Source organism: Talpa occidentalis, unplaced genomic scaffold, assembly GCF_014898055.3.
Source record: "Talpa occidentalis isolate TD23 unplaced genomic scaffold, MPIMG_talOcc4v2.1, whole genome shotgun sequence".
In the NCBI taxonomy this organism is placed as follows: Eukaryota; Metazoa; Chordata; class Mammalia; order Eulipotyphla; family Talpidae; genus Talpa; species Talpa occidentalis.
In genome coordinates, this window is record NW_026555331.1 from 24,500,884 (window position 1) to 24,645,062 (window position 144,179).

A 144,179-nucleotide genomic window follows, 5' to 3' on the forward strand; every position below is an offset into this window, starting at 1 on the left:
TTTGTTCATATCTTGTGCCTTTGCCCATAAAGTTCCCTTTCCCTACCAATGCATTTTCAATTCTTTTCTCTATCTCAAGAATTTACGTATTTTAAGGACTTTTTCCTTTACCCTAATATCTTCAGAAAGAATTTATCACTTAGTCTGTGACTGCAAAGCACTTTGCAGATCTATAATTTAAAAAGCATATTTCGTTGTAGCCATACACGCCAATTTATAGTTGTGGATATGGGTGGCCTGACTTAGCACAGTTCCTTGCACGTGGTAGAAACTTAAATTGTTACATAATAAATGAGCTTTCATGATTCACACATTCATTGACTCCAATTGCCATGGGTCTATGAATTGGAGAATGTGTAATCTAATCGAGCCCTCAGAGGGAACCTTCACAGGCAGCTGTTGTCTGAAGGATTTTTAAACTCAGATAATTGCCTTAGGTCACAACGTCTGATAAAACACTGGCCTTTGGATTCCAACAGGCTATGCTTTAATCAGCTAACATCAATTCTTCTACTTGGTAAAATGGATTTTAGCTTCAACCATCATTTATTTAACTCTCTGCAGAGAACAGCTAAGACTTGGGTATATTCAGGCTATTGATCATTCTTGTTTGAATTCTACTTTTAATGCAAGAGGCTGCTAATATAGTTGAGTCGTGGATAGAAGCCTAGATTGTACACCCCCAGGGGGTTAGGTTCAGACATGTCCAGCTGTGTCTGATGGCAGACAGGGTAATGTCACCAGCAACTGAGTTTTTAGAGGTGATGGAAAAGCCTCATTGTAAAGTGCTCACCCACAAGAAAGGAAAAGTTAAGGAATTAGATCTTGGTTTGAGTACAATGGGATATTTTGAATTTAGTGGGAGTATAACTTTGGCCCAACACTGCTGGGTCAATTAAGTGATCTGTGAGCTCACTTAACTTTTCTGTTTCATACTACTAGCATACTGATGATGACAATTTTTTTTTAAGATTTATTTATTTATACAAGAACTGGGGTACAAGCCAGATGCATGGGAGGGTGAGAGGATTCACCTGAGACAGAGCAGGGACCAGAACAGGCAGACTGAGGAAATACACTGCTGAGGGGAGCAGCGGGTGAGATAGGAGAGGTCTGCCTTGCCATGTGGAACCCTCCCCGGCCTGCCGGGATAGAACCCTCGCTGCAGGTGCTGCGGACAGCTTCACAGCACTGGGCTCAACTGCCTGCGCCACCAGGGAGGCCCGACAAATCTTTTAAGACATTTAGAAATTTGCTCTTCCAGGTTGTTTACAACATAGAGACTTGTTTGCAATTTTCTAAGTGTGCGAGCCACTCACAGGTGATTCTTGGTTGACAGCTTCTTTCTTTCCTACGTGTACTTCCTCAGAAAAATAAACTCCCCACATGACTTCTAAGCCAAAAACTGCTGTCAAATTATTTGACATTCATTACCTTTCTCTGCTTACTTCCAATCCTGATTTTGTTCAGGTATTTTTCCTGCACCACAGAGTCTATACGATTGAGAAGAAACTGACACAATCCCCAGTACCAACAATGGAAAATAATTAGCCTAAAGGGGTCGGCATCTGACATTCTCTCACTATTTCTCTCTTACTTTCCTTCTAGATGTGAACAACAGACCTTGCAGCTGGCAGCTATTTTATGACTAGAACAAGAAAACCAACACACTAGATAACATAGTAGAAAGACAAAAGTAATCCTGGGCGCCTGATGGCGTAGCTTGAGCCACTGAATCTAATCACCCTGCAGTTGAAAAAAGATAAAACCTTCAAACTGACCATAGGTCTGAGGCATACAGCAGGGGAGGGGGAAGGAGAGAGGGTTCAAAACAGAGGAGGGAAGAGCACAAGGGACTGTGGGGATGGGTTATGGGTGCTGTGGTGGTGGGAGAATATGGAGACTACACCTAAGGGCAGAAATCAAATAATGTACAAAAATGAACAGTGATGTAAGAAAATAAACAAATTTAATAAAAAAAGAATCACCCTGCTGTTGATGTTATAAGTTCCGTATTTGTAAACCTGGGTGAATCATGGCTTCAGCTAGTGCAACCCAAACCATACCAACTGATATATTATAGGAACAGCTAATTATGAAGCCTGAGAACACACAATTTTGTGTTGTACTCAAACAAAACTTAAAGTTGATCTGACTCATTTGGTGATTTACATAATTGTTATCACACTGCATAATAATTAGACATAAATTTTAAACAATATGCACAAATGACTATTTTTTTTGGGAGACAGTAGAGGCAGGTGACATGGAGCAATAAAATGTTTTTTTTTTTTTATAGACGTGTGGATAGAAATTCACCCTGCTTCTTTCTAAGAAAAGGAGCTACGATCAGTTTATGCTCATCAATCAGCTCACAAGGCTGCTGATTCTTAGCACAGGTTTCCAAGTAGAGCTTTCTGATGACACCTGCTGCAAGTGAGTTGAAATGGCGTGGAGCAAAGGAGCCATTACCATTCCGTTAGAAGGAAAAAATTTTAAACATTCCCAGACTCTCTCCCCACAATAACCTACCGACCCACATCAAATAACACATCAAACCTAAAATAACACTAACAGAGTAAAAACAGGAATAAGTAGTTACCAGGGAAGAAGCTTAGTGGGGTAGAGCCGTCTCTAGTTCTCTTGCAAGGAAAACGCTGAGCACCAACTTGCCTTTTTGCCTTTTGTTGTAAAGGTCAAATGCTCTTCAGCTTTCTTTTTGTTAGTGAAGACAGGTACTCTTGTCGGTCATTTGTAAGAGCAAAGTGGTATAACATGAATTTTAGAAAAGCCAGGAATGCTTGCAATTTTGTTACCTTGATACTGTCCCAAGTGCTTTGCATACAGTTGAATGGAGCAGTCACCAACAGCAGTGGGTGGAGAGTTTGAGAACTGGTTCCCTCGGGGTATCTGCTGGAACCTATTAGTGGTGCATTCAAAGAGTAGAAGGGGTGTTTGCCCCAAGGGGCTAGTTCCAGAGCGATTTCCAAAATCAGCCGCATGCAGTGCTGGAAACAGCCCTCCCATCAAACTTTTTGGTTCTGGTTTTAAGGCGTGGTCAAGAGTTTAGCTAGCCAGCCCCCTCATCAAGGGTAATTTATTTCAGGAGCCCCAAGGCGATTTCTTACCGATAAAGTCTGTTTGGGGCAATCCTGGAAAGCCAGGCGTTCTGTTGTTGAAATTGTGATGGCTTGTGAAGTCCTCTGGGTTCCTAGCCACGATTCTGAGATCATGACCTGATCAAATTCTGCAAGGTTTTGTTTTACATTAATTTCAGCATGCACTTTCTCACCCTAAAAAAAACAGGGGCTGATGTTTACCAATTTCTCACTTGGTAAAGGTAAAGGAATTTAAAAAAATTACACAAAAGTAGTATTTATCCAAATTATACACACATTTGTAGATATATGTAAAATCAGATCATTACACCTATGCCAAATATTTTTAGGTGTCCCATCTATAAGAATATCATAACTCACTCAATCTTCTAATGTTGAATGTTCAGAAATATTCGTAAATATGTATTTTCTCTACACATACTTCTTTTCAAGGAGCTCCAGATGCATATGTTTAAATGTTCCTGATAGTATTTTAAATGACTTTATGGACTGAAAAGACTCAACTTGGGGGAACAGGATCATTGTAAAGTGAATTTGGAGACTGCTTTGGAACGTGGCACTTGGTCTAGCAGATTATGAACAAGAACCACTGAAATGTTCCTTTTCAGCGCAAATACTGCCCAAGCGATGGACCCTCATCGTTCTTCATCCTTGACTGTTTTCTTCACCCAGGTCATGTTGGATTCCATCTGCCTCCCAAATACATGATTTTAGTCTTGTTTCTGCCAACCAGGTTTTGGGGGGCCTCTGGGAGCCCAGTCCAATGCTGCTTTGCTTTCTTCTTTTAGAATCGACAAGTTTGCACCAGTCCTGCCCTCGAGGGAAGCACAAAGACATGAAAACAAGGATTTATCAAGAAGAAGTGGTACATATACACCATGGAATATTACTCAGCATTCAAAAAAGATAAACACATGCAATTTGCAGCAACATGGATGGTGCTGGAAGGGATCATGCTCAGCGAAATAAGCCAGAAAGAAAAAGAAAAATACCGGATAGTCTCACTCATAGCAGGAATCTAGAAAACTTAAATAAGGGACCAGGAAAAAGAATAACTATAAGAAAGAAAATATCAAAATCAACAAACAACTATGAACCAGAGATACTCTATGGGGGTTAGGGGACGGGGAGGGGAGGGCTTGGGGTCAAAATAAGGGGGTTGCAATTGTATGGGGAATATAAAAATAAAATTTATTTAAAAAAAAAAAAGTGAGTAGGGCAGGAGTCACGAGAAGGACAAAGAGTAGTACCGAGGCCAGGTAACTGAACACAGGGAAAACCCAGTTTTAGACCTCAGATGCCACTAGCCCCAATTTTCCAAGATGCTTGTCAGTCAGGATAGTCTACTTTATTTCCTCTTTCTGACCCAGGCTAACGTTTTGGCAACATGCACCTGAGCTGCAATTTCATTCATTTTTACTTCTGTTTGCAAGTGTCTGGGCTGCTCTGTTTTCCTGAGATGGGTCGGCTTCTGACTGTTCTTCCTTCTTGCTCTTCGGGGGTCCTGTGAACTTCTCTTGTATCCAGCTCTCTTGGGCTGAAGAGGCTGGTAGCTCAGTCATTTATTCAGTCTTTCATATTCATAGAAAAGCATTAAACACAATTTTCTTAATTATGGTATTCGATGCTGCGATGTGTTTCCCAATTTTCTGTATGTGGTTTCATTGTGTTAACAGGCACTCTGCAGGAATTCAACACCTTTAATTGCTGGGGAACTTTCTCCAGGAGAGGTAATATGCAAAGAGGGAAAATGACTTCTAGGATTCCATTTAAAAATGCTTAGTTGATTCTGGTCTTATTGGGTTCAGGGGGCCTGGCTGAGTGGCTGCTTTGTGATTTGCATGTGGAAACCAAAATTAAGCTTCTAGTTTGTATTCTTCATTTGCTAATGAAAGTTCTGTTTTGTATTTACCTGCAGCTGAAGATTTAGATCTTGTTCTCCTGAGATCCTTGTGAAAGAAAGGAATGAATAATTTTGATGGTCTCTAAAACATGGAGAGAGTAATGCAGCAGCCTTTGACCTTAAAATTGAATTTTGTGATCCCATCAGCTTGTGAGCCCGTAACTGTGGTTATGGTTGAAGGGGAAGGTAAAGTGTGGTCTCCCTCCAAACACACTGAAGCAATCCAACACGTCTAGGTTTGCTGCACAGAATGCTTTGTGATCTCAGACTAGTCAGTATTTCAAAAAAACAGCTGGAAAGCAGAATACGTATCACTGAATACATTTGCTTTTAACATTTTAACAGCTAAATCTCCCTGTTTAATTCCCAAATACTACTTGTATTAGAATGTCAATTAGTCAAACTAAGATTTTTTTCTTTCTAGACATGTCTAGACTAAGTTTGTATGGACTCAGTTCTCACAAAGCTCTAGGCACAGTGACTGGCACATGATATGTTCTCAATCTTTCTATGGTGGATTTTCTTCATTTCTAAAAGGAAGTAGGTAGTACATATCTCACGAGACATTGGGAGATTTATACAAGATAATACAAGTAAAATGCTTGGCATAATGCCTGGGGTATAATAGATAGTATTGAATAAATGTTATTGATTCTTATTACTGCACATTCTTCAAGCAGGAAGGCCTCTTTTTGGTATAATAATATGTCCGTAGAAGGCAAAGGAAGATTTTCATACATTTAATTTTTTAAAATATTGTTAGTAAAAAGAAGTTTCTCACATGAGTATGAGTGGATTTTCATTTGTGAGCCTTCTTTTTGCTACTCATAATTCTCCATCAATTCCTCTCCTTCTAAACGAATGGCTGTTTTCCACCAATGTACTCTGCCGGCACACTGTGCAGCTGTGTAAATCTCCTGGAATGTCAGGAGACCCTTCAAAGCCAGGAAAAGCAGAAAGCAATGGGAGAGGTGACTGCTTTTTTTACTTACGAGTGTTATTTGTAATATGATGATGCTGGTGGTGACCTCCCTCGAGTCGATATTTTACATTGATCCTCTCTATTCTTCACAGCAACCTGCACAATAGATATTATAATTTGCATTTTCTAAATGAGAAAACTGAGCTCAGTACATCGCCAATGGAAATTCAAACCCAAGTCTAACTGCCTCTAGCACCATTAAAGATGAAATGTTTGTTTTTCCCCCAAAGTCATATGTTGAAATCCTAAGCCCCAAGGTGATGGTATGAAAAAGTGGCTTCCTTGGCAGATGAAAAAGGTCATGAAGGTAGAAATCTTGGTAAAGAAGTCTTTGGGGGGCCTCCCTGGTGGTGAAAGGGATTAAAGTGCCGCACAATGAAGCAATCCACAGCCTCAGCAGCAGGAGTTCAATCCCTGGCCGGCCAGGGAGCAACCCACATGGTGCAGCAGACCTCTCCTGACTCACCTGCTGCTCCCCTCAGCAGTGTACTTCAGTCAATCTGCCTGTTCCCTTCCCACTCTGTCTCTGGTGAAACCTCTCACCCCCTGCAACTCTGGCCTGCACCCCAGCCCTTGTATGCATAAATGAATAAATCTTAAAAAAAAAAAAATCTTTGTCTATAAATCACCCAGTCTATGGTAATTTTTCACAGTAACCCAAAAGGGCTAAAACAAATGCCCAGGCCTCTTATATATATGTGCTCTATGTCTGTCTTACGTCTGCACCGTGTTGTTGTCTCCATTAAGTGTCATCCAGGATAGGTGAGTTTATGCTGCAGTTACAAACAACATAATGTCTCACTGCACTGCTGCCATGAAGCCACATGTTGCTGATATCTTGCCTGCTGTGAGTCTGGATGACTCTCTAGAGATCCCATCTGAGCGATCACTGAGCCAAGCTTTTTAATTCCTGTCACCCCATCATGACACATGTCAGCATATTTCCAGAAAAAGAGATCAGTGAGCACTGTGTCTTAAGTATGTCTGCCTAGAAGTGACAAAGGTTAACTTGCATATTAGCTCATTTAGCCACAATTAATCACAGGAACCACCTAATTGCAGAGGAGCTGAGATATGTAGTATTCCTTATTTCCATGATCGGGAAGAGAACTAGAAATGTTTATGCTTTGCACATGCCTCAATTAACTTAATGAAGCATGGTGGTTCCAATCCCTTGGAATTTATTAAAAATTTCTTACAAAAACTCTACTATGATCTGTCCTTATTTAGCACTTAATGGGGGCATCGTTGTGCCAAATACTTTGCATCAATGTCTCATGCATGCTTAACCTAAATCTTTACTTGCTTGTTTTATAGATCCTCAGGGAAATGACACACTCACCGTGAGATCACAATGATAATAGTTGTAGAACTGGGTTTTCAACCTAGATCGCTTTTCTCTAAAGCCTCAAAATCCTTAGAGTAAGTTTCCATATTTTGATTTGATATTTCCCAAAATGGACGGATTAATTTCTATAACAGCTAATGAACACAGATCGTATTCCTTTTCAGTTTATTCCTTTTCCCACTGGAATTGGGAAAGCCTCAGTGTCTCATTCCTGACAGGCTCCTCTTTCGGAGAACCACAGTCGGGGTGTGGCTGCTCATCACCACAATGATGAAAACTTTCCCCCTTAAAAACTGTATATGTCTCAGCAGATAAATTGTCCTGAAACAAAGCAATGCTTTCAGTTGTTATACTATAAACAGCATGTGCCACCACTTGTCATCACGATTTCTACACATACACACACACATATACACACACGTGCACGCAACAAGAAGATCATACTAATTTTTATTTGTTTCTGGAAACCATTTCAATCTTAGCTAACGTGAGTTTTAAAACTAGTTAACACAGGGTTCATTGTTTTTTATCCAATTAGAAATTTTATTTAAAATACTCAACGTTGATATTCAATTTCTTCAAATATGGACCTACCTTGCTCTGGCAGATACATAAGCAAAGCTGGGGCAGCATGTGTTCTTGCTCATTCTATCCCTGAAAAGACAGACTGGGATTTTCCTACACCTGAATAGTAATCACAATGTTCAAGTGGGTGAGAAAAAAGCAGCCTGACATCGGTCAGGTCTGTCTGGTCTTTGAGTCTCCAAATGCCCCTTTTCAAGGCTGAAGTCATTGGCCTCACCTGACAGACTTGGACCAATTCTGGCCTCTCAAATAAGTTGTGAATTCAGGTGAGTCCATATAAGCACAACACATTACCCCCTTCACAGCACCATCACCCACACTTTAATGTATCTCTGATTATTATTTACATTGATATCTCCCCAGTTAAATCTCCTAGTATCACTAACTTCTTCCAGGTGGTCTTTTTTTTTTTTTTTAAAGATTTAGTTATTTATGCATACAAGAACTGGGGTGTAGGCCAGAGGTGTGGGGAGTGAGAGGATTCACCAGAGACAAAGTGGGGAGCAGAACAGGAGGATCGACTGAAATCACAGCTGAGGGGAGCATCGGGGAGACAGGAGAGGTCTGCCGCGCCATGTGGGTTGCTCCCTGGCAGGCAGGAGATCGAACTTGTGCTGCCGTGGCTGGTGAGAGCTTCACAGCACTGTCTTTAACCCCTTCGTTACCAGGGAGGCCCTCCAGGTGGTCTTTAAATCAAAAAGAAACTTTCTAATATTTAGTATGTATAATGTATTTTGTATGCTGCCTGTCATAGAGTTGGTACATTATAGATGCTCATTACTCATTTATTGCCTTAAATTGATTTATGTGGATACAATTTTTCCTAATAGGCTGAATTCATTCTCTGCTTCTATAGATTGGTGGTTCTCACCTCATCTCCCTTAGTGCTTGTTTAATTCAGGCATCAGTTTTGATTCTTGATCGCAATTCCTTGGGTGTTCTAAGTGTCACTCTATTTGACTATATCATTCTAGTCATAAGACATGCCAATATTATATTTTATAAAATCCCAAACATAGGTAACTGTCATAAGAAGTTAAATGACACTAATTGATAACAATCCGTCCGTTGTCATTTCTGATCAGCAGGCCTGTATGAAGCATGTCGCCTACGTGAATAATACATGATGTGGGCATCCTTAGCAAATGCCCAATTTGAAAGAAGCTGTTGTTCACCAGTGGGCTATAGAAATCAGTTTTAACATCCTTCATATTTTGGCATTAAGAAAAATGTGTTCAATGTTCCAAGCAAGGCACTGATTCTTTCAGCCTGTCTCAAATCCTTTTCATGGCCAATTGTACTCTTCCCAGAAAAAAATGAATGATTGCAAAAGAAATTATGATGCTCATACTAAATGTTGAATATTGAACTCTGAAAGAAGCTTTTCTCTATTAGATCCAGCACAGATTATGCTATTTGTAAGTTATTTTAGTTGATCCTGTTTATTTTTATTCTTGTTTTTCTTCCTTTCTTTTGACCATTAGGGTAATAGCTTAAGATAGTTCTGTATACCTCTGTCTAATCACAGCTAATAGGACTCAGAACCTAAACAAGGAAACAAATGAATAATCTAGCTGTTGATAGTATCTCTTATTTTCAAAGATCTTTAGACCAAGAGTTGATTTGAATTTTTTTCTTAGAAATTGGAAGTTGTTCCAATTGTATCCCTTACCCTACATGAAAAAAAAAAAAAAAAGACATGTGGCATTAAGGTCTGGAGTGTGGGGTTAAAATTGAAATACCATTTCATCATCAATGCTGGAGTTTCTCGGAGGGTAGCTTAAGCAAAGGCAGAATCATTAGAGAGTCCTTGGAGTCAACTAGTAACCACTGAAGAGAGAAATATGTCTTAGTCACTCTGGATATCTTATATTTTATACTTCTATAAATTCTATAGGAGTGTGTGTGTGTGTGTGTGTGTGTGTGTGTGTGTGTGTTGGGGTTAGGGTGGGGCTTTTCTCACTTATACTGCTTTATAACAAAATATAAAACTGACTGAAGTGAGAGCTATTCAAAAACTTGTTAAAAAAAAATAAACCCCTGCTGCACTTGAACTATGCTTTGACAATTATGAGCTTTGCTTTTTTATTAAGAAGTTCTCCCTAATTCTGTCATGGCTAATTAAAAAATATTTTAATGTCAAATAATTTGGGGACTTATAGGGGAAACATTCTAGATTTGCTTTCTTTCTGGATTTCCATTACCAACATTTTTTAGCATACATATTATTTTAAAATAATTTAGATCCATAGACAGACTCAAAGAGAATACTATATTAATATTATTTCATGATGATGTGGTGTGTTATCATATTTGCTCCAATACATATTCAGTTTGTTATTAAAATGGAAAATGTCATTTGTATATTTCCATCATTTTAAAAATCCCACAGAGATACATGTTGGATGCCATTGGATTAAAACAAATTAAAGTGATGTCTTCTGGGCAAGTGGTTTAGGGTCAAATTACACCAAAAATGAAATAGCTTGGAAGAAAAAGAAAACTAAGGAGCCAGATCTTTCAGTTTGATGCTTTATTGCTCACAATACACATTTTGGAACAGACACACAATTTCCCATAGCAGAGCACATAATACTGTACTTTCTTAAAGGAGAATCTTCTTCCCACAAGGACACAATGATTAATTCCCAAGTAATGAGGTAAAAGTCAGAATACAACTTTCTAAAACTGATAGAAGGAGCCAACACATTCAGAAGCACTTCATAAGCATCATGCAAGTTCCATGATATTATCACAATAATCTAAAGCTAATCACTACATGCTTTTCAATTTCACAATGAATCTTGAAGCTTAAGTTTATGAAGGGCCTAGGTCCCCAAGATAGCTCTGATTTCTATGTTTAGCATAATTGGCTAAATCTGGAGTTGGTAAGGACCCTGAATAATATACAGAGATTCAAATAGTTTTAAATATATGGTGACATTACAATATAGAAACATAGCTACACACATACACCTTCACTTGGAAATTTAAGACTATAAGAATATCTATAGATGATCCAAATAATGTACTTTATTTTCTACAGATAATAAAGTTTACAAAGTTTAGGAAACAAACATAGCTGACAGATGAATTTTAATTCTCATAACATGGTCAATATTTCCTCACCAAATGTAGGTACAGGTAGGTGTGTGACTTTCTTTATTCTCCTTTTACGTGGGGCTTATGTGGGGCAAATGTGAAGTACTGCCTTCCTTCATCAAACCCTCACACAATGGACTTGCTTTGGACACACATATTCAAAGCCCACAGGCTTGAGGTTTATTTGAGGCCCTGCCCTCATTCATCTTATTTCTCCCACATGACTTGTCTTTATCTATCAAAATCAAGTGTACCCTTAAAGGATCCCCACCATCTCTACAACATTCTCCTCAATGATTCCTGGCCCCACTGAATACACTTCTGATGAACTTATTGATAGTTATTTGGAATCTGAAATCATACAGTTTGATTTCTAATTATGTATTCTGCGTTTCTTATATATCTCTGTGTTAATATGTTGTCACTTAATTTTATAATGTCCTTAAGGGCAGAGATAATGTGTTATTCTTTAGCTCTCATTATTAAATTAGGAGAATTATTAAATGAGGATGTAAAAGTGCTACTGAAATTTTTAAGCATTAGACATAGGTAAGAGATTCTTCGAACCATTATCTAGCATACTTAATGCGTGCCTTTCAATGAGCTGGGAAAAATGTTAAAAAAGAAAACAAAATTATCTTATTCTGAGGATAGATCTAGGGGAAAACTGGGCATCACCAGAAGTTTTAAAAATTGTAATCCTTCATTTGGGATTCATTGATTTATTCATTTATTTAATAGAAATGTAGGCACACCATCTAAGTTTAGATAATTTGTGAAATACAAATATAGACTTACATCCTTAAGAAGTTGAACATGTGGTTTCTTGTTAAGAATTATGTGACAAGAGCCTCGAAGACTTTACATGGGAGGAGCAGAGCCTGGTGTTTGCATGGTGTGCTCAGAGGCCTCTGGACATCAAAATCACTTGGGATTTGAGAATTTCTTGGGGCAGGGCCAATTAAAGGCACTTTTAAGATATATTTTCAGGAAAATTCTACATATAGGAAAGTGGGAGTGGTTTCTATTTTTAGCTAGGGGATAAACATTTGGTCCCTTTACTGGTACATTTAGTGCCATTCCAGGAATGCAGAGAATGTTCTCACGGACTTTTGAATGCAGATCTCAGGTTAGGTGGAATCTTATTCTAGTGCCATGTTGTATTTGGTTTTCTTTTTTTAGAAAGTATCCATCCTTATCTATAGCAGTCCATAACATTCTTGAGAAAATTCATACCCTCTTCTTTGTAAGTCAGAGAGCAGGCACATGCAAAAGAATCAAATCCATTATTCTGTGAGAAACAAAATAATCACTTATGGGTGTTGCTTTGGGCTCAACAAAGTTAAGGAATTCTATTTAAATCAATGTTATTTCCAGTCTTTTAACTTTTACAATTTTCAAAGTGTTTTTATTTCCATTACTCCAGTTGAGAGCCTATTGTATGGGCTTTACCCTGATATTCCTCCGTGAGATCATACAGGCAATCATTTTATGGATTGCTGTTTATTGGCTATAAAACTGTCTTTTGTTTTCTTGATGAATCCAGATTTGACAGTTGTGACAATGCACTGTTATAGCTGTACTGTTTAATCCAGATGTATGTTCTAACAACCAACATTCATGGCCACCCTTTTAAAAAGAGATTATTTGGATATTGAAATCAGAATCTCACAGACGAGGTTATCTCAGCACAATCCATTTGGCCTTAACTATCTCTGTAAGAAAATTATTTCTCAATGTGCAACTCTTGTAAATGAAGTTTTCTGTGGAGCAATTTGAGTTATACTTACAGATCAAACAATAAGAAGCAAAAATATTACAGAATCTTAGCTGACCCTTTCGTTTTCTTACATAACTAAAGAAATTAAGAACTAAATGAATCAATATTTCTAAATACAGGTCACAAAATAGAATTATACATGTAAATGATTTTTATATTAAAAGTCATCTTAAAGAATTTCCAAATAGACTTTTTACATCTGCTTCTGTAAATCGTTTCTGACATTTCTAATTCATATTCCAAATATTGCCAACCAGTTATATCTTGAGATGATATCATATTAGCCTATTTTTTCCTTATTGAGCTGTGAGCTCCTTCAGAATGGGAAGAAACTTTTGTTTTCTTGTGCAAATTTCTCCAGGAGTTTTTCACACATGAACTATTCTTTTATTAGTCACTCATTGAAACCTCTGAAATGCCAGACCTCTACTTTATTCTGTGAGGAAAAAGCCATTTGGGTAGTTAAACTGTACACATGCAAATGGAGACAGTAAAATATATACTTAAGAAACTTTGATTTTTCCTTAATTAAAACATGATTTTATGAATATACCAAAATGATCAGAACAACAAAATATTTTCATATATGAATATACTTGAAAGAATATTTACACTTTCACTTAAGATTTCATGTCCAGGTTTATTCTTGCAGGAAGTCAGATGAAATTGTCTGCTCTGAGGAAAGCAATGTTTGTGGGTGCACAAGATTTTGAGAGGGGAAAAGGAGAAAGAAAAATACCATTTGTTACTATTGAGCTCTGTACAGCTTCAGGTGTATTAATCTAAAAATTTACATTCTCTCAGTCAAATCTAGGTTTCGATAGTGGTTTATTGCAGACTAAAGAGAAATATAAAATGAATTGCTAGAAATTTTTAAGCTCTGCTACTTCCAAGGGGAATGAAACATACTAAACATTTGTAAAAATTTTTCCTCTCATCTGGAACTAACTAGTTGTTTCTGGATGCCCTTTTATATCATATCTAGTTTTCTTACTCCATAGATAAATATTCTAGTTGCTTTGTGAATTGCAGATGAGGGGAAAAAATAATGTTGAACATGATATTTATAGAATTCATTGAGTCATGGGTAAACTATTTAAAAGCTCCTTTTTAAAAAAGATTAATATTTCCCCTTCTATCATATTTACATATTTAAGATAATTTAAGAGCTATAACTTTTATTCTTTAAGAGCAAATCACGTGGATCCAACTTTGTGAAGTTATATTGTCCTTGTTATTCAAAAAAATTGTTCAGAAAATTAACCAATTTAAGATTCATTTGACAGTTATGCTATGTGGCTATAGCTTTTCTTTGATTTTAGTAGGTATTTAGCTCAAATCAATCATTAGTTTTGAAATATTGGCAAGATCTTCTGTGCAGTTAGCTTTTTTAGAAATACAGTTTGGTGTTTTTCCATTTTTCTTCAGCATTTAGAATATTCGTGTTGGAGTAAAGCTTTAGAAATATATTCACAATATCAGTGGAGAAGTCCTAAGTGGGGATTTATGTTTGCTTGTTTTGCTCATGATCTGTGCCCTTTACCTAAACACCTGAGGTGCAAAATCAAACCAAAGGCACTCAGCAATTAATGAAATTGAAAGTAATAAAATAACTCAAGGAATTTTATTAAGGGAGGCCCTTAATAATATTACTTCACTCCATTAGCAATTTTTAATCTAGCTCTTTATTTTTCATTTGATAGTGTATTAAGTTTTGATTATTTATGGAAGTATTTTATGATTTAGTACAGTGTGAAAAAGAATACTTTAGAAGTTACATCTCTCCTGTGTAAACCCAAATATCTATTGCACATTGCATGGGAACATTTAATTTCATAATGGCATTTACTTTAGAATTGAAACACCATGAACTCTGTTCTTTTGAATTTCCCATGTGGTCTAAAACTAACAGATTATTAGCAAATAACATTTTAAAAATTAAGATGGAAAATCTGAGCTCATATGTTTAATTTTCAAAGGTGGAAGTGTTCTCGTATAACATGTAAAATTTATTGAACATTTTTTTCAATATCTGATATTACTACTCAGCAAAATACACTGTGTTTATTAATTAGGTGATCAGGTCACAGGAATTTTTAGCACTCTCCTGTCTTGAAAAAGAAATGAATTTTCTCTCCTCAGATTTTAACAATTTCAGGAATTTGCATTGATTCCTGAACCCTGGAATCATCAGAGAAATTATAGCTGTTGTGAGACTCTGATGAAGACAGCAGATTAACTACCTACTGGCATACCTGGGACATAGACTCAGTCATAACAGTTCCTTTCCCTAATGAAAAATCTAATATATTCCAAGCCCGTTTGTTAAGCAATTTGTGCACAAGTCACCTGTTCGCATACACCTGCACGTGTACCTGTGTGATTAGGGCAGGTCACTCGGGGGTTCTATTTGTGATTCCAGCATATTAGTATTTACTACAGGGTGGCAAGTCAACTAAAATAGATGGCTTAATGTCACACAGACAGACTTTTAGGAGATTCAGATATAAATGTTTGCTTGCTAGTTCATTGAAAGGATAAGAATGTCTTCCTGGCAGAGATGAGGCCAGCTTTCACAACAGCATATTCTGGAATGAAATTCTGGATGGCAGTCTTCATAAAGCAGCATTTTAAAACAGAAGTTTCCAAAATAGTGTGACATTTTCCTTATTAAAAAGGTGGGAAGGGCAGTTATTGTTCACATTAGGTTTCAGAAAAAAATCCACGAAACAGGGATATAGGCTGGAGGAGGAAAGTGCCAGGCTCAGTGGCACTTAAAAATTACCAGTACCTTTTGATCCAGTTCTTAAGAATCAGCTATTCCTGAACTATCCTCCAGGATAATTTATATTCTTGGAGATACTGATTGATCACATCTTAGTAGTTGAGTCACTTGAAAGGGGTTAAAGTAGGACTTGGCACTATGTCTTGGGCAGCTGCATATTCACACCATCCTCATAATCATTGCAGTAGCAGCTCTAGAGGGACGCGACTCTAGAGGGATATTGATAATGGGATGAAATCAATTTTAGCTCTACTGGAAATATAGTAAATGGAATTTTACTTTGCTTTGATCTGGAATATGTGAACAAAATTGCATTTGGAAAAATAAATAACCACAATGATAAGTATCAGGAAGAAAAGACAATTTTGGACACGTTAAAATCCATATGCTGCAATGCTCAGTGGGGAGTCTTCATCTGGGGTGCAATAAACTCTGGCTTTGAATAGCAGGTAGTCTTTTGTGAATGTCTCAAAGTTTAAGCTAGATTCAGGTAGAAGAATTCACTTGACATGGCTCAGCAGTTTATATACAAGTGCACAAGAAGAATTTTCTTCCTTAAAAGTTTCAGAGAAAAAGTAAATCCTTATTTGAAAGAATCAGTCTTGTCTATACTTTTTATATTAATCATAAGTTAATTTGCATCTTCACAGCTATTTAAACTGGATATTTCTCCTGTCTCACACATCATTTAAAGACCCAAAGAGCTGACAAGAGGTGGACTTATCTGTAAATCAAATCTATGCCTCCTCAATTTGTAATTTTGGCTATTTTCTGGTTTATTTTACATTATAATTGAATGATAACCATATATTTTGTAAGATATAAAAGGTCTCAGACTTTTATAGGTATTATGATATTTCTATTTTTTTATACTGAGTATATTTGTTTGAAATTTCATTTTGAATCAATAAATAAAATGTTTTTCTATTTTCCCCTATAGTCTCAGATATTCATGAAATAACACTATACTTTGGTACAGTGAGGTTTTAAATGCAAATATTTAAAATTTTGCATGTTTCCAAATTATCAAATGTATAAGTAATTTGGAGGAAAAGGTTAAGAAGTTACATTGACAAAATTTTTATGAATAATACAAATTGATGTCTGGATTTTATTTAAACTTCATAGCCCAGAATATACTTTTCTTAAATTAAGTGGAAAGGGCTACATGTGCAGTGTCTACTCTTTGGATTTTTTTTAATACTAGTTCTCTCAGAGGGAAAATATGAATCCTTCTCATAGGTTAAAGTATCTTGGACCAGAATTTGTTAGAGCATTGGCAAAATCTTTATCTGTTCTGTATTTTTATATGAGTATTGACCGTTTCCTCTCTTGGGCATAACAGCACAGATTCTCATTTACTTTGCGGTCCATTTCCTTTTAAGTTATGACTCAACTTTGGCTAAAGGTTATTTCAGAGGCCAAGCAGGTGTCATCAAAAGACACTTTGGTGGCAGACAAATAAGTGTCGGTAACAGTAATATCATCAAGCTCCGTGCTGAAGTGATCAGACTCCTTGATGACACTGTAATTTAGGGCCACACTGTAGTTAGCAGGTTTCTCCGCTGGCTTCTGCTTGCAGTTACAGAGCTTTCTGAAGGCTGCACGGAATTTCTGGGACATGAGATTGTAAATCACTGGGTTGATGGCACTGTTGAGATAAATGCAAATTCTGCAAAAGAGCAAGAACCAATTTTCTTGGAAAGGACTGGAGAGAAATGAGTTGACAACCACAAGAGTCCTGTAGGGCATCCATAAAAGGGCAAACAGAATTACAACCACTGCCAGCATCTTCGTGACCTAAGGAGAAACAGAAAGAAATGCAGTGCAGATGCACAGGAAAACAAAGGCAGCAGCAGAAAACAACCAGCCCCTTGCCACCCCCTCCATGCTTTTGTTCCCAAGATGAAGCCTGAGACAAATGCAGGTGGTTCATTTGAGTGATGAACCCAGGAAGCTAGATTAAGGCTATTGAGGAGAGTGTGACAGAGTAAGAAAAACCCAAAATAAGGGGTATTGCTGAGCTGACTCCTACTGTGGGTAACTGCAGATGAAGCAGTGTGCTTCAGGATTCTCTGTCTAGAGGAAGAGAAGCTGAACATTTATCTACTGGCTGCAATCTCCTAGTAGTTGTGGGGTACAGAGGATTATGACTGCAGATCTGAGGCCACTTGAGGCTACTATGTGCCAGACCTTGTGGGAACAAAGGAGGGAGGGGGGCAATACTCTAGGATAAAGGACTATGGATGCTTGGATGGTGGGGGTGTGGTGATAACAGGCATCTGTAGAAGTGCAAACCTATTCCTCTTTACTCTATAAAGTCTTGTGAACCAATGTTACTTCTATAAGGAAAAAAAGCATTGAATACAGGCATGGAAAAAAACTATTTCAAAAAATGTAGCTATGACCCTTCTCTGAATTTTAAATATTTCGATATATTGTAAGAAGACATTTATACAAATTTTAATTTTAATATTAAAAAGTCCTTTCAAATGGAAATTGGTTAATTAGCAAAATGAGTTCACATATTTCAGTTTTCTATTTGAAATATACTTTAAAAATTTCATGGAGGCGTGAACATAAAGCTAACATAATGATGTCTTTAAGGTTGCCCTAGAGGAAAGAGCGTCTCTAGTGGGATGATAAAGAATACATTTAATTCTATTGTTAATTATTTTTAATTATTTCCAAATATCTTTGATTGAGTTCAATCACTTTTAAGATATGCATATGTTATGAGTGCAACCATAGCTTGGGTTTTAACCCTTCTTCTTCGATATCGGAGCAAACACCTGGAGAGGAAATGTCTTGGAGAAAGATTGAGTCTTTCATACTCATTTTATTTTTCTGTGGTGGTTGACGTTTCATTGCTGTTACTATTCTTTATTCCAAATAAAGTGACATAAAATAAATTTTAAAAATATATTTGGGCCATTGTTTTTAAGGACTGACATTTTGGGGGGGGCATGAGGGGAATTTGTGATGACATGAAAGACTGGTTCTTTTTTTTAAAGATTTATTTATGCATATAAGAACTGGGGTGTAGACCAGAGGTGTGGGGGGTGAGAGAATTCACCACAGACAGAGTGGGGAGCAGAAGAGGTGGATCTACTGAAATATACGGCTGAGGGGAGCAGGGGGCAAGACAGGACAGGTCTGCTGTGCCATGTGGGTCAGCTCCCTGGCCAGGGATTGAACTCATGCCGCAGTGGCTGACAATAGCTTGATGGTGCTGAGACTTTAACCTCTGCGCCACCAGGGAGGCTGGAAAGACTGGTTCTTTGTACCAATCTCCACCCTGATGTCAAGGCCCTTGAGAAAGAGCACAGTAGCATTTACAGGGGAAACAGTGTGATTGTATTTTTATGAGAGAAGAAATGTATTCATTCACTCTAACGGATTTATTTGCTTTTTATTGTATACCAGTCAATGTCCTCCTGGCTCTTGAGGATTCTACAATGGTCTAGAGGGACACTGCCAATGTCTTCACATACCTTGTTGCTCGAAGAGCAGTTATCACACAATGTGATAAATACTTAGGCAGAGGAAAGGCATGGTGCTTGCTGTGAGATCACCTGATCTGGATTTGGGTTTGTTTAGGGCTGGTTAGTGAGGACTGTCTGGTCTTAGTGACTGAAGCCAAAATCTGAAGGTAAAGAAGCAGGAAGGGTGTTCTTGCAGAGGTTGGATGTGTTCGAAGATCTGGAGACATAGACAGCAAGTCATATCATTGGGACCAGAAGCAACTTAATTTTCAAATCCTGATGGCAGACCACGTAAGAAGTGGAACTATTTCTTTCTTTAGGAGCCCTCTGAAAGTATTACAAGAGCAATCATTTTTATAGGATGAAGTGAGGTCACACTCTGTGGGGTCCTGCCATTGCTAGAGCAGGAGAAAGGCAGCTGCCCGAGGAGACACTGCTGCAGGGCAAAGTGCCGAGTTCTGACAACATCAGCTCCCTGGAGCCATTTTAGTCCACCAGAAAGTAGACAGTCATTTTTGCAGAGTATACTGAGGACAGGAAAGGAGACTGTAAAAATCAGTTGATTGAAACAGAATGTTTAAAGAGAGATTGCCAAGAGCCTAGCAGAGTAGGAATATGTGGGTCTACACTTGGTCGGGTCTCTGTTCCTGGGCACCATCATGACAGATAAACTTTTTTTTTATCATCTTGATGTTTTGAAATTTGCTACCATGTATATATATATATATATATATATAAAATAGCCCATATATAAATAAATTAATAAATATTTAATTCTTCGCTGTAGTTATATGGAATAGGTAGCATATGGTTCCCTTAAGAAAGTTGGGATTGAGTTGTTTTCAGTACATCCTGCTCCTCCTCCTCTTTCTTCTGTCTCTCTCTGTCTCTTTCTGTCTCTCTCTGTCTCTGTTTCTCTTTTACTGGGTACAGGTTTCTATCTGATTGTTAAAGCTGAGATTACAGTTCCTTGAGTGGACAGAAGCTTAACAGCATATGTTTGCTTCATGTGAAACTGGAGGCTAACTAGGTTTTCTATGGTAGTCTGTTGAGAAAACTTACATGAATAATTACTAGTACTATGACTTTTATGACAAGTTCCAGAATCATTAACTAATGCTTGTATATTGCTTTCAAAAAACAACAGTGTTAGATTTATAGAAAATTTGCAAAGATAATACAGAGAAACAGTTTCTATATACCCTAGAGCAAAGCTTCCTGATTATTAATTCCTTACATTATTGTACATTTGTCATAGTTAATGAACCGATATTGATAATTTTTGTATTGAATTAGTTAACTCCATATTTTATTCAGATTCATTAGTTCCCCCTTCAGTGTCCTTTTCTTGTTCCAGGATCCCATCCAGGATACCACATTATATTTAATCATTTCATCTTCTTAGTTTCCTCTAGGCTGTGATAGTTTCTCTAATTTTCCTTATTTCTAATGACTTGATAGTTTTAGAGAATGTCCCTCTATTTGAACTTGTCTAATGCTTTTCTCCTGGGTAGAATGAAGTTATGGATTTGGGGGGAGGATGCACACAGAGGTGAAGTGCCATTCTCAACACAACATGTCAAAGATGCAGATTAACTACTTGACTTCCAGCTGATGACATTAAATTCATGTATTGCTTTATTGAGATATAAGTTATATGCAATTACATTTTCCCACTTAAACAATGTGAGGGCTTTTAGTGCAATTACAGGGCTATGCAACCATCACTATAATCTAATTTTAGAACATTTCACCACCCCAGAAGAAACTCCATGTCCATTAGCAGTCACTATTCCCCCTATTTTCCCCAGCCCTAGACAGCCAGTAATTGCCTTTATGTCCTTATATATTTGCCTGCTCTGAACCTCCCATCTGAATGGAAAGACAATCTTTTGTGTATGACTGTTTTTTTTTTTACTAGCATAATGTTTTTTTTTAAATTTAAATTTTATTTTTATATTCCCCATACAATTACAACCCCCTTATTTTGACCCCAAGCCCTCCTTTTCCCACCCCCTACCCCCCATAGAGTGTCTCTGGTTCATAGTTGTTTGTTGATTTTGATTTTTACTTTCTTAGAGTTATTCTTTTTCCTGGTCCCTTATTTAAGTTTTCTAGATTCCTGCTATGAGTGAGACCATCCAGTATTTTTCTTTTTCTTTCTGGCTTATTTCACTGAGCATGATCCCTTCCAGCTCCATCCATGTTGCTGCAAATTGCATGTGTTTATCTTTTTTGAATGCTGAGTAATATTCCATGGTGTATATGCACCACATCTTCTTGATCCATTTATCTATTTTTGGGCATTTGGGTTGTTTCCAAAGCTTAGCTATTGTAAATAGTGCTGCTATAAACATAGGGGTGCAGGTGTTCTTTGGAATTGATGTTTCTGTGTCCTTTGGGTAAATACCTAGGAGTGGAATTGCTGGATCATATGGAAGCTCTATGTTTAGTAGGTCCAGAAATCTCCACACAGCTCTCCATAGTGGTTGGACCAGTTTGCACTCCCACCAACAGTGCAGGAGAGTTCCTTTTTCTCCACAACCTCGCCAACAAAAACCAACTCAAAATGGATTAAAGAGCTAGACATAAGACCTGAAACCATAAAATACATATGAAACACTACATGATATGCACATAAAAGACATCTTTACAGACACATCACCCAAAGCAGTGATAGTGAAGGCAAAGATCAACAGCTGGGACTCCATCAAATTAAAGAGCTTCTGCACAGCAAAAGAGACAATAACAAAACAAAGAGAAACCCCACTAGCATAATGTTTTTTAAGGTTCATCTATGTTTAGCATGTATCAGTACTTCACTTATTGTTAAATAATATTCCATCATATGTATACATCATATTTTATGTATGCATGCCTTTGGGTGGTTTACATTTTTGGTGTATAATGAATAATACTATTGTGAATTTCTTTGTACAGTTTTTATGTGGATGTATGTTTTTACTTTTGAAAGTATACACCCAATATTTAATGATAATAAACATTTAAGTATTTAATAATAATATTTAATGTATTTAATGATAATAAATATTCATCTTTGAAACAACTCTGAGAGATAATTATTACCATGTAGTAAAAACTATTAACTGCTTTTATAGAGCTATTAGGATTCAAAAAAATAATTGCAGAATGTAGACAAAACTAAAACAGTTGGGATACATACATAGGATGCTTTTGGAAAATGGAGTGTGACTATAAGACAGAAAGACATGGGTAAAAGGATGTGGACTTTTGGGATAAAATTGTTATTAATTAATTCTAATAAAAACTTTGATGCATCAGGCAAGTCTGTTTGGAGTGGGGTCAAAAGAAGATGGAAGAAGAGTGATGATAGCATAGCATGTCTTCTTAGAGCCTTCCTGGAAAGGGAGTAGTAAAACAGATGGGTCACTGGAGGGAATGAAGTCAATTTATTTTTTTCAAAGGTGAACGATATTACAGCCTCCTTCTTCGCTTCTGGAACAATCCCATAGAGAGGGGGAAATTTATGATCCAGCAGAGAGAGAAGGAAGACAATTGGAGGAATTACATTCTTGAATAGGAAATAACATCTAGTGAACGAGTGGTGGGCTTGGCCTCTTCTAAAGAGTGTACATAAAACTGCTTTTCCAATATTAGACAAAGGGTGTATATGTATCCCTCAAGGTGCTGATAAACTGTAGGGATAGATTCAGCTCCTAATCACAGTTATTGTAGGCAATCATCTTAATTGCTGCATTCTCAGGGGTGATGCAGTTTCCTTCCGAAGTGCTGTAAAATTACTAGAATTCATTTTAATTTCCTGAAGCTCTCTAAGAACATGATGCATTTCTAGACCTGGGACCATGGCTTCCTGACCTGTTATTATTTTCTCTTTTACAGTTTATTATCATTGATATATCATTGAAGACATGGGGTTATGGAATGGTATAGAGATTGTACTGTAAGAAGAAAAGAACTGAATTCTTTTAAAGGAGTAGGGTTAATTTGAAACCGAAACTATAGCAGTTTTAAAGAAATGATCAGACAAGTTATTTAATGCAAGTTTCCAGGACCCATTCCAACTTTGGTGGTCATTTAGTAGCAGAATATCTAAATTTCAGGACAATCTTAAAAAGCAAGAAAGCTTTCTTGATACTAAGAAGGAAAGCCATATGATAGGAGGTAGCAATCATATCAGTAACCTTGTATTTGAAGAATCTCCTCAACAATGCACGATCTTCAAGGACATCATAGAAAGTAACTTTAATTTGTGAACAGCCTCCATCAATTTTGGGTCCCACATTCTATGCTGCCCAAATTCTGTTTTTGACTTCAGGAACAAAGGAATCAACAACCAACTCTTATTGATCTCTACTGCACAACAGCCTGGGATAAGTTTTTGCCACAGAGTAAGTGCTCAGTGCACAGTTGAATTATTATTGATCAAATGCTTATTTTAAAGAAATGTTTAAATATAATTGTGGAGGTATGTGTGAGGTTAGGGCTCTTTAAATGAACAAAGTGCTCTAGTGCTTGTACTTCTGGCTGCAGTCTTCCCAGTTTCAGATGTGTATTTCCTTCTGGACATGTTTTCATGGTTAATGAATACAAAACAGTTAGCCTTTAATATCCTAATGCCACTCTTTGAAGGATAACAATACCTTCTGTATTTGGACCCAGTCCCTCTTCAACACTGTTGCATATTAACGAAGTGTTCAGTTACGGGGAATATTTTGCTTTCAGATGGTCTTCAGCAGAGTGATCAATGACTCTTTGCATTAGCATTAATTGAATCAATTGAAGCATAAACTTGACTAGATAGTTATATAAATCTGAATGTAGCCAAACTTCCACATTGATTGGGTACACTCGGATTTTCCTCTCGTCGACTGTTCTGTTTTGACATAGCGTCTGAACATACAGTATTTAGTAGACAGTTATAGTCAATGTGGGGTTCTTGGTGGGGCTTAAAAGTTGAATGATAGGGACAGGAAAGGACTTGGAAGCAATTCAAAGTCAATTAAGGTATACGAAAAAAGAATAAAGTCTGAGTGGTGATTCACTCAGTGGTGAAGAGATCATGAACTGTCATATCCTGCGTTGTGAATTACTTTTAGATTTTTTGACAAGAAACTACCTAGGGATGCCAATGCAAGGATTCATGACTCTACCTGTCAAGTACTATATCTTAAATGCGCCATTCAGAATAACCACTCTAGCAAGAATTGCAGTGTCTTCTGGGCTGCACTCTGATTAAAAAATGTTCATGAAAATATGAGCACAGATTCATAGTGCAGAAAGTGTAGCTATATTTTGTGATGCTTGAGGAAGCAGGAGAAGTAGGGGTTAAGAGTAAAATGATAATACAAGGTGTTTGATGTATAAAATCGTAAGGGTGGTATAGCTAGTGAAAATGAAAGAAAAATCTGGGGATGCTAAATGTTCTGGTTTCAAGGCTCTTCCCTGAGAATGGAAAGCTGCTGTGAGCCATGTACCCTGTGCAGCTAGCTTGAGGGTCAAAGGCTCCCTCCCAGCTCAGTCACTGTGGGTTGTGGGGTGTCAGTATTGATGGCATAGTCTGGTGATGGGGCTTGAAGAAAGGCTGGCCTCCTTCCTGTCTCTTGGATACTTTCTTGTTCACAGGAGGCGGATATTTGGAAACATGCTGAGAAGGGTAAAACTCAGCTGGCAGCAATGGGATTCAAATTATAATAACATCTCAGTGTAAAAAAATCAAATGTCATTCTGAATTCTTTCATGAGCCAGCTTGAACAATGCTACCGCTCACCTACCATGGGTTGAGAATGCTATTTAACCTTTTCTAAACATTCTCTCCTCCTCCATTGGCCAATGGCTACACGTGTGGAAAAGGCTGCCTTGATGACTTGCTTCACCCCTCCCCAGCCCCCCCACCTTTGCTCTCGGTTATATTTACTTCTCCAGGTCTTTTTTCCCCTCATTGGAACCAGTCCTTAGAAATTCTAACTGAGGCATCATGACTGACCGAGCTGGGCATCCAGCTCCTGGGGGCAACATTTCTATGTAGATATTGAGCTTTCTGGAGGGAGATATCTCCCATCTCATCTCTCCCTTATATTTCTCTGGCCAGACAGCCTGGTTAGGGTGATATTGTAGACCGTGACACAGACAGTGATCCCTCAGCTGCTCATTCAGCAGGGGATGGAAAATCAATAAGAATATTTTAAAATGTAAAACGTGAATGATGGAAGGGAAGAGAGGTTATCTCTAAATAGAATAAAGCTCTCCCAGCTGCCAGATTTTGAGTGGGCATTTTGTTTTTCTTGTGGCTAAAGGTCTTGGAAAATGTTCTATATCATGAGCCTGAGAGCACCTGGAGGCAGCCACCTCCTTCCTGATGTGTGTCTCCCCCAGGAGAGAGTGCCAGCACCCTGCTTGGGCATGCTAGGCCCAAAAGAACTCACGGAGATAGTCAAAATGGGGGAGGGCTGTTTCTTCCCTTCAGCAAGCCATAAAGTCAGCATTTCCCACTGATTTTAACTTTCTGATATACTACCTGCAGGGACTTAGAATCAAGACTTGATATCTCAGCTTTTCTCATTTCTATGCAGTTTTCTAAAACTTTGTGTCTTCAGTTAATAAATGAAAATATTTGCTTAATGATTAACTGCAAGGAAAATTTGAAAACATGCTATAATTATACTTTTCTAATATAAGAAGCTGTTCTATTCCTTACCCTGTCTTGAAGTCTGCACCCCTAATCAGGGGTGCTAACCTTATCACCTCCAGTTATCTGAACAGACTGAATGATGTTTCCTGCATATATCTGTGGTTTTTTTTTCCCTCTCTGACTAGAAACCCACTTGAATCTACAAAGTATACAATGCAAAGCAAGACATGCTGACCCAGTGCTATGAGACCTGAGATTTTAGCACGGATTAGTGAGTCATTAGAGTCTCTTTGATGATGTTGTATGGGTTGCTTTGTAGCACCAGTGCAGTGGCTATGGAAATAGACTACTGAGCAGATAGAATTCTAATTCTAGTTCTACCTCTAACAATATGTACAGCATTGAGCAAGACATCTCAGCCTTCTAAGCCTCAGGTAGTCATTTGAAAAACAGGAGCAGATATGAAGAACAGATGAGATAATTTTGCAAAGCATTGGTAGAGAAAATGGTCCTCAATGATTTACACTTAGTTAATTTTCTATTTAGAGTGGCGAAATTCTCGGTTCTGGGAAAAGATGGAGGAATTAACTAAATAATAAGAAGCATTTGATAATGATGAGGATGATAACAGCAATAATAATGCCTACTGAACATTTAACATATCATAAAGCAACAGGGAGTTTATTGAATTATTTAGTCTTTATAGTAATTATGAAGTTGTCATTTTACTTTCTTCATAGGTGAGGAGAAAAAGGTTCAGAGAAATTAATATTTCCTGAGAAAGGTACCTTCCCTGTTATCTCCCTGTGTAGTTCCTCTGTATTAACAGTCACACTCTGAAAGGATTGTGTTGTTTACCTCTATTGTCTCTCTTCCCTCCCTAGAGTGATGACTCCTTGAAGTTCCCTGCTCTACCTACATGCAAGGAACAACATGGAGGTCTGGCACCCAGTGGGTGTGAAACACATCCAGAAAATGAACAAATGAATCCATGGACTAGTCACTAATGTGTTATTCTAAGTTTGCTTCTCCTGTGGATTCCCATGTGGCCTTTGATACTTCCAACCCTATTCACAAATGCCATTATTAGTCTAGGTCTGATTTCTCTTCTGATATGTAAGATTTTGATGGTAGGAATAATGTGCATTGAATATTCTTATTAGCCTCTGAAACAGGGTTTGGCATCAAAAGTGCTTGAAGGTAAATATTAAAATCTATGTGCAAAGTTCAGTCCCAAAAAGGAGCATGACAGAACAGACTGGAATTATGGTGAATAAAATTTTCCAGGGAACCATCTGTTATTCTGTAGAAATAAAGAATTTTTGGATATATAGTTACGAAGAACTTAGGAAATATAAAGAGCTAAGGAGATGCTAATTCAGGATGATTTGAGTTTATTTCCCATCACTGGGAATTGAATGATACTATACTAATAGATACCAAAGTAAGGTGGGATTTGCCTCCAAGATATAAACCTCACTTTGACAGGCATTCTTGTTCTGTCTTATCTGTATGCTCTCATATTTAATCACCTGTGGATTCACTATCACTCAAGAGGTTGCAGAAAACTATTTCCTCAGGTGCTGCTCTGTATTTTAAATATGCATTTTTAGGTTTCATTGAAATAAAGCACTCTACCATTAGCTGGACAAAATATTTTCTTTAGGAGATTCAGAGTCAAAAGTAAGACAGGGTATATACTAGCTGCTAATTTAGTCTTCTGCGATAATGTTTAATTTTGCTGTTTTGGTAATTTTGTGGAATTCAAACACACGTATATATTTATCATTTATATCTGTAGTACCTGTCACACACTAGTACCTAGGATTAGAATATAAAATTTAGTATATAATATGTAATCTCAGTATATAATATTTCATATAGTATATATAATATATATTGTACTATACATTAGTATAAAGTTTCACCAGTAAACTTTTGAATTGGAATAGTTCAAGGGTCAGCAAACTTTTATAGCACACAGAGACAGCTAGTAAATATTTTCACCTTTGTGGATTACATAGTTTCTGTCATAGCTAATGTGAAGGCAGCAGAAGACAACACATGAATGATAAGCATGACTGTGTTCTAGGAAATCTTGATTTTAAAAAAAACAAGCAGTAGGACTGGACTTAGCCTAAGACCATAGTTTGCCAACCAGTGGAATAGATGTACATTTTTAACAACAGAGACAAATGGCCTATAAGCTATTTCAAACAGCAATTGTGAATTTTTTCAAGTTCTTCATTTTCTTATCAACAAAACCTATGAGAAATGTGGACCAGAGAATGCTGGCTCTAAGCTTATGGACCAAAGTTTTGATTTAAAATTGGATTTTCTTTCTGCAGAGTGATGGTTCTTGTTACTGCTGTTAAAATCAACCAAAAATATAATTGCAATACTGCTCTTTTAATAATCCCAGGAACTGCTTTCCAGAAGATATGAACTATTATGAATGACTAAATTAGGAGTGAGGTGGAAGCAATAGGAGAAGTTGCCTTTTCAGATTGATGGTAGTTGGCCCACTTGGGACTAAACAAGCCAGCTGCTCGATTTTTCTACCAAACTCTAATTTACTGATGTCAAAGACTTCTCTGTTATAGCAGTCACTCTGGGCTGGTATCCTGTCTCCAGGACTTAACAGCTGTGAGACTGGATCTGTTTTTATTTCTTAGTCTCAGTTTTCTCTTTAGTAAAATGGTGAAAGCAATTTGACTTGTGTCCCAGGGTAGTTGTGCGTATAACTGTGGTGATGGAACAGAGTAAATGCTAGAAAGGCAAAGGCTATTTTTAAAACTAATAATAGAAGACACTCACACTTACTGTGCATCAAACCCTGTGCTAAGTGCTTCGTTTACATATTAGCTCAGTAAATCTGGACAATAGCATTGTGAAAAGGTTCTATCATTATCTCCATTTTACAAAGAGGTAACCATATACCACCACCTACAACTGATAAAATGGATTTGATCCAGGAAGTTTGTCCCAATCTGTTTACCTCCTCTGGCTGCCCCTGGAAAGATGAATGTCTCTTATCCTATCTGTCCCTATCAAGGCAACTGTTTCTTACTCCTCAGGTGAGAAGAATTAGAGATTGACATACTTTCTCTTACAAAAATGGAGGGTGCTTAAATAGTTTTTGGGTAAAGGAACCTTTATCACAAACTATTCTCAGTCACTGATCTACCTATTGGTCCCTATTCCCCACCATTGGGGACAGTTTCAGTTCTGAATTAGAACACAGACTGCATTTTATTTGAGAATAAGTGTTACAAAGTTTTATGAAATACAACTGAATAGTATCATTGATAGTGTACTTTCAGTACATAAAAGTCAAATGACTCCTATAGGCCAGTCTGGTGTTTCAACATTTCACTAACCCTCTTGTTTTAGGCAATGATTTGTAAATGACATTTGCTAGTATCTGCATGCAGAATCAAAATATCACTGCACTCTGAAAATGGGCTACGAATTTGATATTCCTAGCTACCCGATTTAAAATTATGCCCCTTCCGAGTGCAAACTGGTCCAACCACTGTGGAAAGCTGTGTGGAGATTTCTGGACCTACTAAACATAGAGCTTCCATATGATCCAGCAATTCCACTCCTAGGTATTTACCCAAAGGACACAGAAACATCAATTCCAAAGAACACCTGCACCCCTATGTTTATAGCAGCACTGTTTACAATAGCTAAGCTTTGGAAACAACCCAAATGCCCAAAAATAGATGACTGGATCAAGAAGATGTGGTACATATATACCATGGAATATTACTCAGCATTCAAAAAAGATAAACACATGCAATTTGCAGCAACATGGATGGCGCTGGAAGGGATCATGCTCAGTGAAATAAGCCAAAAAGAAAAAGAAAAATACCGGATGATCTCACTCATAGCAGGAATCTAGAAAACTTAAATAAGGGACCAGGAAAATGAATAACTATAAGAAAGTGAAAATCAAAATCAACAAAAAACTATGAACCAGAGGCACTTTTAGGGGGGCGGGGGCGGGAGGGGAGGGATTGGGGTCAGAATGGGGGGGCTGCAATTGTACGGGGAATATAACAATAAAATTTATTATTTAAAAAAAATAAAATAAAATTATGCCCCTCCTACTTCAACATTTTACATCCTGCTTATCAGCTCCACTTTTCTTCACAATGTGTTATGTCACAATGATAGACTATGTGCATTTGAACTTGTTCATTTGCTATGTGTGTCTATTCCATTTTCTCCTTCCTCCTTAGGATGTAAGCTCTATGGGACAAAGATGTTTGTCTTATTTGCTTAGTATTGTGTTTCCTGGGTCTATAACAGAGCCTGGGGCATTCACCATAGCCCACTCTAAATTTCATTTCTGAGTTACTAGTATCCTGGTCAAGTGTGTGAGGTAGTAGAGGGTAGTGTTCCTTTCAGAGGCTTTGGATTAGACTCTTTGTTGTTTCTTTTTTTATTGTGTAGCTTTGAACTTAATGTTGCTAAATCTCAAACTTTCCTCATCTTTAAAACTGATGGAGTAAGATAAATCTACGACATAGATGCAAGGTGAAGTGTGAAAGTCCATGAAGACCAAGCCTGGTTCACAGTAAGAGCTCAATAGTACTACTCATCAGAAAGGTTAAATAAACACTGATACCCATGCAAATGGGGCGGGCTATTCTCCAGATAACGTGATGGGAGGAAGACCAGAAGGACAGCCTGGTGCCTGAGTTTAACTGAAGACTCTAAGCTGTAATATTGAAACAGCTTACACACTTGCCCTGGGATGGAAAGTTTTGAGAAAGGTTGTAAGATTCACTTGGGGAAAATTTTAAAACTCTTCATGCATTCTGGAAACTGGGAAAATTGTCCTCCCCTTTAGAATTTGTGTCGGATGTGTTGCTGCCATTGAGAGGAAAATTTTCTTGTTCCTCAGGGGTTTTGCAGGCATATAAATGTCGATAAATTTACAATATATTACTAAGATGTTAAAATCTTTATGATGACAAACATGGCATATATATGAAATATTGGCTAGTTAGTATACAACGAAATTACTTCTCATTACATAGGGCTTTTGTGCATAACATTTTCCCCAGCACTGCTATATAACAGTTTACCAAGATGTTTTATTTCTGAATGCAGACATTTCTATTTCTCTTTAGGGAAAATAATTTTTTGAATTTTATCCTAATCATCATATTTCAAGTTGTCTTTAATGGTAAATTATTGGTGATTTTGAAAGAATACTTTATATTCCTCAGGATTACTAAATAACTTGATTCCATCCTTTAATACTCAGATCATGCTGAGTCAGTTTAATGGAGGCAGAAAAGTGACTTTACCAAATAAATAGAATACTATATATGAGATCATTAATCTGTAACTCAGCATTGTCTGGAAGCATGTTTGCATTTAGGTGTCAGTTTGTAAAAATTAGTGCATCTTCCTTAACACCATTCACAGTGTTTTTGAGTAAGGGATTTATTCTTGCACCTGTCTTCTAATGCTAAGCATTCCTTAATGACCATTAAAATTTATTTGACACACTAATTCATACTATCAAGGCTCACTCTTTTGACTAACTGGGCATAATATGGGTATTGATTTTCTTTTGGTGTCTCAGTCTTCATGATTGAAAAAACAATTCAAGACAGATTTTTCTACTTGTGGTATATACATGGATAATTGTCTATTTTAAAACATGCTTAGGATGAGGACAATAAGCCTGATGTGATTTAATGACCACTCTAGATTAATTATTCTGCGGAAATAGGTGGAGTTGGGGAGGAGCCAACAGCAGAAACTGTTATTCATTAGTTTAAAAGCCATGGTCGATAGCGGCAGCTTTCCACCTGTCTGGATTTTGGGTCTGCATTGGATTTTGAGTGGCTGGCTCAGACTTCTTGAGTAATGGAGAGCTCCCCTAAGGAATAAACAAACATCCTGCATGGTGCTGAAGTGTGAAGAGTGGTTCACTGATAAAGAAAGTGCTATTACATGGAGTCTCTCTGGCTTTTGCCTTTAGTATCTCAAGGGTCTTGGTGAGGCACAAAACCCAAAATGCTTGAATACGAATGAGAAGGGTCAAGCACCCTTGATCATGTGGAACCTTGTTTATTAAGAGTGTTTGTACCTCATGAGATCATCTTTCTTTGAGAGAAACTCAGTAGCAAACTAAAATCAATAACTATGCAAAATTGAGTTTGTTGCTTTTGTCACAAAGCTAATTGTTTTTAAGTGTGTTTCCAGAACCTGTGACAAAGTGGAAAGGGCCAAGATGTTTGAGGGAAAGGAAAACAGCCTGTGAACACAGGGTATGTCAATGGAAAGTGCTGGTAAAGGAGATCCCTGGCTCACAATCATGAGGGAAGAGTTACTGCTCAGGAGATGGTCCTGCTCACAGTGTTTTTGAGTAAGGGATTTATTGATGCATCTGTCTTCTATCGATTTGGAGGCTGGGCTTCTGATGGAACTTTTTGGCAAGTGTAGAAATCGCTTCTCTTGGTTATGTATCGAATCTGACCCTGTCTGGCCCTCTATCAAATAATCCTTGCCTTAGTGAAGGAGAATGAGGTGCTAAATAGGAAACTGTGCTGGTTTTAGCTGTGTCATTTGCTGCAATAGAAAAAGGAAACAGCTTTGAGGACAAAGAAATGGTTCATTTAAATATGGCCTTGAAGCTCAGTGCCTCTGATTACCCAAACAAAGAAAAGGATTTTCCTAATTTGCTTGAGAAGATACTTATTGGGAATAAGTCTCAGAAAGGGTCCACTGGAAAGTGTGGAGCTATCACTAAGAAATTCAGGTATCATCTGTAATTTACTATTGCATCAGTTCATTTTTCTAAGCATGAATGGGACTTAATCCTGTCATTAATGTACTTGTTTCTTTCTCTTCCATCCCCCACATGATTGTTATGCCCCTATTCATGTCCCCTCACTTGATCCTTCCCCTCATCATTCTCAGTTGATGACATTCCATTCTATTTCACTGAAAAAAAGGAAACCAGTTGGTGAGAAATCACAACTTCTGGCCTCATAACCCAAAATTGCCTCCAGTAATCATATCTAATAATAAACCTTTTTTTGCGGAGATCTATGTCTGCAGGCCAGATGCTTCTTCTGAGCTCTCCTGTATTTCTAACTGTACACTTGCATTCTATAGACATCTCAAATGCAACATGAGCAAAACTGAACTGTGCAGCTCTTTCCCCTGAAATATGCTCCTCCATTAATTTTCCTCATTTGGGTAAATTACATTAACCGATTAATAATAGCAGTAGGTGACATTTATTATTCCCATGTTTTGGGCACTGTGCAATAAGTTATATAAATTTTTACACTAAATCCTAACAACTACCTTGAGAGAGAAGACATATTGTTAGTATCCTTTTTATAGTTTGCAAACTGAGTGAAATTAACTTGCATACATCAGAGTCAGCAGTCAACCCAAGCTCTGATTCCAGAATGCTGACTCAACTGTCCCACCTCTTTCTTTCTCAACAGTTCTAGTGAGTCATCCTTGACTCCTTTCTCTTTCCCTTTCTACATACACATCTATTCACACCAAATCTATTGATTCTATTCCAAATGTATCTATTTCTTTCTATACATGCTGTTGTTTACCTTCTAACATTAGGCCCTTTCAGAATAATTATGTTGCCCATATAATAGCAGCACTCTCTTAACTAATGTCCTCAACTTTGGTTCAATCCTTTTGCCTACATTGAAGAGCATGACCATTAAGCATAAATCTGGTCAATACTCCTGGCTTTATAGTCTTCAATACTCCTTGCTTTATAGTCTTCAATTGAATATGTGTCCAAGATAAATATCCTAGATACCTTAGAGAAAGATTTTGTTTCCCTGTCTCTGATTACCACATCAGTCTCATCTTCTTGGCAGCCTTAATGAGCTGCTTATAGTTCTCTGGAATGATTGTGTTCTTTCTGGAATCCTGTATAATCGCTATTGCGTAAACTATCTTCCTTTCCTTCTTTACCTTTAAAACCTTTATTAATTTATAAGACCTTGCTTTGGAGTCTATATTTTCCAGAAAAATCTTTCTGATACCCACCTTTCCCCAAGTAATCTAGGTCAGGTAACACCAATCTGAGTTTTTCTCTATTGTAACATTTAAATTCCCTTTATAGCTTTAATTATCAGCCTGTTTTTCCCATCCCCCTCCATTAGACTGCAAACTTTTTGTGAATATGTACTTTGTCTTACTCATTTTTGCATCCTACTGCCTGATATAGACTAGGTCTTCCATTAAGTCAAATCTGTTCTTGCTCCCACTATTTCCCATTCCATATAGTAATACCTGAAAGGCATTGTAATAATTCAACAAGACCATTCTTGATTCAAGGGTAACACCTCCACTTGTGCATTGCACTTGGTTTCTACAAATGTATTGACTTGATTACACTTAACTTACTCAGAGAGATGTCTAATTGATTCATACAGAATATCCCAAAGGTTCATCCTAGCACTTTATAATCCTTAGTTATGTATTTCTCCTGTAAATATACCCTGAATCTGAGCCTATTCTTATCTTTCCTGCTGAAGCAGAAAACACATCAGCACATTCTTTTCTCAACCCTCCCCCACCCACATTTTCTGTATGCACAATCTTTCAAATATTTGCCAAGTCAAATCAGCTACAAAGCTGAACACTTATCAGAGGAGACCCCCGGGATTCAGTCATGCTCTGGTAGAGACAGAGACACTGGACTGTACAAATGATCTTTAGAGTCGGGTTGCTCTGCCTGTAGCCTGCCTCTGTCCTTCTCACTCTCACGAAGGTGCCACCTCTTTCACTGAGTCACTCGCTTATTTTCTAGGCTAAGAGCTGCTCCTGTAGAAAATGTGCTGAATTCTTCTATAGTCATAAATCCCCATAAAATACAATGGACGCACAGAATGGAGAGCGAGGCCCAAGATACTTCACTTGCAGCTACCATATAAAATGTTCAGACAATCTATCCAAAGGAGTCTAGCCAAATCCTGGGGTTGTTTATGAAAGGTGGCAGTGTTTTCTTTTCTAAAATGATGTTATCCGTTGTTACTTCAACTAAATACGGCTGACAGGCATTTTCCATTATTCATCCTATTTCATGTGTACATGTATTTAGGTTTGTTTAATTTTCAGAGCTAATTTAACTTTCACTAGTCAAATTTCCTTCTGTGCCTCTCATGTAGCTCTGAAGATCTGTATTTGGTTATAGGGATAAGGCCACAACTCAGTTTTAGAAAAATCCACTTACTCTTTTTGAAAATGAATGAATTACTAATAATTATTTTTATTGAGGCTAACATTGGTTTTTAACATTATATAGGTTTCAGGTATACAGGCTTATAAAATGTATCTTTTCTTGGCTCATTTTTCTTTATGTTTCTTCCAAGTTGAGAATATTCACTAAAAATTTGTCACAGACTCTCTGATCATGTTCCAAGAGGGGAAAATAGGTCTTCCTGTCTTTAGCAAAGACGTCAGTCTTCTTCTAACCTCCCATATGTAATGATTCCTCCAGAACTCAGGTTTATAAGTCTATTCTTCCCTCTTTTTAAAATCAATACTAGTCATACCTTTTTTTCATTATTCTAATGATTTCCAAATCTATATATTTGACCACTCACTTACAACCTAAAATTTTCAAATCCTAAATGCTCTAAAATTAAATTAAATTAAATTTAAATTAAATTAAAATTAAATCTAAAATTTAATCTCTATTGGATGATTTCACTTACATGTGAGATATAGAGAAACAAAACAAAGAGTCAGAGAAAACCAAACTAAACCAAAAACAAGCCCTAGAAATCTATCTATGAAATTGATGCTACAAGAGGGAGAATAGAGAAACATAGTGGGGAGGGGGCACAATGGACTATGGTGGAGACTGTGGTGCTTTGATGGTGGGTGTGGTGAGGTGACATGCATTTGAAGAAGGGTGAGCCTGTTTCTGAATGACATACAATGTTCTAACACAATGTTATTCAATAAAAAATTAAAATAGAGGGCCTCCCTGGTGGTGCAAGGGTTAAGACAAAGCACTATGAGGCTGTCCTGAGCCTCTGCAGCAAGAGTTTGATCCCTGGTCAGGGAGGTGACCCACATGGCGTAACAGAACTCTCCTGTCTTGCCAGCTGCTCCAGTGTATTTCAGAGTGTTCCCTACTCTGTCTCTGGTGAATCCTCTCACCCCCCACAACTCTGGCCTGTACCATAGTCTTATATGCATAAATCAATCAATCCAATCTTTAAAACAATTAAAATGGAAATATAAAAAAATCATTAGAGAAAAAAATCCAAGTATCATCTAAAACTGAAGCTTTCTGACAATGTTTTAAATAACATTTCCCTCAATGTTTTCTTCAACAACAGTCATATCTTTCCTGTTCTCTTTGATTCTTGCTTATCCTTCATGTCCACTCTTTACTTAGTCATTTATCTGGGTCTCTAGAGAGCACAGCAGGCACTATGGACACAAAAATGAATGAGGCTTCTCTTTTATTGTGGAATACACAGTCAGGTGATAGAGACCTTTGGACAAATTCTGATAGCAACATGGTGTGCTATACAGAAGCAGGAACTGAGTACTGCAAAGGGAAGGGAGAACCCCAAACCTGGTCACGGGCGTCAGGAGACCAGCTAAGCATCTGAGACCCCTTTAGGAGCTTTCTTCACCTGCCAAACTGGCTTTTAAGTTTTACTGACATTACGTACTACATGTTCCTCATATACATGTCTTCCTAGCATTCCCTACTGGTAACCTAATTCAAGCTTTCTTTTCTTTTTGTCCCAATCACAACAGCAACTGTCCTCATTAGAGGCCTTCAGTGATTCCCCAGTCCCTTAGGTCCAAGTTCAGATGCCCCTGGATGACATGCAGGACATGCCTAGAGCTTTACTTGGTTACACAAATGACAATGTCTGCTGCTTTGTTGAAGGTCTTGTTTCTCAGTTGGCACCTGCTGAATGCCTACTTACTATCCAAAAGTGGCAGTGACTATTACTCTTTTGGGGGCTTGCTCTGCAGACTTCAGCATAGTGTTGCCCCTTTTCATACTGCCTTTTCTGCACACAGTACATTTTACAGCCTAATCTTGTATTTTCAATTGTTTCTGAATGATGATTGCTTATAATTTACTAAAAGTTCTTTCACATAGTGATTATGGTTAGTTTTCCAGAGCAATGCCTGGCATGAAACTGGTGTTCAATGTTTACTTTTGAATTAAAGAAATAATGGATGAACAAAGCCAGAAAAATAATGAAAGGTAAGATTTTAGAGGTCTTTAAGAGTCAGTCATAAGACACTTCTTTTTGAAAGAAGATTATGCAAATTGTCCCAGGAAAACCAAACAGGGAAGTCAAATTTATTCTCATCTTTACACATCTGCTCACATTATTTTCCTTCCTTGCATTGCAATCCCTCTTTCTACACCCTTTCTCTCCCATATGGGTCTCAAAATGTGGAGGGATGTATATATGGATATATATATGGATGTTGTGTGCATGTATGTATGTGTTTCAAAGGCTCATTGAAAAGCCAACAGGATTTTGTATAAAACTAGAAAGTAAGTCATTACCTCAGTCTGCCATGTTTCCAAGTCAGCCTGTTCTGTTTGGAAAGGGGTAATAATCCTAGAAAGTCTTATCTATTAACATATTCATTAACATGCTGATTAGTTGCATTTTGGAATTCAAAAGAATTCAACAAAAGACAAAGTTTTAATTAAAAGTGAGAAGGACATGGCATAAATGAACAATAAAGATTTTGGGGAGAAAAACAGTGTTGGAATTAACTAAGTCCTTAAGTGTTCATGTACCTCTTACACTTTCATTTATTACATATGTAAAATTATGTGAGATGGTAAATATTTAGCAATCAGCTTTTCATAAAAAAATGAGTATTGTCATATGTGCTGATTTCTGCAGTGTAAGTACTCTGGCAGTGACCAATTTTAAGCATTCACATGTGGGGAAAAGAGGGTAACAAATTGCTCTTACAAAGCCAGTATTCTTTGTCTGCAACATGGCTTTGTCTATATAGTCTCTGACTTACAGTGGTTTGACTTATGGCCTTTATGGTAAAGCAGAAGTGATACACAGTCCGTAGACACCAGGCTTCAGATTTTGAGTTTTGATCTTTCCCTAGGCTAGTGCTATCTACGACACACTGCTGGGCAACCACAGTCAGCTGCATCCCCAGTCAGTCTTGCAATTATGAGGGTAAACAATGATATTCTACAGTACACTGTGTTGCCAGCATTTTTGGATATTGTGCTTGTGTCTTCCCATCCTATTATGTCTACAGAAGAGATGGTCCTCATAATTGCTCAACAGTGGCTGATGTTAGTGTTCCGAGCACATTTAAGGCAGGCTAGGCTAAGCTGATGTTCAATACATTAAGTAAATTAAATACATATTTGACTTCCAGTATTTTTAATTTCTGATGGGTTTATTGGGAGGTAACTGCATCATAAGTCTAGGCTCATCTGTACACTTTGGGGAGTTTTCCCTGTGCCAAACACAGTGCTGAGGGCATTAAAGATATAACCCTATTTTTTCAAATTAAGTTAACATTAGTTTACAACATTGCTTGTGTTTTAAAGGTATACTATCTCCCCCACACCTACACCACAGCTTTCACAGTTCATCCCCATAGCAGTGACAGTGAGAAACCAGACAGTCTTAACAATTGTGATACTTAAGAATTACTTTACCAGAAATATTTGCAAAGTTCTCTGGAAGCAAGGTAGAACACCTAACATACATAGTTAGAAGTGGGCATTCAGTTATATAAATCTGCCTGAGAAATTCAGGAAAGACTTGAAGGAACAATAGTGTGATCTAGGTCAATGTGTGCAGTAGGTTGCTGAGAGTTACAGCAAATCACTAGCATTAGGTTATTTCAGTTTGGGGTTGGCTGTGTAGACTGAGAGGCACTTATAAAGGATTTCAGATTTCTGCCTTGGAAAACTAAAATATGAAAATAGATAGGTAGGTGTTTATGAGAAACAATAATGGATTTAATCTTAGATATTGGATTTGCTATACTTCCATGCTATCGAAAGATCATTTAAGTGTATGGGCCAGGAGATGTCTCTTTTAGTCTTTGTACTGGAGACTCCTAGGTGGTAGCTGGTAACTACTAGTATGGACAAAAGTATGTAGAATGACAAAGGGCAGAGCTGGTGAGACGGGGGTTAGATGTAGCAGGACAGCAATCTGGACAACTCCTTCACTGAACTATTCCCTTTCACTGCCTCTCTTCAATGATATTAGATTATTCTCTTCCTGAACATGCCTCATTCTTTCCTATCGACGCTTTTATTTCTATAAAACTGTTTTTCTTTCTTTTCTCAGTCTCATTATTGTTGCTTATAGAAATTCTGCCTACCTTTACAAACCTTGCTTGGTGCCCTGAACTCCACAAAGGCTTTCTCTATTCACCACCATTTTGTTTCTCCTCTGACTGGTACTGTGTCCTCTATTCCAGAACATACTGTTCTGCTCAGGATTATTTGTGTACATGGCCAATGGCGAACTTTCTAAAGGTAGAGAGTGTGTCTTAGCTATATAGCCTGTGGCCTCCACACCCAGAACAGTGCTAGATATTGGGGTTATGAGTGAATGTTTAATTAAATAGAGTAGGGTATTTTATATAAAATTACCTAATGCAGATTTTTGCTTAATGTTGAAGTTGATCTTGTTTTATACCTTTCACCTAATTGCCAATTCATCCTAAATGGTCTTTTAGGAGACTAGGTAGTCTGCATCTGTCTGGAACTTAAGATATATGTTTGCAGTTTGAAAAATTGACAAGAAGCTAATAAGAAATATAGTTAGCCACTTTCAAGGTTCACTGTTTTAAAGGGTTTTTTTTTTTTTTGGAGATCAAATTGAAATTCTACAGCGTGCAGGTTTTTCCTTTTGTAGGCATATAGGAAAATTTTTTTTTTCTACTGGTAAAATTATGGCTCAAAGCTGCAAGTGTTCAATTGGGATAAACAATGTGTATTCATATAACCAAAGGATGCAAAGCATGAAACTACAGGGGATTTTTACTTAGTGAATTTACAGGATATGTACAAAGTCTTTTTTTATATAGGACATGAATCAGAAAATGAAGATGTCACACTTTGATGTCTATGTGCTAAGTGCCAAAAATTGAACTTTTTCCAATTTAGAGCTTTTTATACTTTTAAGGATATAGTTGAACCTGGACAACTGGAACAAATAAAATAATTAGAAATGAAAGGTTTACTTGTGAAAATATGATGAAAACAGTCCCAGTCCTATAAGATCAATCCTTGATTCACTACCCATGCAATATAAGAGAACCATAAATATCAGCTCTACCACCTGACATTACACCATTAGGACTCCTTTCCTTTGTGTCTTAAAGTTTTTCCTTCTTCAAGATTTTTTCTTTAAAAAGTAAATAGCACTGGAGGTAGGAGCTGGATGGGAGCAAAAAATGTAAAAGATACTTTTAAGCCTGTTCTTTATCCAAGTGTCTTCACTTTCCAAGCATATCATTTTACTGAAGATTGCCTAAGAGAAGATCAGGAGACTCTCTTGGAAGATGGCTATCACTGAGAAGGACAGGAGGAAGGGAAGGGAAAGTTGGGCAGAAAGCAAAGATGAATCTTTCCTGATGCCTCTCATATTAACAACTATGAGATATTTGTTATTCTCATTGTATTGATGAGAAAATTGAGGTTCAAAGAAACTGACTCAGTATCCTGTCTATTTTCTTTTACTTTGTGCTATTTTCTTTGAGAATCACAATTTCAGCAATTGGTAGAAAAGCAGGATACAAAATTATCTTTACATTATGAATATAATTATGTAAAAAGATCAAGTGAAAACAAGGTAAAGGATATATCAAAATGCTAATAATTGTGGTCTTTGAGAGCTAAGTCGGGGGGTACCTTTTTTGTTATTTTCTAATTTTCTCTGTTTTTCAAAATACACACAACTACTTTTCCATGATGTAAAATAATAACAACAATAGCAGCAACAAGAGGCGTGTATTGTCTTAAAAAGGGAAATCGCTTTTGTGTTTTGGGCTACCAACATTCTCAAGTTAGGTAGAAGATGTTTACAAAACTTACAGAAACAAAGACTGGTACTTAAAAGGTTTAGTCAAATAAAAGCCATCATGAAAATTTTGTCATATATAAGCTCTCAGGGCTGTGACTTGGACTATGTTATATAATTTCCCACTAGTTACACTGTCGAAAAGAAAAATACATGAGAGTGACTCAACTGAAAATTAAAATTAAACTGGCCTAACTTTGAAAATAGTCTGCATGTTATGGAAAGCAAATATCTGAAATGAATATATTTCTCCATATTGTAATCCTTCACCAAGATAGTCAGGCATTTCTGCACCTCCAAAAATACCAAAAGGTCCAATTATTCCTTAGAAACAGGCCATCAATAATTAAGATATCTTTTATAAACAATGCTAAATACCCAAATTGACTGAACTGAGAGAATGATTAGGCACAGTACAGATTGAACTGAAATCTGAAAGCATGCTAATTTAAACTCTTTTCTCAGTATTCACACAACCAATTTTGTAAAGAATAGGGTTAATCAGATAATTCCTTTGTATATACAATCCCAAGCTATTAGTCTGACTAGTTTATTTCATTGAATCTACCAAATATATAGTTATTTTCCTAAAATATAATTGAATCACTCAATAATAGGAAGAGAAAAGATTCTGGCCTCAACTTTTTGCACAAAGAGTATAAGTTAAAAATCTTCCCAAGACACATTTGTCCTTTATTTATAAATGCTCTTTTATTTCCTTTTTAATATATTTCTTTTAGGCTACACACATTTGACTTTAATAACTTAGATAGAAAGACCTGGCCCAGACAGTATTTATTAAAATGGAAATGAAATTTGCCTGAAAGAAAAAAAATGCAGAGAAAATATTAAATAAAAGTCCTTGGGTGGAGGATTTGAACTTTTTGAATATTTTAAAAAAGAACTATTTCAAAAGAGGAAACGTTTTGGACAAAATTGCCTCTGTTCCTGGCTCCATTCCAATTCCTCAGGGACACGCCATTCTTACAGACTTGGAACCTGGTTCCATATTGAATTGTCCTCTCTTCATCCTTTGTAGCTAACACGATCATATCTCACTCTTTCTCACTTTGAAGTATCACTCTGGTTCACATCTTTAAATTCTCCTGATGAAGAATATTACTACTTCAAGTCTGAATTGCTACCCACAATTTACAAAATGTTTTTTCTGCCACAGTCTTTCCTCCTCTTATGTCTCCTTCCCAGCTCTTTGATTTATCATCCCCAAACACTGCTTTCATCATTGCTGCTACCTTACCACACATACTCTCACACTCTTCTTGCTTCCACATTAAGTTCAAATTCCTTTCTCTGCCTGATATTTGGGATCCTCCACAGTCCTTTTTCTTTTTCTATTACACACACACACACACACACACACACACACACTCACTCACTCACTCACACAATATCACATACTTCTATTAATCCAACCTTACTTTCTACTGCTCTCCCTAAACACATCATTCATTTTAATCAACCAAGTCATTCCATACCATAAACATAAAACCCTCAACTTCTTTTTAAACCCACACCTACCATTCTTAGTCCAGTTACTTCCTGTATGTGTGAAGCGCTGTCCCTCCTAAGTTTTACTTTCCAAATGATTCTTATCCTCCTATAGCCTTCTCAAATGCCACTTTTTCCACAGTCTTCTCTAGTCCTTCTAGCACCATAATTTCCATTCTTTTCTCTGAACTCTTATCCAGTTAATCACCAAGAATGAAGTACAGGAAATATTGGTCAAATGCACTTCTGTTGATTTATGTGTCATCCCGTGTTTTTCAACCAGGGTGTTATTGACATTTTCTAACAGGGCACTTTCTGATGTGTAGGACTGCCTTGCACTTTTCAGGACATTTGACATCCTTTGCTCCTGAATGCTGAGAGTGATGTTACTATGACAACCCCAAATACTCTGGATACATTTTCAAATGCCTTAATTATGAAAAAGTTCCTTAGAGTAGTTACTGTGTAATATATACATCTGTTCAACAAATAATCTGTTTTAAGTGGTGAATGTATATATTTTAAGAATCAGTCTGTTTTTCCCGTATACTTGCCAACATATTAAAAAACCAGAAAGGAGGCTGATTAACCTTAGGTATTAACTGCCATTCAATTTTAAATGTATTTCATAAGATGTTTCACCAAACCCTCACACTAACCCTTGTCTAACAAACCACATCTTTATTTTATAGATGAGGTAACCAACGCATAGACAATTTTCATCCAAGATCACACAGATTGATTATAACCCTGACATTAAAGCCCAGGGTTGTTTGGAACCAAATCTTTGTTTTTTTTCCTTCTACCATACAGCCTCTAGAAAAGAGAGCCTATCTCCAAACACCTTTGAAATAATAGTGTGAACATGCTAACATAATTAGTAATTTAAAGCACATTATTAATGCTGAAAGGTACTAATGACTGTAATTGAAAGGAAGGACATTAGATTAGACAAACAAATTTTCTTAGAATTTATAAACTAGATTAAAATTGGAGTCTAGTGAATGGATTTACTCACTGACTTTCTTTCTTTGCTGTAGTCATTAACCCAAATTTGGTCTCCCATTGACATATACATATATTTTCTTTACACACTCCTATTGTATTTGTTAATGTTTATCTTGGCAGATGATCAACAGATCTCTTTAAATTTCCCCTAACCAAGTTTTGGATAACAGATGGCTAAATATGCCTCCTATTAGGTAGCACTGCCAGGCCAAAAGGAAGAGAAAGCTAAGAGCTGGTAATAATTGTTCAGTTCTTTCCTTTTTACAATAAATGTTATATAAATCAACTACTAGAGTATTTAAAATATGGTATGTTTCTTTTTAGTTATACTTCATTACCCATTTCATGCATATTTAAAACATTTATTCAAAGTTTACTTCATTGTGTGCCTCTATATCTAATTATAATTTTTCATGTATCAGCTAATTTAGAGATTAGGAAGTAAAAGCACAGATGACGCATACATGTTCTTTAAAAAGTACTCTTGGTTTCTATCTATGCATACAGGAGGAACTGTACCCCCTGCAGAAAAAATGACGAAAAGATTCAATCTGTTTGAAAGAACCACTATTGCTAATTTCAAGTTTGTTATTTTTCAGCAATGAGAATAAATGTTCACTATGAATTAACTTTGTTTAGCAAAGGAGGATAAGGATCTGAGAGTTAAGTTCATAAGTAACTAGCAATTGTGTAAGTATGGATAAATCTTACATGATATGAAAGCATTTTGTTCCTATATTGTCAATACATCACATCTATTGTAACAAAGTTGCACTTAATTCATTAGTAAAACCACTATTCATTAGTAAAACCACATGGGCATTCAGGTGATCTGGAAGCATGAAGGGATTTTTAGTTAGGAGGAAAAACAGACATTTCAAAAATTCAATCATTCTTTGTAACAAATTGAGGTTGGCATTGGCCTTTTAATTAAAACATTTCTTGAAAACACTTTTTCAGTTTTTGCATGCTGAGATAATTTGTGGGAGCTGGAGATGAGGATGAGAGAATCTTTTCCCATTAAGACTAAAAGTACAAATCTAGGAGCCCCTCAATTACTGTACCTCAGTTGTGAGCAAGCACAGCATGGTAAGAAAAGTTTCACAGTTGTTTGACTCATCTTTTCTTGAGCTACCTTGTCAAATCTTTGTTGTGTAATAGAATTCTTAAAGACACCCAACAGCTCTCTACAGGAGCTGGAAATGATCTAAATACTTAGATAATATTTTCCAGAGAGGCACAAACATTTTAAAGGTGGATTTCTAGAGTTTCTGTGTGCAATTCTTTATATCTCAATGGCACCTGAACTAATACCTGCTGACCTGCTGTCATTTCCCCCCATTTATTTTTAGATCTTCAGTTGCTTTAGAGATGGATTTAATATGTAAAGCAGAAGCTTACACAATGAAACATTTGCATGATTTTATTTTGATTTTGGCACCAGTTAAGTAGGGCAAAGTTGATCCTATCTCATAAGAAACTCTACCCCACCTTTCCTCTGAGGACTTGGAGGTTCATATTTGCTTACCTGCTTCCGTGAAGATACTGTGCTATTGAAACATCTATTAGAGGCCTTTGAATTCAAATTCTTGTTCTGATGGGTAGAGTCATTTTTCCATGTCTTAGAGTTTTCTTTAGGATCTGAAGGAATAGGATTTAAGAAGAGGATCCTAGCTATGAATCCATAGAGGACGGTGGCCAGGATCATTGGCACAACATAAAAGACACCGAAATCCATTAGGTAAATAGGTGAGTAGTAATTTCTGGAGATCTTATAGCCACAGGACACCACAATAGCATCTTTGTAGGTGCTAATATTGAGATCCAGCAAGAAGAACCAGAGCATACAGTAAATGGATGTAAAAGCCCAGACAAAGATGATGATCTTTTTGGCTCTGGAAAATGTGCAGAGAAACTGGGCTTTGATGGGGTGACAGATCGCTATGTACCTCTCAATGGTAAAGGCTGTGATTGAACAAGAGGATGCATTAATACCCAGGTACTGGAGGTAAGTAATGCAGAGGCATCCCACATAGCCGTAGACCCAGGAGCCGTAGATACTGTCTGTTATGTTGGGGAGGCCCGCGGCCACCAGGACCATGAGATCAGCTACTGCCAGACTCACCAGGTAGCAGTTTGTGGGGGTCCTCATGTGCTTGGTTCTCATGACCACCAGGACCACCATGATGTTGCCTATGATGCCCAGGCCACAAATAACGAGCACAAGTAAGATGGTGACCACTTGGTATTCCAGGGTCACCACTGCTCGTGGCTGAAGCTCTGTTTGGTTGAGTTCACTTACTGTTTCATTTTCCATCTTCAGTGGCTTGAAGTTTCTCTGAAACACTTCTCAAAACATCTTCTATGCAGTGCCTTTACAACAGTGGTCCTCTCCTACCTGTGAAGAGTTAGAATCCATGTTCATTCCATTTCAGATCCAGTCATATCACTAACAGGTAATTTCCACTTCCTCTCCTACCTCCTATTTTTCTGCAGTAACCAGCTCATATGTACTTCTGAAAACTCCTTTTATTGAAACTCTAATGTGCAAGGGAGTAACTATTTTGACCAGCTTACTGTAAGAGGGACTAGTTTCCTCTTAATGGAGAATGATGCTTAAGAAAACAGAAAAAGCTCCCTGTTTTGAAAGACCGCCCAAAGGGAAAAACTTAACAATACCTGCAAATGGAAAAAACATATACGAAGAAATATCTTAGATGCTTGGGGAAGGTATAACCAATAGGAGAAGGGTACTGAGGCGGGGGGAAGCAAGCAGCTAAGTGATAGAGATTGGTATGAATCCAGCATTTGCTGTCTTTTGCTCCCAGATCCCTTTGCTAAAAAATGTCAATTCTTTGCATATACATCTCCCCATGCCCCTGCCTACATCCTTAAGACAGAAGATATCAATACCAATAGAGATCAATTTCTTCCCTTACCTTTTCTTCTGTAGAGCTGCCTGCTTTTAGCCGTAGATGAAGCAGTAATAAGCCCAAGTTTCCAATTCTGCAGAAAATATCATCTACTTTGTTTGACAGGGAAACCACTTAGCAATGCTCAGTCTTCAGAACTGCAGTTCCTCCAAACCCTCACAGCCCTTTTCATCTGATGACAGACCATACAGCTGCAGCAGGAGCAGCAGCAAGAGCAGCGAGGCTGTCAAATCATAGAGCGTCTCCTAATGAGAACTAACTCTCCTCTCTCTCTCTCTCTCTCTCTCTCTCTCTCTCTCTGTCACACACACACACACATACACTCGAGAGGCCAGTCAGCTCTCACTGATTCTTAATCTTGTGCCACTGAAAGATTTACTTTTAAATGTACTGATGAGACAGCCCTTAGTCTGGAAGGCTGAAATCTCAAGTAAGGGTCCTGAAGCAGCTGGTATATAGTGGCTTATAGTTTAAGTTCTGCAGGAACTTCCACACCTGAGCAGCTCTGTATGATAAGACTTTGGTGGCAGCAAATCCTTCCCTGTCCCTTTGGTGGTAGCAAGTCCTTGAAGCTTGAAATAACTGTCTGCGCTGAAATCAACTCCTTTCTCTGCTTTGGAAACCTTTAGACTAGTTCTTCAATCACACAGTAAAATTGGCTCCCTCCTCTCATATTATATGAATGGAAATGAGTTAAAATTAATTTTGATCCATTTCAGCTGCAATTTTCTGAGGCTTATAAAAATTATTTAAAAAAAATTTTTGAGCTAAGAACATTAATTTAAACCTGCATATGATCTGCTAACTTTGGTTTTCAACTTTGTCTCTGTATCACATCATAGAATATCCCCACTGCTCTGGGTCCCTCATCCCCTCTCTCATCTACTGCACCACCAACCACATGACCCATCCAGGAATGTTTTGTGTAATTTATTTCTAGGTGGAAATAATAATCTAGTGGCGATTTAAACCAGTGCTGGTACCACCCCTCTGAAACAAAACCTTGTAGAGCCATCTTTTTTTAGTAAAGTACACTTTCTTTTTTTTTTTTTTAAAGATTTATTTATTTATTTATACAAGCACTGGGTACAGTCAGAAGCGCGGGAGGGTGAGAGAATTCACCAGAGCCAGAGCGGGGAGCAGAGCAGGCAGAAGGACCGAAGTACACTGCTGAGGGGAGCAGCGGGCAGCAGGAGAGGTCTGCGCGCCACACTTTCTTTTTTAAAATTAAATTTTGGGGGTGACCTTTTTGCTCTTCCATATGTGCACATGTTCCATTCATCCGCCACTAAACCATCTGTGCTCATAACTTCGTATGTCTCTCTCTTCTACTTCCTTCTTTCTGTTCCCTCTGGTAACCATTATATTCTTTCACTGAGTTCAAGATTTATTCCTGCTCTACTTTGCCCATGTATGTTTTTTGGCTATTTATATTCCACAGATGAATGAAGCATCTGACACCTGTCTTTCACTTTTGACTATCTTCACTTACCTTAAGGTTCATCCATTTTGACCCAAGTTCATCTTTTCCACAGCTTTGTAGTACTCCATTGATTATATATTCCATAGTCCATCTGTTAGAGGGCACTTGGGTTAGTTTCATGTCTTGGCAATTATGGAGAGTGCTGCTATAGTTACTATAGGTAGGTACATAGGCATAGATAAATCTTTTTGGATTAGTTTTCATAATATTTGGATGTTTAAAATTGCCTATGAGTAAATCTTTTTTTTATGATTTAAGCATTTTTTTAATTTAAATTTTATTTTTATATATTCCCCATACAATTACAACCCCCTTATTTTGACCCCAAGCCCTCTCTTTCCCCACCCCCCACACCCCATAGAGTGTCTCTGGTTCACAGTTGTTTGTTGATTTTGATATTTTCTTTCTTATAGTTATTCTTTTTCCTGGTCCCTTATTTAAGTTTTCTAGATTCCTGCTATGAGTGAGACCATCCGGTATTTTTCTTTTTCTTTCTGGCTTATTTCGCTGAGCATGATCCCTTCCAGCGCCATCCATGTTGCTGCAAATTGCATGTGTTTATCTTTTTTGAATGCTGAGTAATATTCCATGGTGTATATGTACCACATCTTCTTGATCCAGTCATCTATTTTTGGGCATTTGGGTTGTTTCCAAAGCTTAGCTATTATAAATAGTGCTGCTATCTTTATACTTTTTCATGGTAGCTTGGAAAACATGTCTTCCATTTACAGGTGCCAACTGAATACACCAAATGTTAATGTTTGTCCATTCCTATTTTATTAGCTGACAACGAAAACATTCCCTACATGATGAACTGGTTGATTCTGTATTTTATCAAGTTCAGATCCCCTTCTTCTCGAAAATGCCAATGAAAAGGAAGATTTAGACAGTATCATATGCATATCAAAAATATGTTTAAGCCTAGATAAAATGAGATGAAAGACAGCTTTGGATCATATGAAGTAAATTCTACCTTGTGAACTTTTAAGGATTCCTTGAGAATCTACTTTTTCCAAATCATCCCTAGTTACAAATTAATGAACCGTGACCCAGATTCTCTCAGACACGTATTGTTTGACTTGTACAGTGTAGACTCAGTGTGATTTTAAATAATGTGACTACTATTTAACATTTAAATTTGAAAAATTATACTCTGACCACAAGGAGTTTGAGCTGAAGATGAGGCAAAAATCAATGAAGACCAGGTGGGTTTTCTAGTAAGACAAATTAACATTATGAATTTTTTTCTTTTTACTCAGCCTCCAAGTATTGACATTTTACTTAAATGTTGATATTTTGGTAATCATGGATACTTTGCATTCACTCAATATTGCATTAAAGTTATATGTTGATTGCTGGATTTTGGAGACCCTTTAAATTTTGTGCCCTCCTCTGCCTCACCCTATTCCCAGCCTTCTCATCTCCAGTTGAATTTCAGAATCGTCAGAATAGCTTTTAAATACACAGATATTAGGTTCCTCTCCCAGATAGTCTTATTTGACTAGTCAAGACATGACTAGTTTTGATACATACAACGATGGTCAAAAACTACTAAATAACACCAACAGACATTGGTCGCTGGAATGTCACATGATGTTACTTGGTGTCCTATACTTTAGGAGGGCCATGGAAATTAAATGAAGATGCAAATAACCTGCCAAGATTCAGAAAAGTGACAGTGACAGTAGAAAACTTTGGCAACAGAACACTAGCACAAGACTGGTTCCTGAGAAAAATTGTTTAACTATGTAGGTTTCTAGGCTTTGAAACACTGAATATTGTATAATCTCCCAAGTTAAGATTTAGACGCAGAAACCACCCAGAAACATATTCACTGAAATTGGGGTGAGTTTGGAAGAAGAAAACAAAGTTAGTATGGATTTGATGCTAAGTCACTTAGATATTGAACTAAGGATTATTCAGTGTTCCCTGTTCAGGTGTAAGCTTCATCACAGAGTCTTGAGTAGAAGTCATTTTGCAATCTTAATAGAAAAAAAAAATCAACATCAATTTTTCCCCAAATTTAAATTTGAGCTACAGAAAATTGTTGATCAACAAAAGAAAATACTTTCTGTAATGTAATTATGAAGTTGTGTTTGTGTTTATTGGAAAAAATAGGAAGTCTTATTTGCTCTATAAGGAAAAACACTATAGGCAGTACCATATATTTGGGGGACAAACTGGTCTTCCTTTCTGTCTCTCTGTTATATATACTTTTATATTTCCCAGAGCCCACATTTGTGGAAAAAATGGAATCTTACATTTAAAAATAAAACATGTTGAACTCAATCCAAAAGTGTTTACAAATGTAGAAGTATACACACATACATCTGGCCCCATCTATAGCATTCCTTATCTGGTCAGGGGAAGTATGCTCAGGAAGGGTTAACACTTTCATGACCGTTTCTCCAAAGTATCACTTGGGGACATGACCTAAACAAAATATTTAAGAGTAAAAACTTTAATCAAAATATTTAATTCCTGAGTTCATATTTCTCTTTGACTTATTGCATTTTTTATGGAACACTTTAAATTTTTTTTTAAAGTTCAAAAAAGTTGCTATAATTGAGTTGTGGATTTCCATTATACAACTGATCATGTTTTATTCTTCACTCCTGTTACTAGGAATCTCAAATCAAATTTATATTCTTACATGAATTGTTGTGTAAGAGTTTACAAATAATTTTTTGTCTCCTATATTAAGCATTTGACCTTCATTTTCTCCTCTGTTTTCATTTCTTTATTGTGTCATGTACACAAATACTTTCCAGACACATACACTGCTTCCCAGGTATATATGTATAACTAAAAAATTCATTTTATAAATGTACAACTTACATAAAATGATTTTAAGTGTAGAGTTTTATAAGTTAACAATATATAAACTATTGTACCTATCACCACAATGAAGATACAGAAAACTTCCATCAACTTAGAATCTTCTTATTTTAGAATATTCCTTTGCAGCCAACTCTCTAACCCCTGAGCAATTCTGCATTCAGAAAACCATTGTTCCGTTTTCTATCACTAGATTATATTTACCTTTCAAAGAGGTTTCATGAAAGTGGAGTTAAACAGTTTGGGCTCTTATGTGTCTAACTTCTTGAAATTATCATGTTTTTTCTATTTATCTGTTTTGTTGAATTGTTCCCTTTTCCATCATGAAATCTCTCTCTTGATCCCTCACATATTTTGTTTTGAAGTTTAATTGTATGATTTGAGATAGCACTCTAGCTTACTTATAACTAGTTGTACTGCCTTCCACTATTCACTTTAAACCTTTTTGTATCTTTATATTTTATAGGTTTCTTGTTAAAGCATATAGTTGAATCATACTTTTTAAATAATCTTATAATATCCAACCTTAATTGAGGGATTTAAACTATGTTTAGTATAAATATCAATGTGGTTAGGTATAAATCTATCATGTGGCTATTTGTTTCATGTTTCTTTCCTCCTATGCCAATCCTTCTCCACACTAAACATCTTTTTTAAAAAAATATATCTTTCTAACTGAATAGATAAATTGGCATTAAAAACTACTTGGCTTCATTTTTTTATGCTTTAGAATTATTTCCCTATTTTATGCAAAGTGTTTGTATGTGTCTTATTTACATTTTAAGCTAGTCATTTTTATCTTCTTGTTTGAACTCATGAAAAATTAGCCCGTCCTCTATCAGATGTCTTTATTATTAAATGGTGTTTATATAAAAAACTATTAGTATTTTTAAAAAGTGAGAAAATTTTGTAAATTATTTTGCTTTCTATTTTTAAAAAATATTTATTTTTATTTATTTATGCATAGAAGAACTGGGGTGTAGTCCAGAGGTATAAGGGGTGAGAAGAATCACCAGAGACAGAGTGGGGAGCAGAACAGGTGGATCTACTGAGTTACACTGCTGATGGGAGCAGTGGGCTAGACAGGAGAGGTCTGCGGTGCCATGTGGGTTAGCTCCCTAGCTGGGGATTGAACTCATGCTACAGTGGCTGGTGATAGCTTGATTGTGCTGAAACTTTAATCCCTGTGCTACCAGGGAGGCCCGCTTTTTGTTTTATTTTTGGTGAATATTATTTGTAACAAGGATGATGAGGATGAAGAAAAGTTGTTGATTACTAAGCACTTATTAAGAAGCACGCAGTGTTCAGATATTTTACTTGACATTTCCATAATGTTGACTGTTTTGTCTACCCAGATGGTGATCCACGTAATTTAATTTTTTTTTTTTGCTTTGGAAGTTCACATTTGTTTTCATACAAATCTACTTAATGATTGCATATAAAAAATTCAAAGCAGCAAATAACCCTACATGTTTAAGATAAACCCTGCTTTGTGTGCCTCTAGCATGCAGCAGACAGAATATACTCAGTACACAGAGAAGGCTCTTTGTGCTGAATACAAATTTGTTATAAATGAGTAAATTAGTGTCCCCAAATAATTAATATAAAATGTAATTCACAGAACATTTGTGATGAGTAAATTACATAATACATATTCAGTACTCAGTCCAGCACTTGGCACATAATAAGCATTTACTATATTTGTTATTTTATCAACACAATGTATTTGTGAAAAATAAATAGGTTAATATTAAAGTTGCTAAAACAACACCTGTCACTTTAAAGTGGTAGCTACATTATAAAATAGATCTTGTGGAAGCTAATGAAGTTTTTTTGGTAGTTTAGTTAAGATGTATCTCTGTGGAGATTCTAGTGTCATTATCATTGTTTATACACTTTTTTCTTCTAAAACTGAGTTAGTGTAAAATATAACATTAAATATTGTATGCCTCAGTAATTTTATTAACTAACAAACTGCCAGTATTTGTTCATTTACCATAATTATGCCCACTACGAAGGAATTTATAAAACTGAAATTCTTACTGATATCATTGAAGTTAAATGATAGAAAATTTTGTTATTTTAGTTGTTAGGAATTGTTTGTGTTATTAGGAATTGTTGATTTAAGTAGGACAGTAAGGAGAGTGAAGAATATTAAAGTTGAATATAATTTTTTAAAATGGACAGTTGTGATGAATAATACAATCTAGTCACTTAATCATTATGACATTGAATAATGTCTCAGCTGAATATTTGGTGTTACTGAGTTCATAGTAGTACAGTTGCATAGAGTACTCCATTTTCATGAGGAAATGTGTACTGATAGTTTCATAGGTGCAGAAACCCTTGGAGAAGGGGTGTGTGTGTGTGTGTGTGTGTGTGTGTCTATTTGGGAGTAATGGTGATAGGAGATGGAGCTTTGCTTTATTTGAAGGAGACCTGCCCAATCTGCCCAAATCAAAATTCTTTGATTCTTAAAGAATCAAAGACCACTTCCATATTGGAAATAATTAAAAACAACAAAAAAGCACAAATATGTAACAAGTTTTCAGCTTGTGAAATTGTCATAGTAATTTTTCTAAGGCAGTATGTTTCAAAAGTATTTTCTAATTGTTTTTACACGGTCCAGTCTTTTGGAAAAGCCTCTATGAAGAAGAATGGCAGAAAAGAAGTGTGCTGAATTAATTAAGAGACAACATTACACAGTGATTCTCACCTTCAGTATCAAGGTTCATTTGTATGTTCACCTGTTCATCCATTCATATTTGTTAAATGATGACTTATAGAGAGCCAGTTGCTTGACAGGCTTTCTGCCAGACTGCATAGCTAGAAATGTCAGTGTGAAAAGCACAGAGGAGCTCTCAGCCTGGTAGGGTTGACTTACATAAGCTGCTAATTATAACACATAAGGTTAGTTGCAATAATTGAGGTGTATCCATATTTTTAAAGAATGTACAGTGTTAGAAGTGATTAATTGCATGTTAAATGACATGGAGTAATTTCACCAAATGAGGAAGGTCAATCAGATACAGACCTATGAAGAAAAAATAAGCAATAAAGAGTTGGACCCAATGAAGTATGGTGGAGGATTGTTGTGGTACTGGTGATGGGCATTTGTAGAGCTTTGAATGTATAATCCCCAGAGCAGATGTAAGATGTAAATCTACTTTACCTCCATAAACATAGTTTGTGAAAAAAGAGAATTGGACAAATAGTCCCTGGCAAGACAACTGGGGGATAGAGGGGAAATATGCATATACAAATCTCAGTGACAGCAATAAATGCCTGGTCCTGAGGATGTCCCATAGAGAACATTCTCTTTTGCACATGCAGTGTTCGACTCCTCCACTCTTGGCCCTAGGAGCCTAGTATACAAGCAGGAGCAAATCCTCTTCCTGAATCTTGAGTATAGAAAGGTAAAGGACTATATCAGGCTGAGGGAAGAGTGTGTATAATAGAGTGAGGGAGTGGAAGGGTGAAGCTTGCTTATGAAATCGTGGGTTTTCCTAGCTTATTACTATGTCTCTTAGTAATGAAAACATCTTCGGGAATAATATTCTTTATTTCTCTATTTTATCCTAATAATTGAAGAAATGATGAAACCTGCCAAAAATGGTTGATTTCACCTAGGTGAAAAAAGTTGGAAAAAGAACACCTTTACAATTTTATGCGTGTCCCTAATACATTAGGTAAGCTAAATCAGCTTACCTAAGTGTTAGTGCAGATTGAAACACTTTCAACTGATTGAATGTCATTCAAAGGAGATGGTCCAGGCAGTAACTTTAAACTGCATTGCTTGTCTCAATTAGATTATGTCAAGGGTTTATCACCTCTCCAGGGCAGAAGAAGCCTTAAGAATATCTTCTCTTTCTAGACACGTGATTTGAACAACAGGTTTCAACAAGCATATTAGCTTTTTGCAGAGTTCAGTATGATATGCAGTGGCCAGTATCATTAAAAAAAAAAATTGCTTCCACCCACCTGGTCATGGAGGCTAGGTGGGATTTTATTTTATTTTTTTCTTATTTTTTTTAATAATAAATTTTATTTTTATATTCCCCATACAATTGCAAACCCCCCATTTTGACCCCAATTCCTCCCCCCCACCTCCCACTCCCCCAAAAGTGTCTCTGGTTCATAGTTTTTTGTTGATTTTGATTTTCACTTTCTTATAGTTATTCATTTTCCTGGTCCCTTATTTAAGTTTTCTAGATTCCTGCTATGAGTGAGACCATCCAGTATTTTTCTTTTTCTTTCTGGCTTATTTCGCTGAGCATGATCCCTTCCAGCGCCATCCATGTTGCTGCAAATTGCATGTGTTTATCTTTTTTGAATGCTGAGTAATATTCCATGGTATATATGTACCACATCTTCTTGATCCAGTCATCTATTTTTGGGCATTTGGGTTGTTTCCAAAGCTTAGCTATTGTAAATAGTGCTGCTATAAACATAGGGGTGCAGGTGTTCTTTGGAATTGATGTTTCTGTGTCCTTTGGGTAAATACCTAGGAGTGGAATTGCTGGATCATATGGAAGCTCTATGTTTAGTAGGTCCAGAAATCTCCACACAGCTCTCCATAGTGGTTGGACCAGTTTGCACTCTAGGTGGGATTTTAAAGAAAGCGAAAGCCTTGAGTGTCCCAGAGTGGAGTTGAGTATCTCATTAATGAGCTGGATGGCCTTGTGCAATTTACTTCAATTCTCCAAGCTTAAGTTTCCCTGTCTAGAAAATGAAGGTGAGGATTACTTAATATGTTCTGGTTTTAATGTATGATTTTGAAAGTATTTGTCATGTTATGACATCACTCCTATCCCATCATATTGAACAAACCAAGATTTATGAGGTTGGTGTCTTCTTTGAAATTGGACAAAGCTATTTTATGGACCTAGTCTGGGAAGTGGGACCCTTCTGGTGGTACCCCTGGGATTACATCACATTGTGAAACTGTTTTGCTTGAGTCTGTTGGTAGCCTGGTTGCTGTACGTGACCTGTCCTAGGTGGTTTACTTCCAGTGTGGAGGAACCTAAACTCTTGAGCATCACAGACTTACTGCCATGAGGTTGCAGAGTCTGAGGCAGGTAAGCCCTGCATAATGGAACACAGCGGAAAAAACCCACATGATGTCAAAGAATCAAGGTCTCAGGGACCTTTAAACACACTGCTCATATATGCACATGAGCCCCTCTCCCAAGAGTACAAGTTAATTATCCTCTTTAGAGATAATCATGTTTTCCTTCTTGCTTTCCATTCTTATAAAATGCATATTAACACAAGAGAAACCCAGAGCTCTGCTATCCATGGCTCTTTTATTGGTTATCCCCTTGACTGTGACTAAGGAAATGCCAAATCCTGCTCCTGTGCTGTTGCTATAACGATTCCTGAGAGATAAGAGCCACACATGAAGTATTCAGGTGAAATTTTTATCAAACTGATGTTTAAATTAAATGTGGATTTTATTTATTAAAATATTTGAAACCCAGTGATCAAAGCAGCAGTAGCACCACCTTCCCCATTACCTTTGCCTTTTCCTCTCTGAATGCTGCTTTATGCACAGGTTTCTTCAGCAAGAGAGTGACTCCCATTTTCTTATCTCAGGTGAGAATCACTGAGTCACAATGGAGGCAGTGAGTGACTGGATCTGCTAAAGGGATTACCTTTTCTGGGCAACAGATTAACTTTCTATTCTTTGATGGACATGATCTAATTAAAGGGAGATTTTTAAATGCTTCTTTCCCCACTCACTTGAACACTGACTCAAGTATTTTTAAAGTCACAATAACTATATTTTGGAAATTTGATTTCATTGCTAGCTCTGTTTTGTAGCATGTCCATTTTTTCTGGTGTGCCATGGCTATATTTCTAAGCACACAATTCAAGACAAAATAAGCTAACTGATTGGTGGTAGGTCAGAACATTGGTTCTGTCAAATTCACACACAGCAGCAAGATATGAGGAAGACAGTGGACAGAATGGAAGGCCTGGACAGCAGTGGAAGGACAGATGATCATCTGGGTGGGTGAATTTGGATCATCTTCCTTAGCCCTGATCATTATTGCACAGAGAAGGCACCAGGAGACATTTTCTGTTACAGGCCAGGAATAAATACGTTTGACTTTGCAGACCATACCACCTTTCTTGTAACTACTCCTTTCTGCCACTGTAGCACAAAAGCAGTCATAGGTAACATATAAATGAATACATGGAGCTGTGTTCTTACCAAATTAGTTATGAACTATGAAACTTGTATCTCAATTCAAATTTTTCACGTGTCACTAATACTATTTTTTTAAATTTTTTTTGGTATGCTTCCTAACTATTAAATATACAAAAGTATTATTAGTTCATTATTCACTAGTATAACAGATTTGGAGGCTATCTGTCAACCTCTGATATAGAATGTTCTAAGAATGGCATCTCAGGTCAGATTGTCTCACTTCAAATTTTGGGCTCTTCTTTTCTAACTGTTTTACCTTGGGAAGTTAATTTCTCCATGTCTGGGTTTCCTCATAGGCACAGTGAAGTTGATAATAGTTCCTACTCATGGAGTTTTCTTTTTTTCCAAATTATGTTTATTGAGGTGAAGTAGGTTTACATCTTGTGTCTGCTTTGGGAGTTGTAGGTTCAAACCTCTAGAAATATACATTTTCAAACCCTGTCCTCCACCAGTGTCCACCATATTCAATTGGGTCTCTTCGCTTTAGGGGGAAGACAGAGTGATTAGAATAAATTTTCACCTAGTAACGCTCACTAGAGGGAGTCATAGCCATCCACAAAGGACATCACATGGCACTGGACTGAAGTAGCAAGATTTGATGTCCGTGGAAAAAGTCAGTATGACTTATGCAGAGTGAGACTATAACCATCTTCCTTGCTCTGCAGTCACCCAGGTCAAGATAACTGCCTCTCGCCCACCTGCCCATGGCTGCCTGCTCCTGGCCACCATCTCTGGTTTACTCATGATAGATGCTTCCCTGTGGAAAGAGTTGCTTGTGCTCTGCACGCCGTCACCTTCTGTCACAGAAAATTTAATCATTTTTATTTGCTTCCACTGCACTTTCTAAGTGTTGACACAGTGATTTCAAGACTGGTCTCATCACTTTCAGATCTTATGATGGCCGTTGTTTATACCTCATAAATCCAGAGAGGCAAATTTTTGCTGAACATTACACAGCTGTTGGGCAGCAGAGAGCTGCCCTCCCAGAGTTGTCTATGAAAATACAAAGTTTGTTATGATATTTGCTGTTTTCAGTCCTCATTTAACTGTTCCCATTTATTTCTGGTTCCTGGTCTTTTAGCTTAGAACTGAGGAATATTTCTTTTGAGAGGAAATGTAGGGTATATAGAATTGGCATATTCTGCTTGAAGAATTTTGAAAATATCTAGATGTTAGTCTCCTGATTTAATCAAGTTGCTTTCTTTTTTGATGATCGATTTAAAATATTTCAAACCAGTTTTCCCAGAAAAGCCAAATTAAATATTAATTAATTATATTGTAAAGATACAAACCACAAGGTAAAAGAGCTGCATCAAAATAGTATCTCTAACTTAGGGAGAGAAAGGTGTCAACTCAGAGGTTTCATAGTGGAGACCATTGCCAGCACTTTTTATTGCTTCTGACAAGTGCTGTCATTTTTTTTCTGAGATTAAATTTCTTGTGTGTGACTACTATGGAAAACATTTCTTAGGTGTGTGATTCCCTACTGAGCTTTCTTGCCATAGTTCAGTTTTAAAAAACTTAATTAAATTACTCATTCTTTCAAAGCATAAAACCCAGGTTCTGGAGACAGTTTTAATCTTGTGACTTTGAATAAGGTATTAAAGCTCCTTTTGTTCAGGAGTTTTTCTATAAAAAAATAGGGAGTGTAATTATCACACCCAGCTAGTAACATTGCTATAAGGAATAAATGTCATCATTATTTAATTTTTAAAATATATTTTAGGTTTTTTAAAATTATATTAATTTTTTAAAAATTCAAAATCTTAGTGACCTCAATGTAGTATATACATATGTTGATTTTCAACTGTGAACACCTGGAATTTATATAATGTTATAATACAGTGTTATTTCAATAAAAAATCATAATAAAGAGGAAATATATTTTTAATGCTATATTGCATCAGTATTTTTAAAATTAATTTTATTTGTTAAAAATATAGTTAACTTTTTAATTTCAGTATATCATATATACAGAAAAATGTCCAAATCATAAATGTAGAGCTAAATGATTTTTTTTAAATAAAGTGAACACAGTCATGTAATCCCCACCCAGGTCAAGATACAGAAAGTTATGGCCCCTGAGAAGCTTCTCTCTGTGCTCCTTCCCAATTATCTTCCTAAAAGTATTTCACTGACTTTTATCACCAGATTAAATGTGTCTATATTTGAAGTTCCATGAATAGTCATATAATATATATTTTGTGTCTTTGATTAAATACTAAGTTAAAAAGAAATTTTAAGTATAAATTTGATCTACCATTGCTGTATAGTATTCTGTTCAGTACAGCCTCATACGCATTGCTCCCACCAGCCTTATGCTTCCCCTCTGGTAACCACCATATTCTTCAGAGTCTAAGAGTTATTTTTGTTGTGTTTTCTTAGTTCACTTGCTTTAGTTACTTATATGTGACAAGAGTGATACCATCCAGTAATTTTCTTTTACTTTCTGAGACTGTTATGATGATGTCCTCCAGTTCTACTCATGTTGTTTCAAATGGCAATATTTTATCTTTTTTAATAGTTGAGTAGCACTCCGTTGAGTATGTATTCAATTTCTTTCGCCAGTCATCCACCAATGGGCATTTAGGTTGTTTCTGTGTCTTGGTTATTGTAAATAATGCTGCAGTGACAAGGGGTGTATTATCCTTTCAAATTAGTGTGCTCATAGTCTTCTGATAAATAACTAGGAGTAGTATTTCTGAATCATGTAGTATATCCATTTTTAGCATTTTAAAGGAATTTCCATACCATTTTCCATAGAGGCTGCACCAATTTACATTTCCACAAACAGTGAATGAGACCTTTTTTTTTAAATCTATACCTTTGCCAACACTTTTTTCCATTCTTTTTGGTACAGACCATTCTCATAGGTATGAGGTGGTATCTCATTGTGGTTTTGATTTGCATTTTCCTTTTAAGTGTAGTTGAACATTTTTTTCATGTGCCTGTGTACATTTGCATGTTTTTTGAGAAATAGCCATTCAGGTTTTTTTTCTTTACCTACTTTTTAATTGAATGCTTTTAGTAGAGCAGGCACTATGGTCAGCATTTTACATAGAGTGTTTTACTTAATCTTCACAACAATCTGATGAGTTAGATATAATATTCATTCAGAGGTTTTGAAAGCATGGCACAGAGACATTTAAATAATATGCACTAGACAACTCAGGAAATAAGGGGCAGAGCATATTAGCTGAACATGGTGAAAGATAAACCACCATGTGCTTGTAAACATGAAACTGCAGTGACTTCCTACAAGAAATTCATACTGTGGATCAAGCACCTTGAAGATACCCACAGGGAAATGCAAGCACAAGACTGAAACACACAGGAACATTCTTTAGAAAGGCTTCTTGCTGGGAAACCAGATGTTAGATGTGATGTGACTTTTCCTGCAGCCTTGAAGTGTTGGCCAAGCTCCAAACGTCAAAAAGAGTAAACCCCAGGCCATCTCTGCCAGGAGACTCTGACACAGTTCTGTGATACTGAGTTCACTGCCCATCTCCAGCTACACAAAGGGGAAGGATGTGATGAGACTGGTTTACGAGCTGTAGGGATGTTCTCTTTAGAGGTCTGTGTAGTCGTTGACAGACTTCACTGCCACTGTCACTGCCCTGAGTGGCATGTGAGAGTGTCTCAAAGGGACAACTGAAGACTTTGTCATAGGTCTCCAGAGAGATCAAAGCCTAAAGGTTGGCAACCAGACAGGAGAAAGCACTGGGCAGCAAAAAAGGCTTCCCTGGAGCTGTTTATTCTTTCGTATCATCGATACTGGCATGGAACCTCTGACAGGCTCCGCACTAAGTACCCTGGCAACACCTCTGGAAGATGGTAATTCCAGCAATTGTACAGAGGAGCCAGTCTTGGAGGAACTACCTATATCAACGCAACTGACAGGTGGACCCTGAGAGGAGAAGGAAGACACCTCTAAACACCCACAAAAACACCAATAAATAAAGAACAATTAGATACCTGATATCCTAGAGGGTTTGAGTGATGGGTGGAAACTGCACTCTCAACACTTCCTTCTTGTCTTTTCCATGCTGTGGCTCTTCCCTTATCCTCTGGCACTTGATGTGGAGATATTAATGGGGGAAGAAAATCAGCCAGGCAGTTTTGGGGAAAGGTGAGAAGAAGCTAACTACCTTGCCCTGTGCTCTACGGCAGATCGCTAGCCTGTGCCAAGTCCCTCGGGGTCCAATCATGATTTTGCAAATGGCAGGGTTTCATCTTTTTTTCTAACTGGGTGTTACTACATCGTTTGTATATACACCACATCTTTTTTATTCATTCATTTCATTTTGGATGTAGCCATACTGTAGTTTCCTAAAGCAGAAGGTGGGTAAGCTCACAGTAGCAAGCTTAGTACTCTGTAGTAATATGGAGGCTGTGTGGTCCAAAGGAAAGCAGATGGAATAAGACAGACCTGGAGTCAGTCTCTCATCCTCCCATTTACTCACGAAGTTTCTCAGCATCTTAGAAGCTTCATATTCTTATTCTTTTTCATCGAATGGCAAGGAGCTTACCCAATTGAACAACTGTTAGGAGATAATGTTTGCTTCCTACAATGTGGAAGCTACTTTATTAGCTAGTAGTAGAAGCAAAGGCCACTGACAAATTTGTAATTGGGTCAGAAAAGCAATTGTTCATTGATTTAAATAAGGCCTCATCTCCTGGCTACTACAGGGAAAACTTTCACCTTCCAGGCTTCTAAACTTGCAGAGGTTTGAACAATAGAAGTGATGACAATAAAGATAAAATTTAGTTTGCAGGGAAAAGATGAAAAGTTGAAAAGAGACTTATTTTTAAAAAGCAAATGAATTCACCAATACTGATATAGGCATTAACTGATGATTATTTCAAGAATATTTTCCAAAGTGTTTTACTAAAAAAAAAAAACAAGTTGTGTTAATCCCAAGTGATAGGGATTCTGTAGTTCAAACACTTGGAGAAATTCTGAGCCACACAGATTTCTTTACTGTATACCATCTCATATCTGTTAAGACAATAAAATGTATTAGGTTTCTCTAGGTAGAGCTAGCAAAGTAGCATTTCTCCAATTTATTGGATAATGGTAATTCCTCTCTCCCCACCTCTCTCTCTCTCTCTCTCTCTCTGTGTGTATCTTGTAAAAGTAATTTTGAAAAACAATGCTTTATCTTTCTATAAACCCATATAACACCCATACATGTCTGCTGTGTTGCCTTAGTAGTATTTCTTGCTGATGTTCGGAGGTTGAAATATAATATCACTCCAGACACAAAAGTGTTCTTCACATCTCTTGGACTTACAGGAGTCCCAGAGCTTTTCCTTTGAACTGCCTACCAGGAGTCCACAATAAGCATCTTAAGATTTTTTTTTAAAAAAACTTTCTCCTAGCATCAGATTAACACTTTGAAATAGGAAAAAAAATAGCAAATAAGAGGAAAAGTGATACTTGAAATCCATTGCAAATGTAAACTCGGAAAACAGTCTTTAATCTTGGATTTGAAAGAATTTTTGTTTTGTGCGTTATAAAGGTTTCCCCTGTGTCTGATACAAGCTCATACTATAAATTACATTAGGTGCTTCTTGTACAGTGCTCACAACCAGGACAGGGGCTTTTCATGTTGCATAGGCACAGATATGCTGCCTGAAAGCAAAGGTATCATTTTGAAGAAGGAAGAAAACAGCTGTGGCCATGGGGAACCACCAGAACATTCTACACATGGTTGTGAGTTGCAAAGTGCCTAAATACATAATCAAGGACTCACGTGAATTCTTCAAATCTGGTTCTACCAAGGAATAAAGAAACATACTTTGGGTCAAAACTATTGTTTCCACAGCTACCCACAAGTCTGAATTCACATAATCACACAAAACCCCAAATGATAACAAACATTTCTAGAGCACATGAGCAGTTTCATGGCAAGACCCACTTGGTGCTGGCAGGCTTGTTGATGAACTGCTGTCCTGGCCTGTGGCTGAGTCATGGAGCCCGAGGGATCCATTTGCACGAAGGCTTTGGAACGATAACAGATGGCGGTCTTGTTTCTACATGGTGATTTGGGGATAACCAGTCAGTTCTTAATAGGGTATAAAGATGGATTTAATAAATTCTGTAAAGGCTGTAATTAAACAATTCAAAGATCTTTAAAACTCTCTGAAAACTGATTCTATTTTTTTTCACTTTATTCACTCAAACTAAATTTGATCTGTCAGACTGAAGCAACTCCCTTATTGAAGGGTGGTAGTAAAATCAGTCTTGAAGCCAAGCTGAATGAGCAGCTAGAGACTGTTCCTTAATTTCTCAGTAACTTTTAATTTGTCTGCAAAACAGGAGTGCCAATTTAGAAATAACTTGTTCTGTTCTTTCTTTGCAACAGGGAGAATCCATGATTTTTAAAAGATTTAAGTCATTAGTTACAAATGTGCTATATTTTTCTTGAAAGAGCAGTAGGTAGTGGGTTGTTCAAATTTAATTGCTTAAAATATTTTGTGAGAAAAAATAGAAGTTTAATATTCACACTTACTTGCTCCTTAATACTATAGTCCTGGTCATTCGAAGGACCTTAATCTTTTAGTGATAAGGACTTAGCCCTACCTGAAGCCATAGTCTTGGCTTAGACCCATGGTATAGTTATACTTTATCATATCCTCACTTTGTAGATGAGAAAAAAGACAAGATGGTAGTGAGAAACTCACCAGGGTTGCCCAGCTTGTGTAGCATTTGACTTAACCACTTTGTCCATGGATTGTGCTCTTCACCAAATGCTCTGTCCCTCCAATTTTTTAGCATGTACAGCAGGTCCATTCTGGGGGGTCTTCATTTACCCCAGCAGGATGAGAACAAAGCAGCACACATAAGAGTTGCATAAAAAAAATCCTCAACCTCTGTTGAATTCTAAGACATAAGCTCTCCACATGTGTGGAACTAGGGCAGCCACTGCAGCTGCCTTCTTCCCATGACACCTTGAAGGAGGTGACATTTACTAGGATGTATAAATGTCACCACATTTGTAAAACAGTAGGCTCGTTATGCCAAAGTAACTGTTCATGTAGAGTAACATAGTTTAGTGATGGCCAATTTTGACAAATCAAAGTCCTTTTTTTTTTTTTTTGGTATTCTTAAATGTCTGAGAAGGAAGTCAGTAAAGGCAAAGATAGAACATTATGTGGGTTTCTTTAAAACTGTGCTGTGTCTGGCATAACTAATTCTTAGTGATGAAAACAAAAATGTTTGGATGGTGGTGTGATTAAGATGATGAATAACTACCTTTAAAGTACTAACCACAAATTTTGGGATGTTCAGGCTCACATGGTGGGATATTAAACAGACAATTTTTGTTTATTCTGTCTAGCTTTTGTAGGTCCCCAGTTTTCTTTTCCCTGTTGGGGCCCCTTTCTTCTCTCAAATGGAAGGCTGTCTGTTCATGAAGTTGTAAACCATGATCTGATTGACCCGTGAACACTCCACAACTTGTCTCAAATCGTGATTGTTTCCTGTGGATCTTGATGTGCCAGTCTATCCTCATCCAAATCCTACATGCCTGTTGGAATCAGTTGCCAATTCCTGTGCAGTCTGTTGTTGACCAAAACCTTCATAGGTGGTGCATGACTTTTGGGAAGCCTTACTTGACATCATGACCTCATGACCTAGCCCCAAATTTATAATGCTCATATACTGCTCTTGAGGGCAGAATATTTTCTTTCATCATCTAGGATATTGATTGACTCAGTCAAAGGAATGACAAAATACTTTTACAATATTTGGATTGTGCCAGATATTGCTCTAGATTTCTATATCCATGCATGTAGTCCTCATAATAATCCCAAATGGAAGATGTTATTATTGTTTACATTTTATAGATGCAGACATATAAGCACAGTGAAGCAACAAAACTGGCTCCAGGTCACAGCTCATAAAAGGATAGCTAGAAATCTAGGGGGCACACCGGCACATTGTACAGCTTATGAGAAAAGGGCTGTCTTGAAAAACAATATCTTTGTAATTGTGAAAATGTCACTGGTGACAGCAGTACTTAAAACAATCTCTTTTTTTCCTATTCTTTTTGTACTGAGAAGACATTTGTACTCAAATGTTGAAGGAAGAGTCTGTGGACTCTTAGAACAGAGAATATTGGAACTCCAAAAGAGATGTGCATTTTTTATTATTGATTAAACACAAAATAAACTTGCTCATGAATATGGATGGACATGAACATCTATGAAAAGAAAACAGAACTTCATGTATAATATTTCATTTTTCCTCCTAAATTTTAGTGACTACCATAAATTGATAGGAGCCCCATTTATTTTTTTATTTTTATTTTTTTTGTGGGACCCTCACCAGTGCTCAACCATTGCGCCACCAGGGGAGGCCCAATAGGAGCCCCATTTAGTAACTTATGTACTAAATTTTAATGTCAGATAACTTTTTCTTCATTATGATTCTGTTGGCATGTTACAACAGTCCTAATGTAACAAAGAACAATATTCCAATTTTATTTTATAAATGATAGCCTTGAATGTTTGCTGACTGCTAAAATAGCACTGAGAGTAGAAAGCAAAACCAGAAGGTTATTTGAAACCAGCAATTCTGAGTACAAATGTCATTTCTACTATGCTTCATTTTCCAATGGCTTGGGATGTTTTAGAGACAAATGCAATAAATTTGTCCAATATGAATAATTTAGAAAGACTTACTGTCCCACGTCATCTGGGATCGATGGAATTTTCAGGACCCGAGTCTTTCGGTGAAAAAAATAGAAAGTGCCCTATCTTCTGTAAACTTAATTGTTTATATGATTTGAAAGAAGCAAAACAAAAATTACTGGTTTTATTGACCAAGTTTATATACAGGAAGAAAACCATGAAAGGATTGACACACCATTGAGTGGGATTATAACTGAGAGTGAATTAATAAATGAGACTATTTATCATTCACATTAAAAAATTGGATGAAATAAAGATGGCAGAGTGTGACTGCTCCTCTTTCAACTCATAAAAATGCATAATCATAAAATGTAGGGGCACAGAAATGCTGGGAAGAGGGAAGTTAGTGACCAGTGAGGTCTGAAATATTGTTCAGAGACAGATGGGATGTCTTCTCCTGGGTATTTAATGAGATTCTAGTGAAGCTTGGAACAAAAACATTGCTTTTTCACAATTAAGTTGCAAGTATAAATGGACTTTTTATAATTATATTAGTATGGAGTTGGAGAATAAAATTTACAAACTTTTCAGACTATTAACTATAGCTAACACTGACTGAAAACTTACTCTATTTAATGTTATAAATTCTATGCAGGAGAAACTATTATTATCCCTGCCTTGATATGGAGATAATATGTGACATGCCCAATTTCATGGCAAAATTGGAATACAAACCAAAGTCAAATGGTTCCAAAGTCTATGTGCTTCATGTCCCTGCTGCACTTATTTAAGGGTATGGCAGGAGGTGGCGTACCTCTATTTACTTACAGCTCTCACCTTTAAATCATTTCCAAATGTGTGAGAAGTAAAGTAGCTAGGAAGGGCCCTAAGAAGAAAGAGGTATTATAGGAGGGTTAGTGGTAGAGTTTGGGAAGAATTATTGACAGACCCATTGTTAACGAGAATCATAGAGGCATTATTCTCCCTTTGTCCTAGAGTCTCATCAGAGTCTTTCCTGACATGGCAGATTCTGAGCTGCTGGATCTCTTGTGATCTAATATCTAAATGAGATTAGAAGAAAAGGAAATCTCAACTGCATGTAGCAGTTCCATTCACCATTCCAGTTTCCTGGAGAAAATTTGTAGTTCATTTTTATAACGGAATTATATTGAGGTAGAGTTTCCATAATTGGAATATTTCAATATTGGAGGGAGTTAATATATTACAGCAATAACAATATTCCTGTGGAAAATTTCTTCCTGATGTTTGACATTCAAGATGGAGATGCGAGAATACTCTACCTATATTATAAGGTAGAGATTTTAGTGTTTGGGGGGGAAACCAAACACTACAGAAACCATTTTTTTCCTATAGAATAATATTTAAATGTGGATGATACTAAATAATATGCTTTGAATATGGAGTTAAACTTCAAAACAAATGCATTCATTCTGGGTCTCTTCTGTTCAAAGCACTTTACATGGCTTTTCTATGGGATGGATTCTTTTAGTTCTTCCCATTAACAATGAGATATCTCCTCATCTTTACTCTGAAGGAAAGTAAAGCAGTGATACATGATTATAGAGTTAAAGTTCCTACATATTCCAAGCCACTAATTTCATGTTTTAGAAAGCTTATGGAAGAAAACACAGTGGTTTTACAGTTAGAATGGGTTCTAATTCTAGTTGTTTCTCTTAGCTGTGTCATTGGTCAAGTTTGTCGCCCTCATTTTCTGTATAAGTAAGATGAAGATGATAAAACCAACCTATCTAACTCATAGAAGTGTGAAAATTAAAGTTAATCATGGAACTAGACATCTTAAAATACAATAGACGAGTATATATTAATTATATAGGCCTCCTGAGGGATTTCTTAAATATCCTAGACATCTTTATGGGTAAAAATGTTGCAAAAACTTATTAGTAGGGACAAGTTTGTCAAAGCTCCTTCTGTTTCTGGACTTAATCTGTCTCCCTACATGCTTACACAGACCATTAATTTCAATGTGCTGTTCATCATTGGACAGATATTAACTTATTTAAAGAAAATGTTATGCTTACAGTTTTTATTCAAATAGACTGTGATTCTAATACTATTTGTGTGATTGCAAATCTAGCCAGGAACCTTGAATTTTGATAGTTTCTTAAGAGCTAGTCAGGAAATATCCCCACGTGTGTGGCACATGAACTCAGAGCTGGTAGAGTTAATGGTCTAATAATTGGGAATCAAGGCCCATGATTTATGACAACATGGACGGACCTAGAATATACTACGCTAGATGAAATAAGTTAAATGGATAAAGACAAATACCATATGATTTTAGTGATATGTGAAAAACAAAGAAACAAAACAAACAAAACAAAACAAACTTTTACATTGTAAAAATATAACGGTGGTTTATGAGAGGGGAAGAAAAAAGGCCCTGGGTAATTCAGGCAAAGGGGGTTCATTGAATGATGGTGGATGGCAATTAGATTTTTGGTAGTGATCCTAACAGTATATGCTGATGTCAAATTAAATGCTGCACACTTGAAATTTATATATACTTATAAACCTATTTTATATCAATAAGTAGAAATTTTACTTAATAAAATTAAAAAAAGAGTGTTTTCACAGATTAAAATGACACTTGACAATTTATATTATAAATTTTCACACGTATACCTGAACAAGGCAAAAAGCGAGAAGGCAGGATTAACCCCTTTTTTCCTAGTATATTTTAAGACTAGTATTATCATCCCTAAGTACTGAGAGGGATATGTGTGACCTCATATACACTTATTTTTCTGTTTATGTAAACCACCTGGAAAAAGTCCTACAGTATCATTGCTAGTAATACATTTTATATAATTCATTTTTTTCTTTTAAGATAGATGGTGAATTCTGAGGGCAATTACAAGAAACTGAATAATGGTTGCCCTTTAGAACCTAGCTCTTTAGTGTTCCTGTTCCTTTTGCTTTTATCCCTGTCCTTTTACATCTTCATTGAAGGCATTTATTATAATTGGATATTTCTAATTAAAATGAAGCTCTCCGAAGCTATTGCTGAAAGCACAAGAAAAAATGTCTATTTTCAGATTGATTAGTAGCATTTTTGGATTATAGGATTATTTTATGAGCTTCCCAACCATGACAACGCAGATGGTTACTAATATTGAGAAAACCTTAAATTATGTTATGTTTTAAATCATTGTTTGCTTATACTCAAAATGATGGTTCTGTTTAAATCTAAAATGAGATGGAGAAGGTAGTTCAATGTTTTACTAACTAGATATTATGACATGTTCCAGAATGCCAGCCCAGTCCATGGAAAGAAATGGTTTATTCTACAAGTTCACGGTGCCTAATTATTGAATCGAGCAGTTATTTGTTTCAGAATTACAATTCTATATTTCATTCCTTAACCCCCCTTTTTCTCAACTCTGGCTAAACTGGTCTATTTTCAGTTCCTGAAGCCCATCATATTTTCTTTTCTTTTTTTTTTAAAAATATTTATTTATTTATACAAGCACTGGGTACAGTCAGAACCGCGGGAGGGTGAGAGAATTCACCAGAGCCAGAGCGGGGAGCAGAGCAGGCAGAAGGACCGAAGTACACAGCTGAGGGGAGCAGCGGGCGGCAGGAGAGGTCTGCGCGCCATGTGGGACCCTCGCCCGGCGGCCAGGAATCGAACTGGCGCTACAGAGGCTGTGGGCAGCTTCGCAACCCAGCGCTCAACTTCTGTGCCACCGGGGAGGCCCCCTATCATATTTCCTTATCTGTTTTTTTTAGCATATAATTTTGCATTTACTTTTCTCTTTGCTTGGAACATTCTCTCCCATCCATTATAAGGTCCAAGTTCCCTGGCTAATAATACATGCATATATCTATCATTCAATCCTTCATTCGTTCATTTGATGTTCAAGTACAACCCAGCACTAGTGTGTGTGGAGGGTAGGGTTCAAGAGGAGTGTAATCATGAAAAAGACAAACAGGGCTCTTCTGCTCAGGAGACTTACACCACGGACAGATTTCTCCGTCACCTTCCCTTCCTGTGTTCCTTCTCAGCTTTGCTCTTGGGATACTCTCTTAGCCTAATGACTTTGACATTATAAAGAAAAACAATCAATATACTTATAGGCACAGATTTGTTAGCCTTAGAGAGTAACACACCTAAGAGATCGGTAATGACCCAACAACCCATTAGAGTCTATCACCATCTTTCCAACAAGGAGCCAGAAACAAGGTCTTTTCTGCCTTGACCTTTGGTGTGACACTACCTCTGTGGAGGGGAAATGTGACTTGATGGCAGTAAAAAGTCAATGTGGGGAGAGGACGGACAGAGGCAAATCCAAGATACTCATTTCATCTTCTGAGTTAGAAGTCCTTCCTAAGAGTGATCATGTCATTCTGCTCTTATGATAACATGTAGCAGTTACCTCTCCTTTGTCTAATTCCCCCCAAACACTAAAATCTCTGTTAGTTTTTGTATGCTCAGAGTCCATCCCAGAATTCAGCACATAACAGACACTCAGCAAATACTTGTTCAATTAATGATTGAGGCAGAGCAGGTATATCTGTGCAGGCGCTCACCTGCACAACTCCAGGGGAACCACTCACAGACCACAGTGCCAATAACTGGGGTTCTTCATTGTACAACCATGCACTGTGATCCTGGAAATGAATGAATAATGTTATTATCTGATAAATGGCAATATCTTATAGTGTAATTAATTTCAAATACTAAAAGTATCTCACTCTTAAATTTATTGCTAGGTCATACATTTAAGGATGAATGTAAACAGAAGGGAAAATTTGTCCATAGCACTTCACAGTATAATATTTACTTATCTATTGTTGGTATATTGAAAATAAAATGGTATTTAGACTCAGGTAGACTTACCTGACTTAGGATTAAGATTCTGTCAGATAATGGGTACATGACCACAAGGACATTAGTTCTTGGCTGTGAGTGTTAGTTTCTTTACTTGTGATATGGTGACAAAAATATTTAGCTCCCATATCTTAGATGCACATTTCCTGCCACCTGTAGGTATTAAAATGCGTTAGAGGTCTTTCGTTCTCCCCACTTCCTATTTCTAGCAGTTCTAGAATTTGCCTTTCTTAACAATAGTGGCTATCAAGATTTGTATTAAGGAAATAAAAATGAGTAAGACAAAAATAGTTCAGGTGCATGTTAGAATTACAATGCAGTGAAAGAGATATTAATGTATTAATGCACAAATTGCTATATGAGATTAATTGTGAAAGCAGGTTTCATAAAGTTGATATGTAAGCAGAATTTCAACGGATTTTCTAAGAAAAGGTAGAAGTATGTCCCAAGGCACACAATCATAAAATAGCATGGCATGTTCTAAGAACTGCTTGCAGTATAATATAAATGAGAAATAGAAAAAAATTTAAAGAAGGTGGGAAGTGAGACTATTTAAGAAGGCAGAAAAATGATTATGAAAGACCTTATATAAATAACATGGGAAAGGGAGTTACATTTATTTTTCTTCTTATTAAATATATTTATTTATAAATATACATTTTACATCATTATTCATTTTTGTATAATGTTTGATTTATCCAATACCCTCCCATCAGTTCTCGGCCTGTGGCCAGTACTGATTTACTTTTCATCACTACAGCTGTGCCTATCTACAAGTTCATGTAATTATTATCATTTGGTATGCGTATTTTTATCATTATTTTTATTGTCATTGCTACTATTATTTTATTATGTTTTTATTTTTTATTTTTAAAAGATTTATTTATTTATACAAGAACTGGAGTACAGGCCAGATGCGCGGGAGGGTGAGAGGATTCACCAGAGACAGAGTGGGGAACAGAACAGGCAGACTGACAAAGTACACTGCTGAGGGGAGCAGCAGGCGAGAAGGAGAGGTCTGCTGCGCCATGTGGGATTGTATCGAACCCGTGCTGCAGAGGCTGCGAACAGCTTCCCAGTGCAGTGCTCAACCACCTGGGTCACCAGGAAGGCCCTATATTATGTTTTTAAAAAGTAAATAGTTTCTATTGAGGTAAGATTGGTTTACATGTTTTGACAATTGTTGAGAGTTGTTTTGTAATCCTCAGTATATTCAATTTTGGTGAATGTTTTTCTGTACATTTGAGAATAATATATAAGCTTCAGCTATTAGGTGGGATGACTTATGAAAATCAAGTTGGCTTAATAATATGCTACTATTCTAGTTTATAAGGGTTTTGAATTTCTTTCTACTTGTTTTACTAAGTACTGAGAAAGGATTGTTGAAATTGCCAATTAAATGGTAGTGTATGTATTTAAACTATTATTAGATTTTTGCTTTATTAGTTTTGAATTTCTGTTAATAAATAATTAAATGTTTAAGGTTGCTATGAGTCTTTTTTATTTTTATTGATGTAACATTGGTTTACAGTTACAAATATGCCTCTGTAAATCTGTCAATATTTCTTATTCTTTTTTTTTTTTTTTTTTTTTAAAGATTTATTTTTTATTTATTTATACAAGCACTGGGTACAGTCAGAAGCGCAGGAGGGTGAGAGAATTCACCAGAGCCAGAGCAGGGAGCAGAGCAGGCAGAAGGACCGAAGTACACTGCTGAGGGGAGCAGCGGGCGGCAGGAGAGGTCTGCGCGCCATGTGGGACCCTCCTCCAGTGGCCGGGGAGCAGCCGGGAATCGAACAGGCACTGCAGAGGCTGCGGGCAGCTTCGCAACCCAGAGCTCAACCGCTGCGCCACTGGGGAGGCCCCAATATTTCTTATTCTTAAATCTACTTTGTCTAAAAATAATATAATCATCTCAACAGGTTTTTTTTAAATGGTACAACTTTCATTTTACTTTGAATATGTGTCTATATATTTGAATTCAGTTATTTGAGGTAGCATGTTGTTGGCTCTTGCTCTTTTAATCCAGTCTAACATTTATGTCTATTAATTAAGATGCTTAGATAATTTAAAATAGTATAATTGTTGATATGGTTTGGTTTTAAACTACAGTCTTGCCATTTATTTTCAATTTATCCAATCTCACATTTGTTCCGTTTTTTCTCCCAATTTATTAATGCCTTCTGTAGATTGAAGTTTTTGTATTACTTTGATTTTGTATTTGATATTGGCTTCTTATAACTCTGTATCTTAAAATTTAAAGTGGCTTCTCCAGAATTTATAAATAATTCTTTCACTTGTCAGAGTCTACATTTAGATAATATTTAGCCACTTCATGTATGATATAGGAACCTTAAATGGTATATTTGTGTTACTTCTCTCTTATTCTTTATGCTATTGTTATACATTTCACTTGTACATATACTATAAACTGCAATATGCTACTATTATGTTTGCTCTAAACCATCAATTACCTTTTGAAAGGATTAGAGAAAGCAGAAAGCCTGTCTTTCATATTTACCTAGGTAAATATGAAATAGGTATTATTTCCAGTATTGTTCATTCTTCTGGCAAAAGTGGTATCATTTTTTTTTTAATGCCTGAAGGACTTTCTCCAAAATTTCATTTTCTGCAGCTCTGCTACCAATAAATTCTCTTCATTTGACTTGTCTGGGATAAAAAGTCTTTATTCTCACTTAATATCTGAAATAAATTCCTTCTGGGTAAAAAAATTCTAGGTTGAAAATTGACTCAGTCCCTTAAGAATGTCACTGAATTTTCTTCTATTTTGGATAGTTTCTGCTAAGAAGTCTCTGGAGAATTATGTGGTAATTCTTATTTTCTTTCTTTTGTATATAATAATTTATCCCTCTATGGGTTTTTAAATATTTTCTATTTATTACCATGTACCTTGGAAGTTTTGCTTTATGTACATATCCCTTGGGATTTATTGAATTGGGAGTATAGGCTTATAATTCATATCAAATCTATACAAAGTTTGGTAATATTTCTTTTTTTTAAGATTTATTTATTTATACAAGCACTGGGTACAGTCAGAAGCAGGGGAGGGTGAAAGAATTCGCCAGAGCAGGGAGCAGAACAGGCAGACTGACGAAATACACTGCTGAGGGGAGCAGCGGGCATGGCAGGAGAGGTCTGCGCGCCATGTGGGACCCTTGCAGGCCGGCCGGGGATCGAACCAGTGCTGCAGAGGCTGCGGGCAGCTTCGCAGCCCAGCACTCAACCGCTGCGCCACTGGGGAGGCCCTGGCTATGTTTCTTAAAAAATTTTTTGTTCCACCTTGTTTTCTTTTTCTGAGATTTCAATTACAATATGTTAGACTATTTGATATTTTCCTATAGATTACTGCATCTCAATTTGCTTTTCAGTTCTTTATTTCCTTCCTCAGCCTCATTTTGAATAGTTTATAATATCATATTTTCAGGTTTACTGATTTTTTTCTTCTACAGTATTTAATATGTTCTTAATCCCACTAAATATATGTTTAACTCTAGAAATTCCTGAGTCTTTTATACCTTCCATAAATTTCTTCACATAATTGTTTTTTCCTTCTTACTTGGACATATTGAGCATATTTAAGATAGTGGTTTTAATGCATTCATCTGCCAATTCCACCATCATTTAAACATACAGATTTCCTTATTTATTAGTTGAATGATCTTGAGCAAATTATTTTTTACATCTGTTTCTGTTGACTGAATTTCTGGCTATGTGTCATTTTCTTCCCCTACTTGGTAATTTTATTTGGGTGCCAGACATGTTGCATTTATACATTTGGAATATTGGTTTTGTTGTTTTATTTAAATAGTGTTGCACCTTGTTCGACTATCTTGGTTTCATTTTATACCTTTAGGGCTTGCATTTAAGATATGTCAGGGAAAATTCAGAGCCGTCTTTATTTTAAAGCATGTATCCCAGGGAGATGTGTGTATATGATAAGAGCATGTGGTTAGTGTTCCTTTTTAGCTAGTGCCTTATTCATTTTTATTTCTCCAAATTTGAGTGCAATGTCTGGGGTTTGGAAGTTTCTCATAAATATCTTCTGGCTGTGTAGACAGATACATTAATGTATTGTTTTGTTAAAGGAAAAGCAGCTACCTTTGAATTAAATAAAAACATTTTTAAAGTTTATTTGGTAGTTAGTATGTAAAGCTAGTAGTAGATTGTTGATCGAGCATTACAAAACATTTTTCTAACAAGTTAACTGGCATATTATTTTGGCTATATGGAAAGCAGCTAATTAAATTTTGCCAACATATATCTCTTTAACTTAAAATGGGTGTCTAGGTACTAAAGAAGCTATAGGAGACTAGGATGTCAGACTTCAAAAGAGAAAATCTGAATTTTAATGCAGATTTCCTTACTTAATAATGGAATTATTTTGGGCAAATTACTAATGACTTTCAGAGGTATGTAAAGTATGGCCCAAGGACCTGTCATCTGGTTTGTGGATATAGTTACATTGGAACACAGTTGCACCATCAGTTTAAATATTGTCTATTACTATCTTCACATTGCCACAGCAGAGTGGAGTGGTTGTGAGAAAGACAGAGTAGCCCACAATATCTAAAATAATTTGTCTCATTCTGTTTTTGAAAAAATATACCTCCCTTGATCTTAGATAAAAGGACGTTTTTATACCATGAATGAAAGCACCGCGAAAAGGCAACCTACAGACTAGGTGAAGATACTTGCATATCATACATCTGACAAGAGGTTAATTCCCAAAATATATAAAGAACTCACACAATTCAATAATAAATAAAAGAACCCAATCAAAAATGAACAAAAGACCTAAATAGACACTTTTTTACAAAAGACAAACAGATGACTCACAGGCACAAGAAAAAATGCTCAACATTTTGAGCATTTGAAATGCTCAACCACATTGAGATATCACTTCACTCCTGTAAGAATGACCTGTATCAAAAAGACAAGATTCAACAAATGCTGGCCAGAATGTGGAGAAAAAAGAACATACATCCACAGTTGGTGGAAATGAAATTTAGTACAGTTTTACAGAAAATTGTATGGAGATGCCTTTAAAAAAAACTGAAGTAAAATACCATATGATCCAGCAACACCACTTGTATTTACCCAAAGAATATGAAAACACTAATACAAAAAGATATATTCATTCCTATTTTCATAGAAACATTATTCAGAATAACCAGGTTATGAAAGTAATCAAAATGCCCATTGATAGAAGATTGGATAAAGAAATTATGGATTATATACTTAATGGGATATGACTCAGTTATTAAAAAGATGAAACAGTCACTTTTGGCACAAAATGTGTAATACTTGAGGATCTAAATAAAAATAAGTCAGGAAACAAAAGACAGTTACTGGATTATCTAATTATATAAACAAGTGGGAATTCAGTCAAAATTAAGAAGGGGAAAAAGAAAGAAAAAGTGTACTGCTCTAACATGAAAGCTTCATTTCCTCATCTATAAACTAAGAATAATAACACTACTTCACAAGGTGGTGAGATGGTATATTTTATGGTGTATATGTGTGCAAACCTTTAGTATAGTGCTTAGAATACAAGCCATGTACAACAAATGGTTGCTAAATTGGGGTTTAAAATCTTGTTCTCCCTTTTCAATGGTTGATTTAAAAACAGCTATTTTCTTTTTAGCCTGATTTGTATAAGGTGAAATGATTTTTTTGGCCCATTTTTTAATGTAATTTAATTTAATTTTATATTTTTTTACATCATTTTTCATTTTTGCACAATGTATGCATTTTCATCTTGGTTATATTCCCCATACAATACCACCCCCCCTTAGTTTGACCCTACTCCCACCTCCCCCCTATAGTGTGTCTCTAGTTTATAGTTGCTTGTTGATTTTGATTTTTACTTTATTATAATTAGTCTTTTTCCTGGTCCCTTATTTAGGTTTTCTAAATTCCTGCTATGAGTGAGACCATCCGGTATTTTTCTTTCTTTCTGGCTTATGAAATGATTATTTTTTAAAAGCAAAATTTCACATTTTCCCTTTGTAAAACACTCCTATTTGCTTAGTCATGGTATCTTTGTCAAACAATATAATCTTTGTTCAAGAAATAATTAAAATAACAATAGATTTTAAGTGCTATTGCCTATGCAGTGTGGAACTATACACTACATGCAAATAGAAAGGAAGTAGAATATTTCTGAGCTTTTAAATGATAAAGATCATAATTTTCTTTACACAGAAGCAAACAAAAAAGCCTATAATCTAAGTCAAGATTATGAGTGATTCTTTTTTAGAATGACACAGTGAAAGATGCAGGATTTTTTCTTTTTCTTCTGTGCTTGATGTTTAAAGATATGTTGTATAAAAAAGAGAAAATAATTTGGAAATAAGAATAGGAATGTTCTACATAAAGGACTGTTCCAGAAACTACATGCTATGAATACTGTTGATTATTAGCTGCTCATGCAGACTATGGCAAGTAGGTAAATAACAAGAGAGAAATCACCAGGAGGTATTTCCTCCCTGTAGAATTGCTTTTATTAAATTGTTCTCTACTGTGATCATCAGGTTATATTGAAGTAAAATATAAGAACATTATTGAGCACATCCTGTCTCATCTTAGGACAATAATCATTGTACTCAGTCTGATAAATTGCTATTTCTCATATTATTATTAATCCAGTGCTTTGAGAAATTCAATTTTCCATCTTCCAGCAAATGCGGTAGATTACTGAGTCAAATTTGTGAGTCAGTTACAGCAATCATATAGCAATCATTTATAATGCACATGTTAGCATCATTCCTAGTTCCATTTTATCCCCTTTATTTCTTCCTTTTTTACTACTTTTATTTATATACTTTGCAAGTCACATTCAATCTTTTCCGAAACAAGATTGGATATATATAGATATGTAATAGCAAAGCCGGTGGTAATGTCGAGTAAAGTGCTAATTTGTCTATTTATGTTGGTTCATTCCTGGAAATACCTTATGAACGGCACAACAAAATAACCCCCAACATACCACTTGATAAATCTTACAGTTTAAAGAGAGAGATTCAGTTGTATCAGTTGCTTGGATCTTCACACCATACAAGAAAGATTGAAATAATTTTGACTGTAATTGAGGTACTGCTTTTTGAAGGAAGTTTGAGCTTTCAATACCAAATTTTCTTTTATAGATGATAAAGAAATATTTCTAGTCTATGTTTAAACCTTTCATTCACACTATTTTCTTATAAATATGACTACACTTGGTTGCATTTAAAAAAACTATGCAAATGGAACTATAAAATATATTTTTAAAAATGTATTTATTATGCAGACAAAAGCAGGTGTGCAGGCCAGAGATTCAGGGGGTGAGAGGATTCACCAGAGACAGAGTGGGGAGCAGAACAGGCAGATCTACTGAAATACACAGCTGAGGGGAGCAGCAGGCTAGACAGGAGAAGTCTGCTGTGCCATGTGGGTCACCTCCCTGGCTAGGGATCGAACTTATGCTGCAGTGGCTGCGGATAGCTTCATAGTGCTGCTTCTTAACCACTTGCGCCACCAGGGAGGACCTAAAAATATTTTTAATTGTGACAAATCTCTAACTAAACTAAATAGGTATGTTTAATACTGACTATATGTCAAATATGGGTCAAATACTGTTTGCAGAATTGTGGATACAGCAGTGACAGAGAAAACTCATTCCTCACTTGCTATACCATAGTAGAGGGTTCTAAAAGTTGAGAAATAAATGAAATAAGTAATGGGTGATATTTTAAAGGAGATTTGTTTCCTACAGGGAGAGAAATCCTGTAACGGGCCCATGTTGAGGGTGGGCATACAAGCAAGGAGTAAAGACAGAGATTGTGGCTAAAGGTATATCATCAGTAGTTAGAGATTGTCATAGGTTAAAACAGAGCTGCAGAAGAAACTGCTGGATTGTTAAAAAAAAAAAAAAAGACTAGTATTTTTTCGCATTCCACATGCTGTTTCATGTTTTCTTCCCTTTGCCCAACTTACTCACCTGTCAAGTTTCTGTAATTCCCCTCTCTAATCCTTTTAAACTCAGTGAGGCATCATCTTCTCCAGAATCTTCCCTAGTAACCCAGTATGAATGAAATACTCTGCACTGGTTCTCATACTACTTCCATTGTTTCTTTCATAATATTACACATGAAATTCTCCTTTGAAGTTTCTGTCACCCTCATTAGACTTAGATGTTTTTGATGATGTGGATCATACCTTATTGCATTCTTCTCAGAGCCAACACTCTAAGTGCTAATAAAAGATTCATTGAATTGGACTAAACCAAATCAGACAAACAATAACCAACCAGGGAGCATGAAAGTGCTATTCATACCAAGGGTCACATACTCAAATTTCCACCAAGTCTGACAGGTAATATAAATAAATAATCACATGCTCTGCCTTGTGGGGGCATTACTGCAATCCAGAAAAATTTTGCAATATGGGATTGCAGCCCCATATGTCCAGATTTGAGGTTTTAGAGAAACCAGAAGGCTGATTTCTTTTGTGTAAATATTGCTGTCTTAGATTTTAGTGGCAAAAAAATTTAGTCTTAAAGATTCCCTTAGGGTCAAACAAAACCTGGATCTTCCCAGAGAGAGCAGTCAAAGAATTAAAGAAGTATAAAGCTGGAATACTGATAATAGCTAATCTCTCTCTATATATATTTCTTTCCCATCTCATACTTCTCTTTTTCTCTTCTGTAAAACAATTACTATACCAAATGTGGTGCTTATGGTTCTCCTTCTAGCCTGGTAGGAGATTTCTAGTATATCTTTCACCAAATTTTTTAGTCATACTTAAATACATAAAAAGCAATTAAGTACATATGCTACTCCATGGCCTACTTTTCACCTACAATTACAGTGCTGACTCATCCATACCTTTGTGTCTAAGTGTAGTTCATTTGTTTTGACTGGCATGTTTTATTATGTGCGCATACCACAATACCACAATTGACTTACCCATCTCCTTTCAATAAAGTAGATTCCAGGTTTTTGCTACTATACACAGGGCTATTATAAAACCTTTGTAGAGGTTTCTTGTTATGTCAGTGCAGGACTTTCTTAGGCACTTGTTTAAAAGAATTGCTGGTCATAGGCTGTGAATATATTTAAACTTACAATGTAAGAATTAAACTAATTTCCAAAGTCTTGCAGCATCTGCAGTTGATTTTGGGATAGGATATAAAGAGGAACTCTATTTCATCTGTTTCTCTATAGACAACTTTATTCTAACTCCATATGTTGAACAGCCTGTCTCCTCAAATGATCTGGCATGTCACTCTTGCTGGATATCAGAGTTCTGCATCTGACTTCTGCATTCCATGTATCAGTTTTTCTATCTCTGTACCAGAACATAGTTACTATAACTTCAAAATGAGTCTGAATAGTTGATGTGCTTGATATATTTTGGAACCTTTATTCTTCCAAACTAATTTTAAAATCAGGCCCTCTTCTCATGAACATGTGTATCCTTTAAACTATTTTATTTTTCTTATTAATATCTTTAAATTTCTCAAGATATTTCTCACATCTGTTGCTATGGTTTAGTTTTATGTCTCTGATTTTTTGAAGGGGGTTATTTCAAAGAGGAACTTTTAAAAAAATTTTTTCCAAAGTCTTCCTGCTGTAGAGGAATTAATTTCATTATAGTAACTTCTTTCATTATTTCTTTTTTTTTTTTTAAAGATTTATTTATTTATTTATACAAGCACTGGGTACAGTCAGAAGCGCGGGAAGTCGAGAGGATTCACCAGAGCCAGAGCGGGAAGCAGAGCAGGCAGAAGGACCCAAGTACACTGCTGAGGGGAGCAGCGGGCTGCAGGAGAGGTCTGTGCGCCATGTGGGACCCTCCTCTGGTGGCCGGGGAGCAGCCGGGGATGGAACCGGCGCTGCAGAGGCCGCGGGCAGCTTCGCAACCCAGCGCTCAACCGCTGCGCCACGGGGGAGGCCCTTCTTTCATTATTTCTAATAAATTGTCAATAGATTATTTGGGGCTTCCTATGTAAATGATCATGTTTTATGCATTATTTTTTAGATTCAATCCTTATGATCATAATTTCTATTTCTTAGCTTACTTTTCTGGTTTTACCCTCCAATAAAAATGCTAGTATAATTGGTAATAACGGGCATCTTCATCTATTTCTACTTATCCCAACTCAGGGTGATGTTTACTGAAGTATTTGCTGTTGCTTAGATACCCTTTATTATTACAATTTGCTTAAGGTTTTATCCTGAATTTATGATGTTTTATCAAATTTTTGTGGGTCTATGAAAAAGGTTGTATGATTTTTCTCTTTTAAACTTGTTAATGTTATAAATTACATTTACACCAAACCATCTTTGCATCCCTCAACTTTCCCAAGTTATTCACTTTTATGTGTTGTTGAATTGAAATGATGAATATTTTGTGTTTGTGATCATGGGAGATATGATCATAAATGATATTGTTTTCCCTTCTCTGTCTGGCTTTGCCTCCAGGTCAGTTTTCATTGAATGAATTTAGGAATATTTTATCTCTCTATTCTTTAAGAGTTTATGGAAGAGTATGTTGCTCAGTGCTTAGAAATTTTTATTTATTTATTTTTTAATTTTTAATTGTTTTTTTATTTTTATTTTATTTATTTTTTAAAATAAATTTTATTTTTATATTCCCCATACAATTGCAACCCCCTTATTTTGACCCCAATCCCTCTCCCCCACCTCCCACCCCCCATAGAGTGTCTCTGGTTCATAGTTTTTTGTTGATTTTGATTTAATCACATTTTCCTATGAAACTATGCATCTAGTGATGCTAGGGTGAATCTGCTAAATGTTCAACATCAGCTTTAGGTTGGGGTGAGAGATGGCGTGACTAATTTGTGGTGCCTGATAATTTTCATGACATATTTCTTCCCAGCCCCTCCCATCATGACTGATTTCAATATCAGTATGACGCCACTGAACATCTAGGAGTGGGGAAGAGAAGTGCCCCATCGACTATTTCAAGGCTCTAGCAAGCCACTAGCACAAATTGCAATAACTGCCTCCATCCTGCAGTGCAGAAACTGAAGTCAACAGACTCCAAAAGTAATTAAAACCTGAATGTTGATTTGATATTAAATATTTCCCAACCTGTCAACTGCCCTGGGAAAAAGGCCATCTCTTTGCTTTTCTCTTCTGTTCCCTTAACTGCAAGGGGAGGGATGGGAGTATAGTAACTCCAGGAGGGGAGTTAGGGGAATAGATCACATGATACCCATTATTATCTGCGAGAAATCATCAGGGCAAATGAGACAGAAATGCTGTATTTTTTCTCTCAGAAATCTAAATGGGTATTTTGGAAGGCTCTTGTAGCATTTGGAGCTCGATGTTCTGTGATACAGCAATGGTTTTCCTTAGGTTGGCCACTCCTTCTGCAGTGCTTTTTTCATTAATCAATTAATTAGAATTCACTAATGATATTTAAATACACATTAAACAATTTAAAATTATATCTGATAATAAACTTATAATTTATAAAGTTAATATTCATTGAACATCTGTTGTAGTCACTTGGTTCTAGGAAAACTGCAAGACCATAGATACAAATTTCTTTGTTTTCTAGGTCAATTTTCTCTCCATTCTGTTTCTTTTGTTTTACAGAAAAACAATCATGTATTACTCAAACATATTAAAGGGGGGTGTAGTCCCTTTTAGCAAGCTGCAGAAATTTGCCTTCCCCCTGCCTCTGAGCAGCTCCTGAGCCATCTCTGCTGCCTTCAGATGTCCAGAGGAAAAGGTCAGATCTCCTTTCCCTGGCCCTCTCTCAATCTCTGCACTTGCTCTAAGAGGTTAGAGACATTCATCAATTTTAATAGAAGGAAGAGGGGGATGGGGCTCTAAAGAAAGATTTTTATCCAAAAGACTTTCTCACAAAAACCTCTTCCTCACTTGCATTCTCTTGACTATCAGCCTGTGTGGATGGCATTTCCTCTCTTGTGTTGTAGAAACAGTTTTCCACTAGCTAGTTGTTTTGCATGCATTTCTGTAGATGGCCAGTCCCTCGAGCTACAACAGTCTTTAATGCAGCATTTTTTAGCTTGCGCTCTAAATTAGAATGCCTGGGTTTAAATTGGAATCTAAGACCCATAACAATAGTTGTGATATTGGCTTGTCACAACTTGGCCTGTCTGTGCCTCAGTTTCTTCATCTAGAGAATGGGGTTTACAGAAGTGCCCATCTCATGTCTTTATCATGAATATTAAAGTCTGAAAAGCTCTTTGAACTGGGTCTTGTCCATTATAAACCATTGTTATTTTATAGCCTTTCTCTGTGCCTCAGCCAAGACTTCCAAATAAGCATCCTGTTGCTTTATTCTGTTTCCTTTTAGCCTCTTTTATTCTCCTGTCCTTAGACTGATTGGATTCAAGTCCACCCAAGCCACTCATCCACACCTAGGCTTCTGCTGATGACTCTCCCACAAGAAAGCTTTTTCCTCTCTTATGCTCAGTATGCGCAGTTTACATAATTGTGAAAAATGAGCCTCTTCATCAAATTTTCCTAAGCTTGTCTTTGAAAAAGAAACTTCTAAACTATTATTGAGTAAGGATAGGGGTATGATAATCACTTTTCTTTTTTCAGTGGCAGCTAGAAATTAGAGTTTTCTGGGAGATCAGGGGTTAGCTGTAACTTTCAATGCTTGTTTCTTTTATGCAGTGACAGTGCATGACTCTTGAAGTTAGGGTGATAATTTCTTATGATGTAAATGATGGTTGTGAATAATACCCCATTCTCAATTTGTGACATATTCAAGGAAATGCATCTCAATTTAATTGTCTTTCTCTGATTTTTTAAGGGTTATAAGAGTTGAACTCTGAGTTCACAATAAGATCATTAGATTTATAATTCAAATAATGCAAAATCAGACCACTGATTTCCTGATGCAAGACCTCTGGAATTGCAAAGTAACAAAATTCAACATTTTACTTACTTAGAAGAATTCAGTTGCCAGAAAAGAACTTTGCATTTTTCCTCACTGAAGTTCACAGACTCTTTAAATATTCTCAGTGGAAATCAGATCAGGTTGTAATTCACAGAACTTTAGGTTTGTGAGCAGAAAAATTCCTGACTATAAAAAAAAGTAGAAAATAATTCCTCTAAGGAATTAGAACCTCATATATTTCATTAAAAAAAAAAAAATGTTGGCGAGGTTGTGGAGAAAAAGGAACTCTCCTGCACCGTTGGTGGGAGTGCAAACTGGTCCAACCACTATGGAAAGTTGTGTGGAGATTCCTCAACCTACTAAAGATAGAGCTTCCATATGATCCAGCAATTCCACTCCTAGGTATTTACCCAAAGGACACAGAAACATCAATTCCAAAGAGCACCTGCACCCCTATGTTTATAGCAGCACAATTTACAATAGCTAAGCTTTGGAAACAACCCAAATGCCCAAAAATAGATGAATGGATCAAGAGGATGTGATATATATACACCATGGAATATTACTCAGCATTCAAAAAAGATAAACACATGCAATTTACAGCAACATGGATGGAGCTGGAAGGGATCATGCTCAGCGAAATAAGCCAGAAAGAAAAAGAAAAATACCAGATGGTCTCCTCATAGCAGGAATCTAGAAAACTTAATTAAGGAACCAGGAAAAAGAATAACTATAAGAAAGAAAATATCAAAATCAACAAACAACTATGAACCAGAGACACTCTGTGGGGGGTGGGGGGTGGGGAAAGGAGGGCTTGGGGTCAAAATAAGGGGGTTGTAATTGTAAGGGGAATATAAAAATAAAATTTAAATAATAAAAAAAGAAAAAAAACCCCTGTTTTTGTGCAGTGGAATGGTTCTGGAAATTCATGTAATAAGAAGATGTTTAGCCAGCACAGTTTTTGTGGATTGGTTTTATCAACCAAATAACTGGTTTTATGAATTTTCATTTTTCTGCTAGTTTGAATTTAGTTGATTTTGTGAATTAATGGACTCTATCAGTTGCTTTGGTGTTATGAGAACCAACAATTCCTGAAAGTGTTCTATGGGGTGTTGGTCCCATGGGATAGTCATTCATTCATTCATTGTTCAATGCTTGTTTATTAAGTACATAATATGGGTCAGGGATAATAATTGGGGAAAAGACACAAGCAAAACAAAAAAGAGCTCTGCTCACAGAGTTTACAATCTAGTAAGGGAGAAAAAAATCCACAGAGAAGTAATTCTATAATGTCATGTCATGAATAGTACTATGAAGAAAAGATAAGAGGCTAAAGAATGGAAAAGAGCTTATCATTTTAGTTAAGATGCTGTCCATAGAAATATAAAAACTTGGGCCCCCGGGTGGTACAGGGGTTAAAGTCTCAGCGCTATCAAGCTATGGCCAGCCACTGCATCCTGAGTTTGATTCTTATCCCTATCACCCACCCCCAGGGAGCACAGTAGACCTCTCCTGTCTCTTGTCTGGCCCACTGCTCCATCTGTCTTGGTGAATCCTCTCACTCTCCCCCACTCCTGCACCTCTGGCCTACACCCCAATTCTCGTATGCATAAATAAATAAATCTTTTTTTTTTAAAAGTCCTTTGATCTTAAGTAGAAAAGATATGGTAGGTTGGAAGTAAGGGGTAGGATTTTAATAGAATTTTTTTCCCTAAGACGTCTATGGTCAAACAAAATTTAGAAACATTACAATAAACAAAGGTAGGTTATTAAGGAATTTTAAAAGAGCTTCAATATGTTGATGTATTTTGTGTATGTCACGCAATATGATGGACTATGCAACATTCTTAACTTTAATCCACAGAAATCTTCTTTTAAGGGATTCTCAAGAGAATAGTGTTCATCGACCTCATGGAAGGTGAAGCTGTTGTAGACATCACCTAAATAATCTATTTCTGAGAAACAAATACCTTTCAAACAGAACAGAGAGATTAGTTTTCTGTCAAAACACCTCAACATTTCTTCCATGACTTTATACCTGACCCTACTGAGATTGTTTCCTTTTAGTGAGACATTGTTAGAATAGTTTTTTTTTTTTTTTTCATAATTCTGTGTTGAGAACAGGGCACTGAGTATTATCTAAATCATTACATAGCCTTGGTCTATGACTATTTGTATCTAGATTTTGATGAAATAGCCACAGTTTTCCACTCAACACAGGGGATAGGTCAAGAGCAGATTCTTTACATCACTGGAAAGATAAGTCAGGTTTCTTCTGGAAAGGTTAACCTTTATTTTTTTAAAGATGTATTTATTTATGCATGCGAGAGCTGGGGTATAGGCCAGACATGTGGGGGGTTAGAGGATCCACCAGAGACAGAGTGGGGAACAGAACAAGCAGACTGACTGAAATACACTGTTGAGGGGAGCAGTGGGCGAGACAGGAGAGGTCTGCCTTGCCATGTGGGTTTCTCCCTGGCCAGCCACGGATCGAACTAGTGCTGCAGAGGGTGCATTGCTTCATAGTGCGGTGCTTAACCCCTTGTGCCACCAGGGAGGCCCTGGAATGGTTAACCTTTAATATGCAGGACATTGCTGAAATTTTCAAGAGAAATGTTATATCCTTTTGGGTAGAATGTTTCTCTGGAGACAAAGACATTCACACTAGGAAGATGCTCATTATTTTAAAAGTAGTTCTTTAGTTAACGGACGTAATGTAGTTATGGAAACCTTAGATTTTTCTTACATAACATGAGATGTGTGCTTCCCAATTATCTATAAAAGCAAACTCAACTGCATAACTGTGTCATTATTCATCACATTTGAATGTCCCTGACCAGATATCGGCTAATTTTCTACCAATTTTTACTGTAACTTTGCTAAATTGAAATGTTTTAAAGGTTAATTGTCAAATTTGGGGGAGGAAAAAAGCTTATAGAAGGCAAAGTTGTCAAACTACGTAATAGGTCTTTATCCTAATAACCTTTATTCTATTTAAAACCATTTACTTAAGGCAGTTTTGGGTTTGCTTCATAAAAGGCTCAGCCACACGAAAAGCTGAAAAGGAGACTAGACATTACAAGGGGACAGAGTTAAAGAACTCCCATGTGGTCCCAATGATGCCCTCCCCTTTCCTCTGCAAAGAGCACAGCAGGGAGTGAACAGAATTGTGCATCTCACTGTGGTCTAAGCACCTCGGCCTCAGGCACTCTTCATCCAGAATCCCAACTTTTATCTCTTCCTAGGTGTGACTCCTGATTGTTATTTACATTTTGAGCCTCCATTTTGTCTTCTAGAAAGGAGATGGTGATAGCTCCTTAATGGGGCTGTTGTGAAGACAAAATGCCATAGCAACTGTACAATCCATTTGTCTCTGTGGCGGGAGCTCTTGTTTTTCCTGGTGTGCCAACTTTGAAGCCAAATTTGACTGTGTGCAGTTATTCCAAAGAAACCACTCCAAAACATGGGCCTCACCTCTGGTGCAGGCGGTTGAACGCAGCACTGTGAAGCTGTCCACAGCCTCTGCAGTGCTGGTTCGAGCCCCGCTGGTCTCGGAGCAACCCACATGGCAAGCAGACCTCTCCTATCTCACCCGCTGCTCCCCTCAGCAGTGTATTTCGTCAGTCTGCCTGTTCTGTTTCCCGCTCTGTCTTTGGTGAATGCTCTCACCCTCCTGTGCTTCTGGCCTGTACCCCGGCTCTTGTATAAATAATTAAATAAATCTTTAAAAAAACACTCCAAAACATTAATGAACAATGTATTTTACTAAATATTTTGAGGGAAAGTAACAGTGGCCAGCCATGTGGCAAAGGATAAAGCATTTTACTCTGACGCTTTCAATTAGTTTTTTCCAGCTGAAAAGGCAGGGACAGCTATTATGACTGTTTCCATGCCCCTTCTTCCTCTAAGGAACAAAAGGTCCTAAATTTCAGCTGAGAACATCACTTCCCAGGTACAGTTTACATCCTTTGGCCCCTCTGATATCCAGGTGTGACCATGGAACAAGTCGGGCCCATAGGCTGTGAACAACTATGCAATCACCTGAGGTCTCAGACGTAAAGCCGCTTGTCTTGCCCTCTCCCATTCACTGTGATCTGAAGAACAGCGCCAACTCCAAACAACTCTGAAACCACAGGTTCCCAACTGTTCATCCTTGAACTATTAAATGCTAGTAAATAAAAGATCTCATTTAAGCCACAACATTTGAGTTTTTGTTATTCCAACAGCTTAATCTCCACTCAAATGGCTCATGAGCCACTTATTTTCAGTCTTAGCTTTCCCTTCTGTCGCTGTCTAAGCTATAGTGCTCCCTTCATGGGTCCAGTTTCCTCTAGCTCCCTTTTTGTGCACTTCAACTGAATTTTTTTTCATTCCCTCCATTTGCCATGCATCATTCTTTTCAGTCTGCAAGGGAAGCTTCAATCACTGAGGTGTATGTACCTTCTTTAGAAAACAGAAGAGAAAATGATGTTTTTCCCATGTTACACAAAGGAATTTCCCCAGCTTAGATTCTGGTAAGTAATGGGTATCCACTAAAGGATTCTTTCTTTTCCCCTTTAGCTCTGTGCTTTCTCCAGGACTTGAAATTAGTGCTGGAACAAACTGGAAAGATTTAAAGATTGACTTCTTCTGTGGTACAAAACCCTGCTCTAGATTAAAACTGAGCCTTGGGAAAAATCCAGACCAACGATTTTCAGAGACAGGTTCAGACATCTTAGGAATGCTTGGGTCAAAGAGAACATCCTTAGTGAATTTCAAACCTGGTTGCTAATATAAAGGTTAAAAAGATATATAGATCTCAGGATCCGACTGCTGAAAAGTCTGATTCTGCACATTTTCTATAGGGCAGGAAATCAGTATTTTAGCAACCATCTCAGGTAATTTTGATGCAGCCATTTAGCTGATCCCTGGGCAAAAACTTTAGATATCATGAACCTAGGACTTTGCAAAAATATAAGTAGTTAAGAAGAAATCAAAGTGTCAGGTAATGATCATTTCCACTGTTTTTTTTTTTTCCCCAACTCTCAACTTCCCTGATGACCGAAAAATAGATTCAACTAGTAATTCAGCCATAGGATAAGGATCCTTAAGTATTTCCAACCACTATGGATCAGATTCAATTCTCTAGTGAGGTTGTATATGGCCAAGACTACAAGGGACTTTGCATATGCCCTTGCAAGCATCACAATTTGGCTTAATACACATACAGACATTGCCAATGAAAGACAAAGGGAGACTAACAGGAAATGGGAACACATCTGTTTGGCGGCTCAGCTGTCTGATATGTTAGCTTTGGCAAGTCTTGTACACTTTGTCCTGCCAATGAAGCTGCTGTCAGGGAAATTGAAACACTGACCTCATATGGCTGGAATGAGCACTAGCAATGCCACGGCACATTTTAGGACTTCAAATCATTTTCAGAGGTTGATCTGGGGCTCACCTTGGTCCTGAGCTACATTGATCATTATCTAGAATGGGAACTAGCCATGTATATAATTGAGAAGATTTGCTTTGAAAAATCAATTCAACATTTAACTAAAAGCAGCAACTTTCAAACAGAACAACAAGTAGGAAAATTTTAGTCCCAACATTATGCTGTGGATACTAAAGTTCAGAAGAATGTATTGGAGGGGGAAAAACCTTGGATCAGAGAAACAGGGACAAGAAAAAGGCTTTTTGTAGCCCTCTTTTCATCCTTTTGTAAACAGATGGGTACTTCACAAGCCAAGATATGTTTGAATGTCTCTTTCAGAAAAAAGATGATTGTGGGGAAGAAGGGTTGGAGACTATAGAGCCAATGTTTAGAGGACCTTCACTATAAGGTTAGAAATGTGGAATTTTATTGTCTCTCTATATTTTAGTTTTAAGGAACATCAAGAGACACCATTTTTAATGTACAAAGACTGGGATTTAATTACATTTAACTTAATGAAAGACTTTGTACAATCTCTGGCACTACTGTGTACCTAGTTGTGAGAGTATTAAACTGGCATGAGCACAGGAGTTATTATGAAAAAGACTCATTCTCTACATTAGCACATTAGATTTAGTGACTGTTCCTCTATGTGCCTAGAAGAATCCAGTGGAGGAATCCATGCTTCCTTAAATTGAGAAGTTAAATATGTCAGTGAACATGATAATAACTTGGAAACTATTGATATAAAAGGAGTTAAAAGTAATATGGCTTTTTAAAAAATTTAATTTTATAATAGTTTTAAATTAACAAAAGCAGTAAATATAGAAAAGGAATCCAATACCTCTGTCTAGTTTCTATTGTTAACATCTTACATTAACAAGGTACATTTCTTACACGTAATAAACCAATATGGAGACATTATTATAAAGTGGAATATTGACACATTATTATTACTAGTAGTTTTTCATCCTGTCCCTTTTCTTGTTCCTTCTTCTAGGATCTCATCCAAATACCACATAACATTGAGCCATCATGACTCTTTAAGTTGCTTTTGGCTGTGACAGTTTCTAAGACTTTGCTTAGTTTTGATGACCTTGACAATTTTAGATTTATTATGCATTTTGTAGAATGTGACTTAATTGGATTTTTGTCATGATTAGATTGCAATTATGTGTTTTTAGGAGAAGACCACAGAGGTAAAGTGAGTTCTATCATGTGATTTCAAAGGTGCACACTATCAACATGACTTATCCCTGCTGGTGTTAGCCCTGATAACTGGCTGACTGAGGTAGTGTTGGTAGGGTTTCATCACTCTAAAGCTATTTCTTTTTATCTTCATTTCATACTGTATTCTGTGGAGAGAAGTCACTGTGCACAGCCCATACTTAAGCAATAGATTTATGTTCCACCTCCTTGAAAGTGGAATGTCTACATAATTATTTGCAGTTCTTCATGGGAGATTTGTCTATTCTTCCCAACTTATTTATTTAAATTCATATGGACTGTGGATATCTATTGTATGCTTTTAGTTATGATCTAATATTATTTCATTTTGTTAAATGTAATAAGTTCTATGATCAGTATTACTACCAATCACAATACAAAGTAGACATTATTTTGCTGAATTCTATTTAGTAGTCAGACAGTGGGTTGTAAGGCTTAGAATTTGTGTCTATTTTGCTCACCTCTGGGCTCTCAAAGTCAGTGCTTGGCTCATGTTGTGTGCCCAATAATTTTTTAAAAATTAATATCTGAAATATACCATTAAGTTATAACTGTCATTGACTACAAAGATCATTAGTAAACAGATTTATTGTTGTAGGATTTATATCCAGGACAACGGATGTTTGGTACTTATAGAAACATCTTGCAGATTTATCACTGGACTCCTAAATGCCCTTCCCCAGCTACACCACATTCTCTCATAATCACAGCTGGAACAGAAAATGCTGCTCTTCAGTGAACTCCCACTGTGGCTAGAGAAACATCACAAGTAACACTGAGAATGTTCATGTATACCATGAAATTCCCATGAATATAAATTGACCAGTATGATTCTACCTATCTGGGTTCTCAGTGGAGTGTAGTCACATGGTTGAAATAGCAAGCAGCTTCTGTAAGCAAAACCTTGCTTCTTGTCAGCCTTCAAAGCACCCTTCATCACTCAGTTTCAAGCATTCAGTCTGAGTTTGGAATGCAAGCCTTTGACAGCATACTTGTCATTCCCAGTAGAGAATGAATCTTGAAGTTCTACATGGGGTCAGCAAGAGCAGCACAGGCATTAACTTAAGTGGAGTCCATCCCTTTGGTGGTGCTCTACAATGGATATTTGTCTATAGCCAGGGACAAGTTCAAGCACTAGCTCTAATTTACAATGTCTGGCAATTTTTCCTTCTAGGATCTTAGCCAAAACCAAGCTCTCTCCTTCTGTCTGTAGGTATCCATCTCATTTCTAGTTAATATTTTGAAGTATTCTTCATGTATCTCTCTACAGATGCCTTTTGGAACTTGACTGAGATACTCCCAACATCTGTTCCATATTACTTCTAAATCAAGATTTTGCCCCATTTTAATTTTTTCTGGATCAGACAAATATGGAATTGCATTCTAGTTCTGTTGTTTTGGGGCCTCCTTGAACTAATTTTCTTATTTGTATGGTTAGTAAAATTATAGCTACTATGGTATCAAATTGGAAATGATTATCTAAAAGAATTAGAAATGATTATCTAAAAGTACTAGCCCATTGCTAGGCTTAAGTAAATAAAATTTATTTATCTGAAGGTAAAAAGGGAACTCTTTTCATGATATAAATGAAAACCATGTGGAATATTCCAGTTTTAGAAAATGATGCTTTAGGAATTATTTTTATCTCTCATTGATGGGGAGGTTGAGCAGGTCATAGCACTGGTCAGACCAGTGTGTACTTACACTTTAATGCCATTTATTTTCTACTTTCTAAAAACAGATACACCCCATCAATCGATGGATTAATATGGAAGATATGACATATATACTCAATGGAATATTACTCATCCACAAAGAAGATGAAGCCACACCATTTGCAAAAACATGGGCGGGCCCTGAGGTCCTTGACTCAGGCTAGCTATCTACAGAGAAGGAGAGGGAATGATTAGTAAGCTGCCTTTCCACCTTCTTCTCAAACTACCTAGCTGCTTTCTGCCCATTATAATTCTGTATCAAAAGTTGAAGGGGATGGCAAGAGCTATAGTAGCCTCCACACCATCCATCATTGATAGAGTAGCCCCACACTATCATTAACAGAGAAAGACAAACATATCCAGGGATCTGTTTACCCCTTCTCAAAGCCTGAACGTGGGATGCTGGCCATAGGTAAACACTGGACAACAAAACAACAGTGGGAATATACAGTAATGCAGCATCCATGGAAAACAGCAGGAAGATTAAAAACCTAACCATAGAAATATCATATGATCCTGCAATACCACTCTCAGGGTTTTATCCAAAGAAAATGAAAACACTAATTTTAAAGTGTATATAAACCCTAATGTTCATAGCAGCATAGTTCACAATAGCCAAGACAAGGGCTGAACTTAAAGGCCCATTGATGAATGACTGCAGTAAGAAATTGTATATATACTCAATGGAGTACAACTCATCTATTCAAACATATGGAATTTTGCCATTTGGGACAACACAGATGGATCTGGAGGGGGTTATGATGAATGAAGTAAGTCCTAAAGTGAAAGACAATTATCAAATAATTTCACTCATATGTGGACCGTAAATAAATCAAACAAAAAGGCAAAAATGCAATAAAAATAACTCTTAGACTCTATGAAACTTTGGTGGTTACCAGAAGGGAAGCAGAAGTGGGAGTGAGGAATGGGTAGTTTGATAGTGTGAGTGGCACTAGAGTTTTAGAGGTAGGAGAGTGAAGTATATACACACATGAAGGATTGAAGCTGCACTCCTGAAATTACATAGTTTTGTAAACAAGCAGTAAATCAATAAAATCTGATTAGAGAAAAAGGAAGCATTTAATAAAAGTTGGTCTGAAAAAGATGACTTTGTGAAATAGATCAGCCTGCCTAAAGGAAAGTTCTTTTTGTGAGGCTCTGGGGAAAAGTAAAGTAAGGATTATTCTGTCTTCTGGAGATTTTGACTCAACATTATCTTTCTATAATAGAACAGAAGCAAAGTCAAATACATATATGCATGGCTTGTTCACATAGTACAGTTTGGTGAAAAAGCAAAAAGAAACAGATATTATGACAGATTAATCTGCTTTTTGAAGGGGTGCGTATTATTTAAATCTTTCCCTGCCATGCAGAGATCATTTTTGAATGTGCTCAATTCTTGTCTCTTTACATATAATGACTGAAGCAATGATACTGAAATGCTGCAAGCTTGCCCCTCTGGCATCTAGAAGGAAATTTACCTGGTAATGCATGGCCTGTGATGAAATAAAACTGAGTCCAGAGACTGTGGAAAATACTTTAGAGCTTATATTTTGTGCACAGTTGTTCTAATAATTATGATTTTTTCCTCCTTCAGAGTCAGTCTTTATCTCATCCTCTAGAATATGTGATAAAATTTTGCTAAACACTCTGCAAAGTTTCAAAACTCTTCAAAGTTTCATGATATTTCCAAAGAGACTCCATCTCATTAACTTAAATGTTAATGGTCATGAATCTGATTTAATAAGCTCTATTGAGGGAGAACTACATGCTTAGTAGGCCTCTTTATCCTCTTGTCTGTTCCTGGCAGGTAAAAACTAAAAAAAAAATAACCTGGAATTTCAAGTTCTTCAAGAATTTCAATTCTCAGCATTCAATATTTTTACTTTCTGTTTTTGAGTTAGTAGTCTAAATAGATGGAAATCAATTAAATTTGAGAACGGCCTTAAAGAACATTAGACCTGAAGGAATCTTTAGGTACCCATGACCTAGTTTATGAGAAATTATAGAGTTAAAATGTTAGAACAAGGTTGATGGATGCAAGTCAATTTGTTTGAGTGTGGAAACACTGACGACTGAGTTCAATTTAGGCTACATAACTATAATCAGGACGAAAACATTATTGTAATAAAATTGGTCAAAAATATTTTTTAGTGGACATATTTTGAGTTCCTACTTCCTCTTCATGAAAGTATTTTCTTAATGGGTAACACCAATGTTCTAAAAGGAAACCTTAATAATAGGGACAACTGTGGGACTGAATTCACATTTACATAAGTATGTGATAGAAGCATTCAAGCAAATACTGCAATACTAGTTTATCCTGAAATATAATTAAATACTAATCCTTGTGAGTCATTTAAAACCAAATACTCAAAACATGGCTGCATTCTTTTCAGTATTTCTTTTGATGTTAGCACTATTCTATCACAGAGACATAGATAATCCAAAAAGGGACAGAATCTGGAAGAAACAACCTCTATGTTCCTTCTTTCAAATAATATTTGGTATATGATTTTGTTTAGCAAAGGGCAAGTACTTAAAAATATCTTTAGAATTTGAAAATAGGGAAGAAGTAAAAAAAAAAAACATGAAGACTTAGAGAAGGCAGTTGGAAGAGGCTTTTCATCTAATTTGTCTGTGTGATGGACACACAGATGAGTGAGAGGGTGGGTGGACAGTTAGATCTGCTTTTCTCACACTCTCAAGCTTGTCCCAGATGACATTTAGAATGTTGTCTTTTATCAGAGAGTCTGTCACAATATCTTAATTAATCACAAAAACTACAGGAACACAGTTCCTCCTTTATTTCCTTGGGGAGAAAAAAAAATCAAAAGACCTGGGTGAATTTGAAGACTGACTTTGCTACTTAGTGTGAGCTGAAAAAAATCCTTCATTAGCTGTGAACTTCAATTTCATCTACTATAAAATGGGGTCCTTAGTCCTCAGGGATTTTGTTACAATTCAATGAGATAATATTTAATAGAACTTTACAAAGTGTAACCATTTGAACACATTATATGTTTTTTCCCTCACTTCTTCAATATAAAATATACAGGGTAAGTTTTTGTTTTATTTTACTTATGCATACAAGAACTAGGGTGTAGGCCAGAGGCATGGAGGGGTGAGAGGATTTACCAGAGACAGAGTGGGGAACAGAACAGGCAGATCTACTGAGATACACTGCTGAGGAGAACAGCAGGAGAGGTAGGAGAGGTCTCTCATGCTGCAGAGGCTGCAGAGAGCTTCATAGTGCTGAGCCTTAACCCCGTGCTCTAGCAGGGAGGCTCCTACTGTGTAAGTTTTTACAAGATGGACAGAGAGGCTCAAGGTCCATCAAACATTAGAAGCATTTCAACCAGCAGTAACCTAGCTTTGATAACTTCTATGCAAAAAAGTTTATGCACTAGAATTTTATCCAGACCCAAAGCTATTCAACAGTTAGATTAATTAATTTATTCAAAAATATGTTTTGAATGACTTCTCTGTGGCAGATATTATGCTCATTTCGGTGTATGTAATTTTTCCCCGTGTAAAGATAAATTGAATTAAAGAGTTTATTCTATCACAAATGTTTAAATGACATCAATTAGGGCCTCCCTGGAGGCACAAGGGGTTAAGATGCAACCTATGAAGCTATCCACAGCCACTGCAGCACAAGTTTGATTCTGGCCAGAGAGCTACCCACATTGCACAGCAGACCTCTCTTGACTTGCCCACTGCTCCCTTCAGCAGTGTATTTCAGTCAGTCTGCCTGTTCTGCTCCCCACTCTGTCTCTGGTGAATCTTCTCATTCCCCACACCTCTGGCCTGTACCCCAGTTCTTGTATACATAAATAAATGAATCTTTAAAAAAAATGACATCAATTAGAAGTAGTTCCAGAATTATAGCAATATTTCCACTTCCAAATTTAATATGTGACATGGCCAATTATTAGAAAAGTAGGGAATGGTGAGGACTATGAGATACCTAAAGAGAATCAAAAGAATCAAATTTAATTTAATTAAAAATAAACTATACTTTCCTAGTATAAGATGACAGCAGGCTCAATTTGGCCTGATGGTTCTAAATGTATGGTTCTCTGCCATGTGATCAGTTATAGACTTTTCAATGAAAGAAAATAATTTGCAAATCATAGCATTCTCTAGCATACTAGAAATTTAAAAAAAATTGTTCTTGATAACAATGATCAATGACAGGGATAACTGGAGATAAGAACCATATGAGTCACCTCTTTTCAAATTTCACTACAAATCTAGAGGAGAGGAAAAAGGAGCAGGTCTTTCTTTAATGAAGGCTACCAGATAGAAGAATCTCAGATACACAATGTGGCACCTGGTCTCAGCCACAACATTGGGGCCTCTTGGCAGTGACATAAGGAAACAAATGATAAGGCATTTTCTGGTTTGAATAACAGTAATATAGAATGGCCACTAGCAGTGTCTAAGAACTCTGACACTTGTGGGCTGTACTGGTTACTGTGAAAACTATGTCAAGCATCTGGTGGACAAAGTATATGTTTGGAACCATTTCCTTAGAGGGAAAAAATAAGTAGAGTTTCATTTCCTGTAGATTAGATTTTGTGTCAGTTGGTAATGGCATAGACAGGGCTAGTAGACAAACATATGCATGAATATTAATGTACACAACTATATATTAATGAATATTAATTAATTCAAGGGGTTGATGCATTTAATGGGCTAACCAGAGACAATAATACTTTGTTCTGGTAAAGTTTCCTCTGAGAGGCAGGAATGAAAGAGTATTATCACAATTGCGCTTGTCATGTTAATAAGATTCTGAAGCCATATGATGTTTCTATGAAGAAATATCTAGGATATTTATGATTCAGGTAGCACATTCCAATCAATGCACATGTTTGTCTACAAATTTTCTCTTAAAAATCTTATGTATCTAAATTTTCTCTAATCTTTGCTTGTGTATCAGACCTCAGTGGTCCAATGCCTTTTGGGAACTTCCACACAGATGTCATGAAAATATCTCAAACTCATTAATGTAAAATTATAAAAAGTTCATCAAGAGGTAGTTGCTATCATAACTTCTCCTCTAAAATAATATTTTGGGGGATCCAGGTACTTGCAAGATTTCTGCCCTGCCATCCTCTGCCATTTTGATGCTTACTATTTCACCTTCTAATGGCTGTTACTACACTTTCAGACATCTTTCATGATCCCATGAAGAAAAAGGGATCAGGAGCAAGACATTTTTCTTTCAGTGAGTCTTCTCTTTGTAAAAGATCATCTCTCCAGCTTACTTTTCATTATGGCACTTTACTCAGAGTGTGGAGATGCTCCCACTCTCAGATCAAGGAGTGGACAAGGAGGAGAGTTAGATCACCAATGACATTGGCCAGGATTAAAGAGCAGGAAGGGGCACAGAGTCTATCCTTTTTTTTTAAAAAAAACAAAGGACTCTCCACAGATTGTCTGACAGAACCAGGGTTCTGTTAAAAAAGCAAGTAAGTTTTTTTTTTAAATTATTTGCCATTTTGGTAAAATGACTTTGTGTGCCTTGTTCAATGGCTTCCCCTTGTCCTTTTCAGTCTCATTTCATTGGGTCAGAATGCCTGTACGGCTTCTATTCAAGATTTATATTTCCTGTAAAGAATTCTAGAAGTTAGGAAAATAAATAAGCTCTTTAGGATTTTGGGCAATGGTTTTTAGAACATCAAAAGAATAGCTGTTACCTTTGGGCATGTTAGATCAGAAAATTCTCAAAGAAAGTCGAAAACTAATTTAATCTAGCAAATCATGTTTTCTTCCTTCTACTTAGAGGTCAGGTGGGTGTGATAGAACCTGTGGAAGGGTTTTCTGGCTTCTCAAAAACCTACTACACATACAGGTTAGAAATTTAGTTTCTAAAATAAAAATGTTATTTGTTTTCTGGAATAGTTCAAATGTTGTTACTTCTTTAAGAACTTATAACACGTCTTCCTTTTTCTGCTGACCCAAAATGTTTTCCTGCATTTCCAATATTAATCTTCCTATTTTTGAAATGTCTGTTAAACCTACGTCATTTAAACAGTTCTTAATACAAAATACAGGTGAACTAATTGATAAATTTATTTCAAAATGAAGATCTTACTCTTCCATTCAATATAAGTTTAATCCAAAACTGTATTTTGATTCTCTTTTCACACTCTTTCTCATCCACAATGCCCTGACCCAAAGAATCTACTCATTACCCTTTGCACTTTCCCACTTCTGTGTGCTGGCTTCACCTGGAATGTTCTTTTCCCATCTTATCAAACCCAAGGATGACCCATCTTTTTGGACTAAATCAGGTGTACTCTCTGCTTCCTTTTAACAAACATTTCATATATAAAATACCTCCTTCATGATATTTGTTCTTTCCCAGCTCTGTACAACAGAATCCACTTAAACTGGCTTGAAGAAATAGAAGCTTATTAACAAAGGAAGTAAATCTCAGAGTTGTTGGAAGGATAGGAGGAGCAGTGCATAGTCAAATGGTCGACTCACAGAATTCCACAAGACTTGCTTGGAACAGGACCCTTTGCCACCTCCACTCCATCCCCTTAATACTACTCCTGCAACATAAGCCATCAAAACAAATATTTAGAAATCTTACCTATTCCCGTCTATAGCTTATTTCTCAGCCAAAGTTTTACATAGATATATATTATTAGATTAACATATGTCATATATTTGTGCATAAGGGAAAGCAAGGGTAGAGACACTAGTTTTTCATTATATTGGATTGACAGTGTGGGAGTACTTTCAAAACACGGAAAAAGTAATCAATAGATTTTAGCAAGTCTAGAATGATATGTATCCACATTAAATATGGGATTCCTCTCCTAGATTTTGGTCTGGTTTGCAGTTATTTGTTCATTCAGCAAATATTTTATGAACTTTAATACCAAGTAATATGCTGTTTCTACAAATCATCATGCTGAAGAAGCTTACAGTTGCAAAACCCATAGACATTACAACACAAAGACAGAGCCCTAACATAAATTATGGCCTTAAGTTAACAATAGTGTCTCAATATTGGTTCATCAGTTATAACAAATGTACCACATGAATGCAAGATGTTAACAGGGGAAACTGAATAGGGTAGAGGGAGAATATATACAAGTTCTCTATGCTTTCTGCTCAATTTTTCTATAAACCTAAAACTACTCTAAAAATAAAGTCTATTAAAAAAGAAAGCAGGGGCCTCCCCGGTGGTGCAAGAGGTTAAGCATCGCACTATGAAGCAATCCGCAGCCTCTGCAGCACGGGTTCAATCCCTGGGCCAGTCAGGGAGAAACCCACATGGTGAAGCACACCTCTCCTGTCTCGCCCGCTGGTCCCCTCAGCAGTGTATTTCAGTCAATCTGCCTGTTCTGTTCCCCACTCTGTCTCTGGTGGATCCTCTCATCCCCTGCATCTCTGGCCTGTATTCCAGCTCTTATATGCATAAATAAATAAATCTTTAGAACAATTAAAATACAGGGGGAAATAGTGTTAAAATACAGAGAAGAGGGTTGAAGCCAGGCTGTAATGAGATTTGTGTGGATTCTGAACAAGTGAAGAAGAGTTTCTAGAAGTAGCACTTGTGTTAACTGCAAATGGGGGGAGCACTGAGAAGAGAATGAGAGAGGTCAGTGTGTTGAAGGGGAGGGTGTATTAAACTGCATAACAGGAGCGAAACTGAAGTTAGTTCGGCGTGGCTGTGAAGGGAGTTGTGTGGGGTTATCTAAGATCAGACCTGAGAAATAAGGTGGGGATCAGCCCATGAGGACCTATGGGCAAAGCTGAAGAGGTTTGAATGTCATCTCGTCAATCCATGACAGAAGCTAGAGTGTCTGCCTGTGGATGTTTATTCCCAGCACTGAGCACAACCCTAAGCACACTCTAGCCATTGATGACTTCTAAATTCCATTGTTTGGTCTATATCTAGTGATCTGTATTCTACTTAGGGAAGGACTTTCTCTTTTCTCCCATTAATAAATTAATTAATTTTGAGCAACATGGGCTCATGGATTCTTATTTTATTCAATGAGCTATAATCTATTACAATAAATTAGTTTGATACTCATATTGTCCCCAATTTGACCAATAGGGCCCCCTCAAACTAGTATCTTGTCCTTTGACGTGTCTCCCTCATTTTTTGAGTACTTCCTTTTGGCAGAACAAATTGTTCTGGATTAAAGAAAACTAAAGAATCAATGACTGTTGAATGCTAAATATCTCCTGGCCTAGTTCCTGGGCAAGAAAAAAATGTTATTATATAAAATATATTACTGGAAAAATTGGCTAGATTTGATTAGTTTTGTAGATTAGATAATAGTACTATATTGAAAGTAACTTCTTGATGTTAACTGAGAGCATATTGCTCTTTTAAGGAAATAAACACTGTTGTGGGGCCTCCCCGGTGGCGCAGCGGGTTGAGCACAGCGTTGTGAAGCTGTCCGCAGCCTCCGAGGCACTGGTTCGATTCCCGGCCGGCCAGGGAGATTCCCACATGGTGGGGCACAACTCTCCTGTCTCACCCACTGCTCCCCTCACCAGTGTATTTCAGTCCTTCTGCCTGTTCTGCTCCCTGCTCTGTCTCTGGTGGATTCTCTCACCTCCCGCACCTCTGGCCGGTACCCCAATGCTTGTATAAATAAATAAAATCGTTAAAAAAAAAACAACAACACTATTGTGTTTAAGCATGACAGTGCTTAAACAGCTGCATTAAAACAGCTAACTTTACCCACCTAACAGAATAGCTTAGCATAGCCAATCTTAAGATTAAGCTAACCTTAAGACAGGTATCCAAATCATCTTTGTTGGGATCCTAAGAGTGGTTAGTCTCTCCAAAATTATAATTTCTGTCAAGAAACCCCTCTTCCATGACTTTGGTTCTTAACAGAGCTCTGATAACACTTTTCCCTTATTTGTCTCTTAAGGCTTATGAGCCCTAACTACTTCCAAATGCAGGTCTTTCTATTCTTATATTGGGATTACAAATTGATAACTGCATCATAAATGAAAAATCTCCTGTCAAAATGTATTACAACATCTTACCCACCAAACTGAATAGCTTTGCATACCCAACATTTAACATGCTCAGAACACTTATATTAGCTTCCAGTTGTACACATGATAGTGTACTAAAACACAAAACACAATACCCAAATAATGCTAAAGACAATAGTCCACTGTAGAGTATGGGTGTTTGCCCTCCTGACCCCCAACTGACTGGGGTTGCTGCTGGCTGCTGTTGCTGCAGCCTAGGAGACTATTGGTAGCCAGGGAAAAGATAAACATTCAAAATATGGTTTCCATTGAATGTATTTTGCTTTCACACCATGGTCAAGTTAAAAAATTATAAATGGAATCCTAAGTTGGGCACCATCTATATTGCTAGTTTCTGTGTACCTCAAAATCATTCTTTGGTTCCCTTAACCATGCCATACCTCAGTGAACAGCTGCTTCAATACAGTCTCCTCAAAGTCCCAGATGAATATGCCATCAATTTCCTGAGGAGACCACAACTGCTGCAGTGGTATTAGGCAGGGAGTTAAAGTCACAAGGTGAGCTAAATATTCTTACCCCAAATAGAAGAGAAAGTTGTTCATTCACACAGCTAGGGTAGGGAGAATTATCTGCTAGGGTTTATGTAAGCATGATGACTAGCTTCACAAAATGCATTAGAAATTTTCTATGCTCTAAATTTTCTATGAACTAAACATGAATTTTATCATGAAAATTTTTGCTTTTGGGAATTTTGAAAGAAGTAACTGATTTAAACATACAAATGAGCATTTTATGTAAACAATTTCTAAAATGTTTTAAACATTATTTTTTTTCTACTTGTCAATTTTGTTGAGTTGAATTTGGCATTTATATTTTTCTTCCTAAAATGTCCATTTAACTGGACAGATTCCAATATATAAGCATATGATATATAAAACTTCCTTTAAGAGAGTATCCTAATGAGAGTAATTGTAAAATTAGTTTGAGATATTCAGTTTTATAAAAGAAAATTTTAGTCTCTATTGAAATCATATCAATGTTCTCATGATTTTCACTTACCTATTTCTGTAATGTTAAATTAATAAATTTCTCAAATGTTAAACTATCATTAATTTCTTGATTTATAATTTTCATTGTATTGTTCTGTAAGATTTAATTTGAAATTCTTTTTGATCCATTATTTATATATAAGATTACAAAGTGGATTTTTTAAATTAAGGCATTATTCTATTCACTAGTAAAAGAAAACTAAATTACTAAGTCATTTAACCAATTTTTCTTCTTCAATAATCTATGAATTTTGCTGTAGATTATATTGTGAATATAGTTTGGCTTTGTCTTATACTATATTTTAATAGGATGTCCATTAGTGATATTTTTATGAATGCTCTTTAATAGGTTGATCCAAGAATAATTTGGAAGTGTTTTAAATTTTTATCTATATTTTATTCAATCATTTATAATGCATTTCAAGCTTTATTGCTTTGCATACATTTTGCTTTCAAAATTAAGGTTATCTTTATGCCCTATTTTATGATTATTATTACTATCATATTTTTATTAGGAAAGAAAATACACTCATTGTACACTCAAAGTTAGATATTATATACATAAATCTTAATATTTATAGTATTATAATTACATTATTTACCTATCAATGTTTTGTCTATGTTGTCAATAAAAGTCTGAAGAAAATTTAAAACATTAAACACTTGTGTAATGAAAATTTTTTCCTGTATTTCAAATGTTGACATACACATCTATACATACCCATATAGATCCAGCAAGTTTTATTTTAATATTTTACAATGGAAATTCCAAACTGATACAAAAGTGGAAATATAGGTATAATAATCCTGAGATATCTTCCGCTGATTCCTATTATGTCAAGATATTGCAGGCTTGCCTTATACATTTCTGCATCAGTTATTTTTCTAATGACATCACTGCTATTAGATTGGCCACGTCTTCTACAACTTTTTGGTAAAGAGATCTAGCAAAAAGATTTGCATCTTTAAAAGAAAATAATCTTTTGACTATATATAATATGGTATTGTTAACTTTAGGGATTGTATTGTATAGCACAAATTTAGAATTTACTCATCCAGCATAACTTTTTAACCAACAGTGTAGACACATTAAATGTTCTTGCCTCAAAGCAAACAAAGAAACAAGCTAATACAAAAGGACACAAGGAACTTTGGGAGGTATTGTTTATTTCCTTGATTGTTTGATAAATTCAAACACCCCAAAACTTACACTTTAATTTTGTGCAGTTCTTGGTATATCAATTATACCTTAAAAAAGCTGCTAAAACTTTTAAAATAAATCAGCAATTAAAAAAATCATCTTCAGATTATAATGGCACTTTTTATTCAAATTCAGGACCAGAAGGTTTTTCCTTAACCTTGTCAATCTTATTAACAATTGCATCTATCTTTTTTTTCTCATATGCCAAAAATTTATTTCTCAATAATTCAATTAATTTATCCCAAAACACCTACATAAACATCTCAGAAGTACAATAACACCACCACTTCAAGGATGTGACTACTGAGAACAGGTCTGAAATTTTTCCCCAATTGATGCTGTCCTTTACTTTTATATCCCCCTAGGGATGCAGAGTCCTTTGTGAATTTTAAAGTTATCTGGAATTCTTCACTCTATGTGGTTATGCAACCAAACAGACAATAAAGTTCATTTTTTAGTTTTCCTGTTCTTTTCAGTTATTTTAAAAATACACTGAATTAAAAAAAAAGATGGTTGTATTGTGATGTCATGCTAATCAACAAAACAACTAATAGATATTATTCTTTTTCCTACAAAAGATAAATATTAAGGAAAAGATAAGTTATACTTCCATTTTGAAAAATAAAATCTTGTGTATGTATATTATATATCTTCCTGCAAACTTACTCTGCTTTTTACTTGTAACATCAATATTTTCCATTTTTTTAAACTTTCATTGTGATTTCTAGTGGATGACTGAGAGTTTGAGTTTTTAAAAATAATTTTTATTTTTAAGTTCATGTCTTTCTTCAGCTTAGAAGAGTTTGCTTCTATTATTTTCTCTTCTTATCAACCCCTATTATGTTTCTTTCTTTTTTTTAAGATTTATTTATTTATACAAGAACTAGGGTAAGAACTGGGGTACAGGTCAGATGTGCAGGAGGGTGAGAGTATTCACCAGAGACAGAGTGGGGAGCAGAACAGGCAGACAGGCCAAAAGCACTGCTGAGAGGAGCAGCGTGCAAGACAGGAGGGATCTGCAGCGCCATGTGGGATTCTCGCCAGCTGGCTGGGATAGAACCCACACTGCAGATGCTGCGGACAGCTTCACAGAGCAATGCTCAACCACCTGTGCCACCAGGGAGGCCTTATTATTATGTTTCTTTTAAATTATCTTTCCCAGTATACACACAGGCAGAAGTTCCATTGGTTTCCTTTAATGTATCCTCACCTTTAATTATGGCTGAAATAATTCTTTTTCTTTGCCTTTCTGGAAAGTTTGAATCTCATAAGAGTAGATTTGTTTCCTCAGAGCTTTTCCTAACTCTTAGTAGAGTAAATTCTGCTTAATGGTATGGAGAGAAACTAGCTGAAAGTGAAAATATCTACACCCAGACAAACAGGAAAGGCTGTCACAACAAAGAAGCATTTAAATTTTCTTAGTGACAGTACAATCATCTCTGGCCTGCACCCCAGCTCTTGTATGCATACTATAAATAAAATAAATCTTTAAAAAAAACTTAAAAAACCTTAAATGAGACAAAATTTAAAGATCACAAAAAATATATATAATAAATTCATGTCGAAACCTACCTTCTTCCTTTTGAAGTGTTTAAAAGAATTTGAACTGAACCCTTTTGAAGTATTTAACAGAATTTGAATTGAACTTAATTCAAATAGATTTGAATAGAACTCTATTGAATAAAAATTTGAAGTATTGAACAGAATTTGAACTTTGTATTATTGCAATCTTTCACAATCTGTTGCAGTTCCTTAAAATCTATGTCTTTTGGATTTAGTCTCCAGTAAAAGCATTTTTTTTTTAAATCACAAACCTTTAGTTGACATTTTGTCTGTCAAATGTTTTTAGTTGAAAAATACCATGATATGCGATTAGCAGCCCAGAGTTGTAAGGAAGATAGGCTCAGTTACTTTAGTTTTATAGAGTATATCCTATAAAACATAGGATTTGGTGTTTACTTTCTGTTATTGTACTCTATCTGCTTCCTAGTTTTGATATCCTACCAAGTTCAATTTTAAATATAGGGAAAAATTCTCATTGACCTTAAAATTTAAGATTTTCCTTGCTTCTTGAAAGATCCTCAATACCTGGCTTACTGCAGTATAGGGGCAGTTAAGTGGTAGCTTTATGGCAACTGCTATCACTTTCATGGGATTAGGCAGGAACTGGACCTAGCCCTGTGTATAATGTAGAAGTTGGCACATCTATCAATGTTGGTTCATTGATTTGTGGACTTCCATTAGAATACCAATAGAAAATCCACGAATTGAATGTCAAAATAGAGACTAAAAGAGGCGCATTTACTACACTATCAACTCTTTTGTAAACAAGATTTATGCTCTGAGAAAATGCAGCACCCTTCTTTCTTTCTTGGTGAAATGATCCAGCACTGATTAAAAAAAAAGTCTTAACTATCTTTTAATTTCACAATTATTAATGTGATTTGAGATAATCACTCAGAATTTAAATTGTGAGCCATGATATTTATGTCTAGATTATGTTTAAATATTGATGAATGTAACTCTGGTTATTAAAATAAAGCTCTAGTGAAAAAGAATTGCCAGATATTACCCTGCAACCCATTATGACTTTTATGAGCATATCATAGGTTGTCAAGTTGTTTTCAGAAGTTATTTTTCTTTGCCACAGTGGTCTATGGAGTACAGATGTCTCTATCAGTGATAAATCCATTTGACCTTGTACAAAGTTGGTGCTAAAGCACAAAACAGAGATCTTCGTTTCAAAATCTGTACTTTGTTCAACAACAGAGCAACACAATATATTGGAAATGATCAGCTACATGAAATGAAAGTTTCAAGAGTTATCTGCCATTTTTCACTCCAGCCTAGATAGCACTAAATACAGATATTCATCATTATTGCAGAGAATACTATTATTTTAGATGGCTTTCCGGAAACCAAGTTCCTAGTATGATTTAAACTAAGTCTATAAGTATATCACTGTTTCAACCGCTTCAGAGAAGCTTTGCCCTTACAAAATAAGAAACTATACTTATTGAATGTATTTCATCTTTCTCTCTTTTTAAGAATCACATCTAAGTTCTAACATAATTAGTCCTTCATTACATCTCAAACTGTCCCTTAACAGAGACATATACTTAGATCAGCAATTATTTTGTTCAAATATATTATTTTTTAAGATTTATTTATTTATGCATATAAGAACTGGGGTACAGGCCAGAGATGTGGGGGGTGAGAGGATTCACCAGAGACAAGGTTGGGAACAGAACAGGCAGACTGACTGAAATGCACTGCTGAGGGGAGCCGTGGGTGAGTCAGGAGAGGTCTGATGCGCCATGTGGGTTGTTCCCTGGCCGGGGATTGAACTCATGCTGCAGTGGCTGCAGACAGCTTCATAGGTTGCATCTCAACCCCATGTGCCACCAGGGAGCCCCTAAAATATATTATTTATGAAGCTAATCTTACTTAAGGATTTTATTCTACTGCAGATATTAGCTGGGTATAATTTGAATTTTTGAGAACATATTTTTTAGTAATAATAATGCAAATTGATTTTGCAGATATACTAAACATGTACAATAGGGAAGCTTCAAAGGAAACTATGCACCAACAATTTATGTTCCTTTTTATCATAACACTTTATTTGGAATCACGATTTTGTCAAAATGCAATATTTACACTCATTCATTGTCTTGTGGGTAAACTAAAATAAGTTCTAATTTTTGAAGAGTGATGAGATTGTTTTGTAATTTTTATTTAGAAAATATATGAGTTAAAAATAACAAATATGTTGCAGATGCCTAAAAGTTAATATTCACAAGCTCTTCATAAGGTACTTCTTATATATTTGAAATGTTAAAATAATAATTAGTATTGAAGATATAATAGGGGAAAAAAAGGTAGTGAATTTTATTTATAGCCAAATTGTGTGTGTGTGTGCATGTGTGAATCCTCATGTCTCAGATAAAATGTTTGCTAGCCATTGCATATATTTTGCCTTGTAGTCATCATTCACTTCCACCAGGTCTAGAATGACAGTACACTGTGCATGATTGTGCAGTGCCATTATCCTAAACCAATAAATAAGGTTCAATATGCTACTTACAGTAGTTTGTTTCCATAACTCCCATTAATAAAAGCCACAGGATATTCTGAAATGTTTTGCCATGTATAGAGAAAATTATTATTATTTTTAAAGATTTGTTTTATTTATTTATGCATACAAGAGCTCGGGTGTAGGCCAGATGTGCAGGTTGGGGGTGTGTGTGTGTGTGAGAGAGAGGATTCAACAGAGACAGAATGGGTAGAAAAACAGGAGGTCTGACTGAAATACACTGCTGTAGGGAGCAGCTGGTGAGACAGGTGAGGTCTGCTGTGCCATGTGGGCTAGCTCCCTGGCCAGGGGTCAAACTCATGCTGCACTGGCTGCAGATAGCTTCATAGTACTGAGACTTAATCCCTTGCACCACCAGGGAGGCCCTACAGTTGCAAATTAAATGTCAGATTTTTATATTTAAAGTTGCTAAACTTTATTGATATATTTAGAAGTTGGAGCTTGTTTTACTTTAATAATTAAGTTTAATTTACAGATAACTATACCCCTATTTTTCAACAACATAGCAAAATATTTCAAAGGAAGAAAAAGTTGGGTTTTAGTCTCTCATTTTTTAAATAACATTCTATTTGAGATGGGCAAAATGGATATTTCTCAGAAGACATCTTTGAGGTAGATGGATGGATAAATGTAGAGTGTCTGAGTTTTCAAAGCTCTCTTGGAAGCAGAAGTGGATTTTCATGGCATGATGCATTGACCTTATAAAACAGCACATCATTGCACTTATCAATCAGCACACCTTTCACACCTGCTAAGCAATGGGGACTCCAATCTCACCACTGACAATGGGCCAAGAAGCTCTGAACCACTGGGTCTCAGGAAGAAGTGACAGTGACATTTCTCCCTGTACATTGTCCCCTGATTTACTTACTCATTTGTTCACATTCCAACTATTTGCCTTTGGCAAGGGAGAGAAACCAGTTTGGAAAGGGCTCTTATAGACATTAGGACTGATATTTATAGTGATAGAGTTTTAGAGTTACCTATTTCCTAATAATTTCTTGGCATGGGTTTTCAACTAATTAGAAAACTTAGACTGGGTAGTCTCACAAATTCAACCCAATCATTTTCTTCTTCATCATCATCTTGCTTTTCCCATGATTCTGCAGTTTCCCTGTCCCTCTATATCTCATTTAGTTCAGGTGACTGAACTAAATGGAAGCTGTATTTGCAAGCTACTTGGGGACCAGATAATAACCTGGAAAAGATAACAGCCCTACAGTCAGGGCTAGCATGAGTCAGCTGTTTCTGCCTGAGAAAACATAAAGTTAAGATGCCTAATTCGGATTTTTCAAGGAAATAATTCATTCGAGAATTATAGACAAGGGGATATAGGGATGGTAGAGGGGAAATTAAAAAAAAAACTGAAGGAAAACAAAATAAAATATTAATGAAATTTAGATCTATGATTCATTTTAAAAAATATTTCATTACAAAAACTTAAAAAAATAAATTTTAATTTCAAGTAAAATTTTGTTCCATTGGTCATTTCTCTCAAGATACATTATATTTTACAGAGTTCTATTCTCACATTATCTTAAAATCCTTTGGGTTTCATTTATTTTTTTTCCTGTTTGACCTATGGATGCTGCTCATCTGTCTGGTTATAACGTTTTGAGCATCTTTGTGTGTATTCTTAAAAAAGCATGTCGAGTCTCTCTGAGCACCTTAAAACAGTTTTTACTACCACTAGCAGGATTTGCTGTACTTAGGAAAAAACTGAAGATTTCACAAGCTCTTCTTTTAAAACTTGCTACTGCTGCTCTTTCTCCTTTAACTCACACTTCTCAATTCCCTTTATTTTCCTGAGCTCTCCTTGCACAATTTCAGTTTTCTATTCTTGGCTTGTTCTGATTCCATTCAGGTGGGATTAGTTATTTATATTCCTCTTGCTCGGGCTGTAATATCTGGATTTACAGGTAGTGCCAGAACAGCGAGGGCCTTAAGAAACAAAGCAAAATATCTCTTGATGGCACTTGAGTTTTCCTCTGTATCTTATGGAAATGAATGTAGATCAAAGGGTGAGATGAAAGAAGTTCTATCACTTTGCATAACCCACTGCACATCATGTGGGTTTCATAAATACTTAGAAGATGAGATATGTCACTCATTCTTTCAAAATGCACACAAAACGCTTGTGGTTAAAAAAACAGCCTAAGATCTCTGCTTTTGTGAGATTTGTTTCATTTTAGTTTATTAAATATTTTGTCTACCCAGTATGTGTTCTGCTCCCTAAAGATTGAAAAACTCAAACGTTGCTTTGGGGATCATTATTTCTTGATTACCTATTATGTGAGTGACACTGAAATTGAGGTTTCAAGTGTTTCCATAGGGCCACTTGCTGGGAGGGCTTCTTGGAAAAGACAACTGACTCACACATCTTCAAAGTTGGTGAGCTGATAGGATCTTAATAAAAGATTTCTCCCCAGGTTCCATAATCTCAGAAGATCTTGTCAGAATCTTCTCCCTGAAGCTGCCCCACCTCTCTTGTCTGCCCTTTGTGGATGAGTCCTGGCTTAAGGTCTGGCCACTGCCTTTACCTTATCTGTGGGATTAGTGTCCTTTGTAAGTTTTTTCTTGCCCATGATGTGACTGCATTTCCCTTTTTCTCTCTGCTCCACTGCTGAAAGTTCATTTTAACTGCCAGCTATTTCAGTCAATCTGCCTGCACTGTTCCCCATTCTGTCTGTGGTGAATCCTCTCACCACCCCCACCACCCCCAAACACACCTCTGGCTGTACCCTGGTTCTTGTATAAATAAATAAATCTTAAAAAAAATGTTTTTTAACTCTTCAGCCAGCTAGCTTGTCCTCCAGTTTCTTACATTTTCAAGATAGGTGGTTAGTGCAGATTACAATGAAAAAGGAATGGGCTAGCCAATTAGGCATAAACAGGGATATATTCTAGGCCTTGGAAATGATTTCTCTTACTGAATAAGTTGCATATGTTAAACCATCTATTTCTCACCTTAAAATTCTCTCTGGACACGAGTTTTTCTCTGAAGAATCACAGGGGACACACGAATCTGGGGAAAGTTGCTCAGCTTATTTTTTCCTACCTGTGGCTGTGCTATCACTACTTTTTTAATAAAGGTTGCTCAGTCAACACCTCTCCTGTCAGCTTTGGGCCCAATACAATCTGACACTTATTAAAGGTACTTCAAAGAAAAAGGTGTTCTTTGCTTTATTGGTCTACCCATAATTCTTTGCACACTATCAAATCTATCTTGATCATATCTCAATTACAGTGAAGCCTTTGATATATAAAGTTTTTAATACATTTTGTGTGCTTTTACTTTTACTCTGAATTAAGGGAGTTTTCAATGAGTTGATCTATGTACTAATTTTGAAAGAATACCTGTAAAAACTTAACCTATTATTTTTATGATCTGTCTAACATTTCTCCAGGAAATCACCCTCTCCTTTTTTTCCATCCCTGCTTCTACTCAAATTGACAGCACTCTCAACAGTTGGTATGAAAAATGTCCCAGTCTTGGCCCATCAGGGCATGCAATTTCCATTAGCTATGGTGATTAGTTCAAAGATAGGCATTGACAAAAACCAGGCAAATCAGTGTAAATCTTAAATTTCTCAAGAAAATAGCACTTTTAATTTGGTGTTTGAAAGCTGGTAGGTTATCAGTCTGAAGCTCCTGGTCATCGTCTTAGCTGTGCCACATGGCAAACCTGAGAATGAATCTCACATATAGAAGGGCAGAGTTGGGAGACCTGGAGAAACTTGAGGGCATAATCTGAAGCCACATTTTAGTTAAGCTTGGAGCCACACCACTCACCCACTGCCAATTTTGTAGGCCAATATTTTACTAAGTCACTAGATAAGAAAAAATAGCATTAGTATTATTAGAGAGACAATCTAAGAAATTGCCACCTCTGCCAAAGAAATACGTTTTTTCTTTCAATTTATTGTGCTGCTTATATTTTTAGAATTAAATTGGGGAATCACTATCACCTTATATGTAATTCTTAATGTTATATATTTAAACATGTGAAATAAAAAAAACTATAATTGGGATGTTACCTTGTTCAACATCATTTTTATAACTTTTCTTAGATTATTACTGTCTATAAAATCTTTATGACTGCAGCACAGAAAGCCTCCAATCTCTTATAATAAATAAAAAAAATTTGAATTAAAGAACATGCCAAATCTGTTTGGGTTTATGGGACCTTGCTCTGTTGCATTTTTTTAAAATCTATGGTTATATATTTATCACTAATGTGAGCATGTAAATACACACCACTGTCATCTTCCACCACATATCCATGCATAGTCTAGGTTTGTTTACTTATCAAATAACTTAAGGGTGCAGAAAAGGCTATTTGCTGAAATCTATATCTTGTTTGCCAGCTTTGCCTCAGTGTAAAATATTCTAGAAAGAGAGGGTCATTTCGATGGGTTGGAACTCTCTGTCTTCTCCTGTCTCCTAAGGAACATGAAATATCAGCTATAATAAATGTACCTGCTAATCAGCTATCAATGCCCTGGAGATAGATAGAGAAGAAAGCATAATTTTGAGGGAGAGATCAAAAGAAAAGTATGTTTTCAGTGATAGAAGGTCAAATTTACTTGCGTAGCATAACTGTGTTTTGATGAGTGCAGGTAGAACATATTGAAAGAGGAAGTTTTGGGGAATAGAAAAAAATATACTGGGATTAAAAGATTTAATTTTACAGTTTTGATATGATCTGTCTTATGCTCATTTTATGACCCAGGGAATACACTTAACATTACTGAATCTCAGTTCCCTAAGTTATAAAATATAATAATGATATGTTCACCAGAGTTGTGTTGTGAGAATTTAGTGGGGGCAAAACTGCCTCTGACATTTAAAAGCATTTAGGAATTACTGGGCAAAAGAGAAAGCCACATGTTATATTAGAAAAAGCAAGACCTTAGGGCCCTATATGAAACAGAACTTTTGTCCATCACCTACTAACTGAATCATCTTGAATTTGCACTATAATTTCCACACCTGACTATTTTTATATAATCTTTGCCATAATTTTTTATAATCTTTGCCATAGAAGTTACAGTGAAGATTAGATGAAGTGATAGATACTAAACCCTAGGTGTAGTGTCTACTTCATGGTATGATATCCACTGATATCAAGTCAACTTGAATTTCATTAGAAACCCAGAGCAAAGTGACTTTTTAAAATCAAAGTATAACTTTTAAATGAGTCTTCCTATAATACCATTAAAGTGAAATCATGGAGGAAATAATCAACTCTGTATCTATGCCTGTGACTTCCTGACATTAATCAACACACATTTAAATCTACAATGTTGAGTTTATTTGGTTGCCAGGCAATCTGCATTAAACAAGCTATAATCATGGACAGCTTTTCCTTTTCATGCTTTTGCTTTCTTATTTTTATTTGATCTACTGAAATAATGGTAAGACATACCATGCTGACACCACTTTTACTATTTCAGGTAACTCCAAGTTGCCACTCAGACTTGTAAATTGATTAGGAATTCCAAGCACATCAGCTCATTGAAACAATACCAGCTGAGGTAGGTCTCCAGCTGAGCCAAGAAGGGAAAAAAATCAATCCAACCCACAAGGACTCTGGGCTATAGGATTAATAGTACTGGTTTGAGGGCTGCATTCTGGAGAGAAAGGGCTATGACCCTTGGAGGCAGGATCAGGCAAGGAAATTTTTTAAAATAACGGAAGTTTGTTTGCATTTGGCCCCTTTACATTTCCAGGTCGGCACTCCTCAATGACTGCTTAATCTTTCTTTTTCCAGGCCTTACGTACTGCTTTTGAATAAAATACACAAGGCAATCCTATTAACTTTCCCTGGGCCTCCCCTGGTGGCACAGGCGGTTGTTGAGCGCTGCGCTGTGAAGCTGTCTGCAGCCTCTGCAGCGCCGGTTAGATCCCTGCTGGCTAGGGTTCCACATGGCATGGCAGACCTCTCCTGTCGCACCTGCTGCTCCCCTCAGCAGTGTATTTCTTCAATCTGCCTGTTCTGTTCCCCACTCTGTCTCTGGTGAATCCTCTCACCCTCCTGCACATCTGGCCTGTACCCCAATTCTTGTATAAATAAATGAATAATTGAATAAATCTTAAAAAAAAAAAAACTTTCCCTCCTGTCTCTGTCCCTCCCAGTAAAGCCATCATGTTTTAGAATAACTCACTGCTCATTCATCTCCAATTCAAACTTGTGTTCCCCCAGTGCCTCTATTTGTTAGGGGGAGGCTGTGGTTTGAGGACAATTGTCTTCAGAGGACAATTGTCCCCTGTTAACACCTAAATGGTAGAAATTCAAGTGTGTAACAGACAAAATCAAACCAAAAGACAAGTTTTGTGATATGTGTACAGGGCTTTTGCCTAAGGTTATTCAGGTTCAGATGGGGGTTACCAAAAGAGGCCAGAGATGAGGGTGAGAGCCACTCACTATTCTCTTGGCTATGTCTTGCACCCAGGGACTGAGTGGCTTTAGATAGTAGGAGACACCTTTTTCTAATTACATAAAGGTATAGCAACGTCTAGCATCTATCTGCCTTAGATGTGGTCAAGCTCATTTTCTGCAAAAGGTGGACTGTAAAGAGGTCAGCTGTACATAGGAAGGCATGCCATGTCTGCTTCCCCCAGTTAATTTTCAACTTTAGTTTTAAAATTTATAAAATCAATGAATTTAGGGGCCTCTCTGGTGGCACAAGGGGTTAAGTCTCAGCACTGACGCTATCACCAGCCACTGCAGCACGAATTCAATCCCTGGTCAGGGAGCTAACCCACATGGAGCAGCAGACCTCTTCTGTCTCATCTGCTGCTCCCCTCAGCAGTGTATTTTGGTCATTCTGCCTGTTCTGCTCCCCACTCTGTCTCTGGTGAATCCTCTCACCTCCCTGCACCTCTAGCCTACACCACAATTCTTCCTATGCATAAATAAATCTTTAAAAAAAATACACAGTATTACCTCAAATCAGATTCTACTTTATATTAGAAAACCCCAGAAACTGTAAAATCTGAAGAAGCAATTCCATTAACACAAGATATATCCTTCTGTAACGTGTGCCATACCCTTTGACAAATTCCTTTGACTGCTAATTTAAAAGATTGATAAGAAGGTGGTGAGCCAATGTGTCTCATTAGTAACCCACTGCCTGCCAAAAATTCATTGGTGTTCTCTAAAATAAAAATATAAATATAAGCAGAGACATTTATGAACTGGGACAAAAAAACTCCTTTCAGAATGAGAAAGCTGTCCTTGAGCAAGTTGAGGTTAAAGACAGTTATTCCTCTGCCAAGCTATTGGATGAGCAAATAATCAAGGGAATGTTACTTGGCTAGTTACATGGAAGTCTTTGAAAAATATGTGTAAAAATATGCATATTTGAATGCATACTTAATCATGCATGATTTAAGCGTGTGTTTTTGTAGGTTTTTGTTTTCAGTTTTGTAACTTATCTGACAGATACATTTTTAGTCTTATTTAAAGTGATTTTTACAGATATTCTTTTTTCCTGCACTCTACTACTTAGTCCTACCTTCTTAATATATGTCTAAGTCTCCTGACATCAATATTGAAAAAACTAACTCTGCATTTCCATGTGATCCAAGTCACCAGGTCCTACTCTTGTTCTCTTTTATGGTTTTTCTGGGTGGGTGGGAGCTTCATTTTTATCCAAAATACTCCAGCCTTGTAAATTTTAACCAGGTCATAGGCTCCTCTTTCCATATTACATTTTGCTTTTTATCTTATTTGTTTTTCCACTTTCAAGCATGTACTTTGGGGAGATTATTCCCACCCACCCCCAACTACCAATTCTTCCAAGAGTGATAGTAATAATTTATAATAATATTTTGCATTTACCTGGCATTTACCATGTGCCAAGAACTAAGTGCAGCATATGGATTAATTCATTTACCCTTCACAGCAACCTTCTGAGGTCATTGCTATTAATTGCTATAAACTCATTTCTCACTTAAGGACTCTGGGGTACAGATAGGTTAAGCAATTTGTCATGGACATACAGCCAGTTATAGATAAAACCAGGATTTGAACTCAGGTAATCTGGCTCCAGATTCTGTAATATGTATGCAATAATGAAAAATGAATAGAAATGATGTTGATAATTTCATAGAAATAGTATGTTTTGTGCTCATTTATAGAGATCCCTTAGATTTGAAATCATAAGCCTGTTTGGTAGTAAATGGTAGTAATAAGGAAAACTTGCATGGCCAGGATATTTTTTAAGTAGACACTCTTAAAGTAGAAATTCTTAGCCACATTTTCATTATGCCATTATAATAATAGACCTACCTTAAGATCATCTCAGACAAATGTCTTCAAGCACATAGATCTTACTGAGTACTGGCAGCCTCTTTCCTTCAGAGACAGAGAGGAGTCCGAAAGCAATTGAAGCAGGGAGAGGTGGGACTGTGATAAATCGAATTGTCTGCACACACAAGATCAGGGAGGGCCATAAATGCAGTGAACTGCAAATGAGAAAGAGCAAATGCAGGGGAAACTAACATTTGAATGCAGCGCCACATATATTCACAATGTCTTTTGGCATGCCTATTGCTATGAAAACTACATTTTAATAAACATATTTTAACTTATTAAAATATTCTTATATATATATGATCTATGAAGTTTTACATGCATTCCTTTGATGTGACCCTTGAATATTCTATCATATTTTGCTTTTTTTTCTTTTCTTTTCTCAGTGCTAGCTTTTCTTTCCTTTCTTATCCCATTTCTCTTATCCTATCCAAACTTTCACTTTTCCATTTTTCTCCATGCTTTTAAAGTAATATGTGAACACATACATTCATATACATGCAGAAAAAATATTTATATGCACATATACATATAAGCTCATATATACATAGCAACATCACACATACAAATATATGCACAAATAGATCTATAAAAATACTTATATATGTGTGTCTATCTCTCTATATATATTTATCTTGTGCTGTCAGTGAAGTTCTGTTTTTGTCCTCCAGATCTTTATAGTAGAAAGAAGAAGGGGCTCTATAACTGTATCTTGCTCGACTCACCTTTTGCTTCCCTTCAAAGTTTGCCTTTTGGGTCATCTACCTGTGTGGCAGGGCAGACTACCACACATCCCTATTTAGTGGGTAGCCACAAGCAAACCGAGAGTCCCAGGCTTATCACCAGTCTCTCAAATGACTTCACGCTGTGTCCTGCCATATCCCCTGTGTTCTCTGGAGTTAAGTTCCTTCATCAGCAAAGTCTAATCTCTTCCTGTTCTATTCTTTGAATCTTTTCTTTACCTGTGTATTGGTTTCCTGTAACAAATTATTATAAACCTGGTGACCTAAAACAGAAATTTACTCCTTCTTGAATGCAAAAGTCTGAAATCAGTATCACGGGGCTAAAACAAAGGATTAGCAAGACTGCGCTCCACCAGAGGCTCTAGAGGAGAATACATTACTTGCCTCATAGCTTTTGGTGGCTGCGCCGTTTCTTGGCGCATTTGTTGGTGCCATTACTTGCGCCAAGAAATGACACAGCCATGGCACTCTAAACTTCAATGGAAGTATCTTTAAATCTCTCTTGGAGACATCTTTACATCACCTTCTCTGGGTCTTTTCTCTTCTGTCTGTGTTAAATCTCCCTCTGCCTCTCCCTTACACCAGGGAAGCATGTGATTGCATTTAGGACTATCCTGGATAATTCAAGACACTCTCTCCATCTCAAAATCCTTAACTTGTACATGTTTGCAAAGACCCCATTTCAAAATAAGGTAACAATTAAGGCATGAAAAACTGATACTTTTTTGGGACATTATTCAAAGACAATCTGCTTGCTTCTTCTCAAACTTGAGCCTCCCCTAAGGAATCTGCTTCTTCTGCAGGAGCTGGATTTAAAATAAAAATATTACCCACAGGCCAGAAGCAAGGTAAGAGTTCTCCTTACTTATCTACAACACTGTCCTTCTCTCCTTCCAAAGAAAGACCAACTTGGAAGCTCATGGTCTTACACTATATGCTTAGACTCTCGAGCTGTTCCTGAAGATTTTATCACAGAACATGCTCTCACGCCTCCTAACACTATTCCTGTTACCACTGGTGGTGACATTTCGAAGTTCATGTATGCAATCTCTCTAATACTCCTCTTTGTTTTTCATTGTTTTAACATCCTCTCCCCTCATATCTTGAGACTTCACTCTATCTCACTTTTGCAGTTCCATGACTATATCCTAGATCTTATCAACCATCATCATCATCTTCATCATAACTACACTTAGCTATCTCAGATTTTAAAAACTTCACCCTGACCATTGCCTCCTATCTTTTCAGCTCATTCCCCTTATATCCCAAGTTCAAAAAAATTTTGTTCTCTATGGAATCCATAATCTCTTTTATTATTATTATTATTATTTTATATATTTTTACATCATTATTCACTTATGTACAATGTATGCATTTTCATCTTGGTTATAGTCCTTGTGAAATTCCCACCACCCTTTAACCCATGGACTATCACCATAGTCCCTTGTGTTCTTCCCATCCCTGTTGTGATCCTACTCCCTTCTCCCCCCACTGCAGAATGTCTCTGGTTTATAGTTGCCTGTTGATTTTGATTTTTTACTTTAATTACTTTTTCCCCCTGATTCCTTATTTGGATCCTCTACATTCCTCCTATAAGTGAAACCATACAATAGTTTTCTTTTTCTTTCTGGCTTATTTCACTGAACATGATCCTTTCCAGCTCCATCCATGTTGCTGTGAATGGCATGAGTTTATTTATTTTTTTGATTGCTGAGTAATATGGAATTCATAATCTCTTAATACTACTGTCATTCATTATGCTTTATCCTTTTTATGTCCCCACCCTACAGGAGAGGGATTTTTGTGGCTCTACTCTTCATATTCAGTTCTCTGCCTACTTCAGATGTATATCCAGGCAGCTGGATGTGACTGGAGAAAAGACTCAACTGATTGTGCTTGCTTTGTGTGTCTGATTTCAGGAAAATATTTGTGCTAACAGGAGATACTAATGCACTTCTAGTCATTTACTCTACCACTCTCCTAAATGATTATTCCATGTCTTTTGTTCTCTCTTAAACTCCAATACTTCCTTCATTTTCAGTTGATGACCTCGCATCTGTATTTCCCTATGAAAATATATGAATCAGAGCATCTTTCACACACTCATGTCCCCACATCTGTCAAGGTACAGCACCTGTACCATATACTCTGCTTTTCTTTTTATGTGTTATGCATCCTCTAAGATCAATCCCTTCATCTGTACACTGAAATCCATCTTCAGGTAGCTATCTTAAAACATCACTGTAGCAATTTTACCCTCTCTTTTCCATCATCAGTTTCCCTCTACCATATTAACAACCATTCTGAAATACTTAACACTTTTAAAATCAAAGCAAAACAAAGCATCCCCTCCAGCTACTGCTATTAATTATTGTTACTCCTTCCCTTTGCACTCGAAATGTGCAATATTTGACTGGTGGTTGTCTCATGTTCCCCATTCTATCTTGAACCCTCTCCAATCAGGTTTTCATCCTGCTCAGTGAAAACATACTGAAAAGATGACAAATGTATAAATGATCTCTGTGTTATAAAAACCAGTGGCTTAATCTCTATTTAGCAGCAGTTTTGGCCATTTTTCTTCTTAAACCACTTTCTTTATCTGGCTTCCTAAACCTGCTCTCTTTTCCTTTTTTTTTTTCTTATTTGAAAGATTTATTTATTTATACAAGCACTGGATACAATTAGAAGCGCAGGACGGTGAGAGAATTCACCAGAGCCAGAGGGGAGAGCAGAGCAGGCAGACTGACAAAGCACAATGCTGAGGGGAGCAGCGGCGCAGCAGGAGAGGTCTGCGTGTCATGTGGGACCCTAGCTGGTGGCCAGGAATTGAACCAGTGCTGCCAAGGCTGCGGGCAGCTTTGCAACCCAGCGCTCAACCGCTGTGCCACCAGGGGAGGCTCTCTTTTTCTGCTTTACTTACGATCATTTTTCCGCAGTTGTCTTTGCTGACTGTTCCCTAATCCCTAAAGTTTGCTCTTTGTCTATTTAGGTACTAATCTACGCCCAATGCATAGAACCACATGGAATGAATATTCTGTGTCCAATGCATAGAGCCGCATAGAATATTTTTTGTTTTTGTTCTATGAGAATAGGTTCATATTATTCAAAATTTTTTATATTTTATTTGTGCTGTTTTAATGTAACAACACTTCACTAAGTCAGTTGCTGTAGCTCTAGTGCATTCTCCTTAGTGTCTAGACAATATTTTGTGGGGTAGGTATGCAATAATTTATCAAAGTATTCCAATGTTCTGGGCATTTCTTTATATCTGGTTCTTTTTACAGTGATAGATATGAGAATTAACATCCTCCTACTCTTATTCCTGTTAGGTAGTTTTTTTCCAGGAGCAGGATTGCTGGAAGCAAGATTACATGTATATATTAACTGATAATTATTTCTGGATTGTTTCCCATAAAGCCTGTAGTAATTGATGTTTTTGTCAGCATCATTTATTGCCACATTTAGTAGGGGTTACACTTTCTAATTTTTGCCAGACAGACATGTGATGACTATTCTTTTAATTTATATTTTCCTGAGTACTAGTACAGTTCAACAGCATGACTTAGTGTTTAGGATTCTTGACTTGGAAGCCAGGCTTTTTGGACTTTAATTCTGGTTATATTACTTACTAGCTATGTGTCCTGGGAAAAGTCTCTTAACCAATCTGTGCCTCAGGTACTTCATACAACAAAAGGAGATAATAGTAACTACTTCTGGTGTGTGTGTCTCTATGTGTGTTTGCATTAATAAGAGTAGTAACTGGCACAAAGTAAACGCTCAGTGATATTGTTTATTATATTACTATTTGTACTACTACCACTATTATTACCCCATCTTTTTGTATGTTTCTATTGCAAATCTTTATTTTTTAAATTACCCTTGTTTATTTTTTCACAATATAGGATTTCTCCCCTCTGCTGTAAATCTTTAAATGAAATCTCATCTCTACTGTCAAATTTTCTATTGGATTTTTAATTCCCATCATATCAAGTTGGAAATGTTCTTTGGATATTGTAAATAGTAACACTCTGTTAATCATGACAGCCTGTATTATACTATGTTAACAAAATCTCAGTGTCTCAGTACCAAAAAGTTTATTCTCAATTTTGCAAAGTCTTCTGTAGGTCAAGAAGTTCCCTTTCATTTTGTAACATACAGAACTTTTTTTCAGAATCATTATAATAGGAAACATATCTAGAGGGTTATGACAGGCAGATTTTATTATGCATTCTATAGTCCCCATGGTCTGCTTTTTATACCCTCATGGAATCTTCTCTCCTTGAAGGTAGGCTGGACACAGTGGCACATGCATCTAGCAAGGCAATGCAGTAGAGATTAGGGGAGGTCACCTATTAGCTTAGGCTGCAAAACACCTTGACTTGTAAATTGTGCCTTCCTTCTGCTCACTCTGAGAGAAGCCAGCTGCCCACTGGACAAGGAACTGAGAGAGACCTTCAGTCAACAGACAGAAGGAAGAGGCCTCAGAGAGCCGCTCACAAGTAACTGCCCCCTGCCAGCAGTCTGAGTGAGCTTATCTGTGGCTCCTTCCCCAATCAGACCGTCAGAGATGAGCACTCTCAGCAGCATCCTGATCGCAGCTTCTGATTCTGAGTCAAAGGATGGACCAAGCCTCATCCCAAGTACTGACTCACAAAAGCAGTGAGATGATAAATGTTTAAGGATAAATTTTGCGTAACAAATAAGTAATATAAGGATAGAACAGGGTATTTTTAAGAACAGCAAGTGGTTTATAGCATATCTGCCCACAGCCAATTGGCCAGAGTATATGAGCTATGGAGAATGTGGTCTTTCTGCGATCCCAGAAAACTGAATATTGGGTGCAGTCTGGGCTACAACTTCTTTCCTTTCTTCGCAAGTGTTTTTTTCTATATTTGTATCTTGTCTGTCTTTTGCTATGCAGTATATACATTTTTATTTTTCAAGGGCATATATCTACATCTCATATTTTCTAGCTTCTGAATTTCTCCATTAGCACTCGATTGCAAGATTCCTATTTTACTATTTTACGGTTTTAATTCATATGTAACTTATTTTTGCATTTTAAAACATAATTTTGTTTTCCTTCACATGGTTAATGATAGCATCATTTATTCTTTTTCTCTTCACTGAACTGAACTACCAACTTAGTTATCAAATAGACAAGGATCTATTTCTAGATTTTTTAATCTATTAATCTAGTGTCCACAACTGTGTAAATACAATATTGATTCCATTATTATGGTTTCATACTTTTTTTTATATCTGTGAGGCAGGAGCCCATCCCTATTAGTCTTCTTTTTTGATTATTAGTTTCAATCAATCTAAAGTTTAATATCCCTTTATCCAGTATCTCCCACAGATATAACTGGCAAAAAAAAAATCCTGAATATTATAATTGTGATTATACTAATAATATTAATTTATGGAAATATTTATATAATATATTGTATTTCTTCTTCCTCCTCAGAAAATGGTATTTCATCTTTCTAGATGTTTATTTTATAAATACAATTAAAATATTCACAAATATTATTTGTATATCTCATATGCATAAGCTTGAACCAATGATAAACTACTGTAGTTTTGGGTACTTTTTTTGTTTTACTTACAGTTTTGTGTTGCTTCCTCCCTATGCCTTTTGTATCACATGTAGATTCTTATCTGTTTCTTTAAATTTATTATGGGGACATCACGCACCTTCCCTAATTTACTCCTCTGTAATTTACTGAAACAATGCCTCTCACCATGCCTTCAACACATGGAGAGGCGTTGAGTGTGGTGGTCAGGGATAATAAATCAGTTCTACTGCTTTCTGGCTTTGTAATTTTGGGCAAATTAATAATTCCCATGTACCTCATTTCTTCAACTTTGAAATGGAAACAATAATATTCTTTATCTCGCTGAGCGGTTGTGAAGATTTAATGCATCAGTGCATAAAATTAATGTATAATAATATCTAGCAGAGTATGACTTGATAAGTATTATCTGTGTTCTTAATGATAATAGCAAATACTTGATGAAATTGATTCTCATTAGTTACATCTGCTTCAGATGCAACATCTTCTTGTATTAAGGAAGCAAATTGAAAGAAATAGATGGTTATTTACATTGAACCAAGCAAAGTATTTGTTATTATTATATATTTGATATTATAAGATTGTGATTGATAGAGAAATGGGCATTAATTGAAATAAAATGATTTATGCTATCAGTTAAAGCAACTACATGTTTATAGGGACATTGACAAATAGACATAGAAAATGTAAGTCTAGCCGTGCTGATAGGTAAAGTCCTAAAAAACTAACGGGTCACTCTGATAATGCAACTCTGAAGTAGTACAAATATAGGAGCTGGAAGGAGATATGGAAGATGGTAGATGGACAGGATCCATGAGTCATGGCTTCCTTCAGGGACACTGAGGATTGGTGTCTGGAGGGAGCTAGCCACATTTGTGTAGAGCTAGGGTCATGAGCACCAGTGTCTTAGCAAGGAGGAGAGAGAATCCATCAGAAAGTGTAGAAACAACTGAGAAATAGGAAGTTAGGAAGGATGCCAGTTCACAGAGAGGGATACTCACCATTTCCCCTCTAGTCCTACATGCTCTCCAGTGGCCCTGACCGAGAGGGAGAAAGCACACTTCTCAGCAAGAGTGTAGCCTACCTGACTGTTCAACTAAAGGCAGGTGGTCAGTTACTGGTTTAGGCCGTGGGAAGAGTCACTTGTCTGTCCCCTGCACAGTCTTTGGGCTCCTGCGATTGTCTGTACCTGTCCGGGAGACAGGGAGGATACCCACTCCTTACCCTTGTGCAACCTCTGGCCTGCATCTGGAATATATATACAATAAACTGCTATGGCCACAGTGAGCTGTCAGCACAGTGGATTCTTTCTGTGCCTGCCTTGGGGAGTTGATCACGGCACAGGCCTGGAACCTGCATGATTTCTAGTGCCCGCTTTGCTGCACAGAGGGATAGCACAGCACCAAAGTTATCTCAATAGAAATACATTCATATATAGATTTGCTTAATTAAATCAATACCACACACTTTGCTTTCTTTGCCTGTAGAGACTCCAACGCCTCTTTCAGATTTTAACATCATAGCTAGAGGCTCTGAAGGACAAGCAGCACTACTTTCCTCCCTGAATGACACCCCTAAGGAAATTCTGGACCTGAGCACCCCAATTCTTGTGTTGGTCTCCAGAACTTCATCTTAGTGATTCATGACCCCTCCTAACCTTTTTATTGTCAAATTGAATGTTTATATTATTACAATGTGGATTGACCCCAATAAATCATACTGTAATTATATGTGATTAGCTTGAGTAGTAAATGAAGACTCTTCACCCTGGTGGAAGTTAGCACTTAAAATCCAAACCACACATTGCAGTTCTATCTAAAACGAATTTATTAATTGCAATTCTTTTGGTTGGTATGAAAAATGCTGATTTGTTTGTTTTTACTAATTGCTTCATAGTGATTCTGATAATGCCCAGTGTAAATGGGCATTATCTATTCCCAGTGAAATTTTAATGATTCTTTCAAGGAACTGTTTTTGAAAATATGTAGCAATATTAAATCAATTAAAGATATACATATATATATATATTAGAAAAATGAATAGCTATCTTACCAGTTTTTTAAATACCATTGTCACCAAATGGTATTCAGGTCTTGCCTTATCTTGTTTCTCCTACAAAGCTCCTGCTGTCTCAGCATGCTGATGTCAGATGGAGTGTTAATTAGCCTCAAGTGTCTGAAATGTTCAGGGCTCTACCAAGAACTCTGCATCAATGTACATCCCAGGGACACAATGTCCAAACACAAGGGTAGGTCAAGTGTATCTAAAGAAAGGGAAATTACAGAAAAATGTTAATTTTTCCTCCCCATTATTCTCATGCTTGTTGTTATGATTCAGCATGGCATTGCTGAAGTGGCTTCAGGGAGAAATCCCTCTTTTCTCTTTTTACAGCCTGTCCAGCGGTCACAGCACACAGTCATATAGCTCTTCAATCATTTATTTATTCAAGAAGTATTTTTGGAATGCCTGGTGTATCCTAGTCATTGTGCTAAGAACCAGGGAAATAGCATAAGAAAGCAAATAGAAGCAAAGCAACATCTCCAAAAAATAAAGTTCCTGCCTTTCAGGGATATATATTCTGAAGGAGAATTCAAATGAGCAAGTGAACAAGTAAATCTAGGAGTCAGAGGTACTATCCAGGGAAGGCCATTCTGAGGAGGATCATTTGGTTTAATGTGCCTTCATCTTATTAAGTTCCTAGAGTCTATTCAGTGCATCATTGAATAATTATTTGCATGTTAACTTTAGTAACTTTATGCATATTAACTTTAATGGTATTAAACTTATTAAACTTATTTTGAAACGACTTCTCTAAACTTTGACTACAAAAATTAGCTGGAAAACTTTAAATAGCAGATGCATCAATGGTGTGCCCACTGATGGCTGTAAGTTTTTCGCATATTGCAATTATTGAAAAACAAAGCCTGTAAGCAGGACGATATTGAAATCTGTCTTTATAAAAGCATGAGAGAACCTGATTAATTTTTTTCAGCTAAATGTGTAAGATTTAATTTTGAAATTCAAATATTGTACATTTGAATATCTCAACTTGTGGGAAGAATCTGTTGCTGGAATTCCTATTTTTCATTAGATTATGTATATTTTGCACAAGAATGAAATTGAAAAGGTCAATTATCTTAAACCACATGAATTTTGTGTAATATTCAAGGAATTATTAGAGTGACAATTACTTGATAGATTTATCCCATAAGAATATTTGTTGAGGAAAGAGTGAATGAACATATATCTAATTATACTGCTTATATTCTATTGGTAAGATAATCAAAATAAAAATGTTTTTTCAATTTCTCCTTATTTTACATACTATTTTATTTTAGAAATAATTTAATATTTGAAAATAGTTTTCTCTAAACTTGTTTGTATAGGTAGTAGAATAATTAATTTGTTGGCTAATATGTACATAGGCATATATTTAAATATACAATTGCTTCTAGTATCCCTTTTTATTCTCAAAACTGTTCCTAGTTAGAATATAAAACATTTGCATCTTTGCAGCACTGATTAACAAAACTGAAAGATATTCTATAGAACTCATTCTTTTCATGGCAAAGAATGGAGGAATTCTAATATTTTTCATTAATTATCTTTGGTCATATCACATACACAATCTTCTTTTCAAAATTCAAGAAAAATTAGGCTTAGAAAGGTTAATTGCTGAAGATCATACAACTATTTATTTGCAAGGACAGAATTAAAACTTTGCTTTGCCTCTCTAAAGCCCAAGCTCCCAATGATTATACTATATTTCAGAGGACAGATGATTATCCGATTATTGAAATTATATTTGTTATTATCCACTTATGAAATTGAAATTGACTAATTTTTTAATCTATAGTAATACCCAGAAATAACTTTGGTAATGCTTTGGGGTATGTCCCACTGATTTTTCTAAAGTGATTATATTTAAGTAATTGAGATTATACAATATATTACATTCCTTTAGCCTGAGAGAAGAAACATGTGATAAACATCTAAATAGCCTTGGGATGTTTTTATAGCAACTTAGTCTTATCCATTAAGTACTGACTATTGAAGCTCAAGAACCTCAGAGAATGCCCCTAGAAAACAACATTTATACTAAATAGATGACCAAGCTGTACATAATATTCAAATCACAATCAGTTCCATATTTAGGTATCTTTTTTTTGTGGGACCCTCGCCGGTGGCCGGGGATCGAACTGGTGCTGCAGAAGCTGCAGGCAGCCTCGCAACCCAGTAATCAACTGCTACGCCACCAGGGGAGGCCCATATTTAGGTATCTTTAATCAGAACATAAGCTACTTGAGAACAGTGGCCTTTGTTTTTGAGCCATAGAGGGCAGCTTGCTCAAATTCATTAGGTACTTTGAAAAGATTTGTGGAATTGACTACATTTTGCCATTTCAAAAGTCCTCCATGAATTCAATGACTTTTTGACCTGAACACAGCTCCTGTTATTTTATTGAGATAGTTGGACTGATATGGGATTGAATTGTAACTCAACTTCCTTATTTGTATGACCCTCAGGTTCTCATTTGTAAGCACCTTTTTGTGGTGCTTACAGATTTTATAAGGCAACAGGCAAAGACTGAGTCAATGACTGGCACAGAACATATAACACAAGAAATTTGTTTTCCTTCCCTTTCCTGAAAATGCAATATGAAAGAAGAAAAATACAAAAAATAAGGAAGGCCACAAGCTCCTTAAAAGTTGCATTTCTAGAGAGCTCATAACCTATAATATGTATACAGAATTCTCAACACATCATATATGTTGAGACATACTTAGAAAACTCCTGTCAAATCAGTGCTATTATTAGAAATAGGAAAAATTAAAAAGCTTCCCAGGTATTTACAGGAATGATTGTGAGATAATATTCATAATACAGGTGAGGAAGAGCAAGTAATTGGAGCAACTAATTGGAGCTATAAAGTGGCTCCAATTAGCAAACACAACCACTGTGAGTTCCGGTCCTGGGCCAAACTGTGTACAGAAGTACAAATTACACAACCCTGCCTCAGGGGAAATGCAATTAAACCTCAGGTTTATTCTCATATCTGTTACTTTGCTGTAGAGGAGATTGCTTCCTAATATAGCCAGAGAGGACTGAAGAAGGATTCCTGAGCTAAGCTGAGTCATGAAAGGAAAACTGGAAATTAGCCGGGCTTTCAAGTCAGGGGAAAACAGTATGAAAAAAGACAAGAAAGAATGTGGTTGCTTTGATAACATGCAACATAGGAATACCCAGGGGCCCCAAACTATTAAGGGGTGCATGTTCTAAAAGGGCTCCAACCATCTGTGAGCACAAGGGCAAAAGATGTTTAGCAGAATTGGTGTGCAGAGAGAGAAAGGGCAGAAAGGATTTAAAATGAGAGTTTCCCAGTAAAACTCCCCCAATTACTAATTTCCTTATGGGCAAACGCCTTAGACAAACAGGCCCAGTCACAGTGGGGCTGCTGAGGCCTGAAAGCTTGCCACAGGTTTTAGTTACCTTCTGGAAAAAAACCACAAGAGAGGGGGTAGGCAGATCTCAGAAAGCTGGGACAGAAGAGGAGACGCAAAATTCAAACTAGAGCTCATCAAGATAACGGTGGCCATTGTCTCTGCCAAGGAGCAAGATCCACCTCCCTCTGTCTCTCACCTACCTGTCTCCTTCAAGTGCCTCTCCAAGTCTCTCCTCCCATGTGTCTCTCTTTCTTCCTTCATGACACCTGTCTTTATATATCCACCACCTTGCTCCTTCCCAGCTGCCCCCCATTCAGTCTTTTCATGGCATATTGAGACTTGTAATGCAAGACACCTGAGCTGTCTGCTCTGTGGAGATGGGGGCAGGCCTGTGAAGTCATAGGGATGGAGTTTATTCCGGATGCTGTACACTGGCTCAAAGTTTGCTCCTTGTTTCTCTAACAATTTCTAGTAACTGGAAGCAACTGTGTGCCTGGAGGCTAAGGATCCCATGAGGAAGAGCAGGGGTAAAGCTGTGTTGGAACCACACGTTCTACTATCCAGGTTCCTCCCCGGCAATCTTGGGTTCTAGTATCACATAAATGCTTGCAGTTCTCTGGAAACACCACTCTGACAATTTATAACTAGTCTTCTCATTCCTTTCATGTCCGGCTCATTCCCATTTTAATGTCTTTGACTTGCTGGCTCTTCTTTTTTTGTTGTGAGAGTTTCCTTCTTATTATTCAGGTTTAAGGTAAATGTGATTTCCCAGAAAAAAAAAAAAAAGCTTTAATGCTATTTAATGACTTTATCTTAATAATTTACCCAGAAAACAATCCTCACATCCCACTGGCCTGCCTTCTTTCTCCTGACACTTTTCACCATTTGAATTTGTTTCATACATGTACATGTTCTTGCTTATATTTGTACTAATTTTCATTCCCCACTAGAAGTAGAATTCCGTGAAAGTAGGGACCTTTCCTGTCTTGTTCATTCTTATAATTCCAGTACCTAGGACTGTGCATGACACACACTGACACTAATAAATTGTAGGTTTTTCCTTCTATTAGAAAGTTTCCTGATTTCTATATCATGCCAATTCCTATTTCTTTCAAGAGTTATCAGACATCTCCTTCCTGTTGCACTCTTCTACTCCCTCATTGCTCATGGAATGAACTGATGTTTTTATCTTTTCTGAGAGAAAAAACACCTTGAACACACTTCTGTTTTCTTCTGTACAGCATTTTGTCATCTCTTTGTCCGAATGTCCTGTTTTATTTTGAGCTCCCTAAAAGCAGGATCTATGTCAACTGTTCTATTACCAGTGCCAGCACAGGGCTCGGAGAATAGTAGATGCAGAGATTTATTTTTCTTGTTGCTGAAGGATGGTGAATAAATGAAGGATGCAGAGGAATGTGGGCAGATAGGAACTTCTGGCATTCACTCTAGAAATCTCACTTCAAAAGTATCAACAGACACACACAGGAGTTATACACACAATAATGGTGACTTATAATAGTAAAAAATGGAAACAAGATATATTTAAAAATAGAACTGTTAAACAAATATGCTTCATCTCTTATGATAGTGTACTAAGTCACAATGAAAAGTATCACAGGCATCTGTATATACTGAAATGGAAAATTTTCCAAATCTTTTACTAAATTAAAAAGAAATCAAGTGAGAGACTGTTTTGTAAAGTCTGTTCCTATTTATGTAAAAAAAACTTACATCTTTTTATCTGTACATGTACATTTATGCAAATATAAGAAGAACTCTAGGAACATGCACCAAATGGTTAATAGTGGATATATCTGTGGAATGCAAGCAAGATTGGGTAGAATGAGGTTGTATGGAAAGAGACAATTTAGCTTTTGTACTTTTATATTGTTTGAATCTTTTATAATGACAAAGCATTTATTTATTAATTGTGTAACTAAAAACAACTTAAGGAGTTAATGTCATTGATAGGACAAGATGGTCTGAGGATCTGAAATAAGACAATGATAATGAGAACACACAAAAAAAAAATCCTTGAGATTTGTAGAAAATAAAATGACAGAACTTGAAGAAAAAATAATTGTTAAGAAGTGAGGGAGAAGGAAAAGTGTAGGGTGATCAAGATTTTAACTTCATTGGGGTGGAGATTGGTGCTATCCATTACATCCAATAACAGCAGAGAATAGTAGATTTAGATGGGAAGATATGTTTAGTTTAAGTTGAGTTTGAGATGCTTATGCGATTTCCAAATGAAGACATTTACTAGCTGGGTACACATGGGTCTAGAGCCCCAAAAGAGTTTGGAAATAAAAATATAGACTAGAGACAATGAACACAGATTGACTATTGAAACTTGAGAGTAGGTGAATTTTCCCAGAAGTTATAAGGAGGGGGAATTAATAAATCACTGGAGACTGAATTAAAAATATATATATAACTCCTCCTCCCCCTGGCCACTTTGAAAGAGTTTCTAGTTTTCAACAGATTTTTTAAAAAGGCTTTGATTCAAAAGATTGAGAAGTATTAAGTGAAATGGGAATGGAAAACAGCTGACAAAAATCCCTGAGGAAAACATTTTTATGAGGTGAGGGAACAAATAAATCATGATGGGGGCTTAGGACAACTCAAATTATCAGAACAAAACAGTGATATCAGGATATTAAGGAAGTTAAGGATACTAAGGTGGAGAAAATGTCAACAAAAATAAAATGGTCAAAATGTAAAATTCTGCTGGAAGTTCTATTAAATGAAATTGTCCTGCAAAGTAGAAACTAAGAATAATTTGAGCCTAATTGTTCCAGCAAATGAATGTCAAACTCATTGGTCAAGAGAAATAAAAAGGCAAAGATGCAAATTCATTTACAAAATATCCTTTCTTGTCTTGATATTTTATCCTTTTTTTTAAAAGATTATTTATTTATTTATCTATACAAGCACTGGGTACAGTCAGAAGCACGGGAGGGTGAGCGAATTCACCAGAGCCAGAGCGGGGAGCAGAGCAGGCAGAAGGACCGAAGTACACTGCTGAGGGGGGCAGCGGGCGGCAGGAGAGGTCTGCGCACCATGTGGGACCCTCCTCCGGTGGCCGGGGAGCAGCCGGGGATCGAACCGGAGCTGCATAGGCTGCGGGCAGCTTCGCAACCCAGCGCTCAACCGCTGCGCCACCAGGGAGGCCCTATCCTTTTCTTAAGTTATAGAAACTCTGGGAATTATCCAATTAGATTAGTGGCATGTGACTGTGAACCAAGTATCAGAGAACTTTCAGATGGGAAATGTTTAAATTTCCTCCTCAGGTGTAATCCCCATGAATCTTCCATCACCACCTCATCTGAGAACCTCACCATAGCCCCTTGTGCTCTTCTCTCCCGTTTTGACCCCCTGCCTCCCTCTCCCCTGCTGTATGTCTCTGATATATAATTTGCTGCTAATTTTGTCTTTTTTTTTCTCTGACCCTTTATTTGGCTTCCCCATATTCCTCCTATAAGTGAAACCATCTGATATTTTTCTTTTTCTTTCTGACTTATTTCACTGAGTAAAATCCCTTCCAGCTCTATCCATGTTGCTGCAAATGGCATGAGTTTATCTTTTTTGATTGCTGAGTAGTATTCCATTGTGACTGGAGGCTATCACATAATAAAATGCTCTGCTTTGTGTAGTGAAAGCATGTAATGACTCTGTGAGCATTTACATAGGATGTGGAGACTTGTTGCTGCGCCATGTACATGCTACATATATCCTCATGTATGTATAATTAAATGCAGTTTCCTAAAAGCCAGTAAGTGGATGAGCTAGAATATAGAATTTGGCAGTTCAATTCTAGATATATTGTTAACACCAGAACCATTTCTTCATGAGAGGAGAGACTAGATGTTGTTTGCTAATCCACTAACTATCTGGTTAAAATCGCTAACCTTCCAAGGCTTTTCTGAGGAAAGTGATAATGCTGGCACACACTGGTGAAATATCTTCTCTTAGATGCCTAATCTATGAGTCTTGGAAAGGATGCAACCAGCGAGGCTGTGGTCTGGGAAGCTGTGCATAGATACAGTGGGTCTACACTTTGCTCCTTGAGACTCTGATTGCATCAGAAAAGCATTCTCCCTATTTAAGGGGAACCAAATAAGAGATCAGGGTAAAAAATAATAGCAAAAAAAGTTTGGCAGGCAACTATAAATCAGAGACATTCTGTGAGGGAAGGTGAGGGAGAAGGCTCATTACAGGGGAAGGAAGAGCACAAGGGACTATGGTGATGGTGCACGGGTGAATTGGTGGTGGGAATTCTATGGGGACTACACCTGAGAGGAGAAAGAAAACATTGTAAAAAAATGAACAATGATGTAAAATACATATAAATAAATTATAATTAAAAAACCCAGCCTTCCCCCATTTTAGACTTGAGTTACTCCGGAGAGTACTTGGGAAGGTTAGTCATAAGATTACAATGGAAATTTCATTACTCATTTAGGTATTTAATTCTATTCTATTCTTTTCTATTGTATTTCATTTCATTTCACTTCATTTTTGCATTTTTCTGTCTTCTCCCAGTCTCCTGTGGGCTCCCACTACTCTGCAGATTCTCTCCAGAACTTCATTTAGTCATGATTTACGTACATTGAGAAGTTGTTGCTAGTATCTTTAATGTATTGTTATGCTGTGGTGCAGAAACTATAACTGTTACAAAGAACAATGATCTGTGAGTCAGATTTCTGCCAAAAGAGAAACAGGAAATAAAGTCCTTTAAAAAAATAATAGTAAGTAAGGGAGAGAGAAAGAAAACTCTTTTTTTCTTGACTAACAGTTCTTGGCTAATGCTGAGTTAAGTTCAACAAAGGAGGGGTATAAAGAATTTCTTCATTGTACAGAGGGAGAAATATTTTATGTCAAAGGTAAGAACTCAAAGAGGAAGTAAATAGGCCATTTTACACAGTGGATTCAGACAGCTTCTCTGGAGATGTTCCTGAGACTTAATGAAGATGTGCAGAGCCTGGTAAAGTATATTTTTCCTTTTACTTTAAGTGAAAATTGAAATTAATGAACTTCACATTGTTCCAAGTCTGTGCATAGCCACTCATATTTTGGGATCTTTACTGGAATCCACATAAACCTTGGTGATGAGAGAGCTTGGGCACATTATCATAAAAATATTCATTACTTTAACCAAATTCCTCCCTTGCCAATTCAATCTTTTTCATAAATCTTCTAGTTCAACAATTTGAATTTTCTTTTTTCATCATACTGTCATAATGTTTTTTAAAAAAGCAGTATGGGAGAAAATGAAGAGAAGTAATTGTCCCTGCTTTCTGGGTCTCTTCAACTGCGTGTATTTAAGATGCCCTTGAAAAACTGGTTCTTTTGACTCTTACTGACTCATATATTATCATCTAGAACTATCTTAACTCTTGGGTCTGTAAGCATATTCCTCTACTGGTTATCAATTTTTTTAAAAGATTTATTTATTTATGAACATGAGAGCTGGGGTACAGGCCAGAGATGCGGGATGGTGAGAGGATTAACCAGGACACAGTGGGGAACAGAACAGGCAGACTGACTGAAATACACTGCTGAGGGGAGCAGCGGGTGAGACAGGAGAGGTCTGCTGCGCCATGTGTGTTGCTCCCTGGCCAGGCGTGGATTGAACTCGTGCTTCAGAGGCAGCAGACAGCTTCATAGTGCGGTGCTTAACCCCTTGCGCCATCAGGGAGGCCCTGGTTCTCACTTTTAAACATCCTTATTGCAATGATTTATTTCTGTATCATTTAGATTAGCAATTTTGCTTATTTTTTCATCTCTAGGATCCTTTCTAGCAATCTGAGTCTATTTTTCCATCTGTCATTATCATAAATCACACTTGCACAAGAAGGAAACTGTTCTTGTAGCTCTCTTAGAGTAGGTGATTCATGATTCTCCTGCTGATCCTCAAAATGAATACATTTTTTGTTTGGGATCTGTTCAACAGAAAATCTTCACCAATGTCTTTCCTGATCCTTACAAGAAGGAGACCTCCTTTTCCCCCACTTCTGTCCCCCTTGTTTGTACTTCCCTTTTTATATTTCTCCTTTCAGTTGTCTTTATTTATTTTTTCACCTCACACCAAGCACAAAAACCAACTCAAAATGGATTAAAGAACTAGACATAAGACCTGAAACCATAAAATACATAGAAGGAAATATAGGCGAAACACTACATGACATGCACATCAAAGACATCTTTACAGACACATCACCCAAAGCAGTGATAGTGAAGGCAAAGATAAGCAGCTGGGACTACATCAAATTAAAAAGCTTCTGCACAGCAAAAGAGACAATAACAAAAACAAAGAGAAACCCCACCAACTGGGAGAACATTTTTGCACACAACACTAATGATAAAGGACTGATCACAAAAATCTGCAAAGAGCTGATGAGACTCAACAACAACAAAGAAAATAATCCAGTGAAAAAATGGGCAGAAGAGCTAAAAAATTGTGATACTCTTAAGAGCAAATGATCTTTTTGCATTTGTATCGCTGTGACAAATCCTAGTCCCAGTCATGTTCATGGGCATCCAACAGGTATTTATTTCATGAAGATTCAAATGAATGAGTGAATAAGTGAATGGACAGTTGACTTTCCACACAAGTTCAAAGACTGTAAAATTACAGGGGTCTTTAAATGTTTAACATGTGGTAAGAAATCTCAAAAGATTGTACTTACTACTGAAATAACATCAGCAAGGAACAAACAATATTGCTTTTAACAGACAAATAAACAATTTAAATCTTCCACCAGAGGAAATTTGTGAGAAAATACTGTGTCCTATGACTAAATGTGCATATATATTACATTATACATGTAATGGAAGAAATTGTGATTCCTCATTATGGATTTTTTTGATGCATGACAAAGAAAGCAATTTTCCCTTACACAGAAGTGAATTGTGAGAGAGGGAGGAGTGATGAAGGATGAAAGAAGATAGAAATAGGGATTGACAAACTATGCATGTGCATTTTTTTGCAAATGTGTACTGATAGTTACTCAAAGCTGAGTCTGTGGGTAAAGCTTCAACAATAATAGCAGCAAAAACTTTCTGTTTGCTCCAAACTAATAAGAAAAACATTCATAGTTTTATTATTCTAAGAGGCAAACAATATCTTCAAAACATCTCTCTTACTAATCACAAGAGATTAAATTCCTTAAGTGATACACTGCTATTTGCTTTCTAGCTAGAGAAAGACCATAAAATACAAGTTGCAATGTAGGATAATAGGGTTCATTAAGAAGCACCAAGTTAATGATGCAGGAGACTGGATGTTACTCCCTTGCAAGCCCAGTAGGCTTACTTGCACTATCAAGCCATGTCTGTGTGTATCAAACTTACCAACTTTCTCCTAGCACCAGCCTCTCCCTTTGCCTTCTCTTGCTTCTGTTCTTTCTGTTTCTCAAATTTCTCTTCCTGTTATCTATCACTTATTCTATTTTGTAGACTGAGTACACTTTAAGGCCCAGAGTGTAGAACAAGAAATAGGATAGTCTTTGTATTCAATATGCACAGTGTAGCTATAGAGAAATACATACAATGAACAATCATTACAAATTACATTGTAATTTACAATTTAAAAATGACAATGTAGAGCCTCCCCGGTGGGGCAGTGGATGAGCACTGGGTTGCGCGTCTGCAGCACCGGTTCGATCCCCGGCTGCCGGGCGAGGGTCCCACATGGCACACAGACCTCTCCTGCCGCCCGCTGCTCCCCTCAGCAGTGTATTTGGTCACTCTGCCTGTTCTGCTCTCCGCTCTGGCTCAGGTGAATTCTCTCACCCTCCCGCACTTCTGACTGTACCTAGTGCTTGTATAAGTAAATAAATAAATCTTTAAAGAAAATGACAATGTAATTTGATAAATGTCCCTAAAGTGGTATATACAGAAGAGGAAACACCCAATTAAATTAAGGGTGGGATCAAAAAGGGAATCACAAAGGGAATTCCCTTGAAGTTGGTCTTAATAAGAGGACCTTGAAAGAACACTTCTCTAGAGATCTCATTACCATCTTCCCTAGTGTATATTATAGAATCCTTACTAAAAAAGTGCCAAATGATTGAACTAATTAATGTTCTAGCTAAAGATATGATTAAAGTCATTACAAGGAGATAGAACATGTCCAAAGCCAAAGTAGCAAAAGAGAATCTGGCAAGTGTGCAGAGTACCAAAAATGACATTCGGTAGGGGTTACATCACTGACTCCCCTAGTTCTCAGTCTTTTGACTTGGACTCAATTATGTTACATCTTTTCTGGAACTCTAGTATGCAGATGGCAATCATGGGGCTTGTGTCTTCATAATCATGTGAGTCAATTCCTCATAATAAGTCTCTCTCTCTCTTATCATGTATATATATGTGTGTATGTGTATATATATATATATATATGTATTCGATATGCACAAAGTGTGGGTATATCTAAATATATATATTTGTATATATGTATTATGTGTGTTTGTATTTCTCTCTGAAATTAATAAAAGGGAAATATCCTTGTTTAATTACCTTCATGTTTTGCTATACTTTGTAAAAGCAGAATTGTAGTTAAATAGCTGATACTATAGCAAAAGAAAATATATATATACATGCATACATATGTGTATATACATGCATACATATGCGTATATGTATGCATGCATGTATGTATGTATAATCTCAAAATTATCTCACAGCTCTGGAGGCTAGAAGTCCAAAATTAAGGTGATCAAGGTCTCGGGTAAGTAGGCCTACGCTATCGGAAGCCTATAGGAGAAAATCCTGCCTCACCACTGCTAGCTTCTGGTGTTTTCAGAAATCCTTCGTTTCCTTGGTTTGGTTATGGATCACTCCAATCTCTTTCTCTGTCATTACATGATTATCTTTTCCTCATGTGTCTCTCCTCTTACCAGCACACCAGTCATATTGCTAATACTCTACTCCTATATCACCTCCTCAAACTAGTTATATCTGTCATGACCCTATTTCCAAATAAATTCACATTTTGAGATACTGAGATTTCAATGTGTCTTTGCCCCCCTGGGTATAGGGCAGCAGGGGTGAGTAGTGAAGGGGAGACAATTTAACCTGTAAGAATGGACCAGGATTGGGTTTATTTCATCTTTTTATTTTTGAATCCCTAGCAATATCCCATTGTTAAGCACACAAAACATATCCAATAAAAACTTGATACGTTTGTGAATATATGAATAGCAGAGTGGGTTTGTGCTAATGTTAGGGGGAAAAGGCGGTCCCAAAGCAAATTCCATACAGGCTTTGTGGACTCCACCCCCACCCCAGGTCAAAGCCAAAGACACTGGGAACTCCAAATCCCATCACCACCAAAGGGAAGGTGGCTGGGACCTGAGGGTGGGGTTAAGCAGCCAGGTGGATACAAAAGGCAGACACGTGGGCTTTGGGGGGCTCTCCATTTTGGGGCCCTCGGCCAGCTCGCGGCGTCCGTCTAGCTCTGAGAGTGACTTTGGGTTTCCAGGTCGGCGGATCGGGTAGGACGCATTAAAGACTTTATTTCCCTATTTTCTCCCTGAGTTGTACATTTTCCTTATTTCTTTTTCTCTTGTAAATAAACCTTTTATTAACCCTTTTGTGTGTGTCTGTAGTAGAGTATTCATAAGTCCCTTTAAAGCGCGCGGGTGAGGACCCACAGCCAGGAACCCGTTTAATATCGGGGTTGCTCTATAACACTAAGACTTTATATCCCATTCTTTTATAAAAGAAATTCATGCACGGGGTTGAGGGTTAAGCTGAGGATTTCCAACTTCGCAATTCTATGACTCTTTAATCTTGGTTACAGCTAATTAGAAAAGGCCTGTGAATTGTAACTGCCTACAGATTATCTCTGTAAACCCAAATAAGCAGTTTCATAAAGAATATCTTGCATAGAATTGTATGTCTGTTGTCTGGAGTTATAGGAAGTTCAAAGGCCTTTTTTGTCCAAGTTGACTTGTTTTTAGGTTGGTTAGGAGGGGGACAGATTCCTGTTTGAGTTGTAAGACTGACATCTTCTGGCTAACTCTGGGTAGTGAGGAAAGGTTGAAGCATCAGAAAGAACTGAATGGAGTCATTCAGCATTTAATTGTTAAGCACTGGAAAGGAAAAGAGAAAGAAAGAAATATACATATATAAAATATATATATGTTATATAAATAAATAACAGGTTCTCAGCTACTCTGACATCAAGACGTGTTTTGCTGTTGTTTTGTTCTGTCCAGAGGCAGAGCTATGGTTGGGTATGCAAGTTCTCTGCATGTACTTCCATCTGTAACTTCTGCCATTTGTGATTGCTTCACCTTGCTCTCATTTCAGGGATATTGCTGTGACAATTATTCATTCTTTTATGAGAAATGTAGTGTTCACATCCCTTTTGACATGTTAACTTGTTCCCCAGTCTATTGTTCTGCATCTCTCCAAGCAGTTACATTTTTCCCTTCTCAAGGATGCAGAACAGAGTGCATGTCAGAGCACAGATGAGCCCTAGTACCCCTGCTGCCAGCTACATCACTCCTCGCTGAAAGGAGGACAGGAGGAGAAAGAGAAAAGCAAATATATCCATTAATTCAGCTCCTGAGAGTTGTCCATATCGCAGGGACAAGAGAGTATCAAGGCTACATCATGGTAAGCAAGACAAACTGGGCTTCTATCCTCAGAAAGCAGCAGGATGAAAAGAAGGAAGAATTAATCATCTAACCATTATTGTATAAATGCCACCAAGAACACACAGTGTTCTAGGAGAGTATAAAAGGGGAAGCTGATCTAATGAGAGCAGGAGGAAATGTTTTCCAGACACAGGACATGTAAGTTGATATCTAAAGAATAACTGTTCTTTAGCTTTATGTTGTTTCACTTGGAAAAGGATAAGAGGATACCATTAGAAACAGAGACAAAAGCATAGATTAAGGTAGTTAAGCAAGAATGGCGAACAATAGAATTCCTCCTATAGATGTGTCTGTGGGCCAGGCACAAATGGACACTTTTATATGGGTTATTTCATCCTCATAATGACAAACTTTCCAGTGGGCTCCATTTTTAGATCCATTTTACAGATGAGGAAACTGAGAAACAGATATCAAGTACTTTGTCTAAAACTTCAGAGTTAGTAAACATCCAATGGAGGACTGAGAACCAGACAGTTCTATTCCAAAGTCAGGAACATAAAGAATGGAAGGAGGTCAGATGGCTGGAATTTGGAGAAGTAAAGGGGGAGGGGAACTTGAAACTGCAGAGGAAGGAAGGGATCCTGTTGGGTCTTGAGACCATGTTAAAAGTTTGGATGTTTTATTCTACAAGTAACTGAACACTACAGACAGGTACTAAGCAGGGAAGTAGCCAGGTGAATTTTGCCTTTGACAAACCTCAGCATTTTGCCTTTGACAAATCTCGGGCTGGCCACAGTATGTACAGACTGTTCTCCTATGTTATTTAAGGGAGGAAAATACTCTTGCTAAATTACCTCCATGTTTGCTGTACTCTGGAAACAGCATTGCCATTTAACAATTGACTCTATAGCATAAGAGAACAAAGCGATCGGTTCTCGCACATTCCTAACAAGGAAAAGGTTATGTAGTGCTATTTGTGTTAAAGATATTGAGCATTAGATGTAGACAAAATGAAAAAGAGAAGGTCATCCAAGTGCCCACAGACTCAGAGAAAAATAAAACACATAACACGTGGTAGGGTCACACTATACAAGACTTAAGAATAAAACAGTTACTTGTGACTGTAGATTGCTTCCTGATAATTCACTTCTGCACATGTGATGCAAACACTTTTAGAAATGAGTTGCAAGGAAAGATGGATGTGCTGATATCCAAGGACATTTGACAATTTTGAGACTCATTCTCTCCATCTCAGAAGTTGATTGCATGTTGCAGATAATATTACCACAATGCGAACTCTAAAAATATATTGGAAACACTGAGATCTCTGTAATAGCTCTTGAACTATCCCTGGATTGAGGGTCTGGTCATGCAGTTTCTAGCAGAAACATGAGCTTCTCGAAAACCATACAACTCTTCCTCTCACTGCACCTAACTTAACGCTTTGCACACGTGAGTGAAAAGTATTATTGTTGAATGAATGGTGAACTAACAAATTAATGAGAAAGTTGGCCAAGTGATTGGCGCTGTGAACTTATTTTCTTTAAGTGTGCTGACCTACTTCTGGAGATATTCAGTCAACATAGCCTGAACCTTGTTAGTCACGAGTTCACAGCAAATGTAAACACCTGCTATACTTATAATCTGTTTCACAGAGACCTAGCACAAGTAAAAATACAAAACCTACTTTGTACTGGAGGCCTGAATGTTTTAGAGCAAAAGGGATGCACAGGAACTGAGTTTTCTGGGTATAACAAATGAGTTGTTCATTTCTATCTGCATTTCGGAAAAATTTTTGAAAATTTGATTGGTCAGAAGTTTTACCAAGTTATCTTTAGTAGGCAAGAAACTTATTATATATTTTGAAGAGCAATGAAATCCAAGAGAATTACAGATCTGGCATCTTATTAGTGGCCCTATTACTTAAGAAACTATTTTAAAGAATTTATATAAAGCAGTCTAAAATTTCTTAAGAATATATCAGTGTAGGCATGTAATTATTATTACAAAATTAAGTACCTACTTACCCCTGGTGTGTGTTAAAAAAATAACACCCTACTATGTCAGCCACTAAAATAACTTTTTATTTTAATGTGTGAGGCTGCTTCTTTTTTGTTGTGTGAGGTTGCCTCTTTTTTTTCTTTTTCTGCCTCATAATTGGAAATTTTTCATTTTTTATCTTAGTTGTATTGATTCTTCACCTAAAATTTTCTTATAGCATCTTTCATGAAGTTATAAGCAAGGTCATACACTACTAATGAAAAACAAAAATGGTAATTTGCTTATTTCTCAGAGGCCTTAGGCTGTCGTTTGGCATGTAATTCATTTAATAAGCAGCCCTGCAGGAAGAAAGTTCTGGTAGGGGTGGGAGCTGTGTCCAGTGAACAGAGAAAGAGCCAGCTGTCTCCAGGACTGTGCTCCACAGACACATTTCAGTCCCTCCAGGTACAGATTATGAGGTGACCTGGAACAACCAAACCTTTGGAACAGGAATTCTCTACATCCTGGATCCTACACTCACCATTAACCATCTGCTCCCATGTCAGGTAGCATGGTAAAAACAAAACAAAACTGTATGCTTTGAAGGGAAGACAGAGCTGCAGATACAATCTCTTACAGATGCCAAATGTGTTTTCATTCAGTGCTTAGCAATCTGTGATGGTTAATTTTATGTGTCAAAGTAACTGGGCTAAGGGGATGCCCAGACAGCTGGTAAAACCTTATTTCCGGGTGTCTGCAAACGTGTTCCCAGAACTTAGCATTGGAATTGGTAGACTGAGTAAAGAAGAGCATCCTCACCAACAAGTGTGGATGTTATCCAAGCAGTTGAAGGTCTGAACAGAACATGGATGTAGAAGGTTGGATTTTCTCTCTGCTTGAACTGCGGTATCCAGCCCTCAGAACTTGGCTTTGTAATGGAACAAATGCCATTAGCTTCCCTGGTTCTCTAGCTTGTAGTAGTAGAGGCACTTTTCAGCTTCCCTAATGATGGAAACTAATTGCTATAATAAAATTTTCTCTCTCTATGTCCTGTTGGTTCTGTTTCTCTAAAGGACCCGAACTAAAAGCTAGTCCTTCACAACTTGAACACTACAGTAGGGAGGAATGCTAGGGGCCTGGAGGTGTCCACGCAGAGACTAGTTTTGGGAATGAGTTTATGGACTCTGAGGATACTTCTGGAGGCTTCTAGAGGGGGTCCAATGGGGTGTTTTTGTGAAGAAGGTCTAGGTTTCTACTCATTACTCCTAATAAGCATAAGAAAGCCCTAAATTTTGTAACAAAGCATGTCCCCTCCTTAAAAATCACTGGAGGCCAAGCTTGTCTCCATTTACAAGTTTACTCCTCATTTTCACATCTTTATCTCTGTTATAAAACAATTTGAAAATCTAAAATTAGAATTAGCAGTTGATATTATATTACATTTATAAAGAATCATGACTGAACTTTCCTCACTTTAAGTAAAGTGCATGAGGTTTATTTTAATTCTGTGTGGGGAGGGTGGGATAGGAGGGGGTTATAAAAAGTCAAGTAGATAAAACTGAGTAGGAGGAGGAAACAGGGGGCACGGGGAGATCTGCTCCTAAGATTTGATCATAGAAAAAATCATTGCTACTCTTTGTGTCTTTAAAGCTGACTGTGGAATGGGGGCAACCAGAGTGGGAGGGGGAGGGAGAAAAGGAGGGATGGAGACAAAGGAGAAGCACAATGGTCTGTGGTGGTGGTCTCTGGGTTCTTTGGTGGTGGGTGCATTCTAGAAACAATGCCTGAAGGGGGAATCCTACTCTTTTATTATGGAAACAATGATGCAAAACAATATTAACTCAATAGAATTTTTTTTTAAATAAAAGGTAAAATTCTAGAAAGAACATTTGATCTGTACAGAATATGTGTCATTTTTTTCAACGAAACAAACATATCTTTAGGCAATCTACCTTGTCAGTCTTCTTAGAAGGAAAATATTTAGTTGAAAAGGCAAGTATTTTTTAAAATTTCTTTTATATATTTATTACATCATTGTTCATTTTTAAACAATGTTTGCTTCCTCCCCTTCCCCCCCCCCAGGTGTAGTTCCCATAGGATTTCCTTTACCAATGCACCTGTGCACCATCACCTCAGTCCCCTGTGCTCCTCCCTCCCTCCCTCTGATCCCTCTCCCTTCTCCTCCCCTGCAGGATGTCTCTGATTTATAATTGTTTTGTTTGTTATTGTTTTGTTGTATTTTGTACTGTTGTTATTTTTTCCCTTGATGTATTATTTGGTTTCCCAATATTCTTCCTGTGAGTGAAACTATCCGGTATTTTTCTTTTTCCTTCTGACTTACTCCACTGAGCATAATTCCTTCTAGCTCCATCCATGTTGCTGTGAATGGCATGAGTTTATCGAAAAGACAAGTATTTTTAAGTTATTAAATGTAGTGTATAACTTAATTTAGATGGAAAACATGTAAATGCATTTAATGATGTATTTTCACAAATGTGCAATTGCAATAAAATTATCCTCCCTATTTATAAAGGTTAAAGAAAATGCAATCTAATGTTAAAAGACTTAAACAGGAATGGCTATAGTAAGAAATCATTTTGCTTATTCTAGAAATAAGCAAATCATAAAATTAAGTACATTAACCGAATACAGAATGAATTATACAACATCTGTACATGTCGTTACTGGAAATTCATTTTTTAACTTAAGAAATAAAATAGGTGAATATAGTATAGCTCCTGAATTCCTCCTGTACTTGAATAAATCTTTCACTGAAGAATATTATCTAAGCTGAGCAGAAATGCAAAAATACCTACAAAAACTAAGGCAAACTAGAAGTTCAATTAGTAGGATGAATTTGTAGGGAAAATCAAAATCAAAAAGCACTTAGGTATATTGAGAGACAACACTGAGCTGAAGCTATGATGCATGCTTTGCATATGCTGTCGCATTTTAACTTTCCAAACAACCCACTGAAGTAATATTGTCGTGTTCATTAACAGACAGTATTATACACTCGGTATGTAATGCTGCTGGGATTCAAACTTTGGATATCTCAATTCAGCTCCTGCATTAGAATTGTTAGATAGACTGAAACATACAGACGTAACTAAAATTATATAATGAAAGTTTTGAGGAGGTACAAAATATTTCCATGTCACCAAAGAAGTAGATAATTTCTGCTATTAAATAATTTCTTACATCCATATAACAATATCCATATAACATATGACAGCATAGTTACATGTATAATTATATTTGTATGTATTACTTAATTAGCTAATATATTCATTCATATTATGGTCAATGTTTACAGAATATACACTCTGTTAGCCTGTATTAGGAGCAAGGGATGAATCACCAGGGAACATAATAGCCTATTTTGATAATTACTAGGAAGAATTATACAAAATTGCTATACTAATTGAATGGTAGAAATTCATGTGATTCAACTTAATAATCTAAATACTGAAGTATGTTTTTGTAGTGTGTAACTATATTTCTGTTACTTGAACATTCTAATAATGTGAGTTCCCTTTTGGATCAGGTGAGCGCTGAGTTTCTATAGAGACTAGGCAATTTATAGAGAATTATCATCTACAACAATATATCTGGCCTCTTTCCCAGCAGCCATTGTAGGGCAATAGCCTTGGCTCTGTGCTACCCATGTTCTGGGTCTCAACAAAGGCCACAAGGTGAGCAAGAACGTGAGCAAGCTGCGGGGGCAGGCACACGGTCTCCACCTTCAGCTCTCAAATTCATCAAGAAAAGGGTGGGGACCCTCATCCATGCCAAGAAGGAGAGAGGAGCTGAGTAATGCACTGGTTGCCATGAGGAAGGCAGCCCAAGAGATACCCAAGTCCCCTCCCTCCCTCTTGACACCCAACCCCCAGCCCACTCATGCATAAATAAAATCTTTTAATAAACTTGGGGTTCCCCCTTACCGTCATTGGGAGGGGTGGTCCTATTTAGTGAATTAGCTTCCCTCTGGGCACCTGGAGGGCCCAGAAGCAAGTAGACAAGCAGTATAGGAATTGGTTTTAATCATAACAGCTCATTAGCGCAAAACAACAAATCTGATAAACTTCTTAGGAATTACTCAAAGCTTGATTTAACTTTCTGCTAAATTCTTGGGAGACATTGGGCAATGTACAAAGATATTTTTAGTTGTAACTGGGGGAGTAGCGCTACTGGCCTCTAATGAGTACAGACCATGGATGCTGCTAAACATTATAAAATGCATAGAACAGTCTTTCCCTCCTTCAACATACACTTAAGAAAGAGTTATCCAACCCCAAATATAAGTAAAATTAATTGTGAGATCCTGAAATGAACACAAAAAAGATAGGACAAAAGCAATGAGGAGAACACATATATAATTATCCTTTCCAAATCTTGGAGATTAGCTTTCCCTGAACACCCATTGTGGACATCTCTCTGCTGGGACTGATTCTCAAAAATCTTATGATGAAAATATAGACAATAGTAAAAACTGGAATTAATCTTTGAGAAATAATCCTTCTTAGTATTTGAGTTGATTAGAATAGGACAATAAATATGCTACACTAAATACATTTATAATCATTGACTTCTTATAAATCACAAAT

At 36.7% G+C, this 144,179-nt stretch overlaps 1 protein-coding gene across 1 annotated transcript; it reads right to left on the minus strand.

The window, feature by feature from the left end:
* Positions 1–16,868: 16,868 nt before the first annotated feature.
* TRHR (thyrotropin releasing hormone receptor) lies at positions 16,869–62,809 on the minus strand. The gene is made up of 4 exons (XM_037494318.2): positions 62,716–62,809; positions 60,770–60,867; positions 44,855–45,724; positions 16,869–17,404 (listed from the first exon to the last, which is right to left on the minus strand). The coding sequence occupies exons 3-4, from the start codon at positions 45,641–45,643 to the stop codon at positions 16,997–16,999; spliced, it is 1,197 nt and encodes a 398-aa protein (XP_037350215.1). The 5' UTR covers positions 45,644–45,724; positions 60,770–60,867; positions 62,716–62,809; the 3' UTR covers positions 16,869–16,996.
* Between the last annotated feature and the right edge of the window lie 81,370 nt (positions 62,810–144,179).

Bases quoted from the DNA above. Each gene is read 5' to 3' on its own strand.
- TRHR (XM_037494318.2), bottom strand. From the start codon at position 45,643: ATGGAAAATGAAACAGTAAGTGAACTCAACCAAACAGAGCTTCAGCCA. The intron at 17,405-44,854 runs GTAAGCAAATAT...GTTTCTCCTTAG, and splicing joins CAGTATCTTCACGGAAGCAG to GTCACGAAGATGCTGGCAGT.